The following is a 136,277-nucleotide window of genomic DNA, read 5'->3' as shown; positions in this document are numbered from 1 at the left end:
AAGGAGCATGTCTACGTAAATATTCATCTTGATTGCTGTAGTGAATTCTGCATGGGGCTGCCCTTGAAACTTCATCCAATACAAAATGAGAGCCATATAAGCCCAATTCTGGGAGAGCTCTGGTGGCATCCAGTTACATCTCCAACTTAAATTCAGTGTATTGGTTTTTACCTTTACTGTGCAACCCTATAAACATCTACTCAGTAGTAAGTCCCATTGTGTTAAACAGGACTTACTTCCATTGGGGCAAGAAGGGAAAATAAGAAGTATCCCTGCTTTCCATTACCAATGGTACATTCATTTATGGGTGGCTTATATGAAGGCTTAACTCATTTCCTATATATTTATTCTTCTAGAGGCAAATCAGCAGTGGTCCCTTACTTTTTGGAAAACACTAGACTGCAGTCCATTCAACTTTTATGAAATGCACATGGTATCTCATTGCTCTTCTAAGGTTTTCAGCTGGGGCATTACATTGAAAACAATGAGCAACATGTGCCAGACATTTTATTTTCCTTATGTGTGCATTTCTTATTCAATCACACCTTGATTAAAATTTGATAAAACAACTAAACACCCAGCTTATGCACAGCAATTTGGCCATTGCTTATGCAGATGAATTGTGCTATGTGTCCACAATGCTAGTACAGTAGACTTGCAGTGGAGCATCAGTACCTGTTTGGGTGCCTCAATGTTGACAAAGGCGAATCCACAGGCAGTCCACTTCATAGACAGAAACTACAGAAGCTGAGAAACAGGAGCTAGTCTACAGAAAACCTCTGACCTTGGCTTGTGACAAAAATGTAGTGTCCACATCTTTGCTGGATATAAACCACAGAAGTGGGAAAGGATTGTTGAGCAATGTTCACCTACAGGTCCAGGAAATGAAATGGCAGAACTGACACTAAGGAACAATCCCACCAGTGAAAAACACCAATGTGAACAGTACATGCTTTTGAGGCTGTCTTATGTCCAGCTGTAGTGGGAAGAAATGTAAAGTGGAGTGACACACTTGTCTCCACAAAAGCTGTAGAGACCAGGTTTCTGGGCTGGGGGCCAAGAAGGAAACACTGCTGTCATAGACCTTTGGAGGAAACACATGCCAAACGCAGGATGGCTGGAGGGGCCAGGACGTCTGAGCTTTCCAAATGTTTTTGGATTGGAGCTGTAGCACCGCAGATTTCTTTGTATCAGTGGCACCTGCCTGGGCCCCATCTCCTTCCAGGGAATGATTCAGTCCTGTGGAATTCAGGAAACTGGTTTGTCCAGCAGCTCTAGAAGGCAAGCACTACTGCTCCCTGTGACGCCTCAACTCTTCCCTGTGGCATCTGAGCTAGCAGCTTGGTTTCTGGCTTTGCTGCCAAGTTTTGGTGCCGCCCTCTCCTGGGTTGCTCCTCAACTCTGCACAGCTCTAATTGATGGGTGGAAACCTGCTTTGGGGATTTTGGATGAGGCGCCAACAGAGCACTGGACTGGTGTGGGCACAGTGAAACAAACAAGGGATTTCAACAGCCAGCTGTCCGACAAGAAAAACAAGCCAAGCCTTTGCAGTTTCCTGGGACCAGGGAAGTCCAATTCAACTGGAATTGTAGGAAGCACGTTCCCAACCAGGCCTAGTATTTTTATGCAGCCTGGTGTTCTTGTGCAATCTATTTTGCAATTTCTTCATTAATTTCCATTCCACCATTCACTAACCCAGGCCTTTGTCTTGTGGCTTGTGGCTTGGACATGAGCCAAGTACACATCATAGGTATCCAATAAATACATTAGATTTCTAGAGGTGGCGGGGCCACAGTGAAGCTCAGCCAGTTTCTCAGGCTAATAAATTAAATTGCTTAGCTGCTTCAGTTGCAGTATAATTTAGAGAAATTTTTGCAGGAAAGGAAGCTGTGTTATATAAGACTGGATATCCCACACCCAGCACAATATTTGGTCATCCGATCTGTCAAATCCTCTACCAGCCAGCAGATAATTATTTTGTTTTCTGCTCTTGCTAGTTACGCTGTACATTTCCTGAATTCAAATGGCTTGGGCATGCCAAACTCTCTGTGCTCACCTCACACACCAGTAGGGTGAGCAAACCCTGTTCTAAAGCAGGAAGAGAAGCTGCAGGATGCTAGAAACCACAATCAATCCTTTCTCCATCATCTCAGATTGCAGTCCAGATAAAGGATTAAAATGACTTTCCACCCTTGAATTCAGAAAAATGCTTCAAGAAGATTCCCTTTTATCACCACCCCCTACCTACCCACCCACCCACCTCCCTACCGAAGAAACAGAGGCAAGAGAGTCATCTCCATTCTTGTCTTATGCACGGCCCCATTTCTTCTCACTGCTCTATCTGGCCTAGGTTAGACTGCAAGAACTGGTTGTGGAGCAACGTAAGCATGTGTATTGAACGTTCATTACAGTATAAATGCCATGGTCAACAATAGCAGAAATGTTAGGGGATGCTACAGTGAAAAGAGAAAGCAACAAACGTGGAGCCAAAGGTGTCAGGCAGATTTTTATTCCAGGAATTGCCAGGTAGAACTTCCATTTCAGGACTCATCACTCTGGCCCAGAACCTTCAAATCCAAAAACTGGGGCACCAAGCAGCAACAGAACAGAGGGACAGAACAGTCCCACCCCCCATTCTCCCCATTGCCTATGGAGAAACTGGCCCAAGCCCAGATGACCCTGCCTGCCCTCTGGATTGATGAGCCCAATTGGTTTGGCTTTCAGTGAGCTTTTGGACCAGACTTACGCATTCTGGAGCTGAACATTTTGTCACTTACAATACAAGGCACACACAACTGGAGCTTCTAAGACAGGCACAGCATGAGGACCAGCAGCGGAGCAAGCCAATCGGGTGCCTGGGGCAGCGCACATGCCCTGTGCCCAGGGGCACCACCAGCCGGAGCAGGACACTCCGCGGGGCCTCCAAGGAGTCTGCCTGCCTCCTCCCACTCAGCCGCCCTACAGCTGAGGGGGAGGTGGCAGGCAGACCGTTTGGGGTAGCGTGGAGCCTGTGGGCGCCCAAGCCACTTTGTTACTCCCAGGAGAGACGTGTGGGTCGGGCACACTGCAGGCCCCGTGGTGAGTGCCACCCCACATTTTGTCACCCCCCTCTTTTGTCATTCTTCCGCCCCTGGTGGTGAGAAGCCAGATGGAGAGTAAACAAATCCTACAGGGCAAGGCTCATGCTGAGGTAGGTTGGCTCTCAACATTCTCAGCGGAGGGGGGGGAGGGGTGCGGTGGGATGGGTGGGCCCTGGTGTCACCACTGAGGGGAGACACAAAATGCCAGGCAGCACTCACTACGGGGCCTGGGAGTGACGCGGTGGCTTGGGCACCCGCAGGCTCCATGCTACCCGAAACGGTCTGCCCACACCTCCCCCTCAGCTGTAGGATGGCTGAGTGGGAGGAGGCAGGCAGACTCCTCAGAGGCACTGCAGAGTGTCCTGTCCTGGCTGGCCCTGCCCCGCAGGCACAGGGCACGCGCGCTACCCCAGGTGCCCGATCGGTTTGCTCTGCCGCTGGTCCTCATGCTGTGCCTGTCTTAGAAGCTCCAGTTGTGTGGGCCTTGTGTTGTAAGCTTGCCCCACCGCTGCTTCTCAGCACAACAGGCCAAGTCTCAAGTTGTGAAGAGAGACAGCCAAAGCTCCACGAAGGGCTCACTACTTGGTGGCACCATCATTTGCACATTCTTCTTCAGATCTTTTCAAGAAGGGCCATAGCTCCCAATCGTGGCTGTTCACATTCCACAATAACAAGCCTTCCATCCTGACAGACAGTGCCAGTGTGGGCACAAAGCAGGACACAACAGGAAAGCATTCTGCCCTCCAAAACAGCAGTGACAGGGAGGCAAAGGCCTACCTGGACGGACAGAAAATGCCAGGTGCAATGCTGGGATTCCATTCCATGGACAGCAGCAGTCTTCAAAATCCTCTATGGGCGAGGTTAACCAGCCCTTTAGTTTAACCACTTCTACCAAAACCCTAAGGTCCATGCTGCTGTGTGGTACCTCTCCCCTTTGTAATTCCAGCACAGAGCCCCTTGCATACTGTTCAGATCTTTGAGGACTCAACTCTTTCAATCCAAGGTGGCTCCGAGCTGATACTTCTGGGCTCAGCTTGGAACTGCCGGAACTCACTTAGCTGCCTCTCCAGTGTCTGGTTCCGGTAGTACATCTCCATATAGCTGGCCTGAATCTCCCGCTGGTAGCGCAGGACTTTTTCCTTCTCCTTTTGCCAAGTTTTCCGCTCCTGCTCAAAGTTTGCAGCTTGTAGCTGGGCCTGGCGCCTCTCGCGCAGCAATTCTCCCCATAGCCACTCAGCGCCCTCTGAGCTCTCCCCCTGCATCCCCTGACTTTTAGAGTCATCTGTTTCACAACCCAAAAAGTCCTGGCATGCTTGCATGGGAGAGTCCCGTGGAGGAACAGGGGAGCTGCGCTCTGGCAAGGTTTGGAAAGAGTCCCCCAACTGTGCCAGTTGTGAGTCCTTGGCTTGCAGCTCTGTTCGGACCTCCCGCAGCTGTGTTTTCAAGCTGAAGATTTCACCCAGTTTCTGGGCTATCTCCTCCTGGGCATCTCGGAACTGCTGCTTGAGCAATGAAATCTCTGCAGTCTTCTGACAGACCTGTCAAAACAGTACATTAGGGTGAGAACAGGGGATAAGACTAGACAAAGAGAAGCAGTGAGCTGTTGGATCCTGGGTGCTGCAGCACAGCAGAGGGAAAGGGTTGGAATATTTCCAAAGGACAATGTCATGCCCACAGCAAAGTCAACCAAGCAACAACAAAGACTAGAGAGAAAGGGAGATGTTGGGAGTTGCTCAGATAGGATTGTGAACATAAGGCTTTGCATGTGAAAACTTAGTTCTACAGCTTGGCAAGAGGGAAGCAGTAGCCACAAAAACTTTGCCAGCTGTCTAGTAAGAATTGATCTGCTTTGCAAAAACACCAGAGTTCAATAGAACTGGCAGCCTCCACTCCCAGATGGGGATGCATGGACACCAGTAGAATATGAGCATGCTGAGGAGCAAAGAAGAGCCAGGATCACAGTGGACATTGGCACCGTGCTCTGTATGGGTTTCCCCCACTCACCTCCCACTGGGTCTCCTCCAACTTGGGGCTCAGGCGCTCTGCCTGTTGCTGCTGCAGCCTCAGCTCCTCGCACTGCCTCTGCTGAAGGTCCAGCTCTTCTTGCAGCCGTTTCTTTTCCTGCTGAGCTTTGTAGAGCTGCAGCTGAAGTGCCCGCTGGCTGCGTTGGGCCTGTTGCATCACTTGCTGCAGCTTGGCTACATACATCTGCTTCAGTTCATCCAGCTCATCCATCCACAAGCGCTGTTTATCCTCAAACATCTGTCAAAATGAGAGAAGATCATGGAGGGGTCTTACGTCAGCCCTTGAGATGAATGGCCAAATTCAGTTGGCAAATCAGTGGCTTTTCTCAGTCCAAAGGTTATCCCAATCCAGAAAGCTCAGGCTTTCTATGGAAGGCAAATCTATTCTACTCTAGGACTCATTCTTTAAATGTCTCAGTTTAAGTCCATAGCATCACAAGGTAAAAGGCATAGCCAACACAGTACCCTGCAGATGTTGGATTCCAAGCCCCCATCAACCCCAGCCAGCATGGCCAATGGTCATGGATGATGGGAGTTGTAGTATGGAAACATCTAGAGAGACCACATTGGTTACCTCTGAAAGGATCCAGATAGCAGAACTGGGGAGAGTCTACATCCTGAGATTCTGCTGCCAGTCTGTTTATAGACAGGACTGGTAAGAAGAGGCTGCCTGCTTCAGAATAAGTCAGCTCATTTATAATCACCCTGAATATGTATGACTGTATAAACTTAATTAACATATGTTATGATTCAGAAAAGGAGCAGCTTTCCATTATTCATGATGTGTAACTCCTTGGCACTTTAAGGATGGTAGAGCAAAACACAGTCCAGTGACAGCAGAACTGCCAAGTCATTCTGTCCCCAGAGCATAGCTTGACACTCAGTAAGACTGCATGTTCCAAACAGAAGATATGGATGGGCAGCAAAACCCTGCAATATTATCTGAGCAGTTCACTTTTTCACTCTATTGTGCTCTCCACATCATCAACAAAAAAGAAGACTTTCAAAACAAAACCAAGTAAAACAAAAAGGGGCTATGAAGCATCATTTACCTGACAGCCTAGGGAGGCTAAGAATTCCTTCAAGGAAATCAAGCAGAAAAGTTTGCCCCCAAAAGTAGTTCTTTAATATTTTAGACCACACAAATTATTCACATAGGGACAATTGGGCAAGTCACTTTTATGAACATAATTGCACAATTGTTTTTAAACCCCTGCCTGTAACACAATTTGGCCATTGTCTTTCACTGTGGGGAGTTCAGCTCCCTTGACACTGGTGCTGGGACCAATGTAAGATAAGATGTTTTTCAATGATCATATACATATAGTAAAATAAATAAAATCAGACCAGGCAGAAAAATTGGAGCTCAACTTCTCAGCTCTACAGTCTGCTCCACAGAGGAGATCCCTCATCAACACGCATTTCAATATAACCCATTTCTGTGTGGAAAAGCTTCACCACGACGATTACATGCTCTACTCCTTCCTTCCACTGGCACACACGGTACTTCACACACATCTCCTATGTAAACTATTTTTTCCTTTCCTCTATTTCTGTTATATACTTTATGAGGAATGTGCAAGGAATTCTTTAATTAAATTTATATCCCACCCTTTCTTTCAAAGTAGCTCAGGATTAGATTGGTGGCAGGAATTGGTTCCAGATAGGAGTGGAAATCAGACACTGAGAGATTTGCAAATAAGCAGGCTTGCAATGAAGTACTGTTACTAGTCCACCTGCCCCAACATACCCATGTTAGTAATCTGTATGGCACTTTGAAAGCCTGAAAGCAGTGTAGGAGCAACCAGCTTTCTTACTCCATAGAAAAGCTTCTCCATTGCCTTGAGGCCATTCTTATTCACCACAGGCATCCAGGAAAGTGGCTACTAGCAAGCCTAGAGAAGGGTGACATGGCTGACAGTGATGTATGTGGGATGCAAATTAAGGATCGGATGCTTTAGGAACGGAAGATGATGCAAGATCCAAAAAAGAGAAGGCAAAATAAGGAAAGGGAGAGCAGACTGTAGTTTCCACAGGACCAAGTAAGCCCATCCTGTGGTGAAAATCCACCCACCTGTGTGAAGGGATCATCATTCTCACTCAGATTTCTCTTAAGCTGGCGGAGCTCCATGCCCTTCTCAGTCAGCCGGTCCTCGAGCTGCTTCACCACATCTTCCAAGGAGTATGTGGGTTCATACGGAGGGGGTGGTTCCCCAGAGCTCTGCAGGCGGCTGAGGCTCTTGCAAGACAGAGGTGCTTTGTCTACAGCCAAAGGGTCCCGTGGCCCCCGAGAAGCCCTGTCTAAGGAACCGCCAATGTGGTTGATGTGGCCTACGGAAGCACTGAGCTGGGTTGGAGCAGGTTTGAAACGGGGAGTGTAGGTAGGGAAGCTTTGGATAGAGTTGGTGCTCTCGTCCAGGCTGATGGTGTGCAGCAGGTGGCTGCGGAGAGGGCCGCGTTGCGAGGAGCTGCTGGTGCTGCTCTGGGTCAGCAGCGTGTGCAGGCTCCCGTTGCTCTTGGACAGCTTCTGGCCTTTGGCTGATGACAGCCCCGGCATGGACAACAAGCTCTTCCCAGACACCACCTTGAAGGCAGAGGGTCTTATCCGACACTGGAAGGAACACAAGAGCCATTAGCAGGTACATCAGCCCATGAGCAAAGCAGGGATGGAAGGAGGTCAACGTGTTCTTGCCACAATTTATAGAGTTGGTTCTATATAGCAGGGGTGCAAAACAGCAGGCCTAGGGGGCAACTGTGGTCCTCCAGGTCTCTTATCTGGCCACTGGGACTCTTCTCAAGCCACACACCCTTCCTCAGCCACACCCGCTACTGGACCTGCCTCAAGGATGGAATTCAATATAGCGCTATGGTGGAATTCAATATGGTGCTCAGGTGAACATTCCATCAGCACACGGAATTCTCCCTGTGCAACAATCTCCCCCTCTTCTCCCTCCACCCTGTCCCCCAAATCTGATTTAGGGGTTGCCCCAACACTCCGGAGCAAATCTGGGGAGGCGCACACCTCACATGGTGGGGGGTGGGAGTCCCATTGTGCAAGCAGAAGTAGTTCTGCTCATGAAATTATTTCTTTTAATACTGCTCTGAGTAGTGAGAGAAGCGGAAGCTAGTGTTGCGATGGGGGCTGTTCAGAGTAGCCATAGGCAATGCACAATGGCCAGTAACAACATAATGAACCCACAGTGGCCAAATCACATTCTCAGATACAAACCTCTGTCCACAGAGAACAACCCTATCCTGGAAGACCCCACACCAGACTACATGAATCTACTGGGAATGATTTTCAGTATGTGTGACTTGATGCTGAAGCTAAAGTGGTGAGCCTGGGTTGTTGTCTACTGTTCGTTCATCAGCGTTGCCAACACTCGGAGCTCAGAAGATACCAAACAGATGATGAGGTGCACTCCCTCATCAGAGAAGACTATTTTCTCAGACAATGCAGATCCATTTGCACATGCCTTAGGAGTACAGTGGTACCTTGGGTTACATATGCTTCAGGTTACATACACTTCAGGTTACAGACTCTGCTAACCCAGAAATAGTACTTTGGTTTAATAACTTTGCTTCAGGATGAGAACAGAAATCGTGCTCCGGCGGCAGCGGGAGGCCCCATTAGCTAAAGTGGTGCTTCAGGTTAAGAACAGTTTCAGGTTAAGAACAGACCTCCGGAACGAATTAAGTAATTAACCCAAGGTACCACTGTACTCATTTTGCTGCATTAATAAAGTGATGGTTATTGGGGGTGGGAAATACTGCCCTGAATGTTTTTGCTTGGCTGCAGCGTGTGCTTGATTGAAATTGATAATACTTGTCGCTTGCCACCTGGAAACTAGCCACCTGCACAAAAGTAAAATTCACATTTGTTGTTGCTCTGCCCACTTCTGCCTCTGGCCCCACCCAACACTGGCCTGTAGCCCCAAAAGGATTGTAGCCCTTGGTCTAAAAAAGGGTTGCTGCCCTGTTATATAGATTGGTTTTCCCTACTGATCGCCCCTCAACTACTTCCTCGTTCAGATGTTGAAGATAAATGGCATAGGCCTTAAAGAAGAACAAGTTTCAGGCCAGGGCAGCCTACTTCTTTGACCAAGGAGGCTGGGCACTCCCTGGCCAGCAGCAGCAGCATACTGGAGACGATGTGGAATTTGGTGGCCATGAGGCCAAGTGTATCCTAGGGTCCACCGATAGCAACAGTACAGCAACAGTAGCCAATCTAGTTGTTCTGTCCACTATAAACAGCATCTCCTTAGATCTAGGTCCCTCCGGGTCCATTAGCTCCTCCTATGCTCCAATGCAGTGGTGGAGAACCTGTGCCCCCCCCCATATATTGTTTGATTACAGCTCTCAACAGCCCTGACCGTTTGCTTTGGCTAATGGGAGTTAGAGTCCAACAACACCTGGAGGACTGCAAGTTCCTGACCTCCAAAACACCCCATTAATCCAATATCCCCACATCACACACTGCTGGACCCTATGTACAGCTAAAGGCTTTCTGTTTCAACACATCAGAAATACTGTAGGACTACTGGTGGGAAAATGCATTGGATTTATGCCAAGAAGCCCCACCCCATTCCCCTTCCAATCAGTCTCTGCCAAGAAACTCTCTCTTCCTTCCTAAAACCACACCCCCAGCTTGCTCACCTTGTCAAAGCGTCCACGTTCAGGCAAGGAGCTTTTGGAGAAATCAGCTGCCCGTTGATTGTCCCGGAAATACCGCTCGGGGGACTGGTTCTCCCGGTCACTCTCATAGTCCCGTTTAAAGCCACCTCCAGACGACTGGTGCTTCTTCTCAGCCCGGGTGTCCCGCTTGCCCCCATGCAAGTAGCCAAAAACTTCACGCTGTGACATTCCTTTCCGGAGCAGCCCATCTGGCTGACGCATGCCGCGCAGACCTCCTGGAGCAGTTGGCAAGAAATCCTGTTTCTCTACTAGGCTGCCCACGCTGCCCATGCTGCCGTCGTCAGGCTCAGAATCCAGAGAGTAAGGATCAAAAAGACAATTGCCAGGGTCACAGGTCACATGAGAAGCCTGTGCTGTTGCCATGGAGATTTAACGACAAGCGGAATGCCAGCACTGCCAAAAGAAGTCACACAGGCACACAAGTTATTGATATGTTTGTTCCCACCAGCCTGTAGGGACAGCAGGCTAAAAATCTATCCCAATCCATTCCTGTCAGCGAAAGGTCCTCACACCAGTTCCTAGTGACACCATGCTAGGAAACAAGTCCTCTTAAGCTTTGGTAGTCAAGCACACCAATAGAAGCCACTGATATTACGGGAGGGGTAGGGAGTGCAGAAGCTGTTGTTGGCCTACAACTCCCATCAATCCTGACCACTGGCCTTGCTAGTTGAGGCTGATGGGCATAAATGCCCAACAACATCTGGAGGGCTGCAAGGTCCCCACCCCTGCTCTACAGCTAACTACGGGCCCCGTCTCCTGTATCCCTTTTACTGACCTATTTACTCACCCAGCCAGAGCAGAGTCCAAATGCGGGAGATGCTTCAGCAGGAAGAAGCAACTCCCAACAAGGAGGCAGGATCCACCCAGACCTGCTCCTCACAGAAGCCTAAGTTATTCTCCTCTGATGACAAGCTGACTCCCATATCTAGCTCCTCCTCCTGCCTCAGGCAGTAGGGTGGAAAACGAAAATAAACACGCTGGATGGCAAAGGAGGAGCTCCAAAACTGACAATACTTGCACAGCCACCAGTTATTCTCTCACCAAGGCTACTGTAAATCATTTCCTTATTTTAGCCGCCAATAAAAGAACTCTTGGAAAGCCTATATTGGGCTGGGGAACCTGTGCCTCCCCACCATCTCCGGCCAATGCAGTTGGACTACAACTCCCATTATCCCTGACCGTGGACCATGCTGCGGCCAATGGGAGCAAGAGTCCAACAACATATGGAGGGTGCCAAGTTTCTCACCACTGCTCGATACATTATATACTGGTGGCAGCTTCTACTGTCCCTAGGAACATCCTGCTCCAGTGATGATCACTGATAGCCTCCCCTGGCCCACTTGGTCAACTGCAGTCAGAATCCTATACAGTGGTACCTCGGGTTACAGACGCTTCAGGTTACAGACACTTCAGGTTACAGACTCAGCTAACCCAGAAATAGTACCTTGGGTTAAGAACTTTGCTTCAGGATGAGAACAGAAATCGTGCGGCGGCAGCGGGAGGCCCCATTAGGTAAAGTGGTACCTCAGCTTAAGAACAGTTTCAGGTTAAGAACGGACCTCCAGAACAAATTAAGTTCTTAACCCGAGGTACCACTGTATAAGCTGGTAGCATATTTTTGTAGCTTAACAGGCCAATCAGAACAGGACACGAGTCTGGTATGATATTTGATGGGACCACAATGAGGAAAGGCGCTCCCTAGCAGGATTCAGCCTTGGTCTGTCAAATTGTAATAGTGATGATGCAACTGCAATTTCCCTCTCACACAGAACAGGACCTTTATTTTAGCTCTAGAGTAGTTAAGAGTACAGTCTGATGTTCAGTTGGTTAACAGGCAGGAAAGGAAGGAAGGAAGGCACATATCAGATGCTGACATGTCAGCTCCACCACTGCCCTGAGTTCCAGCCCTCTTGCTGTGTGTGGAACCACTGACACCTCTCCCTCACTGAGGTGTGCTCTTGCTATGATGTGGCCACTGATGGCGCTTCAAGAATATGCTAGCCCAGCCTCACAGTTCAGCACTCACACAGCATGACCATGTACGCAGGAAGGTAAAGATTCAGCATTGCCATGGAACCATGGATTCACAACACTTTCTCTGTCTTCATTGCCACAACCTAATGCTTGCCAGCTTCCATGGGGCAGATAGGCTGGCCATGTGTCCTACTATGGCAGGCATGTCCAAAGTCCGTTTCAGGGGCCTAATCCAGCCCGCTGGTCGTATATGTTCTGGGGTAAAAATCCTTTAAAAAGCTCAGCAACTTTGGGGTAAAATTGTAAAAAATGCTCAACAACTTCAATCCTAAAAAAATTTCAACAACTTTGGTTGGCCCTCACGCATGTTCACTTCATCAAATCTGGCCCTCTTTGAAAAAAGTTTGGGCACCCCTATGGAGAGGACAGTTTTCTATTTGGGCTGTCTGGTCAGAATCCAGTTTAAAGATAAAGAACCAAGGGGGGGGGGTTGTCTTTGAAGTTGCCCCTCAGCAGTGGACTGAGAGGCACACAGGTCACCTGGTCAATCTTTCCCACTATGGATGAGATAGATATATTGTACTTTTACCTAAAATATCAGTTCTTTCTAAATCTGCATCGATACATATGAATTAGCACATACAGATTTACTACAGGTTTGTATGGGTTTTTTTACCGCTTTTTGGTAAGGTTTACTCTTTCTTGGTGATGTATGAGTGGGCACTCTCGGGGTAGGATAAATCTCAAGACACCTAACATTCAGAAATGTCACCCAGTTTCTTTATACTTGTCTCCAGACCTAGCTGGCAGAGCTGAACAGTAGAGAAACAAGCATATATGACTTGCTATTTTTGCCTCCTCATAGAGGCAATAATATAAGGAGTAACAATCCTCTGTGTCCCCTCTAACTAAAGGCAGGACTCGTGACTTAAACTGTTTGGTGATTTCTCAGGGCAAGAACTGAAGTAAGTATCTTGGCACAGATTTATTCTGATGAGGCAGCGTATCAGGGAGCTAAATTGGAAACATGCTCAGAGATGAGCTGGAAGCACAAACAGCTGAATTGGAGGAAACTGGAAAAGATATTTGGGAAGCAAGATGGGCAGGACAGCATCATTTCCTGAGCAGGTGTGAAGGCTTTGAATACTCGGCATTACTAGGAGGGAGCCTGAAAGCCTGCTGTTAACTGTTTGCAAATGAATGTTTGGTCTCCCAATGCCACAGATCAAGGTCTGGTTTACACATGAAGCAAAATAAAGGTGAACTTCTGACAGCAGGTAGAGAACCATATTTTCCGAATGCTCCCAGAAGTCCAACAAAAACAACCCTGAGCAGAAACCATCACAGCAAGCAATAGGCTAGACTAGTCCTGATAAGATAGTTTCCTACACCCAGGAATTATTATATCTTCCCATCTACTGTTTAAAATTGTATCCATTTATTTGTTTGTTTGTTTGCTTGCTTGCCTGTTTGCTTTAGTTATTCTTTGGGTTATGGGCAAAGAAATATTAAAACAAGAAAAAATCACAAAAAATAAATGCAATACAGAAACAGCATTAAAAGAGGCAGCAACATTTCAGATAGGAAAACAAATTCCAGAAAAGAAAACAAGCACACATACAAAAGGGGGGGGGGGAGTAGATAAAGAAATTAAAAGCGACAGATTTTAAAAACCTGTGAGAATATGAAAGGGTTTTGCCTGGGGACGAAAAGACGTCTAGCTAGGCAGCAGAGAGAACCTCTCTGGCAAGCCACTACTGAGCAGCCCAGGTTTTTTTCGTAGTCACCTGTTGTATCTCAGCTGTGGTGGCACTCAGAGAAGGATCCCCATTGTTGATCTCAGAGTATATAGGTACATAAGGAGGGAAAGCAGTTTTTCAGATACTGCAATCCCAAACTATGAAGGACTTGGAAGGTCAGAATCAGCACTCTGATTTGGGCTTGGCAACACGCTGGGCACCAGTGTAGTTGGCATAATAGGCTCATAGTACCCAGCCCCAAATAATAATAATAATATTTTTTTATTTATACCCTGCCCTCCCCAGCCAAGACCGGGCTCAGGGCAGCTAACAACCAATAATAAAAACAAGTTGATTAAAATACAATTTAAAAGATTAAGATACAACATTAAATAAAACATTAGGATGCAGTCTCTTCATAGGAGGAGAAAGGAAAAAGAAAGAGGGGGAGGGAATCAAACTGATTCTAAGCCAAAGGCCAGGTGGAACAACTCTGTCTTACAGGCCCTGCGGAAAGAAATCAGATCCCGCAGGGCCCTGGTCTCATGAGACAGAGCATTCCACCAGGCCGGAGCCAGAGTTGAGAAGGCCCTGGCTCTGGTTGAAGCTAATCTAACTTCCTTAGGGCCCAGGACCTCTAGGGTGTTGCTATATGTGGACCTTAAGGTCCTTCGTGGGGCATACCAGGAGAGGCAGTCCCGTATAACAAATAGTACTCTTGCAGCTGTATTCTATACTATCTGGAGTTTCTGGACAATCATCAAAGGCAGTCCAACATACAACACCTCACAGTGACCGAATTAGGTTACCAAGACACACCAAGATCACTGAAGCCAGGCTATCTCTGTCCAAGTATAGTCATCGTTGGTGTACCAGTCAGGTAAGCTAGCAGAAGGCACTAAATGATGGCAGAAGGCACTCTCATCCTCTGCATGAGTAAGCCTAAATGCCCACTGTAAGAGCTCAATGCACTGATTTGATGTGATTTATTATATTTATATAATAAATTTATTAGATTTATTAGATTTATATAATACGAACAATATAATTACGAACAATAAATAACAATAATATGATACAGCATAATACATCACAAATACACCATAAACAACATAGAATATTATTTGTTAATCAGGAAAACAATTACAATTCATAAAACACTTAAATCATCAACTAAAAAAATAAGTTAAACATCACAAAGCAAAAAGTCATAACCCGGGGAGGGGGGGAGCTCTATTCTACACTTCCTTCCATTTATTCATAGGCCTCTAAGAAGGTAATCTCAATATTCTAGTTTCCATCACTACCAAATTAGGGCTGATTTCTTGAATTGCCCAGGGCAGTGGCTCTAAAAAGGCTAGCACCTCAGAGCACTCTCTGCGCCTCCATTTTAAACAAGCTTGCTGCCAAATGTTCATGCTCTGACCCTGCAAGATAATGACCCTAAGCACTGCTGGCTCATTAATTATCGGATAATGAATCAGCCCAACATGCTCATAACCCTGAGTCAAAAAGCTGCCACAAGTACGGAAGCACAATGTTAAAGGGGCTTTGCCAACAGGTGCCAAAAAAGGTCCACAGTCAAACTGGCAACAGAACCCGGGACTCCACATTCCCTCTTGCAGAGGCCAGTAAGTCAGCTCCAGTCATATCAAGTAGATCAAGGCAGTCCCAAAGAGGAAGGTTTCCATGGCAACAGACTTCCACACAGCTCATTTATGTTCCCACATGTACTGATAATATACAGTCTGTTCAAAGTAGGCTTGTGGCAGAGAGCCCGCCCAGCTTTAACAGATGTTGACACAGTTCTTGCAGAGGAGTAAGAGCTCTCCACCCTTGGTGCACATAATTGGGTCCCCAGTGCACATGACAAAGGGTAGCGACAGTAGCTAAAGGCTCATTATAATGATCCTATCCCATGTTGACTGGCAGATAGGATGGGGCATTTCAATAGATGTCCCAGAGGATTTGGCGGCCTAGATTCCTACACAGTGCCAAGACTCTTGAAACTTTCCTGGCCTAGAGGCTCACACCCCATCTGAATCAGGAGAGACTGTGCATGCCCTGGACCAGAGTGTGGACTCGGTAAAGGCCAAAAAAATGAGTCTGAATCATTGCAAGATGAAGATGCTGCGGGTAAGTGGTTCCCAAGTCTCAATAATGGGACAGTTGCCTTCCTATTGGGTTGTACTCCTGTCATGGAGCAGGTTTGTAGACTAGGTGTGCTCCTGGATCCAACTCTGAGGCTGGTTCCCAGATACAAGAGAGAGGGCAGTTGCCCACTCTGGATAGGGCTGCACTCCTCCTGAAGGAGCAGGTACATAGTTTGGGGGTACTCCTGGAACTAACTTGGTGGCCTCAGTGACTGGGAGTTCTTTTTTTGGATACCCACCAAGTGTGGCAGTTCCTGATTAGGGATGACCTGGCTACTAAATTCCATGTGTATTGATAACCTCAAGACTATGCCTTTGTGTTTCATCCAGAAGCTTCAACTATTGTGGAATGTTCTGGCTAGACTGGTGATAGAAACAGACTACCACCAACACATGACAACGGACTTCGAAGACTTGCACTGGCTTCCCATCTGCTACCATGTACAAAGTCCTGAACAACCTGGGCTCAGGATACCTTACTGACTGCTTTAGCCCATATGTCCCAGGTTGATCAGTGAGATCACCCGGGGAAGTGTGGTCCCCCATGGACCAGAAGCACAACTCATGTCAACAAGAAGTCATGCCTCCATTGTAACAGACTTACTCTAAGGAACTCCCTACCATTAGAAATTAGGCAGGCACTGTCCTTGCTAAGTTTTGTTGCTATCAAAGGGTTAAAAGGTAGCAGAAACGCTCTAATCACTGAGCAGCTGGAGGTCATTAGGCTTCCAGGAACATGAGTTTGTATAAATAGTCTCCTGTGTGTTTGTTCTTCCCCTTTTTCTCCCCCTTTTTGGGCGTGTTTGCTGAGATGTGTGGTTCTTCGCCAGGGTTGTTTTTTGTTTTTGTAAATAAACCTTATCTTTGAGTTACAAACCGCATGCTCCAAGACTCCTCTTTGAAAAGATACTGCCTCTCCTGCCCTTCTTCAACTGCTGTGCGAAATACTCTGCTGTAGTGGGACTTGTGACGATGGAAGCGCACTGGGCATTTACATTAAACTAATTAAAGTTTAATGGGACAGGTTATGGATGTTTGTACGTCAAGAAGGAGCTAAGGAGTGCAGTTCAGAGTGATTTATGCAAGGACTGGAGCGAAGTCAGAAGCGGTTGCCGACAACGAAAGCTTTCAAAGCAGCTTGAGTCCTGCAATGTGCCTAGAAAAGTTTTAAACAGGCACTGCGCAGTTTGTACTCGCTGGAAGACGTCTTATTCCTCAAGGAGCCACCTCAGCAGCTGGGAGACGGTCTACAGGTGTGTGAGTATCGTTCCTAAGCCCCAGGGAGGATGGCAGAGTCCCAGGAAAGTTTTTCTGTCCCGTTTACGCGACTCAATGGGGAAAATTGGCAAGATTGGAAGGCTAGAGTGAGGGTTTGGTTGCAAGCAAAAGAGTTGTGGAGTTGTACTGAAGCACCGCCTTTACAGGCACCTGCAGATGCGTCTGCAGAAGACAAAGCAGCAGCAGCAGCTTCACAGAAACGTGACAGGAAAGCCCAAGGTCTACTAGTTTTGGCAGTGGGACCAGAGCAAATGCCTTACGTTTCTGAGTTAAAGAACACGCATGAGGTCTGGACGGTTCTGCAGCGGCTAAATTCCAGAAACACTGCGGGGGCCAAGATCCATGCTACAAGATGTTTGTTTGATTTACGTCTCCAACCAGGAGCGTGTGTAAAAGAACATATTGCCAAAATGGTGTCTGCCTTTAATCAACTAAGAGAGCTGGGCATTCCTTTCTCAATCGAGCAGCAGTCATACATATTGTTGTCTTCTCTTGATAAAAGCTATGAGACTCTAGCTCTAACTTTGGAAGCTATGCCTTCAACTGAATTAACCCTTGAATACATTTCATCTCGGCATGCAGATGAACAGGATAAAAGGCAAAGAGAAAGAGGTCTGTCTTTAAAGGGGAGTTATGCTGTGCCTAAGAGTGTTGATGCTGAGTTTGAGCACACAGTAAATGCTTTTGCAGCTAGACACTGTTTTCGCTGTGGTTCCCCTTCCCATTTAATTAGGAATTGCACACGTGAACCTGGTCAAGACAGCACCAAGGCCGTTACCCCTAGTTACCAGACAAGGAGTTCCAGGGGACGTCGAAGAAGAGGAGGAGGTCGTGGCTACTCCCACAGCACACAGCACATGGCTTCAGCAATGGCGTTGATGCAAGGGCGTGGCCAAGGCAGCAATCTACGCTGGTTGATTGACAGTGGTGCATCTCACCACCTGGTGGCGCCATCTAGTGTCCGTTTGCAGAATTGCAGACATTTGCAAACCCTTAAAGTTGTGACAATGGCAGATTCAACTAAACGTTCCTTAGAGACCGTAGGCACAGTGTTCTTGAAATGTTTGCAAACAGAAATTGATGCCTACGTGCTAAAGGGATTGAAGGGGTGTATTTTGTCTGTGTCAGAACTTGATAGAAATGGGTTTAAAACTGTGTTTGAAAATGGGGTTTGCACTATTTCAAAGAATAACGTATCTCTTTTGCAGGTGGAATGCAGAGATGGGTTATATTATTTTGAGACAAGTCCAGATGAAGTTGAACAGGTTCATGCTGGTTGTGTGAACTCACCTACCCATAATTCTTGTGTCCATTTATGGCACCGCCGTCTGGGACATATTAATTTTCAGTATGTTAAAAGGCAACCTGAATTATCAGAAGGGTGCAAAATGAACAAATGTACTAAGTATTTGGATTGTACTGCATGCAAAAGGGCGAAGGTTCATAGATGCAGCTATCCCTGTTCAGATAGGAAATCTGACAAAGTATTCCAACTTGTGCATATGGACCTATGTGGCCCAATGCCTGTTGCTAGCATGGGAGGTTCGAGGTATGCACTGTGTCTCTCGGATGACAAAACAAAGGTTACGTGGTTTTTTCCTCTCAAAACAAAAGCAGATACTGCAGAAACAGTTAAAAATTGGGTTCATGCAGTGGAACTTGAATTCGGTACTAGAGTACTTGCTTTTCAGACAGACAGAGGGTCAGAATTTACCGGGTCTGTGTTGCAGAATTTCTTTAAGAAAAAGGGAATTAAGCATCGTCTGTCTACACCTTATTCCCCCCAAGAAGGAGGCGTGGCCGAACGTAAAAACAGGGTTCTGCAAGAGTTGGCAAACTCTATGTTGTTTGATGCTAAACTCCCTCAAAGTTACTGGGCGGAAGCCTGGCAGGCGGCTACTCATATTCTGAACCGAGTATATAATTCTGTAATTGGCACCACCCCTTATTTTGCTTTATATGGGAAGAAGCCCAAAATTAATTACTTTCGGGTGTTTGGATGTCCAGCCTATGTACTTATCCCAAAAGCGTTAAGGAAAAAGGGAGGTCCAAGGGCTAGAAAACTCATCTTTTGTGGGTACGAACCACACGCCAAATCTTGGAGGTTCGTGAACCCAAATGGGGATACTACAAGAGTGGTCCTCAGTAGGAGCGCTGAATTTTGTGAGCAATCTGGATGGACTCACTTACACGCTAACCCTGACATTTTGAGAGATGATTTAGGCATTTATGCTGAGAATGAAAGTCCAGAGAGTAGTGAGCCAGAAGAGGATGGTGCACATGGTTCAGATGCAGATTCTGACCAGGCACAAGGTCCTTCTCCTAAGGTAGAAAAGCCAAAATCTAGGGGTGTTCCAACATCGCCAGTCAGTAGGCCTAGCAGACAGCAAAAGCGAAGCAGGTCACCTGCAACACCAAGCCCAAGGGAGGTATCTAAACGGAGGTCTTTATCCCTAGAGGCACATCCAGGTATAAAGTCTGAGACAGATTCTGACAGCCAACGGTCAGAGGGGGCACAAGAGGAACAATTGCGCAGATCAAATCGTGCCACAAAGGGCAAGCCACCAGAGCGGTTTAAGGTGACAAGTGTATACGTAAATATGGCACAGTGTGAGCCAGATAGCTATATGGATGTACAACAGCTTCCAAGCTCAGAAGCCGTAAAGTGGCAGGAAGCAATGGAAAAGGAGATGGCTTCAATGAAGTCTCTCGGTGTGTTTACAAGTACAGAGCTTCCGAAAGGGCAACAAGCTGTAGGTTGTCGATGGGTATATCGTTTAAAGCCCACAACTACTGAGGAGTTGCAATATAAAGCCCAACTAGTTGCAAAAGGGTTTTCGCAGTGCAAAGGTGTTCACTATTCTCAAATCTATGCCCCAACTTCAAGATCGGAGTCACTAAGAATGCTTTTAGCCTCTTCAGCTAAGAAGGGAAATAAGCTGTTTCATTTTGATGTCAATGTGGCTTATTTAAATGCAGACTTACAGGAGGAAGTCTATATGACACCACCACCAGGTTTTGAAGGAGACAAGCCAAACCAGGTCTGGCGCCTACACAAATCCATTTATGGGTTGAAACAGTCCGCCCGTAATTGGAATTCCTGCTTAAACGATGCTCTAGAGAGCATGGGGTTCAGAAAGAGTGCAGCAGATGCGTGTCTTTATCTAAAAGGCTCGGGATGTGAACAAGAAGCAGTTTTGATATTTGTTGACGATTTATTATACAGTGGAAAGGATGATAAACTTGCACAACAATTTGCCACAAAGCTTGGAGAAAGGTTTCAGATAAAATCACTAGACAATGTATCTGTTTATCTAGGAGTTAAAATTCAGCAAGATGAAAATGGGAACTATTGGCTCAGCCAAGAAGCTAAGATCCAGCAGTTGCTGGAAAGGTTTAAAATGGACAACTGTGCTGGCGTTAAAACCCCAATGGAGTTAAGTTACACAAAGGATGCTCAAGCCGAGCAACAGGCAGAGTTCTCTAATCCCGGGGTTTACCAGTCAGCGATAGGCAGTCTACTCCACATTGCACAGTGGACTCGGCCCGATATAACATATGCTGTCAACATGCTGTGTAGACAAGCTGAAAAACCATCAATGCATGCTTGGCAAGGAGTAAAAAGAGTTTTAAGGTATCTCCAAACTACCAAATGGTTTCGCTTAAAACTATCAGCAGAGGGCAGCACACAACTTGAATGTTGGGCCGACAGCAGTTGGGCAGATGCTGGACCAGATAGAAAATCAGTGTCAGGAATGGCGATAAAATTTGGAAATGCACTAATTGGTTGGAGATCAAGAAAGCAGTCACTTATAGCTTTAAGTTCAACTGAATCTGAGTTCAATGCATTATCAGATGTATGTAGAGAACTGGAATTTTATAAGCAACTGGTACAAGAATTGTTTGGAGAATGTTCCCTACCTATCAGAGTGTGGGAAGACAATCAACCTTGTATTAAACTAGCTAAATCAGGTCAATTCAAGGCCCACACAAAACACTTGGATATCCGTTATCAAAATGTATGCCAAAGTGTAAAACAAGGTTTAATTGAACTAAAGTATTGTCCAAGCCAAGAAAATCTCGCAGACGGTTTTACGAAAGCTTTGGGTCCGCAATCTCATAAATGTTTCTGTTCAGGTTTAAATTTGAATTAAGGTTGGTACAGCTCAGTGTTACAAGCGAGAGGGGGTGTTGCTATCAAAGGGTTAAAAGGTAGCAGAAACGCTCTAATCACTGAGCAGCTGGAGGTCATTAGGCTTCCAGGAACATGAGTTTGTATAAATAGTCTCCTGTGTGTTTGTTCTTCCCCTTTTTCTCCCCCTTTTTGGGCGTGTTTGCTGAGATGTGTGGTTCTTCGCCAGGGTTGTTTTTTGTTTTTGTAAATAAACCTTATCTTTGAGTTACAAACCGCATGCTCCAAGACTCCTCTTTGAAAAGATACTGCCTCTCCTGCCCTTCTTCAACTGCTGTGCGAAATACTCTGCTGTAGTGGGACTTGTGACGATGGAAGCGCACTGGGCATTTACATTAAACTAATTAAAGTTTAATGGGACAAGTTTCAGGTGTCAGGTTAAACCAGGAGACCTTCACACCATGAATGTTGTTCTAATGTTCTCCCCTCTACAGTGGTACCTCTGGATGCGAACGGGATCTGTTCCGGAGCCCCGTTCGCATCCTGAAGCAAACGCAACCTGTGTCCGCGCGTGTGCAGGTCACGATTCACCGCTTCCACGCATGTGCGTGATGTCATTTTGAGGGTCTGCGCATGCGCGAGTGGCAAAACCCGGAAGTAACGTGCTCCGTTACTTCTGGGTTGCTGGGGAGCGCAACCCGAAAATATTCATCCCTCAGCTACTTCAACCCGAGGTATGACTGTACTTATTGTATCTTGGGTGTTTTTATTTCTGTAAGCTGCTTTGAGACATATGGTGAAAAGTGGTGCATATGGTTTTAAATAAATAAATAGAAGCTGGGGTGACCTTCATGGCTAGGAGTGCTTTTTTACCAGCTTTGGTTGGCAATACAGCTATGGCCATTTCTGAACCAGGATAGCCTGAAAATGGTTGCTTATGCACTGGTAGCCTCCAGGTTGAACCACTGCAAGATGTTCCATGTGATGCTGCCCATGAAGTTGGTTCAGAAACTGCAGATCGTGCAAAATGCAGTGGCTCAACTGCTCACTGAAGCAGACTATCACCATTGTGTTATACTGTTGCTGAAAAAATTATACCCACTGCCAATTAGCTACCAGACTAAGTTCAAGGTGCTGCTATACAAAGCCTATAGAGCTTGGGACCAGAATGTAAGAGTATATTACTCCTTATATATGCCCAACCAATGACTGCACTGTGAAGAGAAATGGACTTCTGCATATGCCATCTAATCAAGAGGGCCATTCTGTACAATGTAGGAACTGGGTCGTTAAAATGGCAGCACCAACTCTTGGGAACTCCATCCATACTGTTTCTATCAGACAGATACCACCTCAGTTATCTTTTCAAAGTCTATTGAATGCCTTCTGTTCTTCAACAAGCCTTTGCAGTGGATATTTTTATCCCACTCAGTATCTGCATCAAACTGAAATTGTTTTTATATTTGAAACTATATGTGTGTGTGTGCGCACACGTATTTATTGTTGATGTATTTATTACTTTGAGATATTTTATAGGAAGTAATTCACATACAGAATGGAATAAAATAAATATTTCCTAATACCGTCTTGTTTTGTTCATAATAATTTCATGATTAGCTAATGGGGTCATTATCTTTTATTGTCATGTTGTTGATACTATATGTGAAACAAATTATTGAATGTTAATAGTTTTTTGTTATATTTTGAATTGTTACAGGGCGGCAGTGATTTATAGCGTATCTTTTGTCATTTCCTAGGGTTCTAAACCACCTCAAACACAGTAATTTGGAAAGGTGGCATACAAACTGGAATAAAATGAAGTTGGGCTGGTTCATATGGATGAACCTGTTCAGGTAGCACTAGGACTGTGACACATTGAATCTGTATGGAAATTCCTCAGTCAGACCTGTCATACCAACTGGGATGGAAGCCAGTTCCTGCCAGATCTCTTTCTCTACTGCTCAGTTCATAGTCTGATGTCCTATGACTCTTCACTGTTCTCTGTCTTCTGAAATGTTTTGTGGGCATCATAGGACTCCACCCTTTTCTTGAATTTGCTCCATGTAGTTCTATCCAAGTCTTCATCTAGTTCCTTTTCCCTCTTAGTTTTCTTTCAATCATCTATTGAAGGATCTCCCATCTTCTACAATATCACATTAGACCCTAGGACCCTTAGGAAAAGCACAGTCATACTTCTTCAACCTTTTCTGCACTCCACATACTGCTCCAAATCCATCCAAATATACCTTCATTCACTTCCTTCCTATTCACATTCTTTTCCAATACAAGCTTCACATTTTGTTTCTTCCACTTGGCCTCTTGTCTATGCTTCACATATAAATATATGAACACATTATTTTAAACTTCTGGATATATTTCTCCTACCAGATATTCTCTGCTCAGTAATGCTCTGCTTTATAACAAAAAGCTAGGATAAGCAATGGGTCCTGTTGGGATGCAAAAGTGAGAGGGAGGTGGATTGACCATGTAGGTTGCCAGAGAGCAGAGGTGAGCAAAAAGAGCTAGGCAGGCCATGCAGGAATCAGGTTAATGGGCATGCAACACTCCTCCTGACTGGCACAGATGTGCCTGGGCACAAAGAATAATAGAATTGTAGAGATGAAAGGGACCCCGAGGAACATCTATTCCAAACCCTGCAATGCAGGAACACGCAGCTGTCCCATACGGGGATCGAACCTGCAAACCTGACATCATCAGCCCCACACTTTAACCAACTGAGCTATCCCGGCTGTGCATGGAGGGTGTCCCCTCACCTTCCCTAGCGTGCAGTTGCACCTTGGATTTGAACCAGGGACCTCCAGCCTGCTCTTCTGCAACCCCAGAGCTCCTGGCATCTATGCATGGTTGTTCAGGCTGAGGATGGGAGGAAAATAAATGCCCCATGGTGTGTCTACTAACTGTCTGTTCCTCTTGCTCTGTGGTACAGTGGTACCTCAGGTTAAGAACTTAATTCATTCTGGAGATATGTTCTTAACCTGAAACTGTTCTTAACCTGAGGTACCACTTTAGCCAATGGGGCCTCCTGCGGCCACCACGCGATTTCTGTTCTCATCCTGAAGCAAAGTTCTTAACCCGAGGTACTATTTCTTGGTTAGCAGAGTCTGTAACCTGAAATGTCTGTAACCTGAAGCATCTGTAACCCAAGGTACCACTGTATTTGCAGTGTGGGTTCAAGCCTTGGAAACTCACCGTCTTTTGCTCCCGATATACGGTAGCTTTTTCCTTCCCTTCCCCTCCTCCCTCCCCACTGTGTGTTTGTGTGTGTGGCTAGGCTTACAAAAGGTGAGCACGGCCATATTTGCCCCCTCCCTCTAGTGGGCTCACACTCTCATATCCTGCTTCCCAGCCCTGTGCTCTATGCAGTGAGTCACTGAAAGTTGCTGCTGTCAGCAAGTGTTTGTAGCTAGCTGCTTTTGTTACACAGCTCAACCCCTCCCTTGGGCTGCTTGGCCAAAGAGTTTTTACCTCCCTACCTAAATCTTTAATCCCTGTTCGCAGGAGGGCTACACTTGATATTTGCAAGCCTCTTGCCCAGGAAATTACTTGGGTGCTGTGTAGTCACATTGCCGGCACAATCCCTGATTCATAGTGGGCAGTGCCAGTTTTCCCAGGAATGCTGGCCCTGTTTTATGTCTCCCTTTCTAATGCTGCTTTTGTATTTGCATGTGTGTGTGTGTGTCCCCAATTTGATAAATATAGGATATGGGGATGTTCCAGCAGCGCAGTGGTGGTGCATTCCGCCCCCCTCGCCAAAAAAGAAAACAAAAATTAAAGCATAGGATTGCTTTGCCTTAGGGCTAGTTGCAAACTGATTAAAGGATACTCTCACCTAATTTTTAACTGACCTATGAAAATCTCCAACACAGGTCGTATCTAAGTATCAGAATTTAACCAAGATAAATTGGGCAGCTATACTATAAATGGTAACTAGAGCAAGAATAATTGGTGCTACATAGGTGGAGGAAAATAAATCCTTCAAGCCTTAGGGCAAAATTCCATCACATTATGAAAAATAGGGGTATGACATATCTGAGGTATATTATCTTACAATGTGTGTGCTTTGCATGACTTTTCACCTCATTTTGAAATGCCAGTGATTGCCAGAAGACTAGGCTAAATGTGGAGATAAGTCCTAAAAAAAGAACTGAGGCGAGAGACTGGCTTGCCAAGAGTCTAGCCTCTGCAGACTTCAATAACATAATAATTTTGTCACACACTGGAACTAGTGATTCCCTGTAGGATCAGACCCCCTTCCATTTATGCCAATATACAAATCTATGGTGAGAGAGACCTCACTTGTAATAGCGGGCAGTATTCAGAGCACATGCCCTCTGCAAGGATTTCCAACTGCATAAGGGGACTTTCTCCAAGTCTCACAGTGGCCAACCAATTATTGAGAGTAGGATGTGGACTAGATAGGCCTCCTTTGGCCTGATCCAGCAGGGTTCTTCTGATGTTCCACTGAGTATTTGCAGCAATAGGACAAACTGGGCAAATCTGTAATGTAATAATAAATTGACAGTGACAGACGGATAATACAAGAGGTCAGGGCTAAGTCAGGGACATGTAAATGAAGCAGGCTCAAAGTTGAAGCAGGCAAAGTCTGGGAAACTGAAGATGGCTTTGGATACTACCCAGAATTGCTGCTGGGGGGAAATGTATGAATAACTTACACATCCTCTTCCATTCTGCTATGTGCTACACAGGTATCCAGTTTATACAGCTCCTTTTGAAGATGCTAGTTTGCTGTTATTACTACTACCCAGAAGCATGGAAAGAGCGTTATCTTTTCAGTGCTCCAATGCAACACCTGAAACCATCCATAGTTAGAATCTAGAAGCGATGCATGGGCATGTTCTGTTGTAGAAATAAGGGTTTAAGGCAGGAAAGGAAGATCTAGCAGTGCAAGCGATAACTGCAACAAAGCACACATAAGAGAGCAATGCAAGAGATGACGGGGGATATTTGAGATCTGGAGGCACATTATCATAAGGATGCAGTGGTGGCTAAATGGACATGGTTCTTGTTATGTACTGAAGTTCTCACCCTGGGCCAGCAGGGGAATACTGTAGATAGTTATGCAAATGAAGGATCAAAAGTGACATTCAGTGATTGGATAGTTTTAGAAAGTTGTTACAGTAACAAGGTACTAGAGCTCTATATAAGCAGGCTGACTGAGCCCTTCAATTCAGTTCTGTTCTGGCATCTGAATAAAGAAGAGCTGTTTGAAGAATTGCTGTGTCGTCTGATATGTTCACCCACAACTTAACAGTTCTTGTCCAATTCTCAGAGAGTAAGTCAGGTTCAAAGATTCCTGACACTAAAAGCTGAAACTTCACTATCGAAAACACACTAATACAGTACACTGGTACCTTGGTTCTCAAACTTAATCCATTCAGGAAGTCCATTGCAAAACCAAGGCGTGCTTTCCCATAGAATGTAATGCAACATGGATTAATCCGTTCCAGACTTTTAAAACAACCCCTAAAACAGCAATATAACATGAATTTTACTATCTAACAAGACCATTGATCCATAAAATGAAAGCAACAAACAATGTACTATAGTCACACAATCAATCATTCACTAGCTGAACTGGGTTCCACACAGTCACAAAAACAAAACAAAAAGAGCCACAAAAACAAAAATGCAAAATAAATAGCAAAAACAGACAGACCTCAGTGTAACACTCAAAACCAAAGAGTGGCACTCAAATCAGAAATGTAACACTCAAAACGGAAGTGTGGCACTCAAAACGGAGCGTGTTCAGCTTCCAAAATAAGTTTGCAAACTGGAACAGTTACTTCCCGGTTTGCAGTGTTTGGGTTCCAAGTTGTTTGAGAACCAAGGCGTTTGAGAACCAAAGTACCACTGTACTTGTGTGGGCTGTAACATTTCTGGGCCAAGGAACTCTTGGTCTCTCCTGAAAATGTCAATGTTAATTTCATTTCTTTCTCAAAAAAGAGAAGGCGATAAGCTTCATGGTGTGAACAAGTATTAAAAATGTGACTGCAGTTAATGCCAAGACTCATAAACCAGAAGGCAAATTAAGAGACTCCAATATGTGGCTGTCACCGAGAATGACTTTTAAATCAGCATCAGATTTTTAGAAGCTTGCTGTGATTCTGAACATCTGAAGGAGACCGTGAATGTCATAAAAATAGAAAAGGCCACCTGGATCAGACCAAAGGTCCATCTAGTCCACCATTCTATTCCTAGTATTGGTCACCTAGATGCTTCAGGGAAGCTGGTAGCAGGACAGCCCTCTACTGTTGTTTCACCACCACCTCCAACTTGATTTCAGTGCTATACATGTTCTAAACTTGGGAGGTTCTATTTACCTATTGTGTCCATTGATAATCTTTCACCATAAATTTGCCTAATCCCCTTTTAAAATCATTATGTAAGCCTGTGGCCATCAACACACCTTATGGAAGTGAATTCTACACTTCGTTTGAAATTATTTTCTTTTCTCTGTTCTGAATCTACTGGGTGTACTGTGAAACAATTGGGTGACCTCAGGTTTTAGTATTATGAAAGGAAATAGAGGGGGATCACACTATCTAATCTTTCCACGCCACATATTTTTTCATAAATCTTTTTCAAAGTGATGTAGTACCATAACTTTACCCCTTTCCACAAAGGGTGGCATTTCAACCCTTGATAATTTTGATTACCCTTTCCTGCACTTCTCCAGACATCTACGATGGAGCTATCAGAACTGTAAAGTTCAGTCAATATAACAGCCCAGACAAACTTTTTCAACCAAGTCAGTCCCCTCTCATCAGTCATCTAATGTGGACCAGCTAACGTTACAGATTTCTTCTCCAGGAGCCACTGCATGGAGGTTGCTCCAAGAGCTGTTTGCTATTCCAAATGCACTTTCATGCAGTGGGGAGACGGGGTGGGGGGAACAGGACAGTTGCTACATGTGCAACCATTGTATACATTTTGGGAAGCCACACCCAATTGCAGCTCTTCAACAAGTTTGCACACATTTTACAGTACAAAAGTGAGAGCATTAGGCACAAGACCAACACCCTGAGAGCTGGAGAGACTTATTCCATGTACTGCCCGTGTAAACTGTTCAGTTGCCTCTCCAAAGAAGGTGAGGCAATGGTTGGAACAAGGAAGTGGCTCATGTTTCCTGTATCCTTCTAAATCTAAAAATAGCAATTTCACAGGAAGCAGCTTGTGAAACCCCCGGGCAGGTAAGGTTGACTATGTTGGGGCATTCAAGGTTAGAAGCAATACCCAGACATTCCTTTGAGTATAAGTATTCTCAGACTTGGCTTCTGCACTGATCAGCTCTCCTTCAAAAAAGGAATGCATGCATCAAAAGAACTGCTCAACCGCTACACCAGAAATGGGGAAACTGTGGTATTCCAGATACAGTATTCTTGGATTCTAAACTCCCATCATCCAAATTCATCATAATTGTCCTGCAAAGAAGCAAAACAAAAAACAAAAAACCCACATACATAAGAGCAGGCATAGGCAAACTCGGCCCTCCAGATGTTTTGGTACTACAACTCCCATCATCCCTAACCACTGGTCCTGTTAGCTAGGGATGGTGGGAGTTGTAGTCCCAAAACATCTGCCGGGCCAAATTTGCCTATGCCTGCATAAGAGGTTTGTTTTTAAATGACCTGCAGCTATAGTGAAAGCATTTTCTAAAGCTGACCTCAGTCTTGCTTTTATGATCTATATACAATTCAAAACAACAGGATGACAGAGACTAAAACGGTATGAATTGTATATATCTTTACATAGCTAACAATCTATACTGCTCAGAAAAAGAATGGAGAAAATGACTACTAAGATATCCCAGAAAGAGAATGCTCTGATCTGAAAGCCAAACATGTATATACCAATGACTCATCAAGAACTATTAGACTTTGGAGATTCAAGAAACAAAATCGCCATCTTTGTAAATTGAATCAGACCACTGTATTTTCTACAGTGATTCTTCAAGGTCTTCAAGTAAGCAGACACTTTCCCCATCCCTTCACAGGAAATGAGATCCTGAGATTCTTTTTGACTGGAGCTTCAGCAATCTGAACTGGGACCTTCTGTACATGAGCAGGTGCTCATATACTACTACATTATGAGGCTCCTTCCTGGATTTATGGCTGCAGCATGCCGAACAGAATCCGGTTCCTGAGGCAGAACTTCAGGAGTTCTCATTTTTAAGGAGCTTTCTAGCATATCTTTACAGAGGATGGAGCGTTGTGTTCTGTTTAGCCATTAGTCATCCCCACATTTCCTCCTGCCATGACATTACACTTGGCCAAAGACATTCCAAATTCTGCAAGACCTCAAATCTTGCATTTTTGATGGGTTTTTTTCTTCTTCTTCAAATAAACACATTGTCTAGGTTCAATTCTGTGCTGTTAGCTTCAAAATATTGGGTGGGAGGGGAGGTGGATGCAAAAAGAAATAGGTCTGTCCCAAAGACCACTGTGTTTTGCAGCACACCATTCTCGAAGGAGGGAAGTGTCATCAGCTTCATGTCTGTACATTATTTATTTACCTATTGCTATAACGCATCATATTATTAAAAGCGCCAAGATAAAGTCAGATGGGTAGCTTAGTGTGTGCCTTATAAGCCCCTGGTACAAAGCAACAAAGTGCTCACTTAAGAGCAAGACATGCAAACTGGGGGGCATTATAAAGCTCTCGTTTGAGTTTTCAACCCCACGAATTTGGCTTGGATTCCTTTGTCAAGACTCCAACCTTTACTGTTTGACTAATATTCTGGGACCTTTTACTACACACTTCAAATAGAATCTGGTAAGGCAAGTGAAGAAGAAAGTGCCGCCATATGAGCCACCCGAACAGCGTGTGATTTGTAGTAATGAAAGATAAATGGCCTGCTGGATGCAAGCCAATCTTGTTTCTGATCTGGGTTATACTTTGCTTGTGGCACTGCTGGATGAGGTATGCCTGGAGATCAACAAAATAACTTGCGCAATGTTGATCTTATTAGACTTTCAGGGTTTGGTTACGTTGGGAATTTCCCCCGATGATCACTGAGCCTGGGGGCTATTGTGTTCCCCTGCAGTGTGTGGCGTGGCTTGCAGTATGAATCATTTCAAGCTATTTTTGCAGTGTACCCACTCTCTGATCCTGGCAAACCCTGCTCGGTATTTTATAGCTTGATCTGCAGGTGGGGTTGCTGATGCTGGTGGACGAATGGTCCTGCCTTTCCAACCTCTCTAACTTGATCTTGCTGATAATAATGTGTTGGGGTTGTGAAGGTGGGGCTTGACATACATCTCTAGGACTGATATCAAGTTGTTCTACCACTGGCAAAGGGATTCCAGGGGTAATGGTAGATGTCTATAATCAGCTCTGATAGGGATGGATGAATTTGTCAGTTTTGTTTTGTCTAGGTTTCTTGTTTTCCATGCTTAAACTCAATTTGTCCTATTTCCACAACAGTTTGATTTTTTTTTTAAGTCAACACAAAAATCTGTACTTTTTTGCACATTTCTCCCAATAAACACCTTTCTGTGTACATTTCTGCCCAACATGTGCATCTTTGCTGGCAACCTTCCCTAATACATTTTTGGACATTATTTCCACTAATATACACATCTGTGTACACACTTTCCCTCAATATACGCTCTTCCTTTATATGCATTTTTTGGCCGGAGAACAGCATCTCAAATTCAGAGATGTGCAAATTTGGAAGAATAACTGTGTGCTGGTTTGCCTATTGGCTTGAAAATTAGGTAAATTTGCATTGGAATGTGAACTGAAGAGATGTTTCCCTCATCCCTAGTCCTGGGTGTCCTTCAAGGTTTCATCTTGTCCCTTCTCCTATCCAATTTCCATGCTGTGAAGATCTGGAGACAGGTGTTTTCAACATGCTGATCACACTCACTCAGTTTTTTCCTTCCAGATCCTGTGATCTTGGGCATGATTACTCAATGACTTTCAGATACTATAATCTGGAAGGAGGGTAGATGCATGTCACTCATAAACATTCAGGATTCCCTGGTTGTTAAAGTAAAACTTTACAATGTTAACATTTATGAGGATGACTTTTCTGAAGGTGATCACAAGTGGGAGGGGGAAGGTCAAATATTCAAGCCAACCACTGGCTTTATATTGTATGCTGCCATATTCATGTGTTTGGTGTCCAGTTACAAAAGGGACTGGAATTTTTGCTCGTGGGGGTCCATAGCCCTTCAGGGTGGTCTCTTCTAACAATAGGGTTAGTCCCAGCAAAGGGGAGCAGTCTCTTGTGCTGGCTTCATTCAATTCACTCTAGTTAACAATCTCAATATGTCACTTGCATTCACTGGTCACACAGTAGGGGGTCTCTGGAAGGAATGCTCTGCCCTGTGCTAGGCGGGAGACCACAAAGGAAGAGAATGATCACCTTCATGGTTCCTTAGAAATAACAGGCCAGAAGAAGTGGTGAAAGGATAACTTTCAATGGAGCTAGCATAGCACAGAAGGGGATACATATACAAAATAATCATGAAGTATGTATTCCAGATTAATTCATCCAGATTATCTGCCACACCTCCGAGCCATGCTCACAGACCACACCATGCAATTCCAATGTGTGTAAAGATTAGTTTCAATAATTTAAAAAGTTTACTCCTTTGTTGCTTTTACCTCCTTGGCTGAGAGAGCAGTGGGGCTATCAAAGAATAAAAAGTGGCACTTCATTCCTTTTAGATATCTGGAGTTGGTCTCACTCTCAGTTAACAGACAGGATACTTTACAATTCAACTCTTTCCCAGCTTTTACTTTATTTCCAGGGAGCACTTAACGTGGGTGTTCATGTAATACCGGTAAGAAAGAGCACTTTAACTCCAGAAGTGTGGCAGACCCCTGTCTATCCGGGAGTAAACTGTCAGGGTGTTTGATGGCCAGAAATATCTAATGCAACTTGCTCAGATCTTTGCCACATGTGATGCTTGTCAAGTCCTTGTACGGTTTTGTTTGTTTTGTGTGCTTTTTTTAATTTCAAACACAAGCACAAGTACATGTTCCGGTTTATCCAGATCTACGACTAGGTAGAAAGCTATCCCAGAATGAATGTCACAATGTAAAGTTACCCGGGAGGCAACCTCTGCACTGACATAAGCTCCCAGCACGGATCGTTTAGATATCCCCTACCATCATTGCTACCACGCAGGCAAGCGGGAAAGCATTCTACTGCGCAGAGCTTCTCTGCTGCGCAATTCCCAAAGAACGACGGCGCTCACCAATAAAAGGATGCGCCTTTCTTTCCAACACCAAGTCGCGGGGTCACCATTCGCCTTCGCCGGGGCGAAAACCTGCGGCCCTCTAGCCTGATCTTCACCACAGAAATCCTTTGCTGCGACGCCCGGGGCAGCGTTACGAGACCGGGCAGGGTTTCCCCGTCTCTGCGCGCCCCGACGCCTCCATTTCCAGTCCAGCAACACTCAGACTCCGGCCCCAGGAGCCAGCCACCCCGGCCCAAGGGAACCCCGTTGAGCCCGTCCCAGACCCCCCAAAGGGAAGACACGCTGCTCGCTCGGGGCTGCATTCGCAGACGTTCGGGGAACCACGTGTAAACGAAATGAGAGAGGGCTAGATCCATCTCGGTTTCAGACCCGGGAGAAGGGGGGGAAGCAAGCGCCACTGTCCGAAAGCGGATGAGAACAAAGAGCCACCCGCCAGATGGACAGGTCCCTGCCTTAGCCGGGATCCGGGACAGTTTCCCCGAGGAGAGCGACGGCCAGCAGCGACTCACCATGATTGCTGCCTGCAGCCTGATCCCCGGCTAGACTGGGCTGGACTCCATCCCGCGACCTCCTGCTGCTGCTGCTGCAGCCCCTCGGTCGGCTCTTCCTTCCCTCGCTGAGATTTGAACACCCCACTGCAGGCAAGGAGCCCGGGAGTCTCTGGCTGCGCCGCTGGGGAGGAGGCAAAACCTGGTCTGGATCCGCTCGGCATCTGCGCCTACCCACGTAACAGCGAAGGGAGCAGTGGCCCTCGCGGTGCTGCGGCAAGAGCAATGGCAAAGCGCGGCCTGGAATTCGCAAACCTGAACCTCCCAAACCAAATGGGACGTAGGGTTCAGTGCAGGTTCAGTGGCCACTTGCCCTGGGTTCCCTCCCCCTGACTCAGGTAAAATGGCACCTGCGTAAGTGGCTAAATTGTCCCCCGAGACCAAGAAAAATTACACCTTTTGAGATGACGAATGCAAAAGCATGGAATTATTCCATGAATACGCAGGAAGCAAATTCGGAGCTGGGACATCAAGAGCAAGCGATTGCAGCCAGAATCCATCACTCTGGAAAATCCGAAAGGTTGGGGTGGTTGCCCACGGGGACTCTCCAGGGAGCAGAATAGGGCAGGGGCTGATTTAATTAAAAACAGGAAATTGCTCTTCCTAGAATTTAAATTATAGCACTTTGATAAAAGTTTGCTTGCAGGTTTTGGGTTGAAGGTTGGTTCACTCCAGAAGTTGTGTACTGAGTGTGATCTTGTCTTCCAGTGTTTTCATTTCCCAAACTTTATGCAGTAACCAAGGCTATAAAGGGTGTTTGAGAATAGAACACCTGTGTACTTTTGAAGAACAAATGCCCAGTGTCTTCCAATGGATAATATTTAAATTTGAGCCTCTGTACTTTCAAGTCCACATTTTTAAAGTGGGAATAAGGGTGGGCTAATCCATGAAGTTGTTATAAATTCCATAATGCACTCTTATCAGTAAAAAAAAATGCTTGGTAATGATAGAAAATATAGTGTCAAAATACTGTGTGCAGTTTGTGTGGGTTTTGCTTCACAGAACTTTGATAACACCAGATTTATTTCTTTTGAGTTTTTAAATTATTACTACTGTTTTAAATTGATAAGCTGCCTTTCTGGACCAAGTCCCCCCAAGGTGGGCAAACAAAATGCAAGCATAAAATTTAATACATAAACTATTACAATATTGTTACAGATTTAGTATTATTTTTAAATACAATACATTCAAATATAATTCAACCAGTATAAAAACCAGTGTAAGACCCACAACAAAAATATATATGTATTTAAAATAAATAACTCTCCCTAAGGTTTAGGATGGATAACATATGTTCTGAATTAACTTTCTATGGAGGGGAAACCCGGTCACTGTGGTCAGCTCATGGGGCAATGATCTCTCTCCTACACAACTCAGATCTCCCCATTACCCAATTTAACAGATTCCAATAAGAAAGAAAATAAACAAAATAAATCAGAGTTGGGAGTATAAGCAGAAATAAGAAAGGAGCAGCTTTTTTTAAAGCAAAGCATGAAATCAAACTCTAATCAGCAGATAGCAGTTTTACAAATACCAGCTCAAAAAACAAAACACAGCTATCCCTTTACTAATTTAACTGAAGCCATTAAAATCCAATGGGGGTGGCTTCAAAGATACTACAATCCCTCTGGAAGATGTTCAAAGTTGGATTTATGGTAAGTCTCCAGGAAGGGAAAATTCTGTTATTGTGGGGCAGCCATGATGATACAGGGTAAAGGAGTTGCTTCAGGTAGAAAATTTTGGGATACCCTAATGAGATGGTTATAGCCACTATATAAAGATTTTCTGTGTCAGGCATCCCTATATCTTGCATCATTTCTGAGTTCAGCACTGAAAATATTTTCCTGTTAGGAGAGAATATTTTAGTTTCCACTCAAGACAAATATATAGTAGTCGCAACACCCTTGGTGATTACAAGGCCATTGCTGGAGGAACTGACAACATAACAGCAAGCTACTCTCATGGCTCCCCAATAATCCTTCTGCATAACACAGTAGAGCTGTTATCTATGTTTTTGAGATGCACATTAGCAGAAATGTGTGGAGGTCCAACTTAAGCTGGAAAATTTATATATGCCCTTGAGCCAGTCTTCGAATAGCCAGTCTTTGTAACCCAAAGCAAGATTACTGCTAGTTTGGTGCAAAAACTAAAATCACAACAGAGCTGTTCCAAGTAAGAGATGAAAATAAAAAGGTCCCACTGTTAGAAAGTAGGTCCCCAAGTACTTTGTTTTGCTGTTGTTGTTTTACTTCACATTTTATCATAAATGAAGCCTGAAGTGGATTACTTAGAGCCAAAGAACCTATTACATGCATGGTTGCATAGAACAGATTTTTGTATGATTGCATTTAATAGATCTGTGGTATTTGTTTATAAATGGCCGCCATTACAGAGGAGGCCAGATTAGGGATCCTGGCACACACAGAAGGGTAGTAACTCCCTGTCCCTCATCCCATTTTGGTGCCACAATTTATTGAATGACTATCACCCTCCCAAAGTGGCTACTTGGCTCAAGAGCTGATCCATGCCCTGAGCAGATGAACCCTACTGAGTCTTTTTAATGGGGACTCAGTACAGACAAATGGGGCCTCACTTACTAGGTGAGAACAGAACCCTTCTCGGAAATCAGATTCAGTCTTGGTACGTCTGACCAAGCTCCATTCCTGCATTTGCTCCTACCCAAGCTCACTTTTGTCAGGAAGGCATGTTGTGATTTTAATCTGCACAGCTGAAGCCCAGCTGCCCCCTCCTCCTCAGCCATGAGATCCCACAGTTGTTACCTTTTGACTATAATTCTTCCCTCATTTCCAGCTGCTAAAGCACATTAAAAGAGGCTAAAAATATACTAAACACTCCCCTGATGTGACAGCATTGCTTTACATGGAAAAGTAATTGCCACCGGGATGGTTCGTGATCATGAGCTGGAGGAGAGGCATCAACTGGATGCTGGCAATCGGAGAACCCCTGCCCTGGAAGCCAAAAGGAAAATGTGGGGAAACTGTGTAGTTCTGACAGGCAGAATGCCACAGCTATTGTGGGCGGTGAGGTATTTTGAAATTAGAGGGTAAGTAAGTACTGCTATCACCTGATTTAATTACTGTCCTTTACAGCTATTGGAACAAGAGAAATTCTTCATCCCAGAGCCAGCCATATCAGCAGTTCCAAAATTCAACACAGCCGGGGATAAGAGGCACTTGGCAATAAATTTACAGAATCCCCACAGAAATAAAACTAGATATTCCATAGGTCTCTCTGCAGTGCCTACGATTCTTACACTTGCATGAGGCAAATTTCACAGTGGATACCATAACATGTTTCCCACTTTCCTAAGCACCGAGTAGTCCAGGACTAACGTTAACATGCTTTAGTTTCTTTTGGATGAAAGAACACTGGAGGCTTATGATGTCTTGGTAGTGCTTGTTTCTTTACAAATATATAGTTGAGCATATTGGAAGTTAATGGGATCATGTAGCAGGTAGCACAGTCTCTGATCTTGACCCAGATTCCTTTGTTTCTATCTGAATGCTAGCCTCAGCAAAAACTCCCCTATCTGGCTGATTTGTTCTGCTTCTATCTAAAATTGCAGAACTGGCTCCAGACCGTTTCTCTGTCCTCTGCAGTAGCTGTTTTGTGTTACAACCCCAAATTCTGATGCATTACATTCCAGAGTCTTGAGACAGATTCCTAGCAAAGAAGGAACATTTATTATTCTTTTTTTCCAGAGGGCTGGCCACATTAGCCTCTTGCAGCAAAAATAATAAGAGTACAGGCACCTTGCAGACTAGTTAAGTGACATCCCCACCTGAGTACACCTTTGTCAGTCTTTAAGCTGCCATAAGACTCTTTGACTATTTTAAGTCTCTTGCCGGTGATAGGCCCATTCAGAATACAACCCAGATTGCCAGACAATAGTTTTTAGAAGTACTTGATTGGCCATAGAAGTGCACTTAGTGGTGTTTTGGGCCCTGTGGAACACCCTCCCACTAGATGTTAAAGAGAGAAACAACTAACTGACTTTTAGAAGACATCTGAAGGTAGCCCTAAACCCTTCAGATGTCTTCTAAAAGTCAGGTAGTTGTTTTTCTCTTTGACATCTGGTGGGAGGGGGTGGGTGAGGGTGGGAAGCTTTTAATGTTTAATAGACTATTGTAATTTAATATTTTTTTGGAAGCCGCCCAGAGTGGCTGGGGAAACCCAGCCAGATGGGCGGGGTATAAATAAATTATTACTATCATCATCATCATCATCATCATCATCATCACATAACAGACAAACCAGGGTATAACATATGTGGCCAAACATGCAGGGTAGAGATCAGAATGTGACCCTTAATAAAAACATATTTCAGCACTATAAACAGCATTGAAGTGGCAATGCCAGCATCTAGTTGATGCCTCTCCTCCAGCATCCTTTTCTGTGAACTGTCCTGAGACCTCCGGGTGTATGGTGGTATCGAAATTAAATTAAATTAAATTTGAATGAATGAATGAAATCCAACCCTCATCACATTCTGTGGACCAGAAAATATAATAGGAGTATCTTTCAGTTTTGGAAACAGCAACCCCAGATGTCCCTTAAAATAAGGCATAATTCTCAATTCTAGGAGGTGCCAGGCTCTTCTTTTCATAGAGGGCTTTCTTGTAATTTTCCTTTTCTTATATTGTTTGTTATTAATGTAAGAAGAACCTGCTGGATCAGATCAAGGGCTCATCTAGATCAGCATCCTGTTCTCACAGTGGCCAACCAGTTGCCCAGATGAAGCCTATAAGCAGAACGCTCCCCCCACTTGCCATTCCCAGCAACTGGTATGCTGTGTTTTTTTAGCGAAAAGAAAATAGGCTGTTCAATCCTTTATTCTTCGGAGTGGAAGACATTGCAGTGGGTGTACACACCCTGAAGCATGTGTGCATGTATGTGTTCAGAAATGATCATGCAGCCCAAAAGCCATGTGCAGGAATAGTCCTGACATTCCTCTCGTGTTTTAAAATTCCCTCAGAATCATGGGTTTTCAGAATAGGGGAGTTTGTCTGCTGCTATAATAGTCTGGCATTTACAGGAAGCAGGCTGTCACCAGGCTGAATCAGTGCGGGGAGATTGTGCCAAATGAAGACACAAAGACAAGGGAACTCCTCTATCTCGGCCATCATGATAATATGTAAAGACCAAACCAGACATTATCTCAGGAAGCATATGTTCCCACTCTCAACTTCACATTTGCCATGATGTTGGAGAATGCAGGTGTAATGGAGCATTTATTTACCAAAGAGCAGGCATGTCCAAAGTCCGTTTTGGGGGCCTAATTTGGCCCGCCTAACGATTTAATCCAACTTTAATCCTAAAAAAGGTCAACAACTTTGGTTCACTTCATCAAATCTGGCCCTCTTTGAAAAACGTTTGGGCACCTCTGCCCAAGAGGATCAGTGAGGGAGACTTTATTTATATTTATATTTTCCAATATTTATATACCAGCTAAAGACAAAAGTCCTCTGGCTGGTTTACAAGTAAAAATTAAAAACAAAAAAATACAATAGGAAACTAAAATCTAACCCAGAATAAAGCCAGCAACAAAGAATGACATCAGTACAACCAATATAAAAAGCAGTAAAAATAAAATGAAAATGAATGAAAATATCTTCACCTGGCATCTGAAAAAGTCATCATCTGAAAGTCAAAAGTCATCTGAAAAAGTCAGACCTCTCTGGGGGTGCTAACACTGGAAAGACCCTCTCCAGTAGTCATCCTCATTTGTTTCATTTTGTCAACACTCTATTCTGCATTCATATAGCAGAAGAGACGTTCACAGGCACGAAATAATCATGCTCCAGGTATTAGGTATGGACTTACAGTATCCCAAACTGAAAAAGAAATAAATTGTTTGGAAAGAGCTGCTGTGCAGGGCCTGCACGACAAGGAAATCTCCCGCATGCAAGATAACCAATTGTTTTCACAAGTGCTTCAGCCACAGAGTGGTGCTTAACTTCTACACCAGCCAATTTTACCCACAGTAATTTCCCCCAGACTTCCCCCCCCCCAAAAAAAAACCCCAGCTGCAGTGAGGCAGGGGATGATTAGAAACTGCCAGGGTCCATTTGTAGGGAATAATCTGTAGGCAGAAGGAGGGTAAAGCCCTTCTTTCTCGCTCCTCTCCTTAGCTTTACAGTGGCATTATAGGGTGGCAGCCCCATTGTTTTGCTGTTAACAACTGGTTCTGTCCTTGGCTTGTAAACTTTGAGATTAGACATTTGGTGGTGGAGCCTGGGGGTCATGGAGGCTACACGGCCTGAGATCCCTTCCTTCTCCGTAATTTTATGTTTTTGCTGAATAAAGATTATGATTTTGAGGCCAGAGGGAGTACCGGAAGGAGGTAAATGAATGTTTGTAGTACAAATAAAGTACCAGTTTCTACTAAGGAACAGAGATGTCGTTATTAATGAATAATGCTTTCTTGCTTATTTACTTCAATATTTCAAACAACTTTACCTTCTAACTTAGTTTTCCTGAGAGGTTCATCCTGGGACAGGGTACTGAAGTTAGTCAAGGTTATGCTATGACGTCCCATGCACCAGTAACCTGGATCTCTGCTTCCAGAGACACAGGGCCAAGTGCATAGATATGCCTATGACTTCGCATACAACAATATCCATTTCTAAGTGTCCAGTTTGAAGGCCAGTTTCCCTCATTCTACATGGATGGTCAGAATTCCCTTCTTCGTCCATAGAATAAAACTATCTGCAATCCATGTTGCAGTGTAATATTTGTTCCACCAATCCCCAAACCCTAATCCTGTTCTGTGCGTATATATACACTTTAAAGAAGGGCTCATTCAGAGCATAGATCAAATTGCTGCAACAGGAACAGTCTGTTTCTGTATAATTAACCCTTAGCGGAACTCTTGTTCTGTAGATGCTCAGACCTGCCAGGACTTGCCAGTTACAGAGCCCTGCAGCTAACACAACAGCACTTTGATATATATCACTGTGAGTCAGATTGTGAAACCCACTGAAGTCAATAACAGGAAACAGAATTGGCCAAAGATGAAACGTTTTGACTGCATGAAGCATCCCAAATTCCCAGCCATTTGCAGGTCAGGGACTGGAAAGCTGCCTGGGATTCCAGCTCTGGCTCTCTGATGTAATAGCTCCAGCACTGCTTGAGCTGCAGCGTTGTTCTGAGCAATTATAGGCTCAAAATAATGCAACCACGGGTGGCTTCCTGCAGGATTCTTCCCCGCTTCAAAAGATTATTCACTCAACACAAAGCTGAACACTCTCCCCCCGACCCTTGCTTCCCCACAGAAATCTTGGCCGTGGAGAATAAGTGGGCGAGTTGATAACAGCCCTGTAATTCCAGTCAGCAGTGGCAGAATCTCAATTTCCTGCAAGATGTCAAGAGGTTTTTCAAATAGCTCTGATACTGCTACAAAAGATAGTGTATATGTAATAGGAAGAAAAAGAATAGTGCTTGAATGTTGTCCCTAAACTTGAGACAGGAAGTAGGAAGGCGTTTAGGGTTGTATTGGGGCCAGCCCAAGATACATCCCTACTCCAAGGGAAGGACATTATGGTATTCTCCCTGCCACACCAATTTCTACATACAGAAACTGACCAGAATGGCAGCTGAATCTTACTTTAGCACTGGTGACTGATGGGACATCTTCCTCCACCATATCAGAGGACAAGCTGACTTTACAGGGCAGGCCATGTGGCACACACAGCACTATCCTCCAATATTTTGCTGCCAGTCCCTAGCATCCTATGCATGTTACTGAGTTCAGTGGGACTTTCTCCCACGTAAACATGCATCATATTATAGCCTTACTTTGCTGGTATGGGTGGGATGGCTATGGCCCCTGCAGCCAGTGCATATTCTGTTCATATTCTGTTATATAGCTATCTACACACTCAACCAGCTGTGCCAAATACATTTAGATTTTAACAGTTACTGTTGTTCAGTGTAACAGTGCCCTACACAGAGATTCCACGTGACTGGAAGTCTCAGGGAATTTGGAGGACTAACAGCAATGTCGTTTACCTGGATGATACGCTTTGTAAAACTCCAGATTTGGGGGGGAAATAAGTGGGCAGTGGCAGCCTGAAGGCACACAAAAACTGCCAGGTTTGCAATGTGATTCCCAAGAAGCCTAATACTCCAAAGCAAGCACCCATCCTTGGGCAGACATACAACTAAATTTGGCTTGGCAAGCCCTTTCCCTGTTCCACCATTCCATTATGCGAATGAGACATGACACAGTTAATGGCTCTGAGTCAGCCTTGCTCCCTCTTAGTCGAGTTCTGGTTTTTGTTACTTTCCGTCCCCTCCCCAGCTGTCGCAGGCTTGTGAAGCCGGATCGGGGGCGTGTTGTCAGGGAGCCTCCTGGCTGGGTGTGATGGTTACACCTGGGAGGGATGCCAACACCACCACGGTTCAGTTCAAAACAGGAACCCAGGCAAAGCACCTTCTGGCTTAGTAATTACATGCTGTGCTCCTAACACATGCTCCACACTGGGTGTGTTCTCCTCCAGCTACACATGCACCAAAGCTCTCCAAAGCCTTCCCTCATTCCCAGCCCTCCTACGTATTCCCAGGCATACACAGCAGCCCTGACCTAGAAGTCTCCTTCCTAATGGGGGAAGGACCACAGCTCAGTGGTGAAGCATCTCCTTTGCAAGTGGAAGATGCCAGGTTCAATCCTCTGCCCCCAAACCCAGAGAGTCACTTATAGTCAGTGTAAAAAAGGTAAAGGTAAAGGACCCCTGGACAGTTAAGTCCAGTCAAAGGTGACTATGGGGTTGCGGTGAGGGAGCCAGCGTTTGTTCACAGACAGCTTTCCAGGTCATGTGGCCAGCATGACTAAACCGCTTCTGGTGCAACGGAACACCGTGACAGAAGCCAGAGTACACGAAAACACCGTTTACCTTCCCACCACAGCGGTACATATTTATTTACTTGCACTGGCCTGCTTTCAAACTGCTAGGTTGACAGAAGCTGAGACAGAACAATGGGAGCTCACCCTGTCATGGGGATTCGAACCACCAACCTTCTGATTGCCAAGCCCAAGTGGCTCAGTGGACTGATGGTCGGACTCGGTATAAGGCAGCTTCATATATTCCTGTTCCTAACCCTCACTCCCCAAAATACAATCTTAGACCCTTATTCTGTTGAACTTGCTCCCATCATATCAGTTCACTCCTGGCCAATGGTGTCCTTTCCCAACAATGCATCTGCTGACTAACACATGTACACAAAAACATGTAGTCATGGATAGCTAATGTTGTGCCATAAAGATGTTGTTGGACTCCAACTCTCATCCGTCAATGGTCAGGGATGGTAGGATGATCAGCCCCAGGCACCATGGTCAGTGGTCACTGAGCTACCCTTGATACAGCTCTCAATATAAGCTCTGTCTTAATATTTTGGTCACCAATGAACCTGTGGCTCTCCAGATGTTGTTGCTCCCAAAACCACTGACCACTGACAATGCTGGCTCAGGCTGATGGGAGTTGGAGTCTATCATCTGCTCTTTCTTTCCAGTCCCACTCCCTTTTGTGTCTTGTCTATTCTTTATACACCTAAGAACAAGACTCATTTCTCTCTCTTAATTCATGTAAGCCACTTTGGGAAACAATAATTGTTTGAAAAGTGGTATAGAAGTATTTTAACAATACTTTTATGGGGATTTGAAAGGAGCATGGCTGAGGGTGGAGTATAAGCACCATCGCCATTAACATGATGCATTAATATTAGATCAGAGTTGGACAGACTACAGATCTGTTCTGGTTTTATTTTTTACTAGATCCCTAAGATCCACTAACCAGAACCAGATATGAAATGGGGGTTCATGGGGTGGAGCTATAGACTGCATTTTACATATCAGAATCTACACTTACTACAAAATACAGATCAGTAATTGTTACAGCCTAACTTAGGGGAGCTTTTTTTCATATCTGTTTTTAAATAACTGTTAAAGAGAAACACTTGCTGATCTACCGTTAAGTCATCCATTTTCCAGTAGATCCCAATCTACTTTCTGCCTTTGCACTAGAGCAAGGTCTGTGTTCAATTGCTTGCTTGGCCTACTGGTTAATCTAGCCTAGCTGCTCTACCTGTGGGTCCTTTAAATACTTCCATGCAAAGTCATGGATAGCTGCCAGTGTGGTGCCTGCAGTTCCACCTATGGTGCCTGTGAAAGGTCTCAATAAATAAACCCTCCAAAACTCACAGTACACAGTACCCTTCCTGGTCAATTCCTGTTTGCACTGTCTCACTGAACACTCTCCCCTAAACATGCCCATATTTCACTGGGTGCCAGGATTGGACATCCACCCTTCTTTCCATTCTGACCAGGGGAGGGGTGCAAAGAGTTGCTCTCCATGAGCAAGTGCTGGGCCTTTTCCCATTGTTGTGGGTAGCTGCTGTTGAGAGGCAGGGTCCTATCTATCTGCTCATTAGATGTGGCAGCCATTTTGTGATGTGCCACACACCTTAAGGCAGTCATTTTATGTTGGGCCACCACTGCCCCTTCCAAGGCAGCCATTTATTGACAGGCACCCATGGCACTTTCTCATAATTCCAAATGCTCCCACTGGCCCCCCGTTTTGAACTGTTTTATAAAAAACAAAAACCAGCATTGATTGGGTCTCCTATTCCTCTCAGTTGTCTTAATTGTACTGTTTTATAGGACAGGCTCTTCCACGTGTTTAGAGATATTTATGACTTTGGTATATGTTACAAACACACTCTCCTGGGACCAACTACACCTTACTTCAGAAAATGCATATGTCTAGGACTGCCATATGTCCAGAATTTCCCGGACATAGCTGGGATTTGACCGTCGCAGACATTGTCTGGGCGGAAATCACTTTAACGTCCAGATTTTCATTTTTTGAAATATGGCAACCCTATCATAGAAAGGCATACAGAAAGAAGAACAGTGTTTCCTTTGTCTCCACTTGTTGGGTATTGTGTTTTCGTCGTTGAGGTTTTTCCAGCAGCAGTACCTAGCAGCCAGGTGAAAAAGAGGACAGATTTCGTGCACTTTTTAATTATTGTATAGAAGAGAAAGCTTCAGCAGGTATGGTTGGAATGACAACCTGCGTCTGCTGATATGCTTTCCTCTACACAATTATTAAATGTGCAGGAACCTTGTTGTTTTTACACCTGGCTGCCGTGGGTGCATCATAGAATTGTTGAGTTGAAGGGACACCAAGGGTCATCTAGTCCAACCCCCTGCAACAAATCTCTCATCCCACAATTACAAACATAATTGGGTTGGGGGAATAGCAACCACTTTGTAAATCTAGGTGGCTTTTTTAGGCCTAGCATGCTTAGGGCAAGAGGGCATACCCCTTTTGCTTGAGCACAGAAATACCCACTTTGTCTCCCTCACATATTTTTGTTACGCCTTACACATTTCTGTTACTATTTATGTGTAACATAAATTCCTTCATAATCTCAGCACTTGATTAGTGTAATGTGATCTACATAGGGTTGCCCAAGTCACAGCTGGTGCAGTATGCAGCAGCCCATCGCTTAATGGACAGGGTTCTGGGAGCACAGTATATCACCAGTAGCAATCTGTAGCCTGCACTCTCCAACATCCTAAGCAAGCATGGGTCCAATATTGCTTTAAGGTAGCTTCCTTCCTCAGTTCCACCCATGCACCAGCCTACCCTACAGGGTTGTGGTGAAGATGGATGAAAGCAAGGAGTTTTATGTGCACTGTTGTTGTGTTGTTGTTTAGTCATTTTGTCGTGTCCAACTCTTTGTGACCCCATAGACCAGAGTACGCCAGGCACTCCTGTCTTCCACTGCCTCCCGCAGTTTCGTCAGACAAACTACCGAGCCTTACTTGGGCTAGCAACATCACTAAAATAATAAATCAAGGCTAAGTCAGATGGTTCTGGGAAAAGCAGGGTTGCTTAGAGGTTGCTTAGAGGTCACAAAATTGCACTCTTTGACAGCAGTGGGGGACTGGGGAAGAAGGCTAGAAAGCAGTAGTTTTGGTGGAGAAAAGAAAAAAACCAAAGAAATAAGAAAACGCATCAGAGAATTTTGGTACCATATAATATAACCACAAGCCTTAGGAGGGTTGGCTTTATGAAAAACTGAATCTACATACTTAGACAATGTTTTTGTTTGTTTGTTTACTGTCTGAGCAATTAGAATAATAGAATTGTTGAGCTGCAAAGGACCCAAAGAGTCATCTAGTCCCGCCCCCTGAAATACAGGAAAGAACTGAACTTACTTGGCCACAAATCATCAGTGACATAGTAAATTGATGCCAACCCTAGGTTATCTGTTAACAAAGTTGTTTCCAGCTCAATAATTACACAGTACTTGCCTCACTATGGGGCTAAACACACAGAACATTAAGATAATTATTGTAGCCATGGCATATCGTAAATAGCATTCTTTAAAACATAAAATATTATAATTACACATGTGGAAAATATAGGCATAGCTCTGTATTGTTTAGGGTTTGCATTTTAAAGATTACAAGCAGTACGAAGACTCCAGAAATCCAATGAAAACTCCCAGAATACTGGTGGTTTTATTTGCTCTTCTGCAGTAACAAGTGGAACCTTCAACAAAATTGTGCAGTATTTCCTCCTTCCTAAGCAGTGTTCCTATTGTGGGTTACAGGCAATATTCTCTCTGAGCAGGGCATTCTGCTACACTGCACCACCATTTTCCATTTCCTGACATTCATTACTACTGAGCATGCTCAGTCCTTATTTGGCTGAGTTTTTTGTTTTGGCAGGGGGAGACAGTTGATAGCTTTTAGTTGTTGTTGATTTTTTTAAATGGTTTTGTACTTCTGTAAATTTCAGGGTTCTTCTGAGCATGGTGAAACACTCTCTTGTTTTGCCATGACTCCATATTGACTCTAGTCCTGTAGACACTGATTTCACTGTTTGAGGGAGTGAAGATTTCAGTTTTCATTGCAGAAATGACAGAGAAAATAATACTATGTATTATATTTTTCCAGAATTACTCTTGGTGGGGGGGGGGGGTGTTTAATTGTTTTGTTTGGTTTTCTTTTTACATTTATCTTGTAGGGGATTCTCATTCAGCTACACCAACTTGATCTCTAAAAGCATCACATCTCCATTTGAAACACACACAGCTTTTTTTCAGCTGGAACTTACCAAAACTCAGTTCCGGCACCTCTCAGGCAGGCTCCATTGCCGTTATAAGAGAACAAGGGAGGCATTTGTGGTGAATTCTGGCACCTCTTTTTCTAGAAAAATAGCACTGCAACACACATATGGGCATACAGATTTTCCCCTGAAAATCTATGCGAAAATGTTGGCCTAATTTTATTGTATTTTAGGTTTTTTTGCTCTGCTTCTTCATACAGGTTTAGAACTGTTTTAGTTTTTATTTTAAATAAACGATCACCATCCCTCAAGGCAGGGGCTAGGATTTAAACTTTCTTCTTTGACTGAGCATCACCACTAGAACCCTTAGCAGCTGAACGTTAATTAGAAAAGGTAGGAATTTTGTACCAACAACATCCAGAAGCGCATGTAGGTTCCCCTGTGCCCTTGGCATGAGCTGTACCAGCACCCCCTGCCCCTGGGTCCCTTTTGCCTTGGCAAGGAGATGTATTGGCATCTCTGAAGCTGCAAGAGACTATGGACCAAAAACTCAAAAAGTTTGCCTTTCATAGTTTTTGGGTTCCACCAGCGCCTTCCTGTGGGATCGTGTAGTCAGGTGGACTCCTAGTGACTCTAAGTCAGAGTGGAGAGGTGCTATTTTCATGACCACCAAGGCCTGCGCCCTGACAACAACAGAGCAAAACATACGGAATCAGAAAGAAGAATAAATTTGCTGGATATAGGGGTGTGGCTAATAAGAGCTCCGCCCACCTGATTGTCAACCTCAAATTCCACATTCTCGCATGGGCATTCCTTGCTTTACTCTAGGTGCCATTAAGGCAGTGACGTGGATGTCAGTTGAATTGGCTACATGGAGCTGGATGCAAACCAGGAGGGAACAAAGTCCTTGCCGGTGATCGGGTAAAGAGTTGTTCCATCTCTCTAGATAGCTAAATGTTGACTCAGTCCCACCTCAGCCTAAGAAGACCAGCTATTATTATGTTTGTAACTTCACCCTCAAAGACTTTCAGGGCAGCTCCAATGGAGTTTCCCCAGTTTAACCTCACAGTAACCCTGCAATTTAGATTAGGAAAGGAGATTTGGATGGGGAGAGAGCTGGGTTCAAAGCTCTGCTGCAACAGGAAGCTCACTGGGTGAACATGGAGAACTGGGCCAAAACTAGAGAAATGAATTCCAGCAGGGACTAATGGAAGGTTCTGCACTTCGGCAGGAATAACCAGCTGCACAAATATAAGAGGTACATCTGGATTGCCAGTAGTACAAATGAATAGGGAGGGTATTTGTAGATCACAAGCTCAACATGTGATGCAGCAGCAAGAAAAGTGAATACTATTATAGGCGATATCAACAAGGTATAGTGTCTAGATCAAGGGAACTAATAGCACTGCTTTGTTCTGCCTTGGTCACACCACACCTGCAGTACTGTGTCTATTTCTGGGTGCCACAATTTATGTAAGGAGGATATTGACAAGCTGGAATGTGTGTGGAGGAGGGCAACTAAGAAGATCAGGGGTCTGGAAACCAAGCCTTATGTGGAACAGTTGAAGGCGTTGGGTATGTTTAGCCTGGAAAAGAGGCAACTGAGAGGAGATATGATATCCATCTGCAAATATCTCAAGGGTTGTCACATGGGGGATGGAGCAAGCTTGTTTTCTCCTGATCTGGAGGGTAGGACTCAACCAATGGATTCAAGTTACAAGAAAGGAGATTCTGACTAAGCATCAGGAAGAACTTTCTGCCAGTAAGAGCTGTTAGGCAGTGGAACGGACTCCCTCGGGAGGTTGTGGACTCTCCTTGGAGGCTTTTAAACAGAGGTTGATGGCCATCCTGTCATGGATGCTTTAGATGAGATTCCTGCATTGCAGGGGGATTGGACTAGATGACCTTCAGGTCTCTTCCAACTCTACAATTATACGATTCAGAACCGCCACTAACTAATAAAAGGATTTGTCTTTGCAGGGTGGATGAGGACACAGAAAAGGAGCATGCCTGGCACCCTACCCACCTGCAGCTGACTGTCCTGCGTGCCTGCTCTCTACGCTCCAAGGGCGCCACTGGCACCAGCAACCCCTATGTTGTGATTCAGCTACAAAAGCAAAAGTTCAGGACCTCTGTAGCACTACACAGCCTAAGTCCCGAATGGCATGAAGAGTGTACATTGCAGCTGCCCAGTGTGCTGGATGACTCAGAAGAGAATGGCCTCATCCTTACCGTCATGCACCAGTCCTTGCATCATTTCAACCAGTTCCTCGGCAGAGTATGCTTGCCTCTTGCCCAACTTTTTCAGGACAAAACGAAGAGAAGAAATGAGTGAGCATCACCTGCCAGCCCTGAATCCATCTCGCGAAATCAGGCTATGGATAACCAACACCGTGTCCTCCAGATGCAATTTCCATCAGCTACAGCCAGTTTGGCCAGTGGTCAAGATTGATGGCAGTTGTAGTCTAGAGGACACCATGCTGGTTAAGCCAGAGTTCACATTTTTGAGCCATGGGGTGGCATCAGGCAAGAAGTGTAGGAAGATATAGTTTGGAGGTGATGGTCCTTAAGAAAATGGTCAGCGCCATATGCACCAAAAATGTGGCAAAGCCTTTTAAGAGGTGCATGATTGCACAGCCGAGGCAGCAATGCAAATGTCATGCACACACAAACATGTGCACACAATAAGATATTGAACGAAAACTGGCTGCAAACTAATTAAGCCATAGCTCCCATAAAAATGCACATATATTGAAGGGCTATGTAAAAGTGCCAAATTTTAGCTGGGATTGTAATATTAGTAGTACTTGGGAGGAAAGGAGAGGGTCTTTTCCATTGGGGCTCCCCATTTGGTGAATGCTTTCCTGCTGAAGTCCACCTGGTACCATAATTAACATTCCTCTGGCTCCAGCTAGAAACTTATCATTTCCCAGGCATTTGATAGCAAAATTGTAATAATCTATCTATTGATGGTGTGCTTTCGCTGCTCTTTTATTGGTTTTATTGTATGGCTTTTCTTGTAATGCATTCCCCCCCTCCAAATTCTGAGCCATGCTTTATGCTTTTAACATTTTGTAAATCACTCGTAGGCTCCTTTTGTGGCAAGCTATTAATTAATAGCTGATTGGAGAAGCAAGAGGGAGGATTCTGTCTTCTTCAGAGCTGGTAGGGAAGTTTAGCATATGGATGATATTTAATACACTTATCCAGTCACACTCTTTGAAGTGCCCAGTTGCAGAATCTGGCAGGCTCCACCTTCAGCAAACCACCCAGGCGCACCATTTTTTTAGCATCTCCAATGCAGAATAGGGTACTTCACATTTTCCAAAATGTAAGTTGCAGCAATTAGCCTGTAAGCAAACAGGAGACTGGTAGGCCGAAAGATCCAGCCAAGTGCTGAGGTCACTGCAACACACACCCAAATTCGAAATTTAGAGGAGTTGCAAACTTCTCCTCAGCAGCTGCCAAATGACCAGTTTACAAAATGGTTACAGTCACACTGTGGTAAGTTACAACTTGGTCAATATTCAACCGCAGCACAGTGGTACCTCGGGTTAAGTACTTAATTCGTTCTGGAGGTCCGTTCTTAACCTGAAACTGTTCTTAACCTGAAGCACCACTTTAGCTAATGGGGCCTCCTGCTGCCTCCACGCTGCCAGAGTACGATTTCTGTTCTCATCCTGAAGCAAAGTTCTTAACCCGAGGTACTATTTCTGGGTTAGCAGAGTCTGTAACCTGAAGCATATGTAATCTGAAGCATATGTAACCCAAGGTACCACTGTATATGACAGGGGAAACCAACAGTGCCCTCCAGATGTTGTGTCGTATGACTCCCATCACCCTCAGCCAGCACAACCAAAGGCCAAGAATCGTGAGTCTAGTCCAGCAACATCTGCAGGGCACTGTGTTGGCTACCCCTGCTCTAGAGCATCCTTCTGCAACCCAGTGCCCTCTAGATATGTACTGCAACTCCCTTTAGGCCAGGGTTTCCCAAACTTGGGTCTCCAGCTGTTTTTGGACTACAACTCCCATCATCCCTGACTGCTGGTCGTGTTAGCTAGGCATGGTAGGAGTTGTAATCCAAAAAAACAGCTGGAGACCCAAGTTTGAGAAATACTGCTTTAGCCCAAGTCAGTCGCTGTAGTACAGGATTGTGCAAAACATCTGGAGGACACCAGGTTGAGGAAGGTTACCCTATTGTGTTACTACATAGGTGCCAAGAAACGACCTGGTGGCTATATTCTGTCTCTTCTAACCTAGACAGTACGCCTCTGAATACCAGTGGCTGAGAATCACAAGTGGAGAGCGCGCTATTTGGCTCTGCTCCTGCTTTTGTGTGTCTCATAAGCATCTGGTTGGTTACTGTGAGAATAGGATGCTGGATTAGATGAGGCCTTGGCCTGATCCAGCAGGGCTCTTGTTAGATTATTGGTACTGCAGTGGTAACCCATAGAGCAAGGGTAGACTGTGTGCAGCTCTTCAGATCTTTCAGGCTACAGTTTGAGACACCCCTGCTCAGTGGCCAAACTGGCTGGGTCTGATGGGACTTGTGCTCCACAACACCTGCAGGGCACCATGTTGCCTCTCTCAGCAGTGGAAGAGTGGCAAGTTAGACACCTGCCATAGAGGCCATTGTCTTATCTCTCTGCAGGTGGTTTGTGCTGCAATCTCGACCTGGCAAGAAGGAGAAGACAAGAGGACAGTTGCAGCTGGACATTCAGTTCTTACAGATCTCATCACAAGCCAGTGAGCCAGCGTTAAACTCTCGTGGGCCCTGGGCTTTCTTCTCCAGATTCTATGGGAGCAGGAAGGGCAGACGGTACAAGGTGTACAAAGAAGCTCCGTCTCAGTCACCCAGCTTGGTATGTGAAGCAGGACAGAACCTGTCCCAGTTACTGAGTTCTCTTCTGCAAGGGGTGCAGGCACTTTCCTTTTTCAGCCAGAAGAAGCTGAATGCTCTTGGGCCGTAAACTCCGCTTTATAAGTAGTTCTGTAAACAACTTGCATAACAGGCAAAGTGTTCCTAAAATGCAAAGGCAACCCTGTTGGCCCACAACCATCATTCAGAGGGCCTTCTTGGTGGTGGCGCCCGCCCTGTGGAACGCCGTCCCACCAGATGTCAAGGAAATAAACAACTACCTGACTTTCAGAAGACATCCGAAGGCAGCCCTGTTTAGGGAAGTTTTTAATGTTTGAAGTTTTATTCTGTTTAATATTCTGTTTGGAGCCGCCCAGAGTGGCTGGACTATAAATAATATTTATTTATTTATTTATTTATTTATTTATTTATTTATTTATCTATCAATCAATCAATCAATCAATCAATCAATCAATAAAAAACCCACATTAGGATAATACTGTTATGTGGCCAATCAATATGTCAAAAAACGGTGTGCAAGCTTTTCAGTTCTCCAGAACTCTTCATCAGGCAGACAGTAAGCAGAGCAAATGGTGGGTGGGAGGAGGTGGCGGCTGGCGGTAAAGTCATCACTGTATGAGTCTTTAGATGGAGTGAGATATGAAACCGCAGACGTTCAAATGAGGCTGCATTAGGTATTATGGAGGCATCAGGTTGCACTATGGCCTCTTGGGAAGCAGAAAACCCTCTTGGTCTGCTGCCTGAGGCTACAGTCCTATATACCCACTGACTAGTGGTTAAGCATCCCTGGACTCAGGTGTGCTGGTCAGCCAAGTAATCCTGTTCCTCAAATAGAATAATACTGAGCAAGACTTCCTGAATAGTGACTAACCGCCAAGGCCCACTTTGTTTCCATTCCTTGCAAATAGTGACAGACTTTGCTTCCCTTTTTGCTGGTTAAAAAAACCAAAACATTTCTCTAATAGGGATAAGAACATTGGGAAGAGAGGAAGCCCAGTCAACCACGTCCTAGTTCTCTTTATCAAGCATCTCACTATAAGCATCATTTCTGGCAGGGGATGGTAGGCAGTGACCCTAGTTGGGCACATTTGAATAGTGGTGAATTAAGCTTCAGAGCTGCTGCCTTAACTCTGTATGCTTCTCTTTTATACAGACAAACGACGAGGATTCATCTTCCTCCAGTATGACCACTGAGCTAGAGGCCTCATCAATGAAGTCTGGATCCAAGTGTGGCAGCTCTTTGCACATGGTAGCAGGTGACTAGGCAGCACTGTGAACACCTTACCGACCGGAGGGAGTTACCTCCATGTAGCAGTTGCCAATGTAGTACCTTCCAGATGTTGTGGACTAGATCCCACCATCCCTGGCCACTGACCACGCTTGCTGGAGCTGATGGGAGTTGGCATCCAATATCTGGAAGGCACTAGACTGCAGGAAGCTGCCCTGTGAGATCGCTTATCACAGGCATGCACTAGTTCCAAACTTGCTTTAGAAAAGGAGCAACTTCATGTACTAAACTTTTAAGATCTGCAGTACAAACTGAACTGAAACATAGCTGACCCTCTTTCTCCAGGGAAGTAAACCCAAACTATTGCTTAGCTGATCAAACGATTGCTAAGCTGTGTTATCAGTGGTGAGACCTTTTTTTCATAAATGAGACAGCATCCTATCTTCAGCAACTGGCCATTACCCACCCAACACTGCTGGCCACATTCAGCAACGGTGAGAGGGTCTCCAAGTCAGTGCCAACCCCGTCACATATCTCTGCCTGCCACAGACGCTCCATGCTAATCTATGCATCCGCCTCACATGTGCTTTCAGCACATGAAGGTTTGCTCATTCAGATCAGTACCTACTTTTGCCCACCCTCTAAAGTCTGAGGACAGGCTGACAAGCCAAGAGTTCCACTGTGCACTCTCCAGTTTTGCCCTGGTTCTTTTAGCTACAGGTAAGTGGAAATTGTATGACATGCCTAAAAAATAGCAGTTTGTCACACATACACACAGTATGTGACATGGGAGAATGTGTGCTAAGGGAACTTTGGTTTTGCACTCGGAATAAATTATGCATATCAGTTTGAGTTGTGTTACTCAACTGCACTGTGGATTGTCTGTAAAGTCTGGGAGATTTAGACAAGGACTAGATTCGTTGGGAAAAGCAAAGCAGTCAGCACATATAGAAGCCTAGAAGTCAGGGGAAGTTGCTAAAGGTGCTCCACAGCCAGCTGAAAGTCAATCTTTGATTTCCATGTACCCGCATGGAACGGATTCTTTTTTAAAAAAATAATAATGCCCTGCACTGTATAGCAGATATTGGGAATGGGCACACTAAGACACGTATGACATATTTTGGGAGCTCTTTTCACAGGGTTCTAGAATCTCACACATCTACTAATACATCACACTCCAGCTGCAAGCAATTAATGAAAAGTTTTGTTAAGTGGGAACTGCTTTTGGGCTGTAGAAAATCACAGTTCTGTAACCCTTTTGGCTCTATCCCCACCCTTTACAGCAACCTCGGTTGGCAAAAAATCTACCTCCAAAACTCAGCTGCAGAAGCTTATTTCGTGCAACTACAAAGAACTCGCCCCTGATGCTAAGAACCTGGCAGCCAACTCAAGTCAGTCTGAGCACCCAAGTACCCTTGAACAGTTCAGCAGCATATTTACTCAACAGCTCAAGAAAAAATCTAAGCCTCTAAAAGAGGAGAGGAACCTGGAGGCGGCAGGCATTTCTATGGAGGCTTGGCAAACATCTCTTCCACCACTCCACGTTGCAGGGCCCAGTGACATCCCTCCACGAGCACAGACCCTTCACCTGTCGACAGTCAGCCTCCAGCAGACAACCAGCACTGCTACAGCCAGCTCTGTGACCCGGCACTTCCACAGATGCCGCATGCACCTGAGTAGGAGCTATCAGTTCTTTCGCAGGTGTTTTGGCCTGGTTCCCTGATGCTGGGGGGTCTGTCTTTTGTCTCTCGTTCACTTGGCGAAGGAGATTTATTGGAATAGTCACAGTGTACAAATGCATCATATTCAGACAATATATCTCTTCACTTGTGTGGCTAGTTTCTTTCATTTTTAAGGTGTGCCAGGCAACATCAGGGCCAATCAGGGATCTGACGAATGGGTTTGGATGAGGGTTCTGGATTAGAAAGTTTAATGGGCCAGAAAAGGGAGAAGGTGCAAATCAAAACGCCAGATACAGTGGAACCTCGTGTTACGTACTGTCCATCTTGCAAATGCTTCGGGTTACGAGCTCCGCTAACCCGGAAGTAGATGCTCCCGGTTGTGAACTTTGCCCCAGGATGTGAGCAGAAGTCACACACCGGCAGCAGCGGGAGGTGCCGTTAGCGAAAGCGCACCTCATGTTATGAGTGGTTTTGGCTTAAGAACAGACCTCCGGAACGAATTAAGTTTGTAACTGGAGGTACCACTGTACTACTTACAGCAATGCCTATGTGAACACACGCACACTGATTTCCTTTCATGAGGCACTCGCCTTAATGGTTTATTGAAGCAAACCAACAGCTTTCAGTGTCTCAAAGACCCGAATAACAAGACCCTTTACCACGATGGGTTTAGGTCTGGTGGTAAGTGACGATGCTCTCTGAGCCAGAGCACAAGTGTCCACTTCGCAGGAGAACTCATAGGAAGAGATGGGGTGCGCAAGAGCTTCACAGCAAGTCTCTATACATATTTTGAAATAGGAGAGCAGCAAACTTCCAACAAGTTTACCTGATAGTGATTCTGTAAAGTCTTTAAGCATCAGCCTGGGCAACAAGTCTATAGGTCCCACTGCCTTGTTACCATGTAGTGTTGGAGCACTGGCTGATATAGGCAGGATGATTCAGTCACTGACCTGCCTCTTAGTCTCAGAGTTGAGATGTAGGTTGCCAAGTCAACATCCTTCTGAACAGGCGCTCAGCCCATTTAATCTTGCCAGCATCTCTGCATTCACTGTCACCTTGCCTGCATCCACATGGAGCTCATGCTCTGCATCTGACCTGTCAACTAATGTGGATCCTCGGACCTTTTGTTGTAACCATTGGACCACAGGCATCCATGCCCTGTTGCTGGCTCCTGCAGAAGGATCTGGCTTTGGAGAGTCCAGACACAATTCTGATAACCAGCTGCTGCAGCAACGCAAGAGTCTATGCAGGAGTTGGCTCAGCCAAATGTGCACCAGGGAGTCTCACTGGTGTCGCATTCTAGGAAGATGTTGAGGACTGTGCAGGGAGACTCTCCCACAGTCAACCGAGTTCGTGACTCCACTCTGTACTGGAGGTTGGTCAAGCCTCCGTGACGGTCCACCTTGAACTGCTCCTACAGGGGAACAAAAATACCACACATCATACACACAGGTCCAGAGTAGGAGAGCAAAAAAAAAAATGACATCATGAAGAGGGCTTGTGTGAAGCAGAGCAAGCAGGGAAGGAGGCTTAAGTGTTGTGAAGGATAAAGTCACAGACTTAAACCTCAGTTATGGCAAAGGGAGGGGGTCTAAGACGATCACAATCAATGGTTCTTCTATTCTGCAGCATCAGAACACCAAATGTGCAATCAGTAAGTTATGCAAGTCTCCATAAATTCATTGGCATTGCACAATTCCTATTTCTTTGTTTATGGGAGACTTCTGCTGAGTTCCTTTTAAGAAAAACTAGGGAGAAAAGTAGACACACTTGCACCAAGCTGAGAATACCTGACCATAGACTACTAGGAACCTTGGACTTTATCTACTTTCAGCAAAATCTGCCAACTTTGATTCAAAATGTTTCCCTATAATCATATGGATTTTAAAAGGGTGGAACAGAGGAAGATGAGATTCTCAATATTTTGTCCTATCCCCAAATCTGCTCCATAGGGTTGGGGAAGCCTCTAGAACAGATTTAGGGGATACGCAGGGAAAGGAGGAGAATGTCCTGTTGTGCAAAGAGAAATATGTGCACCGATGTAACATTCACCGTAGCGTTATACTGAATTCCACCTACTGTTATTTATTTCATTTATGTACCACTTCCTGTGAGGCATCCTGAAGCAATTTACAACACAAGCTTTGTTTAAATTGAATGGGTGGGCATCATTTTTGATTTATTTTATTTTATTATTTATGGCACTCATAAGGAAGGGAAAGCAGATACACATGAACACTGGGAAGAAACATCAGAGGCACTAAAGGATGGAGATACTGGCTGCAAAAGGCACACTCCCTGGTTTCATTTGTTGCTTACCTTGTAAAATTTTTATCCACAGTCATCAGGGATAGAAATGTGTGTTTTAAAATTAAATATTTTGAGAAGTCAATACCATCTACATTTTGTAGAAAAAATCTATAACAGATTCATGAGTTCCATGAGTTTCAGGCCATACCTATTTCTGTGCCTTCTGATGTAACCATCTTGCTCAACACTGTTCCCTCCAGGCTAAGCGGAAGCAACAGTGCAGGACTTACTACAGAGCTATATGGTCAGCTCCACGTAAGAAAAACAATGTATTTTTAGTTCCAGCCCCCAGCCACCTGCTTCCCCCATCTCTCACATGAGAAACTCCCACCTGCTTTTGGGAAGCAATGCGCTTCTGGTCTCTCTTGCGCCAAGCTGGGTCATGAAGATGCTGGAATGTCTTATATCCACTTTTAATTCCTGATGGCCGGAACAGCTGAAATAAAAAGTTGGAGCCTACATTGATGCCAGAAATCTCTGTCCAAAACAGAATTCACACACCATGGCAGAATAACAGGCTCAAATCTCACCCAGAACTAGAGTCCCAAGGTCTCCAACTACAGTGGTGCCTCGCAAGATGAAATTAATCCGTTCCGTGAGGCTCTTCGTATAGCGGTTTTTTCGTCTTGCGAAGCAAGCCCATTGACAGCTTAGTGGATTAGCGCTATTAGCGGTTTAGCGGCTTTTAGCGGATCAGCTGATAAGTGGCTTAGTGGCTTAGGAAAAGGGGGGGGAGGGAAAAAACCCCGCAGGAACTCGCAAGACATTTCGTCTTGCGAAGCAAGCCCATAGGGAAATTTGTTTTGCGAAGCGCCTCCAAAACGGAAAACCCTTTTGTCTAGCGGGTTTTCCGTCTTGCAAGGCGTTCATCTTGCAGGGCACCACTGTACAGCGAAAGCCATTCTGCAGCCTCACCTGAAGTCCAGCGCCTCTGATGCGGCGATAAAACTCATCATCCTCACGGCCCCAGCCCCAGAAGCGGTTCGACATTCCATTACACTGAAACAACAATAAAGGCACAGTTTAAACCAGAAATATTCTCCCTCCTTCAAGTCTTGGGACAGAGACAGTAAAATCTGCTGCTGTCTTTACTAAGCCACAGCTTCGTCTTCAGGATTAAATGGAGTAGAGTGCATCAAAAGCCATTAAATGTACAGTGCCAAGTCTAACCCCCTAACTGATTCTGAGATAGCTCAGAAGGTAGAGCACAAGACTCTTAATCTCAGGGTGGTGGGTTCAATGAAAATAACTAGCAAGGACTTTGTCCTTCTGTGGGTTGTATAAAATATCCCAGGAGAAAGAACATAGGTCTTACCATTCGATAGTGCTGTTTGGTGAGCAGCAAGATGCCACCTACGTAGGTGTTATAGTGATAGAGAGGGTGCAGCTCCGGCGATGCCACATGGAAAGGGCCTGCAGCTGGGAAGCCATAGTCCAATTCCTCATTAAGAGGTAGCAAGTCCACATCATGCATGGCAATGTAATCTGTGTCATTGCCACTTTCAAGGAAGCCCACGTTGATCAGAGATGCTCTGTTAAACCTGCCCAAGAGACCAATGCAAGCAGATGGGACCTATGTCAGAAAATTCTATTCAGGAAAGCTCAGCCATCACTGTCAAAAGTGTTCAGCTTGTGCACCCAGCCACTGTTTGATGATCTACGCTGTCCCTAGGAACTCACTGGGAGCTGTCATCTGGAGTTTTGGAGTCACACTATGCAGATGACACCCACCTCTCTCTCTCTCTCTTCCATCTGAATCATGAGAAGTGGCTTAGGTGCTACATAGGTAGCAGTGGTTAGCTGGATATGCACCAGCTAATTGATTATGAATAGGCATAGGTGGCATGTGTACCGGGTTCTCAAATCCATTCTGGTTTGGATTGCACCCCTAGAAGGAGCAGGCTTGTAGATAGATAGATAGATGATAGATAGATAGATAGATAGATAGATAGATAGATAGATAGATAGATAGATAAATTTATTGTCATTGTCCGTATATACACAGTATACACAACAACGAAAATCAAACACCCAAGACCGGATTCACATACACATTCGCACGTATCTCCAACACTCTCATCCTATTCAGACATAATCTATTAGAACATAACATAATCCAGAATATAACATAACCTATTAGAAGCATAGCATAACCTAAAACCTATCTCATTCCTTACTACTCACTGCTTGCTATTTCTTACAACTGGCCCTGAGATCATTATTTAGTGCAATCAGAGCTCTTGGATAGAAACTATTCAGAAGGCGTGTGGTTCGTGTTTTCATTGTCCTGTATCTTCTGCCCGAAGGCAACAGTTCAAAGAGGTTGTGAGCAGGATGGGTGGGATCTCTCAGGATATTGTGTGACTTCTTCAAGCTGCGAGACGTGAAGATCTCATCCAGGGTTGGTAGTTGGAGCCCAATAACATTCTGGGCAATTTTAATTATTCTCTGTAAAGCTTTTTTATCCATTTCAGAGCTGCTCCCATACCACAATAATATACTATAGGTTAAGACACTCTCAATGGTACTGTGATAATAGGACAGAAGTAGGTGCTGAGATAGATTCAATCCCCTGAGCATTCTCAGGAAATACAACCTCCCCTGCACCTTCCTCACAACCATATTAATATTTGCAGTCCATGAGAGGTCCTCAGAGATGTAAATGCCCAGGTATTTAAAACTACCAACCCTCTCCACCTCCTCGCCATTTATGTGCAATGGTAAAAATACACTTTTCTTTCTCCTAAAATCAATTATGAGTTCTTTGGTTTTTTTGGCGTTAAGCATAAGATTATTTTCTTTACACCATTGAATTAACCCCTGTACTTCTTTCCTATAAGCAGCCTCATCATTCTCACTAATGAGCCCCACCACTGTTGTATCATCCGCAAATTTGATGATTGTGTTGGACTTATACAGTGGGGTGCAATCAAATGTGTACAGGGAATAGAGAAAGGGGCTTAACACACACCCCTGAGGGGCTCCTGTGCTTAATACTAGAGTAGAAGAATAGTAAGGTCCCATTCTCACTGTCTGCGGCCTATCGGTCAGGAAATTCCTTACCCACAAACAGATCTTCTGATGTATACCCAAATTGGTCATTTTAAGGAATAACCTGTCTGGTAGAATTGTATTAAAGGCAGAACTGTAGTCCACAAACAACAGCCTTGCGTAGGTTCCCTGTCGTTCTAGATGACTCAGTACAGTATGGACAGCGATGGAAATAGCATCATCAGTAGATCTATTTCTTCTGTATGCAAACTGGAACGGGTCTAGAGTGGATGGAAGACCAGCCTTAATATAATCTAGCACCAATCTCTCAAAGCATTTCATAACGACAGATGTTAGGGCTATTGGTCTGTAGTCATTGAGAGATACCACCACTGACTGTTTAGGGACTGGCACTATAATCGATGTCTTCAGGCAGGTAGGGACAGAACCCTGCAACAGGGATAGATTAAAAATGTCCGTAAATACACCAGCTAATTCTGCAGCACAGTCCCTAATAACTCGTCCCATAATTCCATCCGGTCCAGCTGCCTTCCTAATATTAATGCTCCGAAAAGCACGTTGTACGTCGGAGGTCTGTAATAAAAATGGTTGTTTATCAGTAATAGTTTCTGATGATGTGCTGGTAGCCAATGCTGTAGTGACGGTGGTTCCAGTTCCCACCTCAAAACGACTGAAGAATTTATTCAGCTGATCAGCCAGGTGCGCACTGCTGCTAGCCAGTTCGTTTTTAATATTTTGCCCTGTAATTTGTCGCAGGCCTTGCCATACTCGACGAGGGTCGGAGCTCTCAAAATGCTTTTCGATCCTCCGGCAGTACATAGCTTTGGCATCCCTAATGCCCTTTTTCAGTTTGGCTCTAGCTTCTCTATACTGTTGCGCATCGCCAGAGTGAAAAGCAGCATTTCTTGCCTTTAACAGAAGATACACATCCCTGTTTAGCCAGGGCTTGTTGTTAGGAAACACCCGTATTTGTTTGGTGGTAGTAACGACATCAATGCAGCTTTTGACATAGAACAGTACTATTGAAGCGTATGTGTCCACATTATTCTCCACAAAAAGTGACCATTCAGTGTTCCGAAAGCAATCTTGAAGTTGCTCGGATGCACCTGCTGGCCACACTCGTATCTCTCTAGTTGATGGTCTAATTCTGCGTACGAGAGGTCTATATGATGGTATCATAAGTAAGGATATGTGGTCTGACTGTCCCAAATTGGGCAAGGGCTTGGTCTTGTATCCATGCATGATGTTACTATATACTCGGTCTAGGGTATTTCCCCCCCTAGTGGGACAATCAACATACTGGTGGAACTTAGGAAGCACAGTCCTTAAATCGGCTCGATTGAAATCCCCAGCAACCACAAATGCTCCATCCGGGTGGGCCCGCTGCTGTTTGCTAATAGCAGTTAGCAGGTGACCCATAGCTGTAGTAGTATTTGCATCGGGAGGTATATACACCGCTGTTATTATGACAACATTAAACTCACGTGGCAAATAAAAAGGGCGGCACTTCACCACTAGGTACTCCAAGTCAGGAGAACAATGCGTGTCCATTTGTTTAATGTCCGAGCTCCAGTTGTTATTTATATAAACGCAAATTCCTCCTCCTCTGCTCTTCCCGGATTCGGCGGTAACTTGAGGTACTCCTGGATGCAGCATGGTCACTGGAAACCCAGGTGGCCTCAGGAGCTATAAATGCTATTTCCAGCTGCAGTCCCTGTCCTGTTAACTTCCAGACTGGATCATTGCAATGCACTCTACATGGGGCTGCCTTTGAAGAGGACTTGGAAACTTCAACAGGTTCAAAATTCAGGAGCCAGATTACATACTGGGGTTGCCTTTAGAACTCATATAGCTCCTGTTTTAAAATAGCTGCATTGACTGTTAGTTTCTGGGCTCATGCTACTGTTCAAAACTCTAAATGGCTTAGGCCCCAAATAACAGACACTGCCTCCATTCCTACAAATCACCTCAGGTGCTGAGAGAGCCCTCTTTGTAGTCTCACCACTCTCAGAAGTTGGTGGGGTAGTGGCTCAGAAGAGGGCAATCTCTGTGGCAGTCCCTGAGTCCTGGAATTCCCTCCTCACAAGTGTTCTGGCACCCTCACAATGCAGCTTTTGGCATAAACTGAATATGCACCTTTGATACCTGAGATGTGTATTTTCAGGACCCTGATTTGTTTTACAGTCTGTTTTAATTCTGAATTTTAAATTCCCGCTCTAGGACCAGCTAGTGAAGGGTGGGTAATAAATTTCAAAATAGTAACAACAATAATAGTACTAATATTCCGTGAACAGTCAGAGTTAAAAGAGCAAGCATTTTGCACTATTGGTGCAGACTTAATATTATATACCCTTTCTGATCATAATCTTCCTATTGAAGGAAACTTTTATTTAATTTTAACTTTTAATTTGGTTGGGAGAATTTGCAACTATGCACTTAAGTGCAATAGCAGAAATGCATTATTAGCATATATTACCAAAAACACATGCTGGAAAGGCAGGAATTCTGAAAATAAAGGGATGAGAATGAAATGAGGTATGAAATTATAAGAGTGATGGAGAAAACCAAAACTTGACTAGATAGGCCACTGCACTGATCCAACCATCTCTTCTTATGTTCTTATAAAACAAATCCAGGAAATACATTTTGTTTTCCAAGACCGTGTGTTTAAGCACACCACAGCATTCATCATATCATGCTTCCTTATGGTTTCAGAAAAGAAGAGGAACACCCTTATGGAAATGTATAAAAAGCAAAAACTTTCCCTCTGAAAACACAGTATCAGTTCTGCTCTATAGATGAGGCAAGAAGGAAAGCTGGGGCTGATAGGAGTTGTTAAGGGCCCCAGTTCCCATGCCCTGAGCTAGAGGAACCTTGGAAAGTCAGTTCCTTGAGAATATTTTGTATTCTCCAAGCATTGTTTAAATGAGAGATGGATACGAGAGAATTCAGATATGATTTCAAGGTTACACATCTCACAGGTGGGGGAAATGCAAGCATCTATTTTAGATAATACAAAGGCCCAATGTTTCCTTCCATATCAATATCATGTCCAAAGTCACCCAAAGAAGAATGTAATAATTTGGGATACAGGTTAGGTTGAAACATTGAGGGGGAGGCACAGCATGGGGTTCACATTCACCCATACCTTACAGTACCTGTAATGATCCACCTGGTTGAGTATGAAGATATGATGGCGAATTTTCTTCCTGCTGAGGAAGCGATGCATGTGAGGCACAAAAGCCAGCAGCTCTTCAAAGCGCTCCCGGAAAGGCACCAACACTGCTAGACGGTGGGGTCCCCATGATGGGTCATCAGGAAGCTGAGGTAGAGGCTCCAATGTGCAGGGTTTCTGAGGCAGTGTAGATGCAGCTCTTTGACTTCTAGTCACATCCCCAGAACAACTGAGCTGCAGCCACAACAGGGAGAGAAACCCCAGCAACAGTGCAACAAAAAAGAGTTGAAAGAGAGAAAATTTCCGGGGTAGGATACCAAACAGCCGACAGGACCTGAAGCAAAATCAGAATAGGGCAAGTCAGCACAGTGAAACATGATAGATAATTCCATGTGCAAAAGAAGGCAAGACAGAAACAAACTGCTACAACCTTCTCTTAGGCAAGCATCACCTGTTAAGGTGGGGATCATGACAGGCTGGGATTCAGGTCCCTCATTCAACCCATGCCACAACAGCAAGAACTTTGGGAAAATATCACTGTCACAATGTGAAAATAAAATAGGTAAGACTGGAACAACATGGAAAGCTACATGGCCCTTTCAAATCTTAAAAGTACTTCACATACCATTTCAGTTATCCTTACAAATATTCATGTGAAAGTAATTCATTCTAATTCCTATAATGTTTTTATTTTGGGGTGGGGGCAGAGAAATAATGGCTTGCCTAAGCTGCCTAGCAAGCTTATGGCTGAAGCACTTTTTGAACCAGGGACCTCCCAGCTCTTAGATCAAACTACACACTTACCTGGGAGTAAGCTTCACAGAAAATTGTTACTTACTACTGAGTAAACATGCATAGAAATATGCTGTTACGTTTGCCCCCTATGTTACAGCAACTCCAAGAGCTCATCCTATCCCCCCATATTCATCCAAAATGGGCTCTTTAAAAGCATTGCATGTATCTTGTGCAAAGTGAAACCCGCCAACTTGAAAACCCTTCTTCCTAACAACTAATGTGTTGTCAATTGCCAGTTACTTGGGAGGAACTTCTTCCTGACTCAAGAGACAATATGGATTCCGTTACTACATCTCTAGGTAAAAAAAAAGATTTGCTATATTTGAGAAGAGGAAGGGCAGGATGAGATAAAGGGAAGTATACAGTCCTCTGAGACATCTCTCCCAGCTCAATCTCCATAAAATGCCTCCAGTACAAGTTCCCCGCGCCCCGCTTCAAGTGCTCCTCTCCCTTTCCCCCCCTATATGGTGCTTTCCATTCATTCCTATAGGGGAAGTAAACTATTCGTGGAGGAAAAAGCAAAGAGATGTGCCACTCGGTGTATAGTGAAGGCGAGAACGAAGCTTGTTTCTCAGCCATTCAGATTCACGCCCATCCTAACCTCCACAGCACCATTTCTTGACCGCTCAAAACTGCGACAAAAAGTCGGAAGATAAAACAGGTATTTCAGGACTGAAGCTTAGACGCTGAGCCTTCATGGTCCCCGAGCGCTTCTCATCCATCGCCCCCCCCCCCGCACCTTCCTAGTTCTCCTCTCCCTCGCATAAATTTCCTCTCCCTTAGGATACTTACCCGCTACCCGCGCGGCGATACATAGTAGACTTGCGCCGGGACGGGAACATCCTACTGTCTTGCCGGCGGGACTCCCCGCCCAACCCGGCCGGGACACGTTGGCGAGGACACCAGGTCCGTCGACTAGAGCGGTCCTCTAGAAACGTGCTCCCCGCTGGCTGTTCCGCTAACACTCGTTCCTACACGAGGACAGCTACTCCGAGGAACCGCAGATTCGCCGGTTTCCCGGCAGAGGTGGAGCACACAGAAAAAATAGAGGAGGAGGAAAACGAGGCAGTAGATCTCAGTGGTATCACGCAGCTTATGGGGAGCTTCTAGACAGTCCAGAATGAGCAAATGAATTAACGAAGTTGGGGTGCGATGAAGCATGTAATATGACTAGTTTTTGTGAAAACATTTTTTTTAAAAAAACTTGTAGTTGGCAACAAAGTATTGATACCCTATTACCAAAACTCTTATGTACATGCATTTTGGGACTTCTGAAGAAAGCGTAAGATCTTGAAATAAAGTTAGCAGTCATTGTTAGAAGGAAATACCATCTTTATTGACTTCTCTCTCATTTGCTTTACAGTAGCAACCAGGGCTAAAATAGCCACAATACAAAAAAACAAGTATGTGCCACTCATTAAAACTGGTCCTTCATCCATAAAGCTTTAGTTGTTTAATCTCTTACATAAAAGCTTGAACTCCTACACTGCAGCATCTAAAATTGTCACCCCATTAAGTTGTCTTAGTTGGTCACAGCAGAGTGTAAGAAACAGGCAACTTCACTTGTTTCACAGGAGCACAGTCAAGGTGGCTTTAGGGAAGTTCAGATCTTAGACCACTTCAACTGGATGGTGTAGTCAGTGGCACAAACACAGACCATTGCAAATATCACAAACCTGGGAAACTAAAACAAAAACAAAAAACTCAGATGAAAGAGACCCTTTCCAACAAACCCGGTCCCAATAGAAGGACACCAGCATTCACTCATCTAGTGCAGCAATCTTCATTCATTCTAGAGCAAGTCTGGGAACGTTTGGCTCAACCTTTGTTACTGAACTACAGGTCCCATCAGCTGCAAACAGCATGGCTAATGGCCAGGGATGATGGGAGCTGTAGTTCAGCATCATTTGGAGAGCCAAAGGTTCCCCATACCTAGTCTAGAATGTGCTTTCCAATGCTCTCAACTGTTTTCTTTTTTAAGATAGATATTGGCACAGTCATGAAGCTTTATAATTAAACCCAGTTTAATGCCCTCAAAAAATTATTCTGAACATCTTCAGCACTTCAATGTTTAGCAAGTTCTGCTATCTGAAAATCAAGACAGTTCAGGCCAGAGCAGATTATGTCTGGCTCAGAACACCTTAGCAACTTGAGGACAAGTATTCACAAGTATCTCAGCAACATACCACCACCACCCTTTTGTAAATCTAATAACACAACATATTCAAAGCAGCAAGGGGGGGGAAACCATTAAGATAAATTTTAGAAATTGAAAGGCTGGTGCCATTTGAATTGCAGAAGTCACTGCAGTTGTTCCCTTGCCTCTAGTAAACAATTCTGGTTTTTGTATGGCAACAAAAAAATTCCCTTTCACATTTAGGAAAGTGTACACTTGTCTCTACTTTCATGTAAAATCAGTATGGTAATTGTGAAGCCAAAGCGGAGCAAATATGCTACCCTTTCAAGTTTTCTGCTCAGCCATCATGACACACAAAATATGAGCTTCAGACCTCTATAGCAAAAAGAAGGCATGGATAGGTGCTGCTGTGATGGGAATTTAACCATATCAGCACTTTCTCTGTCTCCAATGTGTCTCCTAAAAAATCCATCTCAGATACGCCAAGCCAACACAGCCACTTCTCCAAAGGCTTAGTCACCAGTAACATTTACAAACAAAAGACACTGGACATCACTTAAATAGTCTACATACGGTGGCTAGGTCACCCATAGTGATATTGGCCTGAGAACAAGCTGCATGCCTCCCAACACACATGATCCTTACGCCTCTCATGCACCTCATAACATCCAAACTTAGGCTTAAGTGCTGCAGCTCACAAGTGTTAGGTTTCCATTCCTAACAAGCATGATGTTAAGTGTCCAAGCTGGGTGCAATGAAGGGAGGAGAAGGGGAAGGAAGAGTGTATGGGCACATGGTTCAATCTTAGGCCAATAATCCATGGTTGACCAGTTCAAAATAACCATCTTTTTGGCTCTCCTCCTAGTTTAAATGTAACAGTCTTCTGGGTCTCCTCCCTCCCAAATAGCAATCTCAAACTTTGATAGGGGAGGGGTCATGAGAAGATGCTTCAATAATTTTGGAATTATAATCAAACCATATGAATTTGTTGGATGTCCATAAATGTATTTAGCAAAACAAACCCCTAGGAGACCTGGACTGTAAAGTTCCTTGGGAAAGGAATTCTATTGAAACCAACAGGGTTTGCTTCCAAGTAAATGGGAGTTATGATTGGGCTGGTGGAACAGGTGGAAAAAGCAAGTCAGCACATGTTCCTGCTGCAAGAACAGCAGCGCAGAACCAAGCTTACAACCAATAAGCTCACATTCGTAAGAAAATGAGGCATCTGATCTGCCAGAAGAATAGTGGTTGTGTATATACAGGAAAAGCCAATTTAATTCTAGCAAGCTACAGAGGAAGATATAAGTCAAGTAAATTTCAATACTTAGCTATCCTCAGTTAATAGCCCAATTATTATCACATATCCCAACACATACATACAGAGTGTCCCAATATTATTCCACCAATCTCACAGCAGTTAATCCCAAAACCATTCCATATCCCATTCACATTAAGAATATACAGGACAGGAGAACTGCAGGCAGAGCTTCCAGGTCTTCTTATTCAGTGCTTTTCTTCAAAGCAACATACTGGTGGCATCAAGAAGTCAGAGCTAGTAAAAATACAGCAGGGCTCAAAACTGGCTTTGTCATTTGTGACGCTGGCTGGAAAAAAAGGTCCTGGGTGCTCTTGCGAAGAGTTGATTTTTGATGAAGGACACTCCTAGGCAAGAGAACCCCCCCCCAGCTCCTCACACAGAACATGAGTGACAGTGAGGGAGGGCAGGTCTGGATTGTCTGGAGAGAACACAGTGCCTTAAGAGGCGAAGCTGCTGCCCTGGAACCACAGCAGGCTGAGAAGTTGGCAGGGAGGAAGAGAGATGGAAGGACAGAGGCAGAAAGAGGTAGATGATACTGAGCCTGGACAACAACAAGTCTGGTGGAAGAAGACTGAGGAGAGGAGAAGCACCCGTGCAGGCACTGAAGAACTGGGAATGGCTCCTGTGGGAACTGCAGGCCTTTTGCTGATATCAAACCACACTTTTTTTTTTATACCAGCTTCTTGGCCTCAAAGAAACTTTTAAGATGCCTCATCTGCCAGACTCCAATGGCTACAAGAATGAGGGTCTGGACAATGGACCACCAGAGAACCCGCTGGTTTGTGCTCTCACTAGTTTGCCGGAAGCGCTCCTCTCGCCACTGAGGAAAAAAGAAGAGGAGAAAACAGTTTATGAGTAGGAAAGGGGAGAGGATTCATCAAAAGCTAAAAGGATACTTTTTTAGCATGAGTTGGGGGGAACAGCTGACTCTGGAAACCAAAGTTTGGCCACAGTCACACTACACATTTAAAGTACTATGATACCACATTAAACAGCCATGGCTTCATCCAAAGAATTCTGGGAGTTTATTAAGGGTGCTGAGAGTTGTGGGCGGCCTCTATTCCCCTCACACCGCTACAATTCCCACAAATCCCTATGAAGTGGGATTGCTTGTTAAACCACTTCGGGAATTGCAGCTCTGTGAGGGGAATGGGTCTCCTATAACTTTCAGCACCCGCAACAGCCTATTGTTCGGGGACTTTTTGGGAGAAGCCATGACTGTTTGAAGTGGTATCACAGTGCTTTAATCATACTGTATGAATGTGGCTGAAGTCTACCTTCCACAAATAGAACAACCTTAACTAATAAGGGTGCATATTCCTTTTAGAAATAAGCCCTCTTCCCCTCGTCAGAACTGTATGATGTGAGCATGTAAGCAGACCACTTCCTTTCCCAGCCTTATTATACAGAGAGCATTACTGGAGACCAGCTGAGAACCTCTTTGGAAGCTACCCATGCCAAGACAGACTAGTTGTCCATCTAGGCTGGTACAGTCTACTCTGATTGGCTGGGGCTGTCTAGGGTCTCAGGAGGAAATGTCTTCTCCATCATCTACTGCCAGAGTCTTTTAACTGGAGGCATCAGAGAATGAACATGGACCTTCGGCATATGAAGCAGGTGCTCTGCCACTGAAGTACAGAGCTGGATTCAACCAAGAAGTTGCACTAGCAGAAGCCAGCACAGTGAGTCCCACTAGCACACTGGGACTTCCCCCACCATCCCTGTCCTCTCAAATTGGGTTGCAAGAATCCCCAGAGGAGTGCATGGAGGGAGGAGAGAGTAGATTGTTCCATTTGGCAAGCGGAAAAAATTGTGAAGCTGGAACTATCACCTTAACATGACATTAAATTTCGCCCACAGTCCCCCTCTTTTTACCCGCTGGTAGTTCTGCTCTTTCTGGATCTGTTCAATCTGCTCTAGGAGCTGGCGTACACGTAGCTGCAGCTCACTCAACTTGTCTTTGGCTGCAATCTCGGCATAGTCGTTGGCATGTTCCCCAACCTGGATATCGAGGTGGACCCTCTGCAATGAAATTCGAAATGTCAACAGTGAAAACTTGGGCCTGAAGATACCCACCAAAGCACGATGCTTCAGGAGCTGGCTTGTCAAGTCAAATGAACCCAAACACAAATCTTCCCTTTGCATGAATCCTCTTACCAGCATGCCTCCCGCAAAAAGGGAAAACTTTGTAGAATTAGAATGTAGGCAGATCTGATGTTCCCCAGGTGTGTGTGAAGTAAAGGTGAATCTGCCCTCTGACCCATACTGTCGAGACAACACCACCTACAGAACAGAACAGAAGGGAATGTAATGTATGAGTCAACCAAACATACCAAAACCATTTTGATACCAGGGTCCACACAGCCATAATCAGTTAAATTAGGAAACACTGAAAATTTGTAGTACAGTGGTGCCCCGCAAGATGAATGCCTCGCAAGACCAAAAACGCGCTAGACGAAAGAGTTTTCCATTATTGAGGTGCTTCGCAAGACGAATTTCCCTATGGGCTTGCTTTGCAAGACGAAAACGTCTTGCGAGTTCTTCCCCGTTTTTCCCTTTTTCTAAGCCGCTAATAGCGCTAATCCGCTAATGGCCGTGCTTCGCAAGACGAAAAAACCGCAAGACGAAGAGACTCGCGGAACGAATTAATTTCGTCTTGCAAGGCACCACTGTACCAGTATTTTAGGTTGATTACACATATGCTTCTGGAATACTCTGCTCTGTAGAATTAAAAACTATTAAGATTTCTATTGTGTACCTGAAGTCTTCTGGATAAAGTCTTCAAGCTGCATCTATTCCACCATGATATACTGCCTGTTCTACATATAATAATATATCAACATGATACACTGCCAGTTCTGCAGGCTATAAAGCCAACATCTGTAGCTCCAACAGGTGTGTGCTGAGTGGTTTTCCACAGCAAAAGGCCATGACAACAAATCAACAGCATGAAGTTTGAGATCCGCATTGTTATCTCTCAACAGTCATGCACCCAGACTCTTCTTTGGGGATGAAAGAGGTGGTCTGCAAATTATCCAAAGCTGTTCACAAAACACTGATGTAGTGAGCTCAACGTACTAGTCCTATTGCCACACAAAAGGGCACAAGGGACCAAAAATACAACCCTGCTTCTTCATATCAAGTCTGGGGTGCCAACTTGAATAAAATATTGGGGAGGCCCAGGTAAGCCCTACCCTGCATAATCAATCACAAGAGGCAACGCATGCACACAATTTAAATGGCAATGCCCTGACTCCCTCAATTATTGTATTGAAGAGGCCAAAGGGACCTTGGCCCCTAGAAGTTGGCTCCTATGGGTGAAATACTTGCATATCAGCACACCAGACAACAGACCAGGAGAATACAATCAAAATAATGGCCCTTAGGAAACCAAGATCAGAAAAGGAAAGACCCCTTTCTCTATACTTCTGAGCAGAAATAGTCTGTGGTTACACCATACACCTGAGACACACATCTGCCCTCAGAGGAACAGAGCACGTGGGTTTCTTCTGTGTCCGTATACCTTTTCATCAGGGTCCTTCACTTCCACAAACATGCCCAGGCCAGGAGTAGCCGGAAGGTACTCTTCCCGTTGCTTATCAAACAGCTGCGTCCGGTAATTCCCTGTGATATAGAAACGGAATAGGATCAGGGGAAAGTTGGTCACCCAACAGTTAAATAACTTAATTTCCCAGCTGAATCTCCATCACCATTTACATATACACAGGTAAATCTCCTCCCGTGTTCCCATCTCACCCCCAGTTTCATTGCCTAACTCTCTTCCCGATCGGCAGCCCCTCAAAAGCCTTTAATACCCGCAGCCCCCCAGTTCATTGCGCCCCAGATCCACCCCCTCTTTACCCTTCCCGGGCCATGAACCCGACCCCCCCCCCAGCTAGCGCCACTTTCCCCGCTCTCCCCTCCGCCCCGCCAGACGCACCGATGACCATGGTCTCGTCGGGGATCTCCTCGATGAAGCACTTGCGCTCCGTCTCGCCCAGGTGGAAGTAGAGGCCCCAGCCGGGCGAGGCGAGGCCGGCCAGCAGCAGCAAGAGCCGCAAGAGCACCGAGGGGCTGCGCACGGGAGCCGCCATCACGCCGCGCCTGCGTCCCGCCTCTCCTCTGCTCCTCGAGCCACGTAATCGCTCCAGCCGAGAGGGCTGAGCAGCCGCGCGGCCTTCAGGAGGCAGGACTACAACTCCCAGCAGCCCTCGGGAAGGAAGCGGCGCCGGGCCGTTACCTGGAGAACCTCCCCTCTCCTGCAGGAGAGGTGCTGGTGTGCCATTGGTCAGAAGCGAAGGCGTATGTCGCGGGGGCGGGGATCTGCGCCTTGCCAGGTGTTTTTTTTAATATATATAAAAAATTATGCTTTTCAGGTTTATACATTTCACTAATTTCACAATCATTATAATATTTCAAAACATGATTTCCTCCCCCCTCTTTCTACGGTACCTTAAATTTATTTTTTATATCTTCTGCATATCCAAATTAACTTAATTTGCTCATTTATTCATCTACTTTAAATATATGCTGTACTCTTATAAAAAAACTGCAGGTTATTACAATAATCCTGCCAGTCTTGCCAGATGTTTTGGACTAGAATACCCATCGTCCCTGGCCACATGGGTTATGCTGGCAGAGGACTGATGTGGGTTCCAGCACATTTGGAAAGCATCACCTGGCTAGCGGCAACCGGTCTCCCTTAGCACCTCCAAACCCCTTTAGACACTGTTGTCATAGAATATGCCTCAGGCTCTCTCCCTGACTTCTGGAACAGAAACTGCTGCAGCCAGAGCATAAGCCTGAGCTAGTTTCTCAAGTATTGAGAGTGCAGAAACCCAGTTCAAAATGCACTGAAGATGTGATAACAGGAATGGCTTGGATTTTCTGTCTTGGTCAGACCACACCTGGAGTACTATGTCCATTTCTGGGCACCCCAATTTACGAAGGATGTTGACAAGCTGGAACATGTGCAGAGGAGGGCGGCCAAGATGGTCAAGGGTCTGGAAAGCAAGCCTTATAAACAATGGTGGAGGGAGTTGGGTATGTTTAGTCTGCTAAAGAGGAAACCGAGAGGAGATATGATTAGCTACCTTCAAATATCTCAAGGGCTGTCACATGGAAGATGGAGCAAGCTTGTTTTCTCCTGCTCGGGAATGGATTCAAGTTACAAGAAAGGCAATTCCAACTATGTAACATTAGGAAAAGCTTTCTGTGGTAAGTGTTGTTTAACAATGGAATAGATGACCCCAGAAGGTGATGGACTCTCCTTCACTGGTTTTTTTAGCAGAGGCTGGATGAGCATCCATCATGGATACTTTAGTTGAGATTCCTGCATTGCAAGGGGTTGAACTAACATGCCCCTTGGGGTCTCTTCCAACTCTACAATTCTAAGAACAAGCACAGAGGTGGGCAGAAGTGTGTCAGCAGGCTCCTTCTATGCCAGCTTTTAAATATCTGCTGAAAACTTTCATATTGAGCCAGGCCAATGCAAACAGTTAAGATTAAACGCCACACAATTATTATTAATTAGATTTGCATACCGCCCTACACTGATAGATCTCAGGGTGGTTCATAACATATCAGGGGAGTTCACAACATGGTCTACTGTTGTTTGTTTTTAAACTTTTTATGATTTGGCTGGTTTTATATTTTTACAAACCACTTTGATATATTTTTATGATACAGAGGTATATAAGTATTTTCATAAATGAGATATCATTGCCCATTGGAAAGTTGTTATCATTATACTCAACATACTTTCAGGCTTCAGAGAACATATTCCTTTCATCTGCCCTGCTAAGAAGCCATCTGCATCTGGTCTTCCCTCAACTATTACCTAATGGCAACAATATTGTCAACTACCTAAACCAGGCTTCCTCAACCTCAGCCCTCCAGATGTTTTTGGCCTACAACTCCCATGATCCCCAGCTAGCAGGACCAGTGTTCAGGGATAATGGAAATTGTAGTCTCAAAACATCTGGAGGGCCGAGGTTAAGGAAGCCTGACCTAAACTGTTTCCATCTTAGCTGAACTATAACTTTAAGAACTGATGTATGAGTGTGTTTTCCTCCTCCCTTTTCATATTTTTTCCTTGTGTGTCATGTCTTTTAGATTATAAGACTAAAGGCTTGGATTACCTTAAAACTGCTCTTCAGAAGCTCCTCTTTTAGAAACACCTATTATTGGCAGGTATTAATTATTACCTGCCTGGCTGTAGTAAAAGACACTGACAAGAGTGTAGGGCCAACAGCAGAAGAGCCTTCCATAGCAAAGGAATAAGCAGCTGGCAGCATTTGTGTATATACATGCCCTCGCTTTATCATTTATTTACTTAAATCATTTTAATCTTGTTCTTTAAGGGAAAGTGATTTATGTTAAGTAACATCTAACTTTTCCAATTATTAAACATGAAGAACACTTAGCTTACTTAATGTGTTGAGAAGTGAGCAAAAAGATTGCAAATCTTTCTGCACCTAAAAATGAAGTTAAGAAATAAGGCTCTTTTTCTTACTGAACTCCTTACACACCTACATTTTTAATAATTCACTGAAAATAATTCACCACCTGCAGTGTGAAGTGATACATACAGAGTCCAACATGAGCCCAAGCCACAAGGCTACATCACATTAAAGGCCTCTTTAACCCACCATTCTTACTCATACTCCATAAAATTAAGACAAACAGCAGCTGAGGTCAGTTTTCCACTTTTATTTCACACACCCTCTCTTTCACCCATCATCTTGCAATCCACACGCAGCTATGTGGCTATGGCAAGGTCCCACCACCAGAACCACCTAGTTCAGAAGTTTAATGCGATGATTCAGAGCAGGACCTGAATGTCTGTGACCAAATTTTGGCATATACTCCACAGTAACTGGAAAAAAAATCAAGTTCTCACTCTCTCTGACCAATGTAATCACAGGTTCCATCACCAAAGGGGGGGCGGGAGAGATCACATTTGATAGTCACCAGTTGTTTTGGTGTAAATTAGTCTCACTTTCAGCAGTAGAGAAAAAGCTGGTACTAAAAGGAAGTACCAGGGCCAGTGAGATTACAAAATACATTCAGTTCAAAACACCACCTTGAAGGCGGCTTACGGGCCAGGCAAGAAAATTGCTGCCAGCAGTTAGCAGGACTCCAGAAATATTGCCCTGTTCGAGAAACACCAGCACATACTAGCTGGGATGCAGAGTCATGCCCCACAGAGGAGAAACACCCACCTCTAACCACAGTTCTTTCCCCCCCTTTTTAAAAAAGGTGTTAAAGAGGGGCTGACGGCTCTGAATAGTATTCAGAAAAAGAGAAAAGGTGCTCCCCCTACCTTCCTGATTGTTCTGACATATGTTGTTGGGCTTGTGCTGCCAGGTGGGGGGAAAAGATATGAAAATAATCCGTGTATTTCTCTGAAAGAGCCTTTTCAAAGCCAGAGTCTATACAATTCTCCCTCCCCCCTGTAAAAAATATTCCCAAATGCCCAGAATGTGGGCTTGATTCCCCCTCTAGTAAAATCGCTTGTTCCGCTCCTGGCGTTTCTGGAAGACCACGGCTCCCACCACGGCGCAAACAATGATGCCAAGCAGAGAACACAGGAGCAAGAGGAACACCTTCCAACCCGTCAAGGGCCCACTGCGGAAGTTTCCTGTCGGGTCATCCACGTTATCTGAAGGAGGGGGGTGGGAAAGAGAATTGGAGAGAGAGATTTTACAACACACATCATACTCTCAGGCTAGACAGGAAATGGGTTAATACAATCCCTAAGAATCAGCAGTCGAAATTTGCCAGGAGCTAGGCGCATTTTGCACCTGGCTATTGACCACTTGTGACCAAGTGAAGATGCCTGGGTGACAGGATGGCGCCTGACGTCTCCCATCATCTGGTGGTGCATGCCTGAGGATCCTTGGATCCTGTTTTCACACACTAACAACACAACCTGCATTGCTATATTTTATCTGCACAATCGGAATGAATTTTAAGAACCGAAAAGTCGTATTGAAAAATACGAATTTCAAGCCATCTGGCCCCAAAATGTCAATGAGGCATTCTATTTTGGTGAATGTAACCCTAGTATTAGGAGCCATTTGGTGCCTAGTTTATATATCTGAGTTTCTGACACTGCCAAGAATGCACAGAGTGTGTAGGGGAAAGAGGAGAAGGCATGCCACCTGTCTCCAAATATTGCTCTGTTCCTCCCTCAGCTGTCTTGCATTGAGCAGGAAGGCCTGAAAAGGGGCTTCTAAGCATATTTGGCTGAATGTACTTGGAAATCTCCCTGTGATCAGCTACCCTGCGTTATCAAGGTTCCTGATCACAAGAATGCTTCTAAGTATGCTCAGACAACGGTGATAAAATGACGTTCTCAGTGGTGCCACCACAGAGGCAGACTGGTTGGCATTAACCCATGACAGGGCCTTTTCATTGGTGGCTACTAATTTGTGGAATATCCTCCCTAGTGGGGTGAGCCATTCACTAGGAATTTGAAAACATTCCTGTGTGTCCAGGCATTTAGTGACTGAAGAATACTGCTCTTGGCAACTCTGATACCATGAGCTGCAGAAGAGAGCTTCTGGAGAATTATACCCAAAATTAAATTCAAGCCAGCAACGTGATACAGATTTTATGCCTATCCAAGTAAACACATTTTACAACAATCCCAACTTGGGACCTTCAGATTACAAATATTCATAACACATGAACAAATATTTACTCGGAGGATTCAACTGAATTCGGAAGGTCATAAATACTAGAACGTATGTTTAGGATTATAGCTGTCATTGCACTGGGATTCCTAAGTGCTCCCTAGTAAAAGGGATCAAGATTTTCATTTCAGTCTACCGCTTCAAGCTAATCAAGGGTCAAGCACAGCTCCATGAAAGTGAATGCTGACCATTTAGCATGCCCTGAAGAGATATGGGGATGCTTCCTCACACGAGGGAGCAATCTCCCGTTTGCTTGATGAGCATTCAAAGCAAAAGTACTAAGAACTCACCTTTTGGTGACTTGAGAAGGCTGACACTAGGCTCAATTTTTGTCCAGTCAATGTTTTCTTCCTCTGGTGGATGTTCTACCATCAGCTGAAATAACTTCATTGAGATGATGTCATGATTGTCTAGGAAACAAAGACATCAAGTTGCTATGTGGTGATACAGCTTATTTAAAATGCCATCTCTTAGAGAAAGAAGACTTGTTTTAATAAAGAAGCTATTAATTCAGGAAGTTGTCTTAAGATCTCATAGTACCCAGTTCAATAGTACAAATGTATTGTCTTCACTTTACCTAAAAATGGCTCTACTTTACCTATAACAGATCTAGGCAACAGAGCCAATTCCACCTTTTTGGCAAGCAGCCCTTACCAGATAGATCGCCTGTACCAGCAGAAGCCCCAAAGAAGTAACCAGTGGGCAGGCGGACTCCAGCAACATCAAAGCAATTTTTCCATTCATTTTTGTCCTCCACATCAGTCATCACCTGCAAAACAAGTGTCATCTTGGATGCGAAGAACAACCCAAATTTCACTCTCCCAACCACATAAAAAACCTTACAAGCACACTAGAGCTTCAATTCTGAGGAAGACAAATTGACCATACCATACTATATTGTCTGGACAATCGGTTCTATATTTTGTATCTTTCTACCTACCCCAAACTGGACCTCTCCAATTGTTGTGGAATACAGTTTTCATCATCCTTGACCACTGACTACCCCAACAACACCTACTGGAAGCTGATTTGCAGGCACTGTTGATTCCCATTGCATAGCTTTTCCCAAACACCCAACTAGGTGGTTGTCAGGCACTTGAAAACCACTGCACAATGCATTTTGCAAACTCAATGCTTGGTACTTCCAAATGATTGAAAGGCGAGTTGTCAAAATTGGCCCACGGAGTTGCGGGGAAAAGGTATGAATCTGGCCCACTGGGGCAAACAGGTTCCCCACCTAAGGCAACCCATGAAGAATGCATTCAACGTAGTACTCCAGCCAACTTACTGTCAGACGTCCCCGGGAGTAACGGATAGCCAAAAAAGTGTCATGGTTCCGATTACGAAGGTCTGCTGTGCAGCCTGCCAGCTCTGTCCAGCGACCATCTTTGCTATGGTCGTATGTCAGGGATCCATTGTTCACCATGGCAGAGATGTATGGAAACACACGCTGCACAATAAAGTAGAATGGTTTTAAATCTTCTGCATGTAGCTCTTACCCTAAATACTTGTGAAGCAAACATATATGCATATGGAAGCTCCACTTGTCTGTGAGACAATTCCAGCTAGTTAATATTAAACCCCATAAAGTTGTACCTTGGATTCGAAATGCCTTGCGAGTTGAACATTTTGGCTCCCGAATGCAGCAAACCCAGAAGTGAATGTTCCGGTTTGCAAAAGTTCTTTGGAACTCAAATGTCCTACGCAGCTTCTGATAGGCTGCAGGAGGTTCCTGCAGCCAATCGGAAACCATGCCTTGGTTTCCGAACGTTTTGGAAGTCGAATGGACTTCTGGAACGAATTCCATTCAACTTCCAAGGTTGCAAGTACAAGCAACCCTCAAAGACAGTGTGTGTCATTACTTACCTCTGTAGCTTCATCATTTGGGTAAGTGTCCAGGAAGATGGCCAGTCCATGGAAGTTATCTTTGCTGCCAAAGACAGGGCCTGAGCAGGACAAAGCAGAATATGGTGACTAGAACTGCATCCTTGCACCACTGAACAACATAATCCAGCCTAGCAGAACTCTACAGATTAATCTGTAGAGAGCATCATTGCTTCCATACAGTTTGAAGCACTTGAATGTTGCCAGCAAACATTGTAAGGAAGGTTGTATTATTTCCAAACATTCTGCACAAAGAATATAACTATGATCAATGTCCCCCAACTTCTTGAACAGCAGCTTTTCTACTATGGCACATGCATTATCTCCTATAGAAACATGTCAAGTATGTAAGAATTTAGATCTAGTTGTGAAACAACAATAAAGCATTTGCACACACATTCTTAAGCAACAATGCGCTGATATGTAATTAAGAATTCCCAGAAGACCATGCAGCAGTGCTCACCCAACATTCTTAAGAGCTTACTATGAAGGCCTAGTTTTCACTGAGATGGCAAACCTGTCTGGGCTGTGCCACTACAGACCGCAGGTAGGAGCTCACACGACTGAATGTTTCTCCATTTAAAAACATCCCTCTACACAAATATATATGGGAATAGGCATAAGGCCGCAATTCCATATATATATATATATATGGGAATAAATATCACTGAACTCAGAAGGACTTGCTGCACCTTATAATGCTATGCTAGTTTAAGCAATTTAGCTCAGAAACTATCCACTCATAACTGCATTTGGGGCCCATAATTCATCACAGTGGGATACCACCCTGACTATTCAACCCACTTCAGTACCTGCAGTAAGGCGCTCCCGAGTATACCACAGAGCAAAACCATCTCCGTGCAGATTTTTCTTGCCTATTCCATGGATCTTGAAATGGACATGGAGCTCCCAATCCTTTAGGAAGCAGGGCTAGAAGACAGAATATAGCAGCCCTAATCACTTTTGAGAATGATTCACACTTTGGGTATTGTTAAGTAGGCACGATCACTGCTAGTCTCATCCCACTACCACTTTTTCCATGCAGAAACACACTCACCACTCGGTTCCAGATTGAACCCTCCTTACTGCGCTCATCAGGGGTCAATCGAACATACTGGCTGGTCAGCATTGTACTCCCCTGGAAATCCCAGAGGGGCATTGAACTGGAACCAACCCCTAAAACAAAGAAGATACCATGGAAACCAGAAGTTACAGACTGGGCACAAAACCACCACCTCACAAAAATGGTGGGAACTGTGTTCACTTGTTCTCCCCATTCTTTGGCCATGAATACCGGTAATCAGCAGAAACCGATTATTCATGGCAACTTGTTGGACATGACTCCATTAATTTATAATATATTATTTACCAGGCAACTGGGGCTTTCCTCTGAATCTGTAAGATCTGTGTATTACACAAACCACAGCCTCCAATCGACCCCCGCCCTGCCCCTCCTGGCCTTCAAACTGAAGGGGGTGTCCTGGGCACAGAAAGGTCCCGCCTGGTTATTTATGAGGGTCCTTCGAGAATGTGTGCAAAACGAATAGTATTGTCTCCGCGGCCCTTTGGTTTTCCTCTCTACTTCCTGAAGTGTCAAAACCAAGTCTTCCCCTTGGCCCAACGCGACCTGAACGTTAACCAGGGGCAGCCAGGATGGAGAAAGGCTCGAGAAAGGCGGGCGAGAAGGAAGGGGCAGAAGAGTCGGGGGGCAGCAGCCCCTGCCCACCCCACGCACCCTGGTAAGGCTTGATGAGCGAGTGCTCTCGTTTCAGGTGCTCGCTGTTGCCGTCTGTGAGCTCCGCAGCCCCTCGAGGCACCGACACGGCCAGGAGGAGCTGGAGGAAGAGCAGAGGCGGCAGCGCCATGGCGGCCGCCGACCCCCGCAGGCACCGCGCGGATCCACCGCCTCCCCGACCCACGACCATCCTACTCCCTCCTGCCCTTCTTCCTGCTTCCGGTCGACCCTTCGCCCGGAGGTAAAAAGGAAAGGGAACCAAGGCAACCGAAACCATCGACGTCGGAAACTCTCCGGTCTCTGTAGGCCGGAACTCCGCCCCCCCCAGAGGCTTTAGAGATAGGAAAAGTCAAGAGTGAAACGTATCCTCCTGCGGTAGCCTTCCGGGGTTCTGAGAGCGCGACGTGTCTGCTTGCGAGTGGTTGGAGCGGGGCAGTTAGAAGTCGCGCCTCCTCCTCTGCTGCCTCCGCCCCCGGGAAAATCGAACGCTGCAAGGTTTTCGTGGACTGCTCGTTCTCAGCCTCAGCAGTACCCGCCCTCCAATTTGCAATATGGGGGTTGTTAGCAATGGACTACCTAGCAAGGTTGTTGTGAGCTGTTTCTCGGCTGACTTCTTCCCTCCGCTTCCCTCCTGGTTGAGTAAGGGAATAACACTGAATTGAGGAGTGGGTGGTTCTAAAGCCTGCTTAGAGCTCCAGGGCAATCCTCAGAGATGCCCCCATCTGCAGCTTCATTTCCCAGCACAGCTGTTCACGAGCTCAACCAAAGCAACTTCCAGGCCCCAAGCCCAGTGAGAAGCCGTAAAGGTTCTTGGGAATCCCCACCACTCAATAACTCGTGTCTTCTCTAACACCTTGCTCAACTTTAAACTGGACTCTCTGTCTTTTGGGTTTTTTTTTTTTTTAAGAGAGACCCTTTTAAGGCAGGAGGGGGTGTCTCTCCCTCCCTTAAGGAAGCATTTAACATCTCCTATCAAACAAGACAGCTCCCCTCTCAAAGATATGTGTCAAAACCACAAGTGGTGGGGCTCGCATCTTGTCAGAATCCTAGATCTAGTCACAATCCTCTCCAAAGGAGCCAACTCTTAGAGGCCGTGGGGGCTTCAGCCCCCACAATAAAATACTTTTAGGCCCCCCAAAAGTTGATGGGCATTCCCTTTCAAATGGTGTGTTTGAACTGTGTCATGATTGATTATGCAGGGCGGGGCTTACCTGGGCCCCCACAATCTTTTATTCAAGTTTGCACCCCTGATCTCTCAGTGACTGAATGTGGCATCCAGGTCCAAAGGAATACAAGTGACTTCATCCACAAACTGGAGGACAGGCTGAGTCCTCCTAATTTGGTTTGCTCTTTTTTTAGGGCTTAGATTGGCTAACCATCCAAACAACATTACTTTGCATCCGGCACTGAGCTACATGTGACTGTGCCTCTTTCGTTGTTCCAATAGGATTCTAATGTATTGTTGCCCGCCATCCAAATCGAGAGATGCGAGATTCTAGGGATTCCAGGCACTTACCCAGGGTTCGTGTTTCATTCTGGGAATGAGGCAGAGTGGAGACTGTGGTGCCTTTAGGATATACAGTTTATTTACACATATATACAATCTTAGCCTACAAAGGAGGGGTTCACAGCATTAACATCCCAAAAGGCTCTTGTTTCTCCCATAGCCACAGCCTTGGAGTTTACAGACATCCAACATTGTTCTGTCTCTCTGTCTTCTCCCAGCTTGCTGCTTTACTCTCTAGCTCACATCACTGCAACTCAGGTCTAAACTCTGACATCATCCTTTTAACCAACCACAAGCTGGGGGGGGGGCACTCATGTGCCATCTCACACAGAGCCCCTTTCCTTTGTTTCTCTTAATGGCCCATCACCCAGGCTATCACCTCAGCCAGGAAGCCAGCTTGGCTTATATTTTAACCCTTGCTGGATCCAAGGGATAGAAGGAACTCACATACAGTCTACTTTCTCCCAAACCAAACTCATAACAGTATGTATCTATATGCCTTTCCCTTGGGTATTCAGTTCATTGTCTTTTGAGCTAGAAGTTAATTTGACACTAGTGCTACCACGGCATTACTTAACTACAGTCAGCTGGAAGCAGAAATAAAAATTATGGTTCCACACAGCACTTGACATAGTGCTATATTGTCCATAAAAATCTGGCAAGATCCTATTGTATCTTCACTTAGAGGGACGTTCCCCTGCAACTGTACCTTTAATGAATAGGTTTCTCCCTGCCCCTTTCTTTTAAAATAGCCAATTAGTTGCTTCTTGTTCTCTAGTAGCAGGGGCCCAGAGAACTGACCCTTAATTAGTTCCCGTTCCTTTAAATGGCTTTAATTGATTTCCTTTTTTGAAGCCACAGTAATTTCTTCTTCTAATTATTGGTACAATTACAATAGCAGAATAAAAAAGTAAAATGTAACGAGCTATTGCTTGGACAGCAATTAAAGCTCCTTTCCAGGAAACAAGAACTGACTAATTAGGGGCTAACAACACAATCATAATCACGTCTACAAAGAAATATGTCCTATTGAATTTAGTGTGGTTTACTTCCAGGAATTCCTTGGCCAGGAGTGAGCAAGAGCAACTAGCCATTTTCAAATGAGCAAGAAGTAATCTATTGACTAAATGGACGGTAGCCCTTAGAAGCCTCAGGGATATTGTAGTTCCATTAGTGCAGGAACTGCATTTTGAGACAAAAAATATCGCTACAAACCAGGAATGGAAAAAGATGGAACACAGAAAACCCTGATGTGCAATGGGTTGGCACTAGTGATAACACCATAAAAACAGAGTTTGCTTGATGTACAATCAAAGAAAATGGCTAGTGTGGAAACAACCAGAGTCTCCCTCATTTGATCTGTGTATCCTGGTATTGAAGACAAACAACTCCAATATAGCAGTGATAAAGATGTCCCTGTTAACCCATCTTTTGAACTAAGAATTCAGAAATTGCCAGCCTAGAGGCTACAGGCCACTTCATTGAAACAAAATTGCCCCTGTTATGGCTCCACCTCTGGACAGGATCTGATGGGAGTTCCTAAATGAGCAGGAGCATATTCACGTTTAGGGTGTGCAATCTTTCCCCCTGCTTTCCCCTACAAAGATCTTCATGGGTAGATAAAACTTTGGCAGGGTGGTGCTTTTGTTTTCCAGTCCAGAGAAGTGGACAGCCTAATTTTTCTCTGTCTTTTGTAGGAGGCTCAGGAATCGCACATAGTTCCACCCCACAATTTTCAGGGATTCTTTTCTGCAGCAGCTCTTCCAGGTCAGTTCTGCAGGAGAGGGTATTAACACAGGGAAAAATGTTTTCCCTAGAGATCTGTGTGCCTGGCTTGTTTCCTGTGGATTTTGTGGCCCAGTTAGGAATGAAGGAAATTGTAAAGCTATTTAGCCTTTGAGAACTTTTGCTGTCATCAGCAAAAGGGAATGTAAATAGAAGTGCAAGGCTGGAAGCTGTAGAATTCATTCATGGAGTCCAGTGATTGCCAAGTGCAAACGTTTTGTACGCTTATTTGAAAGTAATGGGTGTATCTAGTACATTAGTAAGGTGAGCTTATCATACCAGGTTGTTTGCAGAGTCAGTAGTCAGTATCTGTCCAGTGAGAATATGGATCTTTTGCTTTAAGTTCATTTTCGCCATGATCACAATTATAGTTCCAGGATGATTTTCAAAAATCTAGCGTTGCATTCCTTATTACGGTATGCTTGCAGGAGGAGATTTACTTAGGTCAGATATTTCAGAAAACTCAGGAAATCATTTCAGTTCAACATCCTTTCTCATCTTTGAATCTTGGGCCATTTCCTGATGGTACCTTCTGCTATGAACTTTTGTGCACCACTAAGACTGAGGCTGTGGCCTCTGGGGATTCTGTAGATATGAAAATCCATTCCTGTGTTCAGAATTTTCATTTTTTCCGACTTGTGATCTCGCTGCAAATCCAGTTCATCCCATCCTAGATAGATAAAAGAGAGACAGTGATTGGCAGCACTTTCTGGGCTCTGATTCCAGCCATGATCACCTCCCTTTCCCATTCCCTACAGAACTTCACGATGCGCCACAACACAGACACAACACACCCCTTCATACCTGAATGCCTTCACCAGATAGGGCTGAGCAAGCCTGGATTTGCCATGGCCGGTCTCGGTATGTGTGCAGGTTGAGCCCTTCAGCAATCTCTGCTGCAGGGGATGCTGTTGCTAGATCCTGCTTGTTAGCAAACACCAACAGTGGGACACCCGTGAGATTCTCATCTTCCACTAGTTCGGACAACTCCTGCCAAAGATAAAGAGTACACAGTGGATTCTGAACAGGCTCATTGTATGAAGTTTCATCAAGACCCACCCATAGGAGGTTATATTGCTAGCTGTGGCATTCAGGCACAAATCACCTCTACCCAGAACTAGTACTTCTAATGTACTCTGTTTCACAAAACTCCTTTTTCGAATGGTAAACCCAGAGGGGTAGGGCTTTGTCCTTCAAGGGATGTGTCATAGCTGTTCCTTAACTGCTATGAGCACAGGGCGGGTGGTGGTCATAATACAGTGGTATCTAAGGTTACACACGCTTCAGGTTACAGACTCCACTAACCCAGAAATAGTGCTTCAGGTTAAGAACTTTGCTTCAGGATGAGAACAGAAATCGTGCTCCGGCGGCGCAGTGGCAGCAGGAGGCCCCATTAGCTAAAGTGGTGCTTCAGGTTAAGAACAGTTTCAGTTTAAGTACGGACCTCCGGAACGAATTAAGTACGTAAACAGAGGTACCACTGTACAGTTGATTCTCCCATGATCCATACCTTCTGAACCCGCTAAGCTAAAGGGGGTAAGGAGAAGGAGATGTAAGGTTAAGACACCAAGCAAGCATTCTGAACACTGGGTTCTACGTCTAGACTCTGCTATTATTTGACAATATTTTCACCCCTCACAACACGAATTCCCAGTTGTTCAGTTCTCCACAGTCCAGATTACCAAATTCCTGCCATAGGTAGAATTATGGGATTGGAGGAAGTAAACTGTCTATCCTACCTGCCCAGTCTCCTCAAAGCGTTTCTGGTCAGCACTGTCAATAACATAGATCTGCAACGAGGAAAAGAAGGGAATCATCTACAGCCCAGCATTATTCCTTTGGTCCCAGCTCTTCTTACCAGCTCCTAAAGCTTTTTGGTTCTTTTAAGGCAGCCCCAAGACATCTTGCTTTCTAAGGTATGAAATCCAAATGGTGCCCTATCCACCCCCTCCACACATTATGGCTGTAGAAGTATAATAATAAAGTAAATAAAATAACAATTAGTTGTCCTTTGATAATACCTTCTAAATTCTTCAATCTGAGGCCGGTCAGCTGGCACTGCCTAAAGCCTTCCAGATTGGTGGTTCCATTGCATGTGCAACATGTCATTGATACAATAATAGCACATGAGAGGTGGATTTATACTTGAGCATCCACACATCATTCCACTTTATTAGTTGTTCTGTGATGCTTGCTCAGTGCTACCACACTATTGCCACCTGGAGGCGAATGTTTGCATTACAACAGAACAAAAGTAGGACCAAAAAACCACACCAAATCCGGAACATTTGTAGCATGGAAAGTTAAAGGCTTTCAGCTATGGGACATGTATTGATTGGAAACAAAGCAGTATATCCACCCCAAAACTTCTGCAGATATAACAGTATTGAACATGGGATCGTGTGCAGCCGTCCCCTGTCCCCAATACCATGATGAACATAAGCCTTCATGAATGTACAGTGAAAAGGCTGTCTGGAGGACCCTGGATATTAACCTTGCCTTAATTTTGTAACTTGTGTGGTTCCAGCAGACAAATTTCTACAAAGGCAGTTTTAGGGGCGGAGCCCCACACTCACCAGAAGGTCTGTGCTGCCCAGGTACTTCTTCCAATAGGCCCGGATCGCCCGCTGCCCTCCTATGTCCCAGACATTGAGCTTGAAGCCATGAGAGTGGACACTCTTGATGTTGAATCCCTTCAGAAGAAGAAGAAGAAGAAGAAGAAGAAGAAGAAGAAGAAGAAGAGGAGTTTGGATTTGATATCCCACTCTATCACTACCTGTAGGAGTCTCAAAGCGGCTAACATTCTCCTTTCCCTTCCTCCCCCACAACAAACACTCTGTGAGGTGAGTGGGGCTGAGAGACTTCGGAGAAGTGTGACTGGCCCAAGGTCACCCAGCAGCTGCATGTGGAGGAGCGGAGATGCGAACCCGGTTCCCCAGATTACGAGTCTACCACTCTTAACCAGTACACCATACTGAAATCAGGTGGGTAGGGGAGAGGCATAGCAGGGACTGCATGCGTCCTATGCTGAAGAATCCCCACCCCGTTGCTCTGCTGCAAACTACCCAGAATTTGCATGTGGCCCAGTTGGTGATGAGAACTCAGAAGATGGGCAACCTTTTCATCAAATATGCCAATATATTAGAAACATAAAAGCAACTCCTCCTCCCTCGTCGCAATGCAATGGATTCGCTACAAGGCTTGCCTGAAAAGCACAGGGGATGGGTTGCTCTGAGAGAGCCAAGGTGCTATTGCTGGTGTGTCTGAGCTCCACACTGTGGGGATGAGAGGAGCGTAACAGCAGGGGGGTGGTTAGGATCCTGACTGCCAATCTGCTCCACTGACTTTATGTAACTGGTTATCCTTGCCACACACCCCATCCCAATCCCTCAGCACTGATCTCCTTTGCCGCTGTGCTTACCTGTGTGGGGGTAATGGTGCTGACTTCTTCCGATGCCAGGCTCTTGAGCAAAGTAGTCTTTCCAGCATTGTCCAGCCCGAGGAGGACAATTCGCAACTCCTGCTCTTCAGAGCCTTTAAGCTTCTGGATGACGGAGAGAAGGCCCTAGGCGCAAAAGCAGCATTTACTGGCTGGGATCTTTATTCTAGCTGCTGTCTCCTAGAGAGGGCCCACCATGTTTTTAGAGCCTTCATCCTTAGACAATGGGGCCATTTTACTAGTTTTTACCAGCTTCAGAGAAACATCTCAAAGTTCAGCTTTCTCAATTTGTGATGATGATTATTATGTAATGTTTTATTATGTTTTTATGTAAGTTGCTCGAGAATGTGTGGGCAACCCAGTCAGATGGATGGGGAACAAATAAAATAACAACAAAAAGAAAAAATATACCATTCACAACAACAACAATTTATATACCATCCTTTATCAAGGCTATGTAGAACATTAAAAATACTTTATAGAACATCAGTGATAAAAGCATAATAAAAAGCATACTGACAGACAGCCCAATAATAAAATAGTCATCATAATAACAGTCAGCTCCCCCACATTTTCACAGGCCTTAGATTATTTAATAGCCATGTTTTGACCACCCTCATTCCCCCTGCTCCTCTCACACATGAAAGGTCTCACCAGCCTCCATCATGGACACCAGAGTTGCATCCTGCAGCTTCTGGTTACCATTCCATTTGCTTTGTGTTGAGAGGTTGAGTGCTGTTGCTCATGTAGCCAAAATGGTGCCATCCATGAACAAGAGGGAGATTATCGGCAGGAACCTCAAGGTTTACAGAAGTACCAGAAATATTTCGGTGGTGGTGATGGAGATCCCTCAAACAGCCCAGTGAGGACAGATGGTGCGGCAGGCACAGAATTCTGGCTGACGTTCGGTAGGGGGTGGGCGGGGAAGAAAAAACAGGCAACAGAGGAACAGAAGGGAATATTGCCGTGGCAGGCATGGCTGACTGAAACAGTGAACAGCCACAACACATTGTTGCAGTCCCCATGTTGCAGATATTAAGTGTAGATAGTAATCATGGTGGGTCTGTAGAACCAGTTCTGGGGAGCAGACTGATAGCAAGTCCTGCCAGAGAGTAGATGCTGAAAGAGTCATTCTGTGAATGCAACCCCACCCCACCCCCCAGTATTTGTTACAGGATCAGAATTCACTCACCTTTTGCACTTCACCCATGTTCAGGCTCTCTACATCCTCTGCAGAGCCAGCCGTGGAAGCGCTCTAGGCTGGTAGCTGGGTCCCTACTGCGTGACTGACATGCCTCACTCCAGCTGGGGGAAGGAAGAGGATTAGGACTCCAGAATTAGCTTGTGTTTCTCAATTTACCCAGGGTGTTTAGTAATACCCTAGGTAAATCCCCCTACTGCCAGCTGTCGCCCTGGCTTGACCCAGTCCACTCCTGAAGCTCCAGGCAAAAGATCCCTGCCTGCCCAACCAGATTTGAACATGTAACAAGGTGCTTGAGTATTTTGGGTTAGCATCTTAGCTTACGCAGTTCAGGGTGGAAATTTTCTCTATCTGGGTGACTTGATGGTCTGACGAGGTTGCTCAGGTCCTCCTCGCTCCATCCCAAAGGAATGGTAGGCCCAGCAGTGGAAGAAAACTTGGTGTGGAATCTAAGGCTGCAGACTCCACCACACATGATTTAATGCATATTTAAAGCACATGGCATCCCCTAAAGTATTTTGGGAACTGTAGTTTGATAAGGGTGTTGGGAATTGAAGCTCTGTGAGGAATAAACTACAGTTCCCACGATTCTTTGGAGGAAGCTGTGTGCTTTAAATGTATGGTGTATATGCACCCTTGGTTCAATTACTATACAGTATAGGATTTTCTGCAGCCCTTTCCCCATCTTGCTTGAAAAAACCATTCTTGCTGCGGCCTGTATTTTGTTAGCTCAAAAATGGAAAACGAGCGAGGTCCCAATTAAAGAAGAATGGCAACTTAAGCTGACAGAATATGCACAGCTTGCAGACTTAACAAATAGAATGAGAAAACAAGAACATATGTATAGAGAAGACTGGAAAACGTTTATTGAATACATAGGGGGAAATTGTGTACACTTGAAAACGTTGGCAGCATTAAGATAAATTCAACAGTATAAATAAGTTTTGATGGATGTAATAATGGAATACTTAATGGTTTAGTTTTTGTAAATGCAGGGATTTATGATATGCACAATGAACCATGGAAAGCGAAGGGAAGTCATTGATATTTTAAGGATGTTTAAATGAGTATTTTAAATTGTAAAACACAAAATTCACACACACATGGGGGGGGGGGGAGAGAAGAACCACTCTTGTTTACATTTTTTAATGCTAACCAGAGCCATTTTAATGTTTTGTTGCTTTTCTTGGAAGGCGTGCTCCTCATAGATATATTGTAATACTAATTATTGTGAGACCACTGGACATAGTAAAAAACCAAGGAGCAAGATTCCCACAAGACCCACCAGAAGAATATGTAAGGCATTCCACTTTTTCCTCACAATAATTTTTTTGTCACACGTACTTTATGTTCCTGCGTTCCACAGCCAACCACCCTCCATGCATCTCTGAATTCATGTAATTGCACGAAAGGCAATTTGACCCAGCTTTCATTTGAATAGATTTACTGGGCTCTCTGAACTTGTAGGCCCATTGTAGGAGTATTCTAACCGACAGGGAGTCTGAAATCCCATTGCTTAATGGGATGCAATGGCTACTTGGCATTGTTCTTTAAGAAAAAGTTTCAAGACAGACCTGGTGCCAACTGATTTTCTGGATCTACTTCAGTCACCCTGATGGATGACTTATGCCAGGAGAAAGGAGGAGTGCTGCCTTGTTTATTCTTCTTGACCTCTCAGTCTGGACAGACTGTCTGGACTGAGAATTAGAGGCGCAATTTTACAATGATTCCACTGCTACCTGGATAGCTTATGTCAGAATGTAGTGCTTGAGCATTTGTGCTACGGGTTTCAGTCTTGTTCCTTGTGCTTTTCAACATCTACATGAAACAACTGAGCGACGTCATCCAGAGATTTGCTACCAGGAGTAATCAATAAGCAGATAGCCCTCAGCTCCACTTCTCTTTGACAGGTGAGGCAGGAAGCCCAATTCATCTAATTCCATCTGCTTTGAGGAAGTGCTGAACAAGTGCCTCTTCAGCACAGTCATGGACTGGATGTGGGCCAAGAAACTGAGGCTCAGTGCAGGTAAGACCTGAGTCACTCTTGGTGATGGGGTTGCATTCCCTCTTTGATGGGGTTGCATTCCCTCTGGAGGAACAGGTTTATGGTTTCAGGGTGCTTCTTGAACCATATTTTGTCACCAGAAGCACAAGTTTCCTCTGTGGCCCAGAGCACTTTTTTTTACCGGCTTAAGCTGGTTAAGCAGCCCTGACAGATATAGAGTGGCCTCAGCGATGCATGCTTTCATAGCCTCCAGGCTAGGGCTAATCTAGATAGTACATTTGGACTTGTGTGGCTGATTTTTTAAAAGAAGGAAATAGGTGCAAAGGGGGATGTTGTCTCAGGAAGGTGAGCTAACACCCTTTGCTCATACTATGATCCTGATCCGAATTCCCCCTTCCCCAGCACCAGCCACGCACATTGAGAGGAAAGCTCTCATCAGTGCCCAAAAGTTATTTCCTTCCATTGTAAAAAAAGCAGGGATGGATTTACAGGATGCTGACCAGAGTGATGGATGATGAGGGCTGAGGGTTAAAGCCCCTCTCCATACTCCCTAGCTGCTCCACTCACTATGTGCCAGCAATGACACCCCAAGAGCCACACAAGGTCAAACCCTGTGACAAATATCTTGTCTAAACTGGTACTGTCAGAAGGTTAGAGTACTGCGGGGCTGCCTCTGGTGAGAAACCTTTGCTCAACATATGTGAGAATGGGTGGCAGATGCTTAGTGAAGAAAAGGCATGCCCCGCAACAGGGCTGAGGACCTGTGTTTGGACCCAACCCTCATCAGCCCCAGCCAGAGATGATGGGAGTTGTAGTCCAATAGCATTTGGAGGGTAACATGTTCCCCATCCCTGCTCTACTTACTCAAAGGATATTTACTACTAGAGAAGTTAAAAGAGGCTGGGGGGCAAGAAATAGTATTAAATTGGCAGGGCGAAGGGATCAGGCTACATAGCCAACAGCACAAGCTTTTGGAGTGGAGTACACCTTCTGCACAGTAACAGGAGTCCCTAAAGTTTGCAAGTCACTTGATGGTCTCAGTTACCTGCTTCCAAACCCCAGAGGTTTGGATTCGTCGCAGCAACAAGAGAGTGTACAATTCATGAGTAGCGAAAAGAGAAGAGTAAGTTTATTGTACAGCTGTAGCACTGTCCAGGTAGAGTCACACGCAGAACAACTGGGCAAGAAATACAGAACCCCCTTCTTCATGAATCTTTGAGGGGCAAGACAAGGGAATTCAGCACTAACACAGTTAACAGAGATTGCATCCATTAGCAGTGTAGATGCATACTCTCATTGCAAGCACCATCCTGAGACTGGCGGTCAGCATTGCTTGACCAGCTGGTTACCATGGGCACATGATGTTTCTTGGTTACTCTGCAATCAGCTCTGTTCTCAAAATAGTAAAAATGGAAAAATCCCTGATATGGAAATAGCACCGAAAGCCACAACGTAGCTCTCAAAAGTGGCATGTGGTTCCCAAAACAAGTATATGCTGATATTAATACAAGTGGACAGCAGAGCTGATGTCAGGGGAAAAGCACTCGCTGCTTTGGCCTGTGTGCCTCTGAATGCCAGCTTGGCATACCCAGGCACACACAGGATGGCATTCTGGCACAATAGATTGTTTTTCTTCTTACACCACTGCCTAGCAACCAAGAGGGAACAAAAATAGGCTTCACAGAGAGAATTTGACTCCATTGTCCTAGAGCTTTTAGCTCTGGTTATCAAACTTTATATGCAGCCTAACTGGTGCGTTCAGTTCCTCATAACAAGCATCAATAGCAGCACCTGTGTCACTCACAGTGGGATGTGGCTGTAGCTCCATGGTAAGGCATCTTCTCTGTATGCAGAGGGTCCCAGGTTGAATCCCTTGCATCTCCACATATGGCTGGGAAAGGTCCCAATATGAGACCCTGGAAAGCCATTGTTTGTGTGCAGTGCTAGATGGGTAAATGGTCTGACAGAGCATGAAGCAGATTTCTGTGTTCTACATCAGGCTTCCTCAACCTCGGCCCTCCAGATGTTTTGAGACTACAATTCCCATCATCCCTGACCACTGGTCCTGCTAGCTAGGGATCATGGGAGTTGTAGGCCAAAAACATCTGGAGGGCTGAGTTTGAGGAAGCCTGTTCTACATGCTAGGCAAATGTTTGCAAATAGATATGTAACAAAATTAAGAGGAAAGCCACACAATTGAACAGACAGAAGCAGTGTGGGAGTTATAATTGCTCATCACCATTCTCATTGCCAGTAAGTAGGTGCCCCTAACACTTATATAATCACATTCCAGCAATAATCGCAATAGTGATGCATGTGCTATCTGGGAGACAAAATTAATTTTCTCAGATACAAAGTATGGCATGTACAGAACGGGGAATGTGGTGTTGCTGCAACTGAAGCACATCCTGGAGTGAAGTTGTCTGGGCTCTGCCTAGCCCAGGGGTCAGCAAAATTTTTCAGCCATGGGCCAGTCCACCGTCCCTCAGACCATGTGGTGGGCCGGACTATATTTTGAAGAAAAAAATGAACAAATTCCTATGCCCCACAAATAACCCAGAGATGCATTTTAAATAAAAGCACACATTCTACTCAGGTAAAAACACCAAGCAGGCCCCGCAAGTAACCCAGAGATACATTTTTTAAAAAAGGATACATTCTACTCATGTAAAAACACGCTGATTCCCGGACCGTCCGTGGGCCGGATTTAGTAGGCGATTGGGCCGCATCCGGCCCCCGGGCCTTAGGTTGCCTACCCCTGGCCTAGCCAGTGGCTAACAGCTGCATGTTTACTGGGCTAACAACTTTGATCATGTGTCCGGAAAAGAATTTCAATCAATATGCATCAGCATTTACTGCTGTTTTTAATTTTTAACCTTTCCTGGCTAGGCTGCATTATTTCTTAGAATATGAGTGCAAATTGCTTATACAGGGATGACTCATTGACATGAAAGCTTCCTACCACATTTCAGGCTGCCTGGGGGCACCTAATCACTGGCTGTGCCTGGCCTTTTGAAGTTCTTGCATTCTGCCTCGAATGTGTAAGCTCAAATCTAATTTAAGTGCAGCAGGACATGGGCCCGGGCAGAAGACAGCACCAAAGAAAAGATCACAGTTAATTATCCACATTAGCTTGTATGTTCTTGGTCGGCACAAGTTATTCTCATTGCAAATGTCATTTCACAGAATATGCTTGCAGGGACTGTGACGGCAGTAAAAGGGGAGGAAAGAGAGACACAGAAGCAAGGACTATGGGGAGGGGACAGGAAGCAGCAGAGCACAGAAGCCTCACCCTTGACCACTGGGAGCCCCACCTAGTTGTTTCACTAGCATCTGAGCATGCTGAACACACGTCTTTTGAAGCTTTCCTGCACAACCGCAAACGATGGAAATGTGCTCTTTGTTAAAATGGAAGCTGAGAGTCTCAGAGTCTAGGTCTTGGGTAGCACCCAGCAGGAGAGTAAAGTCACCACCTGACCTGGGCCTCGAGCTGCTCCCCTGGGCGATAGGCCTTCCACATGCACACTGTGCCATCTAGAGAGACCGACACATACTGCAGGGAAGCAGAGAGGAGAACACGTCAGGGTGCAACAGCGTCAGCACCCTCTATGGGGCTGGATTCAGTGTCTCCATGCAGTGCATCGGTCACCGATGGTCCTCACTCATGTGGGTCTTCAAACTGCATTGGTCTCCCATCCAACTGCATAGCAGACTAGAGTGGGCGGCACCAGCCTGGGATCCACTATCAGTGCAAGCCAAGCTAGGATATCAGAACAGGATTTCCTCCTGCCACATTGCACCTTCCTGATACGCATGTGGGTGTGTGGGTGTACTTCTCCACAACTGACAGATTTGCATTAAAGTAATCAGTAAGGAAGCTGCTTTTTTAAAGAGTACGCTAAAAAAAAAAAGTTAGTCGGCCAAAGACCCAAGTGACATTTGGTCAGACACCCAGCATGATTCAAGGAACAGCGTTATAAGCCACATATGTATTCTGCTTCTGGCATGGCTGGCTGTGCACAAGTCAAGTCTGGGCCCCAGAATCCTCAGCAATATCCTCAGGACTCTGAGAGGCACACTCATGGCTTAAGCAGTGAGCCAACTCACTGTGTTAACATCTGACTTTCCATGTTCAGCTTAAGAACAGGGCCTGCTAGACCAGACCAAAGGCCCATCTCATCCAGCATTCTGTTCTCACAGCTGTCAAGCAGGTGCCCATGGGAAATCCACAAGCAGGATCTGAGTGCTTCCCATGTGAACAGAGAATACACTACAGAATCCTGTAGCAACTTCTGAGGCATATTCTTAGCTTGTAGAGGTCGCCCTTGCCTGCCCCACAAAGGATGGCTATTGCTGGCCTAGATACAAGCTAGAGGGGGGCAGCCATGTTTGCTCCCTCAGTAGGATTCAGCTTATTGTCAGCCGCTGTTAGTGAAGCCGGACAGAAGCAGAAAACAGGTAATTATTTGTTCAGTCCACCCCTTGGCTGTGCTGTGATAGGTAAACGTCTTGTAAACTGCTTTGAATTCTAAAATAAAAAAAGGATACAATTCCCCCTCTCCATTAAGTACTAGTTTGTTTGTAGGAGGACTGGAAGTGCAATATAATACCCTATTTAAACAACAATAATACAGCATGGGGGCAATCTTTTGGTAGTGCTGCCCAGCTCAAAAGTGGGCAGGACCTCACTAAATGTCGTCAACATGCAGCTGGCTCTCTGAACAGGATGCTGATAGATACAGATTAGGCACATGGCTCCAATATGCACCATCACAGTATATGCATTGCTTTGCGCTGGTCCATTCATGACTTGGACCTAAGAGTGGGGAAACTCCCAGCCCCCAGCTTTCTTGACCTTTTCCCCTAGTAGGTGGTCCCTGTCTTTCCTACCTGCTCCATTTCTGGGACATGGATGAGTCCCTTGATGGAATCTTGGTGCCCTGTGTAACTTTGCACCTGCACTCCAGAATTTGGATCATAAACCCTGCAGGGAGAAAAAGGCAGAGCCATCAGCCTGTTCAAAGATGTGCTGCCTCTTATCCCTTTCCTTTCCACCACCAGCCTCCTTATGCAGGCGCTACCTGATGGTATCATGGACCCCTGCAAGAATGCAGCCATTGACCTGGTCGATGCAGAGGCAAGTGATCCCTCTGGAGGCTCTCAGGTTCTGCACACAGCATCCACCATCTTCACTCTACGTGAATCATTAAAAATAAAAATCCCATCATCTCTGCTGCTGGAGGAAGACTTTCTGGTCATTCCCCGGAAAATCCGTATAACTCCCCAAAAAACTTATTGGTCCAGAAATTCCACCAAGTTCTTCAGCAACTAGCCCAAAGTTTTCCTACCTCCCTGCTAGTGAATATACCCAACATATGAAAGTCACCACCTGATTAAGGGCTTACCCAGAGCCGAATGGAGCCATCTTCAGCACCGCTAACCCACTTGTCCTCTAGTGGGTGCCAGACCAAGGCTACGACAGCGGCTTTGTGCCCACAGAGCTCAGCCAAGAGCACCAGATCAGCACAGTGAGGATTGAAAGCGCAGATAAAAACTCTGCCAGTGCTAGAAGAGAAAGCAAATTGCCTCCTGCCCGGTCCAGGAGGGTGTGGGCTGTGGATGTGGGGATGGCAAAAGACATGGCAAAATTGAATTAGCGGCCCTGAACCCAAAGATTAGGTTCCTGCAGGAGTGGCTTCATCCTTTCTATTACTGTTGTCCCCCACCCCCACTTTTCAGCAATACGTCTCTCCTGCTTGGGAGGCCTCAAAATGCTGTTTGAGAACATTCTGTGGCTTCCCCACTTTTCAAATGAGCAGGCAGACAGAATCACCCACCTCTTTGGGGAGTAGGCCATATCCAGGATGGGCCCGTTGTCCTCAGGTAGACTGGAAAAGGCATTTTGCAAAGAGTGGTTGTGCAGGTCCCAAAGACACAGCTTTCCATCCCATCCTCCACTGAGCTACAATGAAATACAGCAAGGTGAAGTCTTGCTTTGCAATGCTGCCTCCCCTGCTTGCAGTGTGTGTTCTCTCTCTGGCACTGTCACTCACCCACATCCCCTCTCCTCCCTATATGTGCCATGCAGGCTCTTCCTACAGCATCCCACTCTCTCCCTGCTGCCCATCAACAGAGACTGGGCTGTCTCATACAATGCCATCCAAGTCCATTCTACGGTTCACTCACCAGGTAGGGGAAGTACAGTCCAGCATCGCCAGCTGCCACGGCAAGTGCCGTCACCATGCCCGTGTGCCCGCACAGCACTGTTCTGCAGGTGAAACCTATTTAAGGCAGTACTGGCATGAGAGAGGCAGTAGCAGGATGGAGAAGAGGAAAAAACAGGGACTGGAATCTCTTACACACTCAGGAGGTGACTTCCCAAAAAACGAGCCTGTGGTGCTTTTTATCCCCAGCTTGACCCTACTCCAAGGGGAAGAAAGGTGGGGAGGCACCAGTACCAAATGAAAACTAGAGAAACTAGATGAAACTAGAGAAATGAGAGAAACATTCAGTGCCCCAGCATGGTTTGAAGGGAGATTTCATCAGGGACACTTAGGTGTACAACAAGTGGACTCAGCCACCTTTTTGTTTGTCCTGTTTCCGGAAAGCACAAGTCTCAGTGGTTTTCTACTTGTTCAGTGAATTCTAGGCATGAGTCCAAATGATTTTGCCTGTCCCCTGTTGCTTTCCCCTGGAACAAATGACAATCTACAAAAAACCTGATTGCCGTTTATTCTGATTTAGCGCTAAACCATGGGTTTTCTGGGGGGGGGGGGGGAGTGGCAGAGCAAATGGAAGTGAGGATGACCCGAGTGTCCTATACAGTGCTCTGGTTCATTTGGTCCCGGACCACGGTATAGGCTTGCCAGGACAGCTGCCTTGTGGTAGCTTCTCAGGGAATGACTCCACCCACTCAGGCTGACTATTGGAGCCTCCTAGACAGCAAAGAGTGTAAGGGGGCTTCCTGGTCCAGTTGAGGCTTGCTTGAGCAACACAGTCTTCCTGAGCTCTGGTGGGTTCCTGCAGCCTTGGCTGGTCTTTGGCCCTGACTCGCTTGCCACTCCTGATCTGCTTTTTAGACTCTGACTCACAAGTTTTCATTTGGTTCTGGCTTACTCTTCAGTCCTAACTACTGGCTTGTCTCAGACTACCCTTGATTCAGCCCTGCCACACGATGTTTTCCATCTAAGCTTGCAATCCTCACCCCACTTACTTGGGAATAAGCCCCACTGAATTCAATAGAACTTACGAGGCATGGTTAGGATTGGGCTGTGGAGTGTACTTGTGGAAGGATACATTCAAAGTGCATTGGGCCATTCAATGTTTACTTTTGTGCACCTTTGAAGCATTGTCTCTTTTTCTTTCCCCTCTGAGTTTACTCCAAACCACTTTCTTCACCTGTTACACAACTGCTTGAAGTGGCCTGGGTCTTCTCATCTTGAACACAGCTTGATGCCAATGTTTCAGAATTTTGATCCAACACAGGTGGGCATTGCTACAGCATGGGATGAAAATAGCAAACCATTAAGGGAACCTTTCTCTAGGAGAAATGTCACCCACTTCTCTTTTGTTTGTAATCCAAGGGAATTTTCTGATCCAAAACCTGTGCTGACATGCGGCTCCTAGTTGGCTCTGTTAAATAAATGTGGCTGGCTGGTTTATCTTTCTTATCTTGGAGGACAGGGGCCATTCACTTCCTGTGGCTTACCTGCAAGCACATGTCTTCTGTCTTCCATCCAAGAAGCAGAGGGTAGGACAGCGGTTTGCACTCACCTGGGCAGAAGGTTCTGGGATGAAGCTCTCAAACTCCCAGAGATAAATGTTCCCGTCAGCTGCCGACACCACCAGGATATTCAACTCTTCAGCAAAGAGAGCCCTGGCAAAGGCCCAGGGCTTCGTTAGCAAGGCAGCAACTACGGTACCTTTCATCTGTCATTTCATAGCCAACATTACAGAAGCCAACTCTCTCTCCAAAATTAAATCATGCCCTGTTCTGGCCAGCTTGGTGACCATCATCCCTGACCATTAGTCATACTAGCAAGGGATGATGGGAGCATGGCTCCAACAATATCTGGAGCATCACAGGTTGTCCAGCCCTGCTGCAAAGCAAATGGTGAAGGTCTGCCTGATCCCCAAGGAAGAAAGGGCAGTCCCTCGGTCTCTTCAAGACAAATTATGCTGTTGCCTCTCTGCTACAGTAGCACATACTCTTGGGCAGAGCACAATGACAGTTACCTAGTGAAGCCTATGCTTCCTTTCCGCATGTCTTTTGCTGCACTTCGGAACCTGGTGTAGCCACTCTGCTGCCCAATGGAGGCCTTTCCTGGCTTTCGAGGGGAATCTGGACAAGGCTGTGGCTTCTCCTTGCCACCCTCCTCCCTCTGCTGTGCCAAGGGGCCTCTTCTTTCCAGTTGGGCTTCACTTAGGTGGAAGGACTCCCTGCTGAAAGAAACAGAGACACACAGGATGAGTGTGGGGGGGGGGGTGTAGACCTGTGGCTGTGGACAGGGTTGTGGTTGAGGGTGCTCACAATGGCATGAGGGGCAGATGGCTGCATGACTGGAGCAGGCGGAGAATGGGCAGCTGCAGAGGGCAGGGAGCACGAGGGACTAGGATGGGCAGGTGTCTGCTTGTCTGCAAGCATCTCATCTTTGTACAGCACTACTAACCATGACACGGTTAGAGCCAGATGCTGGAGAAGAACAACTTTTTGAAACTCCACTACAGAGATGGGAAATTTGTGACCCTCCTGATGTTGCTGGAATTTTAAGTCCCATCAGTCCCAGCCAGGGTGGCTGATTGACAGGGATGATGGGAGCTGTAGTCCAACACCCCCCTGACTTAGTGAGAGATGGCAAGGGAGATTCCTCCCAGATCACAGCATTCCTCCAACCACATCTATTCCAGGGGCTTGTGTTCTAGGCCAATGGCAGCTAGTGACCAAGGGTAACACATTTAGTAGTTAAGCTCCTCTATTATTCTGGACACTAGGAGATAGCTTCTATCTGGACACCAAATAGCACAGACCTGCTACACTACAGAGTCTCCTCTGCCAGGGGTTGTGCTTCTTCTCCTTACCAACAGAAATCTGCAGCTCTTAGGCCAGCCTCTGCTCACCGCCATACCTTGCAATAGGGGCTTCCCCAACCCATGTCACACACCAGGGACTGGCATTTCTTCTTGGTCTGTGGGGACGAAACCTTACCTGTAGATGAAGGGAGAGATGTAGCTCTTCTCCCACTTCTGTAGCATCCCACTGCTGTCCCCACTGAAGAGCAAAACGGGCTCCTTTTTGGCTGGTGGAGATACATTCAGAAGGTCAAGAAGGGGCAGCAGGGGCTTCGGAAAACCAGACAAAAGTTTTATTGCTGGACACATAAAACTCAACCCCAGCCCTTGTTCCAGCCAGATAAGGCTATTCCAGCTTTGAACCTCACCTGGCGGAGCTTGTGCATCTGGGGCTGGAGCTGTTGCAGAGTTAGAGATATAAATGGCTGCTTACCATAAGCTAGGCACTCTAGGGGGTGTTTGCAAGGCAGCACTGTCAGGCATCCCAACTCACTGTAGCGCCAGACGAGTATTTGCTGTGGCTTTGCTGTGCCTGGAAGAAGGAAAAGTTCTGCGTTTCTTAAAATACTTGGGTTATTCTAAAAAGCTCTTGTCATCCACTGAGCCTCATAATATCTCTGAAGAAGCTGAGTGGGAAATCGCCTTGTGTTAAATTAGAAAAGCATGCATAGATCTCACAACACCTGTTTGCATGAAACTGGAATCTCTGGATATAAATCTGGGATCTGTGGTGGGAACCAACAGGAACATAAGAAGAGCCTGCTGGATCAGGCAAAAAAACCTGTTCCCACAACAATTAGCCAGATGCCCATGGGAACATTTAGTCTCTCCCAAGTGCTTTACCCACCCTGGGTCTGAATGCAATAAGCACACGAGTCTACCAAGGTCACCACCTGGTTCTGTGATGAAAGCCCTTTTTTGTACTAATTAATCAATTTTTACTACTTTTATATCATGCCTTTCCTTCAAGGAGTTCAGGGCAAAAGACATAGTTTACTCACCCCATGTTTTCCTCACAACAATCCAGTGGCATAAGCTAAACTGGGAGAGGGTGATTGGCCAAGGAGGCCCAGCAAGCTTTGTGGCTGAGTGGTGGAATGAACCTGGATATCTCCAATGCCAATTCAACACTTTCACCACTGGGTGCCACACTGTTCTAGTATCTTCCATTAAAGCTATTTTCTCCTAACTGCATGAAAGGGCATGGCCTACAGATAAGAAGAGATGCTGAATCTAATATTGGCAGCTGAGAGACCAGGTGAGGCCTTGTATTGCAGATATTGGGGGGCATCTGTACTCTGCTGGAGAACTCACCTATCACATGCCTCGAGTCTGGCAGGCTGAGAAGCTGCTGAAGAGCAGGCCCATCTTTCTGTCGGCCTTGGAATGTGGATATGAACTGTGAAACCTGAAAGCAGATCAGCACAAAGAATTCAGAACAGGTTGGCCATTTAATACCTGTTTCTCCTTATTCTTCCTATAAATGTGGAATGGTACACAAGAGCTATCTTTACTTAGGGGTCAAAGACCTATCAAAAAGAGCTGTGCTGGGGGCACTTGTTTAGTGGACTTTTGAGCTTTGTTGAGCACATGACAGAACTTGGGATGGAATTGTGAAATGCAGTTGGATCTGGTATTGAAAGCTACAAAGAAATGTAACCTTTGAGTATGTTTTTGGGGGAGTTTGCAGATCCAGGAATACAGTGTTAGAGGCGCTAATGGCTTTTGAAGCATCTACCCAATGGAAATAGCAATTGAAAAACATGTTCAGGAAGAGGGCCTGAGAATGGGAGGATACAACAGCTAAGGAAATGAGAAGAGACAGGATTTAATCTTCAGTATATCTGCCAACTGACATTTGGAAGAGGATCAGAGTAATTTTTCAATATAAAACGGCTGTGTATAGTTTTTATGTCATCTGTATCGTGTCATTAATCAGGCAAAATGGGTCTGATCTGTCAAGGTAAGGCAGCTTGTTAAAAGAAACGTGCTCCATCAAAGAGTGTTCTTTTTGACATGGGTAATTTTTCATATGATAAAAACTAATCAATATGAGGAGCTGAGGCCAACTAAGGACAGGCAATTCTTCAAGGAAAAATCATCCCATAGAACAGCTCCCATAGGAACAGGGGACGTTACGTATGTTGTTCCAGGTCAGGCTATTTATCTATCTATCTATCCAGCCCAGTATTTAATACTCTGAGTGGCAGCAGCTCCTTCAGGTCTCAGGAACTGATTGCTCCCATTACTTAGGTCATTTTAAGTGGAGATGCCAGGAACTGAACCAGAGGCCTTTTTTTGACACGCAAAGCTTACTATTGTACCCTCTCCTCACAAGGCACTGGTCCCCAGGCATCTTTTGCTGGTTACCACCAATAAGCCAAATAATGTCATGCATGGAGGACTAGGCTGTATGGCAGGCTTTAAATTGACTTCCAAGTCTGGAAATCTGTCCCAGACAAAATGGCACCTTAGCACATTCTGCAGAACCAAGTGATAAAGCTTTTGTGAGCCACCCTGCTTCAGGCTGCTATGGGTTGAAGATGGCACACTTGAATATGCTCCATGCAACTTTAACTCCTGCAATCTGAAGTAACAGCCCATGAAAAGGCACCCTACAAAATCCTGCTTCATGTGTAACATGGGTGAGCAACAGGATCCTGGGCTTATCGGTCCCCATTTGCACAGCATGGCCAAACCCTTGGCAGCAATTGTTTTCCGCTAGGACTGTGGCCTTGCTGGAAGAAAACAAAAAACTGGACAATGCTAGCATATATAGTCTTAATACACATGCCTAATATACTAAGACTGCGGGCAAGTGTGGGAGTTGATTGGCGCAGCCTGGCAGCGCATGTGGAGAGAGTCAGCTGGCTTATCCTCTTGGCCACAATTCACAAAGACAGAAAGGGAAAGAATATGCTAGTTGAGGCGGAAGCAATGCTAATCCATCACCAGTAGAGGGCTCCTTATAATAACAAGTTCATTGATCTTTAGGCGGAGGTGTACATGGAAATGCCACACTTAAGTTGCTCACTATTTCCCCAGACTGAGGCTCATAGAGGGTGGGCTGGGTTGTGCCACTGGTGATCCAGACGATGCCAACAGATGCCACGTAGCAGAGTCCAGTAATGTTCCCGGTGAAGGGACCAAGGCGCTGGATGAGCTTCCCATCCTGGGACCAGATGCCAACTGTCTGGTCAAAAGAACCTGAGAGCACCCTGCAGAGGAGATCACAGACCAGAGGGAGGGTCAGGGAAGCAGGACTTTGGCAGTGCAGTGGAGGAGCAGGGCTGCGCTTACATTTCCCAAGCAAAGACTTCACACCCTCTATATAAACCCATGGCTCCCTTTCAAGTGAATCATTGAAAGCAGGAGAAAATATAACATTTCTTTTTTCTTTAAGCAAAGTATTCTTATTTTACACTTCCCCAAGCGGAACACACTCAAAGCCTCTCCCTCCTGGCCAGAGGTTCGAGTAACATCCTGCGGCTTCCAGTTCCTCTTTGTGGTAAACGTCATCCTTCCAGAGCCCTCTGGCTCTAGATCTGCCACTTAGAGCCCCAGCCTCTGCAACAGAAATCCATTCAGAGAAGGAGGCATCTCCTCCTGCTTCTCCTTTCCCCATCTCCATGCTAACTTCTCAGGAAAGGAAGGAAGCTGCAAAGGGAGGGGGAGGGAATGGAGGAGGGAGCAAAACCCAAATAGTATTTTTTTATTTAAAAAATGGAGAAGAAATATAACCTAGGAAACGTGAATCAGAGGGGGCGGAAGCAGGAATTAAGGACTGTAAGGGAAGAGAATTTATGCAGAGTACATTATAAAAGGTGGTAGGTGTGCATTCAGCGCACAGTGATTCTCACTTTCTATATGTGAGAGCGAATTTAGCTCATCCTTGTCCTTCAATTGTATGCTTCCATCCACACCACAGCAGATCTCTTTGGGTAGCAGGATTTGCCCTTTTGAAGTGACTAAAGAGGGAATCCTGCTTTGTCTCGTTTCCCTGTCCTTATGCCAGAATGAGGAACTTTTTTCAGCCCAAGTGAGAGGCCACATTCTCTTCCTGGGGCCTCATGCCAGCAGTGGGCAGAGTCATTGGTATGACTCCTACCTTTCCTACAGTAAAAGCCAGAGGTTTCTACGCATGCCCACATCCAGGCAAATAAGAGGCATTGTCGCAACTCAACAGCCATGCAAAAGCACTTGAGTGGGATGCAGAGAAGGATCAGTCAGGGGAACAGCTTGTGGATGGACGTGCGTGGCCTGGGACAAGTCCCAGGAGTCATTCAAAGAGGCCTGGAGGTCTACGCCTGGCCCCAGTTCTGAGGTTTCCCACCCCTGTTCTACATAAGAATTGTGGCACCAGGAAGCTGCCATGCAAGTACAACATAAGACTATCCTTCAGCACAAAAGTCTCCCCTCAGTCCACTGCTGCTAGCACCTAACTGGCTACTCTTGCCTAGTACCTTCCTGTTCGGGGGCAAGGAGAGTCAATTAGATGCTGACGGGTCATGGGTCACGTAGCAGGAGAGCACCTCTTGACAAATGCCTTCACACACACAACCCATTATCCAGATCCCACGGCCTAGGTGGCCTGCCCTTTGCACTGAGCTTGTACCTTGTGGTTTCTTGCTGCCGCACCAGCAGCAGGTGAGTGATGGCTGCACGATGGGCACGTGGGATGCAGTGCTTGGTTGTCAGGCCCTTCCTGCCTGGAGTCTGATAGGTGTCAAAGATCAGCAGCTTCTTGTCATACCTGGGAAGGGAAGGGACTGTTGGATCTACTGAAGCTGGATTCTGAGGCTGGTGTGGCTTAAACCTCCCCATGGTGGGAGAGAGGGAGCTTTGGTTTCAAAGCAGAGCTGCAGATTCCCTCCTTGGGAAAATGTGTATGACTCACTGCTTTGTCCTTCACAGTCATCCAGAAACCACATTATTACTGTCACCTTGCTGGAGACCATCTCACTCCCTTCCAGCAGGGCCTGTTTGATAAGGTTCTGCATGACATGAGTAGCATATGATAGAAGCATTTCGCAAAGCTGTAAGTATCATAGGGCGTCTGTACTTTGAACCCATCTGCAGACGGAGCCCATTCTTCACTCCCACATCTCCCAACTTACCCTGCTGTGTATATTTGGTTGTCCAGGCAGGCGATGCAGGACACAATGTCTGTGTGTGTGTGCTCGGAAAAGCCCTGGGCCATGTGGACCACGTGGCCAGATTCTCTCCTTTCATCCAAGGGGAAAGCCATCAAGCGTCCCTTGCTGCCACAGAGCAGGAGATGCCGAGCCAGGCTGATGGACAAGGTGAAGATAGGGTAGCCTAGCTGGAGGGAGGGAAAGCGGGGACTGGCTTGAGCACAGGGAGACTGTGCACAAAATAATAGGCTCTAGGGACTCAGAGAGGCAATACTGCCTAGTTCTCACCCTGCAAGACTCTCTGGAAGGGCCTGGTCTTACATAGATTTTATTGGAGTTAGACCAGCAGGGCACTCGAGGCCCAGAAGACAGCAAAATCTATTCCTGTTTTCAGTGCTTTTTTAAAAGAAATAAAAGGTGCCGGTACTCACCATGAAGTTGTTGCAGTAAGTGCCACACTTTTAACATTTGGTGTTGGGGGGGGGGAGGTGTGGGCACCGAAAACCCTTGAGTAGCCCCCAGAAGAAAGCACTGCCTGTCTTGCAGAATGAACATGACACTTCAAGGCTCAAATATTTTATTTATTTATTCATTACATTTCTATATGGCCCTTCATCCGAAGATTGCAGGGTGGTTTACAAAATAAAAACACAAAAATGTACAGCATACTAACAAAAACAATACCCCTTCCCCTGCTGAAAAGGTCATAGATTGTTTAGTTAGCCAAACAATATTTAGGAAGCTGCCTTTTACCCCAGGGACAGGGAACCTGCAGCTCTCCATTTGTTGTTGGACTACAACTCCCATTATCCCTGAGGCTTGCCTGGGGCTGATGGGAGCTCTGTAAGGCCACAGCTTAGGCACACCAGGTCTGCACTGACTGGCAGCAGCTTTCCAGGGTGTCAGACAGATGTCCTTTCCAGTGCTACCTGGAGAAGCTGGGAACTGAGCCTGGGGCTTCCTGTGTGCAATGCATGTGCTCTGCTCCTGAGTTGCAGCCCTTCGTGGGAATACTGGTTGGGGCAAGTTCTCCTTTATTCTCAGAAGCCTCAGTTAGTAGGTGCAGAAAGTGAGATCTCTACCTAAATTGCAGCTGTAGCATCCCAGGAATCCCCAGAATTGAGCAAGAGCTTGGCACAATCACTCTCTGACAGGGTTTCCCATACTTGGGGCTCCAGCTGTTTTTGGACTACAATTCCCATCATCCCTAGCTAGCAGGACCAGTGTTCAGGGGTGATGGGAATTGTAGTCCAAAAACAGCTGGAGGCTCAAGTTTGGTAAACCCTGTTCTATGATATCTGATCAATTCCATGCAATGACTTACAAACTTCAGAAAAGCTACTGTGACATTACTCTTGGCCTGCCCTGACCCCAGGATGTAATACGGTGTGGTTCTTACCAGGATGCGGTCAAGCACAGTGCCGCCTACAGCCCACACGAGCACGGAGCCATCGTTGGAAGAAGAGAAGAGGAGTCGTGCCTGCACCCAGGACTGGAAGTGGGTGACTCGACCAGCATGCTCCTTGGCGCAGAGGGACATGCGCCCATTCTCCACGTCCCACCATTTGATCACTCCATCTATCAGGGCAAGAAGGGTGACAATACAGCTTGTTTAGCTAGGGGCTCATTTCGGAAGGAACGTCTCCAGCTCATTTGGAGAGAGATGCCTTAAGGAAAAACCTGACGGGTTTTGAATGAGGGCACTGTGCTAGTATGGCATTCCCTGATGAGAACTCAAGCATAAATTCAGAGGTCATATAGGCACATGGGGACATGTGCTGAAAGCACGTAGATGAGACAGAAAGCAGACTCTTGGTTCAGGTGATAGATATACTGTGTTTTGGGCTGTACTCTTGTTGTGGGGATGGAAATGGCGGTCTATTATGTGATGTAACTGTCCAAGATTTGGGCATGTTGTACAAAGCAGGCATGGAAGTTGGGTAGAATTTAATGCTGTAATGCTTACAAAGAACTGGAAAAATGTACCTCCCTAGCTAGGACTCACCTTCAAAGCCGGTGAGGCACTCCCGTCGGGCTGAATGGTAGCCAAGAGCTGTTATGGGGCGGCGATGATGTTCTTTCACCTTCAGATGCTCTTGCATAGCCATGACTGAGATTAGGGCCAGAGAATGTGAGGAAACACAGGGTCACCCCTCTGGCCAGCTTTCCGAGGTCTTTGGGGGAAGTCGGCTTGTTTGGCGAGGACCACCCAATCAACAGAAATTGTGTTGCTGCTAAGTAGCAGGCTGGAAGCAGCCTCAGTATAATGAGCCGGCTTGCTAATAGTTTCCCTAGGGAATCTTCTCTGGACCCATTAAAAAACAAGCAAACCCAAGACTTGCCCTATGAACTTTTACCTGCAGAAAGCTTTTATTGACTGGGTGAGAAAAGTTGTACCATCTCAACTTTTCTCCTCTAACCTGCTGATAAAGGGACCCTTGCCCTCCTAGGGGCTTCGTGTCATCCTATAAGAGCAAAGAGCGTCTGTTGAGTCCTGCACACGCATCCAACTCTTCCTCTGAGCGCGCTCTCTCGCCGCTCCCTTCCTGCGCCCATCTGATGAGGGAGAGGCGACGGATCCCTCCACAGCTTCCCACCCTTTCTCAGGCTGCTTCCTTCGCAGTCTCTGGGGAAGAAAAGAACCAAGCGGCAACGCAGCACCCTCCGCCTCCTTCCCGAGACTTGCCCGAATACGCAGCGCGCGCGCCAAGGCGCCCGGGGACGTTTCTTCGAAGGATCCGGCTGTGGCGCCTGTGGAGAGAGAGGTGAAGTCGGATTTCTCGTTTATACTTCCTGCTCCTGTCTCCATGGAAATGCAGAGAGGGCGGGAAGGAGCCAATGCCGGGGCTCCCGCCTTGCTGCGGCTTTTGGGCGTCGTGGGAGTCCAAAGCTGAGCCGCCGAGTCTCCCAGGCGCCAGGGTCGGCCTTCGCGTGCAGAATCGGAGAACCGCGCGCGACGTGGGTACCGTCCTGAAAGGCTGGCCCCTTCAAGGGCTCGGCCGGGTCACCTTTCCCTAACACCCGGCGAGGTGCAGGGAGGGCAGATGCCCCCCCCATCAAGTAAATAAATAAAAATACTTAACTAACTAACTATTGCGTCGCATATAGCTCGGTTCTGCCACCCTAACAAAAGTCCTGCACCCCGCCTTAAAATAAATCCTGGCTATGCCCATGACTTGCATTTTAATTTTCTTTCTTTAACGAGAGTAATATACTGCTTAATCGACGAAAACCTCTAACAAAGCAGCGCTGTTGTTATTTAGTTCATTTATGAATGATATAAATGGACTTAACGCAGCACAGAGGATGGAGCTCGCTCTTCCTAGGAGGCAGTGATGGCCACCAACTTGGAAGGCTTTGATGGCCACTAGCCGTGACTGGCTATGCTCTACGTCCACAGTTGGAGGCAGCAATGATTCCCAATAACAGTTGCATCTCTCTCTCTCTCTCTCTCTCTCTTTTGAAGAACAGGTTCCCTGGGTCTTTTCTCTCTGTAAATGTGGACAGTCAGCTTCATAGTCCTTAGAACACAGTCCCTTTTTGTTGCAATAGACTAAGCCCTCTCTGGAAATTGCATAGGCCTTGTATCACAGCACAACTGATAGCATTGTGCATAACAGTAACTGCACAAATCTCCCATTATGAGGAAAGACCCCATCTGGTGTATTGTACCTTTGGAGGCAACAACCAGCATGAAGTTCACTGGGAACGTGGATATAATGTGGATATAATTTGAAGCGCCATGGAAGATACAGGTCAAATGAACAGTAAGAGAATGAAAGAGTATGAAAATAAAATATGAAAAAATTGGCTGCTGCAGTACTAAAAACGAATGCAATTTGCAACCTAAACATTTGCTGGAATGTCAGGCATGAATATGAAGTTCTTGCTGAAGTACTATATATAGATACAAAACATAGCCAAGTAGGAGAGAACCACCCACAATCATTGTCCAAAGCCTGAAAAATTCAGACAAGTAGCAGATCCATTCTTCCTGCCTCTTGCTCCCGTTGCATGACATGATCTAGAAAAGTGACAAGATGATTGCAGCACATATGACAGGAAGGAGGGGGATGTGGGCTCAGAGCTTTAGCCTTCATGCCACAGAGTCCAACAAAGCTGGAATCGAAAGCACTCGTATGCATTAATACACTTTCCAGGTGGGTCAGAGTCTTTCTCAAGGAACAGAGGCACTGGTACCTTTCTGACTGTAAGTGTGGAGGGTGAACAACCCCTTTCCTCTTTGGGACAACCTTCCAGGGCACAATGCAAATAAGTGGGGGGGGGGGCAGGTGGAGCTAATTGCACCTTTTAATACAAATTTTGTATTAATACAAATTTTAATACAAATTTTTCCCTTGTACACTTGGCTGGCTTCCATATACCCTCACACACTCCTCTCCAGGGATGGAAAAACGTGTCAACTTTGGCTTTCCCAATTTTTCATTTTCCCACTCCCACCAGCATCCAGATTCCTCTGCCGAGGAACCAAGAGAGGTGCATTTTTTGTACTCCCCCATCTGTGCTACAGGAAGGAGCCAACCCCCTGACCCCACCATCCACCAGCCTATCTCGGATGGCAGCATTTTTGTTGTCTGTTGAGAACTACCTGTTATAAATTACCACCAGAAGCATATTTGCCATAAATAAGAGTGTTTTCTTCATGACTGATGCAGTCCATATAGAACCTGGGAACTTTTACCTGACAAATTGATAGACGTCAAAGGTAATAGTCTGTACATAAATGATGGGTGCATGTGGTCAATTTTACTTTAGACTTTGAACATTTTTTTTAACCCACTCCTCACTGCAAACACTAATTACACATCTTCACAGGCAATCTTGAGAATGTTTACAATACAGCAACCTCCCTTGTGAATTATCTACTACAATATTATTTGCAGTGCCTCCCATGCTGTACCCATGGGGAGTAGCATTGATTGTGCTGTGTTTGTATGACATGCTAGAATTTGCAGCACATTCAGGTAAGCTCATTAATATTCCCAGCCTTGCACCAGATCAGAGATGTCCAACAGTTACACTTTGGGAGGTCAGTGTATTCTCCTCATACTAGGCCAATGCCCAGGACAATATGTTTAGGTACTATAATGCAAGTGGCATTACTTAGAAGGAGAAGCTTCACTGCTCTGGAGCAAATGTCATGTTTAAAGAATGAATGGGTATTCTGAAATATATCCTCAGGTTGTCAGTGATCCTTTACTTTCTCAGAATATGCATAACAACACAATAACATTACTGTACACAATTACACATTACAAGTGAAACTGGACAACGTTTTTTTTTTTAAATCACACCTTGCTTTGAATTTGAAAGAATTATCAGAAGCTAGTTAAAGTTTGCATTGGAAGGGTCAAATCTATCTCAAAGGCTGCCAGCTTTCCCAGTGAGAGCCAGTATAGTGTATGTGTTGGTCCATGTCCTAGAATCTAGGACAAGGGTGGCCATATATCCTACTTTACAGAGGGCAGTCCTCTATTTGAAGGGCAGTTCAATCCAGGCATAGGCGGTAACTCCTAAGAACTGAGGCCCTTTGCCCCCCCAATTAAATATTTCAGGGGGCTGCCCCCACTCCCCAAGCTGATGGGCATTGCCATTCAAATAGTGTGTGTGCACTGCATCTTGTGATTGACTATGTGGGGTGGGGCTTACCTGCCTCCCGTATTTCATTCAAGTGTCACCCTGAATCCAGGTTCAATTTAAAGAGAAAGGGAAAGCAGGAGGGCTTTTGGAATTGCCAATCAACAGTGTGCATCTCGAGAGTAGACTGAGCAGGTACACAGGTCACCTGGCTGCAGTCCTCCCTGTGGTGAGAAGTATTGTACTTCTATTTAAATTTTAGTATTTAAAATTGGTATCTCTATATAAAAATTAGCAGATGCAATTCTGTGTTCTCTATTTCTGGCATTGTGTGTTGAAAGTGGCCACCCTAACTAGAACCATGAGGTTTGCTGGGTAATCTTTGGCCAATTGCTCCATGACCTTCCCCACAGGGTAGTTGTGATGATAAAATAGGGGAGGAAGGAATGTATGCCACCCAGAACTCATTGGAGGAGGCCTGGGATAAAAATGCAAGAAATAAGTGAATAAATCCCAATATCATGCTTAACAATGTCGGACTGGGCGTCATATCCGTTGCTGCCTGGATTAGAGACCTAGAGGCACCGTATATGTAGTCACAAGGCCCCTGACTTCATGCCAGCAAGCTTGTTTATTAGCTGGAACCTCTTTTGCCATATTGCTACAGCAGAGATTATGAAACAAAGTCCTCCCGTTCCTGATGGAGTCTCATGATCTCCAAGGACAGTTTTCTGTGCTGCGTTCACCTCAGATTGTTGTCTTCATTCTCTCTGCTCCTTCTGCTGCATTTCTGCTGAAGCAAAGCCTTGTTACCTTGCTTCCATCTGTTCAGTTCCTTCCCCTGAGGGGTTTCTTGTGGTGGATGACAGTAAATTTCTTTGCCTTTAGCTCCTAACACTCCGGTTCCTTATCAGGATGCAGAATCCTTTGGGGAAATTTATGCTCTAGCCGTGGACAGTTCACAGAGAGCCCTAGGCTGTTGTGGGTGTCTGTGGGGCTGTGCTCTTCGAAGGAGGGAGTCTCTCTTCCAAACCCCATTTTGAGCTGTGGTTTTGGTTTCCATAGTGACACTTCCTGTGGTAGAGAAAAGAGGTAGTGAGTGCAGCACTGTGAGCGTGGCAGGCAGCTGCACTCCTTCTTTCTCTCCCTGCCGGGGATGCTCAGAAGGCCGTGCTGCAGCCTCAGGGAGGGGCTTCTCCTAGGCTGATGGTCCTGGCTTAGACGGACTACCTGTGACAGCAGCACGAGGCATGCTGGGAAAACCCAAATACCTGGGCGTCCAAAATGGCCGAATGGTGAGTGAGTACACTTCAGTTGCTCCTGGGGGATGATGGCAAGGCCAAAGGCTTGCAGCTCACAAACCTGCAAGGAAATGTGGTCTCTGTTTTGTTTTTTTTCTGTCCCCAGCAACGGATGCTTCAGGGAAGCAGCCTTTTAAGGATCTGTGTTGTGTGTTTATGCATTTTGGGGTTGTTATTTGTCCAGGAAGATCAGCATTCATTGTTTTTCTCCTTGCAGGGCCTCTCTGGGCCAGCTGGGGTGCCTTTACTTTTCATGGATCTCTGACATCCAGGAAGATAAGTGGGAGGCTGTGACACTGATATTGAGGAGAGGATGGGATTTGACTGTTAGAGAAAGGCTAATCCACACTTCATTTCCTTTGAGCCTGGTGACAAGGAGCCTGTTTGCCCCACCTCGTTCTTTGTAACTTGTGGGAGAATACATGGAGAGCACTCTCTGCGTGGCTGGTCTGTGTCAAGGGTCTGTGACTCTTGCCTTGCTAACCCCTCGCCCTCCACACCCGGCCAGATTGGGGGTTTTTTTGGTCTCACACTGAGCTCGAGGGTTTCTGTGGCCTGTGAAATCACAGTACTTTTCAGAGGCTGCAGCCTGCACTGAGAGATGATCTGCCGCGGTGAGCCCAGAAGACCGAGGGCTGGCGTGAGAGTCTCTGAGATCATGTTGCACAACTCAGCATGACTGGCAGCCACAAAAGGCAAGGAAGGGCTGTAATCAGATTAGATGGGCTGACAAAACTGGATGCCAGAGACTCATGTCGTGAGCAAGGCAAATAAAAAAAAGCAAAAACAACAACAACAACAACAAACACAGCAAAGCAAGGAGTTGCAGGTTAGATAAGCTGGTGATGCTGAAACCTGGCAGCTATTTCTTTAAGGAATAGCAGGGTTCGGTAGGAATGTTAGATGGGAGATAATTGCTAGCCAGCCACAGAAACCCAGTTGGTTGCCTGGAAAGTGGCTTTAGCCTTTGTTTGCCCTGGATGGGGGATCCTATGTGGAATTTCTGTGTGGGGTCAGCTTGTAGGAGCCTTTGGAGAGAAGTCCATGGTGTGGTTCATGGAAATATTCCCTTTGACTATGGTGACAACATAGAGTCTTATCCTATTGTGCAGAGTTGGGGAATCTGTGGCCTGTCAAACACTGTTAGACTTTAACACCCATCAGCCTCAGCCAGTATAACAAATGGTCAGGGATGATGGGAGCTGTAGTCCAGCAGAGATTTCCCATCCTTTCTATAATGTGGATTCAAATAGAAATATCAGATATTGACCCCAGAGACGGTACCCACATTACTGTTTACTGTGGCCCATCACTGGTGCTTGAAGCTGCATACACAAGGCATTTGTTACAATCCACATCTATATCCTGTCACTTTTTCTTGAGAAATACTGCTCCTTGGTGCACTTCCCTTCAAACCAGTGCCATCCAATTGGAAAACATAAGCTACATTCATTTCACGGTTAAGCTGAGGTGTGTACAGCTGTTGCACATGTGCAGATGACAGCTTCATGAGTTCAGGGTGGTGGTGGTTTGCAGGCATGGGGAAACCAAACAGGCAATGGGTATCAAGTGAAGACATCCCTGCCCTTCTCGGCTGTGTACAGCAGTATGCAGTATGGGGGGGGGGGTTGCTAATGTGTGCATAATCTATGTGTCCTGGAAGTTTGCCACTGCCATGTAACATTAGGTTGAATTCAACCCTGTTTCTGTAGAAACTGTTGTGGGTTTTCAGGAAGGAATGGCTGCTCACGTTCTCATATGGGGAGTTGTTTTGTCTTGCCTGACATGAGAAGGACCAAGCTGTCAGGCGTATCCCATCAGCACCCTCCTTCCATTAGTTCTTTTCAGATTTGTGCGATCTGAAAGACCTAGACTGAAGTTCCAGTATGAGGAACCTTGTATGTGCCACAAAGCAATGGCGTAGGCAAAGGACACCACCAACATCTGTATGCGGTTGGCTTGACTAGACTGTGGCACTGTGGCAAGGCTGGTCTCTGTGCCACATCCGGATGGTCCTTGGGATGGGAGTCTCGAGTTGAGGGGTGGGGAACCTTTGTCAGCCTGAGAGCCACATTTCCTTCTGGGGGCCACATGCCAGTGGCGGGTGGTGCCAGAGGCAAAGGCAGGCAGAGCAACGATTGGCTAGTGTTTACATATACTCAGACAAGCCAAAGAGGTGTTATCAGAGTTCAAATGAGACATTCTGGTCAGGCAAAAATAGGGAGGGTGCAATGCAGGGCAGGTGAGGGGTGAGGCTCAAGAGCGTATTGTGGCAGCAGAGAGTCTTAGAGGCCAAATAGAAAGGCCTGAAGGGCCACACTTGACCCCTGGGCCTGAAGCACTCCACCCCTGCTCTAGGTCTTGTGCGTGGCCCTTTGGTGCCATTATACAAGTAATGTTGCATGTTGAACACCATTTCTAATTGAACCTGGAATGTCCTACTTTTCCATTTTCTTCCCCTCCATGTCTCAGAGAGCAATTAAAGTGGTGTGTGTATATGTGTATGTGTGCAAAAACGGAGTGCTGCGTATACTGAAAATAAATTACCTGCATCAAATGAAGGAAATGGTGAAGCTGGCATACAAAGCCCCTTCCTGTAATTCTGAAGGAAAAGGTCACCAGTTCGCTTTAAAACGTTTAATTAAAATGTTTCAGCAGCCAGCCATTTTTTAGGAAACACATGGGGCGTTTATTCCTTTATTGTAAATGGAGCCTTACACTGCAAGCCTTTACATGTCTACTCAGAAGTAAGTCCCACTGTATTCAAAGGAGCTTACTCCCAGGTAACTGGGTAAAGACTGGGCAACCCTAAGCATTTTAATCAGAATTAAATCCCACTGAGTTCAATAGGATTTACTCTCTGGTATGTTCCTGATCATTGATCATTGATCATTCTCACAGTTTTTACTCCTTCTCCTCCTTCTCCTCTTCTTTTCCCTGACAGGGACTCAAAGCAGTGTACTGCTGAAATGTTATTTCAGTTCCATTTATCAGTTGAAGTTGTACACAATCCCCTCCCTCACATATTTTTTTTCTTTACAACAATCCTGTGAGGTAGGTTAGGCTGAGAGGTTGTAATTGGCTCAAGGTGACAGATGTATATGTGTATAAGACATCTATGTGTAAAGGTAAAAGTAAAGGGACCCCTGACCATTAGGTCCAGTCGTGACCGACTCTGGGGTTGCGGCGCTCATCTCGCTCTATGGGCCGAGGGAGCCGGCGTTTGTCCGCAGACAGCTTCCGGGTCATGTGGCCAGCATGACTAAGCCACTTCTGGCGAACCAGAGCAGCACATGGAAACGCCGTTTACCTTCCCGCCGGAGCGGTTCCTATTTATCTACTTGCACTTTGACGTGCTTTCGAACTGCTAGGTTGGCAGGAGCAGGGACCGAGCAACGGGAGCTCACCCCGTCACAGGGATTCGAACCGCCGACCTTCTGATCGGCAAGTCCTAGGCTCTGTGGTTTAACCCACAGCGCCACCTGCATCCCATATGTGTATAAGACATCTATGTGTGTTGGAGATCAAATGCGGGAGAAACTTCCTGATGTAGAATAGAATGTCCCTATTTTCATCTGAGAAAATGTTGGATGGTATGGAATAGTATTGGCCCTGGGTCATTCCTCCTGGGGTGCATCTGGGAATAAGGTGGGCCTACAGCTTACTTTATCCCAAAGGCAGCTGGGTCCAGGGGTGGTAGTGGTAGGCTCCTGCTCTTGTGTAGGTCAGCACCTCCTTACATTGCTTACAGCGAGTTCTGACCACGGCAGACTTCCACAACAGCACGGGAGATTGGATGCGGCACAGTTTGGCACTTGTCCTGAGGTCGGAAGCTGTGTGCAGCAAAATGTCCTGTGAGGCTGTCTGATGCTGGAGCAGAGGCTGCCTCCGTCCCCAGCAGTACTGGCCCCGCTGCATTCTGCCATATCCCTAAGAACTATTTTGACCACTCTCATCCTTCTCTTGCAGGGCCTGGCTGTGTCAGATGGGGGTAAGTAGGCCGTCTGTCTTTGGGAAGGGTGCTGGGCATTTGGGAAGGTTAAAGACCTGACCATGACAGCAGGGCTCACTGGATAGTAGGGGTGGAGCAGTGCAAAGGCTGGTAAACTCTACAAGCAACAGGAAGACCTGCTCACACTCACTCACATTGGCATTTTGAATGACATAAAACAGCTCCAGGCAACTAGATGGTGAAACAAACGTTGCCCAAAATACCTCTCAGGATATTTTGCCAGGACACAGACTGGCCACTTCCAGCTCTAAGATTTATCAGCTGGTATACAGAGGCCAGAGATTTGTCGCTGGGGCAACCCCTTCATTATGTGGAGTTAGGTGTCTACCTCAGAAGGATGCTGGGGGTAGAGGGAGAGATGAGGAAGTATTGGATGACAGGACTGCCTATGCCACATCATGGCCTGCACCTCCTACACTAGCCTGCTGCCCTCAGGCGCAGTGGAGGATGCCATCTTGTTGAAATAAGATTCAGTTGCCACTCCAGTTGGTTTCTGTATGTCTGGAGTGGTAAACCTTTGGCCCTCCAGATGCTGCCAAACTACAAGTCCCATCAGCCCCAGCAATCATGTCCAGTTGTCTGGGATGATGGAAGTTGTAGTTCAGCCACATCTGGAGAGCCAAAGGTTCTCCACACCTGCAGTATGTGAAATGAGGTTGTCATCTAGACCTCTCCCTCAGGTAGCCAAGTTGGGTAGACCCCCAACTCAGTGTCACTCTAAGGCTTGGGAAGGACCTGAAATCTCTCTCTCTGTTCACAGAGTTAAACAGCTCGGGGGCTCGGGGCAGTAATAACAGTGTGGACAGTCTGCCAAGCACCCAGAACGCCTCTCCTTCTTCGGGGCAATCTGTAGCACGATGGGCAGAGTCCTTTGAGACACTACTGCAGGACCGACTTGGTGTGGCCTACTTTACTGTGAGTAAGACACAGCACTTCTGTTTATCATGATCTCCCTCCAACCCAGGACAGGACATGGTCAGTCTGTGGGGCTTATCTAGCCTCAGGGGTGTCGCTAGCTGGGGACACCGCAGCGATCCACCCAGCGGGGTGCCACAACAAGCTGCCCACGGAGTCCACCTGGCGGACGCAAGCCCCATGCTGCCGTTTGGGGCAGCACAGGGCCCCGAGCCACCACATCACTCCCAGGAGAGACACGTGGCTCGGGCGCGCTACAGGCCAGGCCCTGTGGTATGTGCCACCCTCCGCTGTGTGCCATTTTGTCACCCCCTCAGGGATGACACCTGGGGTAGACCGCACCCCCTGCACCCTCCTTCCTACGTCCCTGTCTGGCCTGCTAAGCCTTCACTAGTGGCCTGCCAGCCTCTGACCCAATTTTCTCATGGCTGCCACTGGGGCAAAAGCATGCAGAATCAAGCAAGGGTGGTGCATTTCCCCTCCCCACCATGGTGTGGTTCTATGTAGAGAGGTGGAAGCCTCTCCACCCAGGGAAGGGGACAAAATGGCTCCTTCCCTGCTAATTAGATTGACCACCTGAAGAGTGGAGAGAGTGGGGGGGGGTATTTTCATACTCATTGCAGAGTGGGGGCAGGGTGGGGAGGCTCTACCCAGTCCAGCTCGACAATGGAGAAGGAAATGGTTCACCCTTCTGTGAACAGCAGAGGTACACCCCCCACCCCACCCCTGTGTATGTGTGAGCCTGCAATAGTATGTGCCTGTCGTAGAGTTTACATAATGTTTTGCTTTGTGCTGTATTGCATTTGTTGTCCCTGGCTGAATGGTGCCTAGATGAACTCCTTGATCTACACAGGACACTAAATTGTGAGAGTCCTGGGACAGAGGGAGGGTCATCTTCATCTCTACCCCACCTCTTTTTAGGAGTTCCTGAAGAAGGAGTTTAGTGCTGAGAATGTATATTTCTGGCAAGCCTGTGAACAGTTTCAGCAGATCCCAGCTGGCAGCACCCAACAGGTAAGAGCACCACCAAGGCCAGACAACGCAGGTGAAACCCCAAACCAGCACAAAGCAGACTCTTTCTCTGCCTGGGGGGCTGAAAGGGAGTGGATATAAGCAAGTGTAGCTCAGTTTGTTCCTAATTTGCCCTGAATGGGATATTCATATGTATTTTTTAACCACAAGGTTTAGAAACTGCAGTTTATAAAATGAAGACTTTTGTTTTGAGGAAGCTCAGTTCTGCACAAGATACAGGCAGCACGTTTATCATTGCTCAGAAAACACATTGCCTGATTTGGAAGAGGGGATATGCTAAGAAATGTCAGGATGACTCCTTGCCTCTTAGTTACACTACATGAACTGTGCTGAAAAATAAAACACTAAAGAAATTCTGTACTCGAGGAAGCCAAATTCTTGGCTGAAAAAAGCTGGATTCTGCTACCTAGACACATTGTGGAAATTGGCTTTTTGTATATTTCTCTGCTTTTGTCACTAGTCATAGGGAAGTGCAAGGAGCTATGCAGCACATTAAAATACTTCCTTTTGATTGCTCGGAAGCATTTTGAGTCTCCCTCTGGCTTTGGAGATTTTACCAGGCATGGGAAGAAAGGAAGGAAGGATTCTCATAATGTTAAATTTTGCAACCAAATTAATAGCAATTTCATACTTTTCTAGTATTTGCATACAAGCATTGGTTGCATGCAACCCTATGACTAGAGAAACCCTGACACTCTTCTCCTATAGCCTACACTAAAGGAGACAAGAAGAGTGGCACAGAGAACAGCTATTACCTGTAGTAACATCATAACTCATCTCATCCCACATTGCTTTCTCCATAGCTGGCCCACGAGGCTAGGAGGATCTATGATGAGTTCCTGTCAAGACATTCGGTCAGCCCGGTCAATATTGACAGACAGGCCTGGATTGGTGAGGAGATGCTGGCCACCCCCACCCCTGACATGTTTCACGTCCAACAACTCCAGGTGAGAACAGTCCGCCTTAGCTAGTCTATGAGATGTGGGCTTGTGTGGGAATCTAGGAATACCACCTGTTGCTTCTCCAATCAGCAATGCGAAGCATCATTGCTGAAGTCTTCTGAGGTAGCAGAAGGGATGCAGCTCAGTAGCAGAACAGCTGCTTTGCATGTGGAAGGTCTGAGGCCCAATCCTTGGCATCTCCAAGTACACCTGAAACCCTGGAGAGTTGCTGCCAGTCAGTGTTGACAATACTGAGCTAGATGAACCAGTGGTCTGACTCAGTATAAGGCAGCTTCCTATGTCCCTCTGAGGCGATCCAAGTCCTGGAGGGCATCCTGCTTCAGGGACAGTGATGGGCACATGACTAACCCAAGGCTTCTTGCTCCAGATCTTCAACCTGATGAAGTTTGACAGCTATGCACGCTTCGTCAAGTCGCCACTGTATCAGGCATGTGCGAAGGCCGAAAGCCAAGGGCAGCCCTTGCCAGAGCTGAGGCCTCACTCTCGAAGCGGCAGCCCCCCAAGCGACCATGGCAAGGTACGGGGCCTCCTCTTGAACAGGACTGCATGGGAAAGTTAGGGGGTGGCTTTTCCCCACTTCGTCCCCCTAACCTGGCCCAGCATGCTATGAGCTGATGCACTCTCTGGCTTCCCCCTAGAAAACGAAACTAAAAGCAGGGAAATCGCTGCCGCTAGGGATGGAGGAAGGTGGCAACTTAGGCAGCAGGAGCCCTCGGAGATCCTTTCGGAGAGGGGACCGGAGGGAGCGTCACTGGGGAGGTGAGTCCAAAGCCGATAGTTAGGACACCACAATTGTTCAGGGGACTCTGGGTGGCATCAGGGTGGGTAATAAAGTGCTCAATCGCCATGGATCACCTATCCTCCAAAAACCTGCTGATTCTCTGTCCTAGAGGAAAGAAATGGCAGCGAAGGGCCGTCCCACTGGCGTGAGTCTCAAGGCTCTTTGAATTCCTCGGCTAGCCTGGACCTGGGCTTCCTCTCATCTTACACCACCAACAGTTCCCAGACCGAGGCAAGTGCTTCTGGGACTTATTTAGCCTGGGGGTTTGGGGGGCCAGGGCGGTGAAAACCGACCTGTGCTGCTGTTGCCTACCCCATCCCGCTCGGATCACGTTCCCTTCCTTGCGCTAGTAGGCGTTTTGCTGTTGCTTGATGTTCTGCCACGGCTGCTGCACGCTCTGTCCCGCCCAGCCCCCACGCAATCTGTAATGGGCTATGTGACTGTGCAGTGTGGAGGAGTTCTCAACAATGTGCAGTTCTGCGAATGCTCCTGGAAAGAGCCGCTGAGGCAGCTCCCAGTATTTTCCGCAGCTGCAGAACCCTGGAACTGTTGAAAAGATGTTGCTTAAAGCCATAGGGATTCCCAGCTGGTGGGGAGGCAATCCTCCCCTCCTGAATACAACGACCAGTGAAAGGAGAACAGGGAGTGACATTATCCTTAGGGAGAAGCATTGCTAGAAAACCCTGCAGGGACAGCAGGTGCTGAATATTGCCTGATCTGCATAACATGAATGTAAACTACAGAGTACAGACCTGTTACAATGAAACCAGCTTCTAGGGAGCAAAATAATGATTTTTATTTACTTATTGTTTAGTATATGCACATGCATGTACACCGTACTTGTTTCTTGGACAGTGGATCAGATCAGAATTTTCTTTGGCTTTGATAGATATTACACATAAATGCCAACAGACCTGGCATGATTCAGCACAGTTCACCAGGTTCAGTGGTGCTTATTCACAGGCAAATGTGGTTAGAGCTACAGGCTTAGACTGCAAGAGCGACATGTATGCAAAGGTCCTTGCACTGTATTCATAGCACCAGTGCCAGATCTGCAGAAAGGGGGAGCTGTTGGACATGAAAGCAAGAGTTGCAGACTTTAGGCTGCCAAACTGACACATCTTAGAACCAGATTTTTTTTACACTTTTCTATACAGTACCCAGAATGAGAAATGTAGACTGCAAGAGTAGAATTCTAAAATGTATTACTTCAAACTGTAGGTAGTAGAAAAGGATCATATATTTAAATTGCTCCCCTGTTGTAGTCCCTGCATGCAGCAAAACTAGCATATCAATAGGGAGACTAAGAAATGGGTCCTCAAATGCATGTTTGGGTTAAAAGTGGTTCCTGAGTCTGAAAAGTTTGAAGAAACCTGCTATATAGAACCTCCATGTTCAGGAGTAGTAGATCTGACAATACTTTTTGCTGTGAAGCAACAATGCATTGCTGCTTGCATGTTTCCCATAGGCATCTGGTTGGCCACTGTGAGAACAGGATGCTGGACTAGACATTCCCCTGGCCTGATCCAGCAGGGCTCCTCTTGTGTTTGTATGTTATGAGCTTGAGTTTGTATGTTATGAGCAATTAGATTGACCGTGGTGGGAAACAGGATACCAGACAGACTTTGGGTCTTATCTAGCAGAGTTCTTCTTCTGCTAAACATTTTTGCAAGATTCAAAATATGGTTTATTAAATAGAGGAAAGTTTAAAAATAAAATAAAAATGGCACCCATCAGAAAAGCACAAGAAGGGCATTAAACCCCTCCCACTTGCCACTTGTGTACATTCTAGTATTCTATCTCCTCATTCTCTATAATGCATGGAACAGCAAATATGTTTTGCACACAGGTGAGGGATAAATGATGTACAGTTATGTATGAAAATTCTGTGTATGTCTATTATCATTGGTACATTTGTCCAGAAGCCTCAAAACACCCACAGACAAAATTATATATCAGACCTTAGGAAATCATCTGGTGTCCACTCTGAGCTTTTATCCTAGTAGTTGAGCCAGGCAAAGAGCGATGCTGAATGTGTTGATTTCTCCTTCCTTCAGAACAACAGGCAGAGCCTGACTGGCTCAGAACCTGACAGTCAGAACCAGCCTGTCAAGTACTGTTGTATTTACCTTCCCGATGGGACAGCCTCTCTGGCCCCTGTGCGCTCTGGACTCTCCATCCAGGACATGCTGGCTGGGATTTGCCAGCGCCGGGGCCTCCACCTGCCTGATGTCAAGATCTATCTTGTGGGGAATGAAAAGGTAGGCCCAGCCTATGGGAGGAAAAGGAAAATAACTTCTGGAGGAATGCCACTGCAGAAATTTTAAGAGGAAGGGATGCTGTGTGTGCTGTATTTCCAGGTCAAATATAGACGGAGACAGCAGCTGTAACCTCTTTCAAAGGGCAAAAACTGTCCAGTTGGTGGACAATGCAGTAGCTTCCCTTGTGAGCTGTGAGTTCAGAAGTCCTTGCCTGAAATTTCATTGCAGGTACAAACCCACCTGAGGCAAACCAACATTCTCTCAGTCTCAAAAGCCATGCACAACAATTGCTCATTTTATAGGGTTGTTGTAAGAATTACTGAGATAATGAATGTACAGTATTGTCCCATAAGATCGGCTAGTTGAAGGCTCAGAATACTAATGAAGGATAAGACACTGAAGATGGATTGCTAGAGGCACCAATATGAGTTACACACTACCATCATCACTTTTCAAGGGACACCTACTATTCTTCAAGTATCTCCTTGAGTCAGCTAATTTTACCCCACAGAGCTGACAAGGAAAGAACTCAAAATGAAATTACTTTAGGTTCACTTCAGGGTGAATCTTTCTTTTGCCCATGGGTTGGGCCTCTGCATAGTTTCAATTCCTCTGAAATTCAAATAGCTTCAATGTTGTTCTTTACAAAGTGCTGCCAGAGACAAATATTTACCTACCTATCCGCAGGTAAGCCCCAGAGATCCACCCTGATTGTGTATCAAGTATTTCAGAAGGCATATTTGCATTAGGCAAATAATATCCAGCTTATAGCTGATTACAGTGTGTGTACATATACTTATAGGTCATTCCTAATGAAATAAGCTCAGAAAGCTTCCTGGTACAAAAAGAAAAAAGCATCCTATGCATGTCTACTCAGATGTAAGTTCCACTGAGGTTCAAGGGACTTTCTCCCAGGTAACTGTGTACTGTATAGGATTTCAGAAGGCTGCAATCCTAAACACACTTATTGGGTGATATATCTCTCTGAATTCAGGAGAATCTAATTCTGAGTAAACATGCTTAGACTACGGTGGTACCTCGGCTTAAGTATTTAATTCGTTCTGGAGGTCTGTTCTTAACCTGCAATTGTTCTTAACCTGAAGCACCACTTTAGCTAATGGGGCCTCCCACTGCCGCACAATTTCTGTTCTTATCCTGAAGCAAAGTTCTTAACCTGAAGCACTATTTCTGGGTTAGCGGAGTGTGTAACCTGAAGCGTATGTAACCCGAGGTACCACTGTATATTTAATACAGTAGTCAGCATTTAAACAGCATTTCTTGAGCATTCGAAGTGCTGCACATGGGCTATCTCGGTAACCTTTGCAATAACCTTATAAAGTACACAGACAAAGGACTGAGGCTGGCAGATTGTCAGTACTGGTAGGGGCAAGATTTGAACAAAGGACCCCCTCTGTCCTCAAGCCAGAACACTACACTAGTAACCTCTCTGTTTGCAGAGAGTTGTCACTACCACCTAAGTGCACAAATTGAAACAATTGAAAAATAAACTTGATCAAGAGAAAGGCATCTTGAAAGATTAGTAGGCATTGTTGAGGCGTCATGAGGAATGTTAGAAAGCGCTGATGTTGCAACAACACATGTGTTTCAACATATGGAAAATAACGGTGGTGTTCATGGACTCATGCTAGAAGGCGATTCATACCTGATGATAAGAAATGTTAACAAGCAAACAAATGTAAACTAGGAAAAAGCTCTTAATCACTAGGATTGTTTTGTCTCATAATACGTATCATGCAGGATTATTAAAGCTATTTTCCCAGACTTGCATCCTTGGTCTCATTAGCTTTTAAACTCATGCACACCTGTGGCCTTATTTTCTAGTTTTACTTCAAATACGTAGTGCTTTTCTTCTGGGGGGATGCAGGGGTATGCATGCTCCTAAACACTTTGTGAATCTAAATTTGGCCTCATTGAAGGGCAGTATTTCAATATGAGTAGGAAAATGAGAGTACCCCTAAACATTTTTTTAGAAAAAAGCACTGTTTATGCCCATATATATATATATACAACAATACATCTGTGTTTTAATTTTTGCTGTATTAATATGTCTGCCTTTGCTTGGTTTTTCACAGAAGCCGTTGGCACTGAACCAGGAGAGCTTAGTCCTGGTGGATCAGGAGGTGAAGCTGGAGACCAGGGTCAGCTTTGAGTGAGTGTAATCTCAGTAGACCCCTCCTGCTCTACATTGGCCATGTATTCTGTAGCTAACAGGCAGAAACTTTGCTAAATCCCTCTTGACATGGGGCCAGGGCTGTCTGCCCCAGGGATGGGGCCCGTCTTTATTTGTGAAACATAAGCAAACCCAACACCTCTCTGTCTACTGCTGTTCATGCCACTTTTATCTCTATGCTGCTTTTACACACCCACACACCCACACGCACACCCACACTGCTCAGAGCAGCTTACAACAAGGAGAATAGCAATACATTACAAAATCAACAACTTCAAGAACAATGTCATAGTTGTTGTTGTTGTTGTTTAGTCATTCAGTCGTGTCAGACTCTTTGTGGCCCCATGGACCAGAGCATGCCAGGCACTCCTGTCTTCCACTGCCTCCCACAGTTTGGTCAAACTCATGCTGGTAGCTTCGAGAACACTGTCCAACCATCTCGTCCTCTGTCACCCCCTTCTCCTTGTGCCCTCCATCTTTCCCAACATCAGGGTCTTTTCCAGGGAGTCTTCTCTTCTCATGAGGTGGCCAAAGTATTGAAGTCTCAGCTTCAGGATCTGTCCTTCCAGTGAGCATTCAGGGCTGATTTCCTTCAGAATGGATAGGTTTTATCTTCTTGCAGTCCATGGGACTCTCAAGAGTCTTCTCCAGCACCATAATTCAAAAGCATCGATTCTTCAGCGATTAGCCTTCTTTATGGTTCATCTCTCACTTCCATACATACTGGGAAAACCATAGCTTTAACTATATGGACCTTTGTTGGTAAGGTGATGTCTCTGCGTAGTAGCAATAATAAAACAGTATGCAAAATGCAACTTTTCAGTACAATGAATGTAGGAACATGACACCTCCTGGCAGGGGCAGGAACAACAAAGGAGTTTGCACAGTTTTATCTTAGTCCTGGATGCTCTGGCTACTGCGGCTAAGTCCACTACAAAATAGCTAGGAATCAGGTTATGCCAACCAAATGTCAAGGCCTCAGCTTCCCCAATGGGTGTGCTGCCCCTTTGGTATCCCCAATTCAGGCAGCATTAAGGCTTTCAAAGGCAGAGGGGGTGGGTTAGGTGGAAGCACCTTCCCCCATTATCTTCTTCACACTCCCTTGAGTCTCCCATACAGGTACTGGTGGCCAAGTGAGTAGGCCATACGTGTTGCAAGCCCCAGTCTGCAAATCTCTTGGGAGATAGCACCCTCCCCCCATCTGCGTGAAGCTTGCTGTATCACCATGAACATAGGTCAGGGCTCACAGCTCCAGAACAGACTCTGCCTCTCAGACCCTAAATCACAAGGGGTTCGCAACATTAGGATTTCATTCAAGACAAACTGCTTGAATATTCTTCTCCCTGTCCACTTTGCTGTGATTCATATATGGGCACAGTATTAGGAAACTACCATCCTTCCTGCACTGCTTTCCTATGTGCTCAGTTTCTGTGACTTTGCCCATGGGCTTCAAATGGGGGAATCAGACCTGTACTCTTTGGTTTCCTACCAATAGGCATCAGGAAGTGAGGGTTATCCTTCACCTGGGGTAGATTACTGGGGTGCACAAGTTATGCAAGGTGGCAGTGCCAGATGCAGTATACTGTGCCCATTGGGTATATTTCTGATGTTTCTTCTCCTTATAGGCTAGAAATCATGCCCCTGAATAAGACAGTGTGCATTCTGGCAAAATCTACTAAGCAGCTGCGGGAGGCTTTGCAGCCCATCGTGGAGAAGTATGGCCTGGATCTCACACGAGTCCTGCTTCGACGGGTGAGAATGGTCTTTGAGGAAGTGAAACAGGACACAGAAATAAAGTCTGGGTGACTCCAGTCCAGTGGTGGGGGACCTGTGGCCTTCCAGATGTTGTTGGATTCAAAGACCCATAAACCCCAGGCAGTATGGTAAATGGTTAAGGAGTATGGAACTTGGAGTTTCCTCCCTGCAGTTTTCCTCTCTGTGGGGTTCTGCCGGGCTCCGTAGGGATGGAATTTCTAGTTACATTTGGATCTTAAGCTTTCCCCCAGTTTCTTTTAGCACCCCTTGCCCAGCACTTAGTGAAACTATGGAAATTGCTACCATAAGTTGTAGTGATGGCCACCAACTTGGATGGCTCTAAAAGAGCAGACAAGATAAGAGCTTCCCATGTCTACTAGTCGTTGAATACCAATTGCCTCTGAATACCATTACTAGGAATTCCTCGTTGTTGTCTTGTTGCACTCATGTTCCACTTATGGGTGCAACCTGATTGGCAACTGGGAGAATAGGAAGCTGGGCTAGATGGGCTTATGGTCTGATCCAGCAGGGCTCTTTTACATTCTTATTAGGGACAATGCTTTCCCCTTCTAGCTAAGCAGGAGCAAGTGAAGTGACAGGCCAGGACAGACTGGTACCCAGACCAGAGTCCATGGTAATGTTCTGTTCCAGCTAGATGCAGGCCAATCATAGGTCCAGCAGCTCTCCAGGCTAGAGGGAGATCCCCCGTGTCTCAGACACCATTAATTCTTTTTGTGGGTTGGTGGGCTACGGCACGTGGTTATTTCTGTTCAGCTTCTTTTTGGAAAGCTGCCCACTCTAGCAGCATGTATACAGTGTTGTTCTGGTTGTTCATCCACCCTGACATGAAGTCCTTGCCTTGTTGTGTCTCTAACTCTGCTCTCCTGCTGCAGCCTGGTGAGCCCCAAGCTCTTAATATGGAAGAGAAAGTTACCACTGTGGCTTCTCAGAAGCTTGTGCTGGAGTCAGATACAGGTAGGTGAAGCTCAAAGGCACATGTGGTTGCTGATCTAGTATCTTGACCTCCTCTTGACCTTGTTCATTTTTCTAGGGATAGTTGGTAGATGGCTTGGCACTGTGCAGTATTAGACAGGGACACCTTCCTAGGGAGGGAAGAATGAATACCATGTGGATCTCTGGGAGGGAGGGAGGCCAATGCACAGGATTGCCTTGTTTCCTGCCAATGTTGATGAGCAGACCACTAATTTTTGCATCTTCCACTCAATGAGCCTGTTCAGTGTTGGTTGCAGAATGGTGGTGAGGAAATCAGCTTTCACTCACGGTGAACAGGCTAGATGAAGAGCCATTTGTCATAAGCAGGGAGGCCACAGGCCCAACCACATGTCCCAGGGCATTTACCATATTTTTTGCTCCATAGGGCACACCGGACCATAAGGCACACCTAGTTTTTAGGGGGGGGAAACAAGAAAAAATCTTATCCTCCCCCCAGCCCCAAAGAGCAGCGGACAGGCTTCTGGAGCTGTCAGGGGAAGCCCGGGTTCGCTGTCTTGGCTTCGTTTTTAGCCGTGCGCAATCTCTCCAGCCGAGAGAGGCTACAGGCGGCTTGGGCAGAAGCCTTGGCTTTGTTTTTAGTTGCGCACAACCTCTCCCGGCTGGAGAGGTTGCACGCGGCTTTGGCTTTGGATGGATCCCACTAGCTGCCTTGGCTTTGTTTTTAGCCGCGGGGCTGGCTAAAAACCAGAACAGGTCGGGGAGCGGCGGCAAGGTTGTGGGAGGCAGTGGAAGACAGGAGTGCCTGGCATGCTCTGGTCCATGGGGCCACAGACGATTCCCCTTAGTTTTTAAGAGGAAAAAAGTGCGTCTTATGGAGCAAAAAATACGGTGTGTGCTGTAGCACGGTGATATTTGTCAGGGGTGGGGAATCATACCAGATTTCATGCAGTATTGCATCCTGCTCCACATTCACTCTGATCAACCACCTCTGTCTCATAACCTTATAGGTGGCCCACTAAAGTTGACACTTTTTTCTGTGGCAGGGCTCCTTTAGCAGCTGTGTGATAAGTGAAGAGTTTCTCCAGCAGGAAACAGCAGGAAAGGGGAGAGTCACCTGTTGAATGGGCTCTCGTCATACAGCTGCTGAAAACATAGGAGTCGTGTCAGAAAAAGAGAAGGCAACATTGCTACTTCCTCTCATCTTGTACTCCAAACCCACAACTTCCCTAGTCCATGACACATTTGTAAACACAGCATTTCCTTCTTTTTGCCAGTATTCTTGCTAGCACATGGATCAACACTTGAATCATTTCAAGGACAGTCCATTCATGTTCTCTCAGCTCCCAGTTTATAGGCTTCCAGCCTCTTCCATGTTGTCTTCTCCAGGAAATCCTGATCCATTCTCCATCAAGTCTTATTCTCAGCCTCCCATTGTTGTCAGAGCTTAAGATCTGACTCTTTGTTCTGCTGTCCCTCCAGGATATTTAATATCCATGTGCTTTATTGCAGAAGGGAAACCTCCTGGTGTGAGAAATTCTGCAATAAGCCCTTCTCGTGAGCTGAGTGAGGTGAGTCTTGGCCATGGGTTGTATTACCTTAGCTGGGGCAATTACATGAGAGAATGCTGCTCCTTTTTTATTTCTAGAAACAAAGCCTTCCTGTATGTAGATCTCAGTGAGAAAAGTTTTGGCCTAGCAGTATTCCTGATAATACTAGTTTTGTATGTCCAGAGATGTCTTTCTGCTCCCCACCCCACCAGCCATGCATATCATCTTGTTTTGGGTTTGCTAGGCTTATGTCATGGTGCTTAGGTAGGTACCGGGTTGGCAATTTTTGGCTCTGGTTATAATCATGCCTTCTCATACTGTGGTTCCAGGATGACAGCTCTGTAGAAACAGAATCTGAATCTGATTCATTCAGTGAGGGGTCCTGTTCCTACACTAAGCCTCCTAGGAGCAAACAGAATAGACGCACGTATGACTTGGAAGGTAAATCTTCTCTGATGTTACTTGTCAGATAGGGGAGGTAAATAAGATGCTTATTACTGACTAGGAAGCAAGCAATGCAGTCCCAGGGAATTAAAGGGTGCTATGTGAATCTGCATACATGTTGACATGTTTATTTCTGTAAATGCATGCAATTTTCAACCTCAGTTCTTTGTTGTTGTTGTTGCTGTTGTTGTTGTTAATAATAATAATAATAATAATAATAATAATAATAACAACAATTTATATTACCCCACCCATCAGGCCGGGCCTCCCCAGCCACTCTGGGCGGCTTCCAACAGGATATTAAAAATGCAACAAAAAAAATCAAACATTAAAAACTTCCCTAAACAGGGTTGCCTTCAGGTGTCTTCTAAAAGTCAGATAGTCGTTTATTTCCTTGACATCTGGTGGGAGGGTGTTCCACAGGGCGGGCGCCGCTGCCGAGAAGGCCCTCTGCCTGGATTATTGGCCATTTTTAAAAGAAAGGTTTAAATGTGAAGAAGGCTGTTGAATAGAAAGGTGACAGCTAGTATAATAAATTATTGTTAGGCCGCCAGAACTACAGCAAATTCCTTCCCCCTCTCCCCCCCAGGGCTCGTGGATCTGCTGAACCGGGCACAGAGCTGCAGAGTCAATGACCAGCGTGGCCTCCTGTCCAAAGAGGATCTAGAACTACCTGACTTCCTTCAGCTGCCTGAACAAGATGGTGTCTCCAGCAAGACCAGCTCCTCATCCAGCCCAGCCCCTGAGAAAAAGTCCACATCTGAGGCCCCCAGTGCTGAGGCAGCCACTGTCTCTCAGTGTCAGGTCCAGAAGAAGCAGTTGGTATCTCAGGCTTCCCTTTCAAAGCCACCTACGGGAACTCCATCATCACCAGGTCCTGCTGGAAAACCTTCAGCCATGTGACCTCCTCCATGACTCCATCCACCAGCCATACTAGTCCCTTCCAAGAGGCCTAGTCAACCTCATGTTCCTAGCAGTGAGGTCAGGTCCCTCCTGTTCAGTATATGTTGTGGTACCATGTTCTGCCTCACAGAGACTCCTCCCCTCTCATAGGAATATGGTCTGAGGCCTGGCTACAGCCTGCAGCCACCTCTAGGGACCCCCAGCCTGTCTTCCAGGAATAGAAACGTATCCTCCTAATGTTCTGGCTGACTCTCCTCCCTTGGAACTGCCCATGCTGGCTGGGCAGGAAAATGCCAGTCTTGCCCACTTGCTGTACCAGTTGCTCTGTGTTGTGAAACAGCTGCCCATGGCTGCCCCAGCAGCAACTGCATCTCTGTGGCAGGTGGTAATGACGCCTGTATATAGTTTGTAATTTTCAGTCTTTGTAAAATGTAAGATAACACCGTTGCTTAAGTCGTCCTGAGTCTCTGCGAGTTTGTGCACGGCATCACATGCCTCTCTGGGCAGCGTGGCAGCAGTGGGTTGTGAATGCAGCCCTCAAGGCAGACACACTCGGGTGCAGGAGTTGGGGAGACAGGACTGTTTTGGGGTCTGTGCTGCCCCTGAGAGGTTCCCACATCCTTCACGTGAAATGGCATGGCTTAGAGTGAAGAGAACCCCCAGCCCAATTCCCAGTTGCCCTGGGCTGAGCGTTTGGTGTGCAGATCTGACAAGCCCACACCAACTGTACCACAGAATCTCCTTCGCTGGAGCTGTGTATGTCTCTGGTTAGGAGCCGGGTCCCCCATCCCTCTCTAAAAACCGCGGAGGTGTGCTCTGTGGGCAAGCAATGTGTGTGTTTGTGTGTGTGAGAGAGAGATGAATGGAAATTTGGGTTGGAAACAAACACTCCACTTGTGGGGTTGCCGCGCTCTCCCCACGCACACAGAACACGCACATGGCACATTCCTAGGTCCCTGGAAACCTCTGCAAGCCTTTGCTCAGCAAACGTGTTCTGCTTGTGTGCATTTGCTGAGGAGATCAGCCAGCAAGCGGCGTGTGGGTGAGGTCGCGCGGGGCGGGGTCGCCGTCTCTCGATGCGCCCCATCCCCTCGCCCAGCTCAGTCCCCGAGGTGCTTACCGAGCCTCGCCTCGCATGCTAAGCACGGCGGAGGAGGCAGCTGCTTCCCCATTGGCTGCCCCTGACCGCATGTGCCGGCCCCTCACCGTCTGAATGAGAGTGGGGAGGGGAGCAGCCAGTGCAGGCGGAGAACCCGGACGGGAAGAGCCACCGGCAGCCCCAGCGACAGCCAGGTAAGCCCGGGCGAGCTGCGTCTTGCGGGCGGCGGCCATTCCTAGAGCAGGGGTCATTCCTAAGCAGGGGTCTTTCTCCTGAGTTGCTGGTCGGCTAGGGGGCGCTCCGCTCGCGAGGAGCAAAGTAGAAGGGGCGCCCCTCTCTTCAGCGTCAGGGCTCCCTCCGTTTCTTCAAGTCAACGCTAGGGGACGCTGTGGCACAACGTTTCTGGTATGGGTGGGTGGGTGACATCTCCCTTTGGGGATCTATCTACTTTGATGCTGGGCGCGGGGTGTCAGCGTTGTTTCCAGTGTCCAAATTTTGTGTTCTTTGCCATGCTGCGGTAGTTGGCTGCTTGAACCCCAATCCTAACCCTGTAGGCAGCATGATGAGGTCTGAAGGGAGTTGCAGCCCAAAACATCTGGAAGGCAGCAGGTTGGTGAATCCTGCTGCAGTCTGATAGGAAGGGGAACCAGCGCTGCCACTTACTTATTTAATTTGTTTAATTTATACACCACTCTTCATTCGAAAATCACAGGGCAGTTTGCAACTTGCCCAGTCTGCGCTCTCTCTGCAGGAGACCTGGGGATCCCAGGCTGGAGACAGCTGTGGAGGTGCGTGAGATGTCCTTAGCATGGAGATGCCTGTCCAAATGAACAATGTTTTCGAACTGCAGAGTGCATGGGATTTGAAGCATATCTCCAGCCTTCTCAGGGCAAGAAGCACTTGGGCAAGGGAAATTCCAAAATCCATATCCAGGTGCTTCCAGATAGGGGTTTAATTCGCAAATGGGGCACTGAGATATTGCAAACAGGTCACTGGCAACAAGATAAGGCTTTCCTTGGAAAGGGTAGTTAAACGGAGGGAAAACACAGGCTGGTATTTTTATGCTTATGACGGGTCTATATGGACTCTGCAAAATAAAAATGAAAGAAATTGTATGCAGGATGAGCATTGACCCTACAGTGAGCATCTACCTGGAAACATCAAAGGGCACAACATTTACAAAATCCATATTTGGCCAATGCTCCATAAGGCTAAGAACAGGTAAGCAGAGACAAGGTCATAGGCAAAGAAGGCTGTTCAGCTTCCTCCTCCTCGCCCTTGAGCACTCTCAAAATGGGGACAGGGCAGGTAATTGTTCTGTTGTTGCTGCTGCTGCTTTTTTAAACAAGGGGAAGGAGTGGTTTCTGTTGGCTGCTTGGTCTTGGGCTTTCAGTGACTTTTCCTTTGAGGACTTGGTATCAGGTGTGCTCCCCACTCTGAACTGACAAACAGCCTTATTGGTTGGGTGAAGGGGGTAGAGAAGGCTGCGGTTTTCGCTGTGAGGCTGATGGGCAGAGTACAGAATGGAAGACCATCCAAACAGCAGCATGTGCTTCTTTGCACTTCCATTCAAGTCGGGTCCCCCAACACCAACATGCTCAGTGGGGAAGGGAGTTATCGGGACTGTTGCCTGGTATTTTACCCACCGTACAACCCGTTGGCCATAGTCCAGCCCAAATTAAGTTCTCTTTCCCTCCCCCCACATTCACTTCACTGGAAGATCTTCATGTGCTTAGCTTTGCCATCAGAATCAGTCTAGTCAATAAAAGTATTTTTAAAAAACCAGTGGGACATATATTAGCCTGGTCATTTTGGTTGCCCCTTTCTGCACCTCTTTCAGCTCTACATTTTTCTTTGGGAGGTAGGGTGACCAGAATTGCACAGGATATTTCCAAGTGCAGGCACATCATAGATTTGTATAATGGCATTATGATGTCAGGAAGTGTTGCTTTTTATTCCTTTCCTTGATGATCAACATGGAATTTGCCTTATCCACAGCTGCTGCAATTTGACCGGTGCTTTTTGTTGAGCTGTCTATCTCAGCCCAGCGGTCTCTTTCCTGCTCAGTCACTGTCAAGTAGTTCCCATGGCATAAAACAAATGTGAAGTTCGGATTTCCCCCCCTTATGCCCCAGTGTGCACCACTAGGCACTTATTAGCATTGAACCACTTTTGCCATTTTAATGCCCATTCAACTATTTGAAGAGATACCCTTGGAGTCCTTTTCTTGGTTGTTGTTCTTACCACCCTTTGTAATTTATTGCCATCAACAAACTAGGCCACCACTTTGGTCACCTCTAACTCCAGGTCATTTATGAACAAGTTTAGAAGGGCTGGCCCCAATACAGATCCTGGAGGGAGGGAGGAGCCCCTGTTTATACCCTTCCTTTGTAAGGCCTGTCCATTTTATTGTCACTAGGAAACAGGGGATTTAGCCCTTATTTCCCTTGAGGTTAAGTAGTACTATTAGCCAAGACTACCCTCCTCATGTGTATCACGGCCACAAGGAGCGGGAGGAGACTGGTGGTTTCACAGATGATGTGCATCTTCCTTGCAGAAACTTCTGTCTGGCCAGAGAAGGATTTAAGAATTACCCACCAGGAAATAGCCATGGAGCTGAACTCAAAGGTACTGCATGGAAATGCTTTACACTAAGGAGGCCAAAAAAGGGGAACCTTCCCACAACTGCCTCTCTCTTATTCCTGAAGACACTATAAATAAGCACCAGGGATCCTGTAACACTCCAGATGTTGTTGACTATAATTCCCATTCTCCTCGGCTAGGGCTGGTGGATGTCAATGGCCCCTGAAGGGCCAGTTTCCCCATCCCTGCTGCCGATGCTCGGCACCTCTGAGGAAGTGGCACAGGGTGTCACTCAGTGATGGCAACGGTGCACAGAGTTCTTCCAAGCACGAAGGAGGTTGAGTGCCACCAAGTGTGTCGCACGTCTCTCTAATCCAGCAGAGACTCACAGTGCTGCACAGAATGGCATAGTTGCATTAATGCAGTTTTGGATGGGGCTACAGCTCAGGGGAAGAGCCTCTTCTTCACGGATCCCAGGTTTTAGTCTCAAGAGTCTGCAGTATCTCAGATGTGGGGGCTGGGAAGGACCACTGCCTGGGACTTTTGTGAACCACTCTATAGTCAGTTTATAAACAATATGGGCTGCACCAGGAATAGCCAACATGGTGCCTTCAAGATGCTTTAGGACTACAATGCCCATCATCCCTGACCATTGGTTATGCTTCTTGGGGCAGATAGGAACTGTAGTTCAACCACCCCTGGGGGGCACCACTAAGGCAGACCAAGGAGGCAAATGTGTGCATTCTCTCCATGTACAGCCAGCCTCAAACAGAGTTGATCAGTGGAGATCCTAGACCATTTTTCTCAGCTTGCACTTAGCACCCATTAGTGAAAACATCATGCACGCTGAGAGCTGAGGATGTTCTGTAGTGTCAGGTGCGATCATGCCACTTACCTTGCAGGTCGTATCTTCTTCCTGCATCCACATTGTACTGAAAGGCCAGTGCCAGGAGTCACCTTGCAGTAGGTGGGCTGTATACAGTGGTGCGACAGCTATGCAGCTTCCACTTGGAATGGGACAGCCCTGCTAGCCCCATTCACACTCAGGGGTGTCTTGCCCATAGAGGCAAGTGGCGTGGGGCACCAGGGTGCCAAGTTCTGGAGGGCGCCAGGGAAAAGGCGGAGGCTGGATGTGGCACCTCCTGGCATCAGCTCGCCGCCCTCGTCCGCCTTGCTGAAGCAGCACCGCGTCCGGAGCCTCCGCCTCTTCCCCACCAGAGGAGCTGCCCTCCAGCCCTGCAAAGCTGCCAGCAGCGCCCTAAAAAGGTCAGCAACTCTGGGAAAAGGGGGGCGGGGGGATCTTTGCACCACGGCGCCGGATGTACTCAAGACGGCCCTGTTCACACCTGCTGGTGGTGGCATGGGAGATGCTTCTCTGTGCCTAGACCTTATGCCGCTGTGGTTATGCATCTGCATGCAGTCAGTTGCATGGATCCATCCCAGCTCCCAGCCCAGTGATGAAGAGAGCTGTAGACTGCAGTGCCCTGGGGTTGCATCTTGCAACCCAGAAGTGGTTCCTACACCACTTGCAGTGTATATGAATGGGGTATCAATCATGAGCGTCCCTTCCTGAAGTGTCTGCAGGAAAACAGAGGTTATGAAAGATTCCAAGGGAGAGAAATGGCTTAACGAAGGGCACATTTCCCCAACTGATGTGTACTTCCTGTGCTGCAGGAGCAATCCAGCTCCCCTCAGAAGCAGGGAGTGAAAGCTCGGTCCAAATCCACAGAGGAGATCCAGCCTGCCAAGAAGGTAACTGCTCCACCCCAGCTCCACTTGGGCGAAGAGTCCCCAACGGATGGTCACATTCACAGATGGTCTGTTGGATGGCTTTGCTCTCCTATGTATTTGGTGGGAAGGGGTTCCCAGTGTTCTGTGTAATGTCAATAGATTGCAAACTACACTCTGGGCTTTGGAACAACCCAGGCCACTTGATTCAACTCCGTCCTGGCTCTCATTGCAGGCTTTCCACACTCCCCAGAAGTCCTTGCCCAACCAGATGGATGGAGATGAGTCCAAGGTATGTTCACTGACATGTCAGGATCAGCTTGTCTCAACCAGACCAGAAGTCCATCGACAAAGAACAACTTATTTGCCTCTTTCAGAGGTCCCAAGCCATGATATCCTCCTGCTGCATTTTGGAATATGACCCTGATGCAGATGAGGACATGTGTTTTAGCTTAGCTCCCATGAGGGATTCCCCTTCCCCTCAAGATGAGGATCTTTTGAGCACTCAGTGTGTTTCTTAAGAGGATGGGGACCCCAGGAGTGTGACTGGGAGAGGATGGGAGGAAGAAGTCTAGGCAGTTGTGGGGGAAATTGTGTTGCAGGTTCCCATGTTAGCAGAGGTTCCATGGAACCAAGGTGCCATACACAGGAAGAAAACACCCCCTTTGCCTGGATGAACTTCACTGAAGGTGTGATCATAGATTCCTGGGTTTCTCTCCCTGCCTCTGAATGTGTTCCGTTCTGCTGCGCTCCTCAGGGTTCCTGTCCTGTCTCGGCACCCAATACTATTCAGCAGCAGCAGCAGACCTGAGGAACAGGAGCTGCTAGACTGCTGGTTGCAAGGAGTGGAGTCGTGACCATTCCTTGTTCTGCTCCATGGCTTGGCCCTGTTGCTCAGTCTTCATGCCCTCGTGGATGTCGCTGTGGTCCTGTCTGTCCAGCTGTTGCTGTCTGACTGTCTGTCCTCTCTGTGGAATGAGATCTGGGTAAATAAAGTTAGTTGGAACATCTTTTACTCTCCTCTGTCACATTTATACAGGTGCCGTTTGTATCACCAGAGCCCTGAAGGGCGCAAGAGCAGAACTGGAGACCAAACTTGCTGAAAGACCTTGCTTCCCATGTGTTCTGTGCAGACGGATATCATGACATTGTCTCTGCAGAGAAACCTGCACAACTCTCTCTTAAGAAGACTAAGTTGAGGTGTTACTGGGCAGGTCATACAGAGATGCCCTTAGATTCTATCAGCACGCCAGATTTCTGGCCTGAGGACCTTCTTATGTGGCTCAGTTCTTGCCAAAGAATCTACCACCTCCATGAGAACAAGCTCTGGTTGATCTTTCTGTTGGTTTACTTGCTGGCAACTCCACTTCATGGGCAGTCAGGGCTCCTCATTTCATGTCTTTGTCATCTGCTAAAATTGATTGAAATTCCAGAAGTCTTGTTCTCTTGTTGCAAGAGGCTCATGTTCAGTCAATGCATGTAGGGCACCTACCTCCACTTGAAAGCCTCTTTGTATGCAGAAAGACTACACATACCTTTCCACGTGTTGGGTGACTTCAGCAGACGTTCAAGGTGATACTATCCCATGAAAAGGCAGTGCTGCATGCCCTACCTTCAAACATCCTCCGTATGGCAAATACAAATGGAGAAACTTTCTCTGGGTAGGGTGGGACAAAAGGCTCTTGCTGGAGAGAAAAATACCAAAATGTTTTCAGGTAATTGAAAGTCACAGACCACAAAAGAGAGATGATTCACCCTGTGCCCACAGAAATGTGTGTGTGTGTGTGTGTGTGTGTGTTTATGCAGCAAGTTCTGGCATATTCCCCTTGCAGAACCCCTTCACTTGGCATGCTGGGGAGGTGGGAGGCAATGCCTATTGGGCTGCAGCGTCAATGGAACGTCACATTGCATGCTGGGCAAGGACTTTGGCCTAGCACGGTCAATGAGTGATAGACCAGGGCAGAGGAAATTAATGATTGTGAGTCATTCTGAAGAGAGGATTGTTGAAGAGTTGGTGCATTTCAGACGCAGTTCTTTTGGCCATCCTCATTCCGCTGTTCTATAAGTGCTCCATCCCATGCCAGATTCCTGACAGCTCTGCAAACATAAATTACATTTAAATATTAGTGTGACGATCACTCCCTGGAAGTCAAACAAGACTTACATAATTTTGGTTTGTGGTTATTCTATGGATGGTACATTGACTGTTGAAAACTCACAACATAAGATGGACTGGGCTTGGAAGGATGCCACAAACCAATTATTCCTAACCAACACTTGTCTGGGCAGCCTGTCCTACCCATTGGGCACAGTTCCTTGCAAGGCATGCCTAGACTAACACCTGAGAGGGACGAGGGCACCATGGATACGGACCATACCAATCAGTGCCTACAAAGGGTTTTAAGTTTTCTTCTTAATCTAGTCATATGTAGTGCTGGCCCAAGAAATCTTGCTGCCTGAGACACAGGACATGATCCCAGGCAGTTAAGTCTTGCTTTAACATGGATGACGGGACAGCATCCTCCACCAGCCCTGAGGCAGCAGAAGGCCTCCAGGTCAGACGAGGCTAGCTTTGGGGGACACAGGGAGAGGTGAATGAGGCAGCTGCATTAACCGCAGTCTGACTAATAGGAGGAAGGGCTGTATGTATGTCATCGCTGTCTATCTTTTTACCAGTCTTTGCTAGAGACGACTTTCTGGAACTGCTTTCTTTTGTTTCTGATTTTGAATACAGCTGCCTAGTTTGTAGATCCTGAAAAATAGGACTTTTCAAGGTTATTTTCCTACTCTTTTTCGGATGCTGCCTAGCACAATAAAGAAAGCAGAGAACCAAGATACCTTGCTAGGCACAACTGTATTGCATTTTAAAACAAACTAAACAGCTAAAACTGTATTTTATATTCACACAGTCGCTTAGTTATCCTAGAGGTAGGAAGAAAGTATGTTGTAGATTGTGTATGAAGGTCACAAAGCCATGCTACATATGAATTAGAGGAACCAAGAAATAATGTGTAAAAGCAAAATAAATAAAAGCCAAAGCGCAGCACAGTAAACCCACAATTTATGTAGGGATTACATTCCAGGGATCATGCCAAAAGACAAAATTGTGTATAGGCAAAGCACATTGGATTTGGATTGCCAAAGTCTTTTTTCCCCCAGAGGCCCGCCCCTTTAATTTTTAAAATATTTTTTATTTTTGCCAAGCGCGTAAAGCTGAATGAACACAAGTTAAATGTGCATA

At 45.9% G+C, this 136,277-nt stretch overlaps 8 protein-coding genes and 1 long non-coding RNA gene across 11 annotated transcripts in view; 3 read left to right on the top strand and 6 right to left on the bottom strand.

Annotated features, from left to right (window-relative positions):
• Nucleotides 1-2,493: 2,493 nt before the first annotated feature.
• N4BP3 (NEDD4 binding protein 3) lies at nucleotides 2,494-32,984 on the bottom strand. 3 transcript variants are annotated; one of them, XR_014561145.1, is made up of 6 exons: nucleotides 32,837-32,984; nucleotides 9,761-10,192; nucleotides 7,179-7,715; nucleotides 5,085-5,342; nucleotides 3,432-4,618; nucleotides 2,494-2,964 (listed from the first exon to the last, which is right to left on the bottom strand). XR_014561145.1 is itself a non-coding variant. In XM_083726376.1 (5 exons), exons 2-5 carry the CDS (start codon nucleotides 10,160-10,162, stop codon nucleotides 4,049-4,051), a joined length of 1,767 nt encoding a protein of 588 aa, XP_083582502.1. In that variant the 5' UTR covers nucleotides 10,163-10,192; nucleotides 10,587-11,118; the 3' UTR covers nucleotides 3,464-4,048. The 3 variants fall into 3 exon arrangements, 1 of the variants encoding a protein (XP_083582502.1); XR_014561146.1 differs by having other exon boundaries at nucleotides 2,494-2,931; nucleotides 3,498-4,618; XM_083726376.1 differs by lacking the exons at nucleotides 2,494-2,964; nucleotides 32,837-32,984 and adding an exon at nucleotides 10,587-11,118 and having other exon boundaries at nucleotides 3,464-4,618.
• Nucleotides 32,985-46,688: 13,704 nt separating this feature from the next.
• LOC310838751 (uncharacterized protein) lies at nucleotides 46,689-53,914 on the top strand. Its single transcript, XM_083726396.1, has 5 exons — nucleotides 46,689-46,896; nucleotides 47,956-48,306; nucleotides 50,627-50,837; nucleotides 52,008-52,110; nucleotides 53,366-53,914. The coding sequence occupies exons 1-5, from the start codon at nucleotides 46,847-46,849 to the stop codon at nucleotides 53,803-53,805; spliced, it is 1,155 nt and encodes a 384-aa protein (XP_083582522.1). The 5' UTR covers nucleotides 46,689-46,846; the 3' UTR covers nucleotides 53,806-53,914.
• Nucleotides 53,915-54,332: 418 nt separating this feature from the next.
• Nucleotides 54,333-63,999, bottom strand: B4GALT7 (beta-1,4-galactosyltransferase 7). The gene is made up of 6 exons (XM_083726404.1): nucleotides 63,849-63,999; nucleotides 62,245-62,595; nucleotides 57,390-57,615; nucleotides 56,990-57,073; nucleotides 56,406-56,510; nucleotides 54,333-55,178 (listed from the first exon to the last, which is right to left on the bottom strand). Exons 1-6 carry the CDS (start codon nucleotides 63,896-63,898, stop codon nucleotides 55,023-55,025), a joined length of 972 nt encoding a protein of 323 aa, XP_083582530.1. The 5' UTR covers nucleotides 63,899-63,999; the 3' UTR covers nucleotides 54,333-55,022.
• Nucleotides 64,000-64,367: 368 nt separating this feature from the next.
• TMED9 (transmembrane p24 trafficking protein 9) lies at nucleotides 64,368-70,761 on the bottom strand. Its single transcript, XM_083726426.1, has 5 exons — nucleotides 70,452-70,761; nucleotides 70,035-70,135; nucleotides 68,669-68,794; nucleotides 68,387-68,533; nucleotides 64,368-67,331 (listed from the first exon to the last, which is right to left on the bottom strand). Exons 1-5 carry the CDS (start codon nucleotides 70,603-70,605, stop codon nucleotides 67,182-67,184), a joined length of 678 nt encoding a protein of 225 aa, XP_083582552.1. The 5' UTR covers nucleotides 70,606-70,761; the 3' UTR covers nucleotides 64,368-67,181.
• A 2,441-nt stretch (nucleotides 70,762-73,202) lies between these two features.
• Nucleotides 73,203-79,148, bottom strand: LMAN2 (lectin, mannose binding 2). Its single transcript, XM_083726397.1, has 8 exons — nucleotides 78,830-79,148; nucleotides 78,152-78,270; nucleotides 77,907-78,024; nucleotides 77,077-77,156; nucleotides 76,499-76,660; nucleotides 75,865-75,979; nucleotides 75,501-75,620; nucleotides 73,203-74,174 (listed from the first exon to the last, which is right to left on the bottom strand). Exons 1-8 carry the CDS (start codon nucleotides 79,104-79,106, stop codon nucleotides 74,014-74,016), a joined length of 1,152 nt encoding a protein of 383 aa, XP_083582523.1. The 5' UTR covers nucleotides 79,107-79,148; the 3' UTR covers nucleotides 73,203-74,013.
• A 1,245-nt stretch (nucleotides 79,149-80,393) lies between these two features.
• On the bottom strand, nucleotides 80,394-87,397 carry LOC310838762 (ADP-ribosylation factor-like protein 3). The gene is made up of 6 exons (XM_083726427.1): nucleotides 86,753-87,397; nucleotides 85,543-85,686; nucleotides 84,698-84,814; nucleotides 83,861-83,911; nucleotides 82,926-83,111; nucleotides 80,394-82,791 (listed from the first exon to the last, which is right to left on the bottom strand). The coding sequence occupies exons 1-6, from the start codon at nucleotides 86,768-86,770 to the stop codon at nucleotides 82,744-82,746; spliced, it is 564 nt and encodes a 187-aa protein (XP_083582553.1). The 5' UTR covers nucleotides 86,771-87,397; the 3' UTR covers nucleotides 80,394-82,743.
• Nucleotides 87,398-89,873: 2,476 nt separating this feature from the next.
• Nucleotides 89,874-105,890, bottom strand: LOC310838739 (uncharacterized protein). The gene is made up of 18 exons (XM_083726374.1): nucleotides 104,976-105,890; nucleotides 104,370-104,548; nucleotides 102,953-103,158; nucleotides 102,451-102,588; nucleotides 100,870-101,053; nucleotides 99,150-99,243; nucleotides 98,269-98,367; nucleotides 97,972-98,062; nucleotides 97,002-97,208; nucleotides 96,540-96,642; nucleotides 96,165-96,261; nucleotides 94,953-95,047; nucleotides 94,604-94,728; nucleotides 94,172-94,331; nucleotides 93,848-93,960; nucleotides 93,657-93,750; nucleotides 92,245-92,319; nucleotides 89,874-91,273 (listed from the first exon to the last, which is right to left on the bottom strand). Exons 1-18 carry the CDS (start codon nucleotides 105,076-105,078, stop codon nucleotides 91,226-91,228), a joined length of 2,211 nt encoding a protein of 736 aa, XP_083582500.1. The 5' UTR covers nucleotides 105,079-105,890; the 3' UTR covers nucleotides 89,874-91,225.
• A 3,340-nt stretch (nucleotides 105,891-109,230) lies between these two features.
• Nucleotides 109,231-128,079, top strand: RGS14 (regulator of G protein signaling 14). Its single transcript, XM_083726285.1, has 15 exons — nucleotides 109,231-109,863; nucleotides 113,839-113,860; nucleotides 114,642-114,796; nucleotides 115,718-115,810; nucleotides 116,632-116,775; nucleotides 117,158-117,307; nucleotides 117,429-117,549; nucleotides 117,681-117,802; nucleotides 119,629-119,832; nucleotides 121,926-122,002; nucleotides 123,649-123,775; nucleotides 124,672-124,753; nucleotides 126,242-126,300; nucleotides 126,609-126,720; nucleotides 127,313-128,079. The coding sequence occupies exons 1-15, from the start codon at nucleotides 109,819-109,821 to the stop codon at nucleotides 127,624-127,626; spliced, it is 1,827 nt and encodes a 608-aa protein (XP_083582411.1). The 5' UTR covers nucleotides 109,231-109,818; the 3' UTR covers nucleotides 127,627-128,079.
• Nucleotides 128,080-132,980: 4,901 nt separating this feature from the next.
• LOC310838723 overlaps nucleotides 132,981-136,277 on the top strand; it is a 3,459-nt gene continuing 162 nt past the window's right edge. The window contains exons 1-3 of the long non-coding RNA XR_014561132.1: nucleotides 132,981-133,060; nucleotides 133,272-133,328; nucleotides 134,076-136,277. The exon at nucleotides 134,076-136,277 is cut by the window's right edge and continues 162 nt beyond it. This is a non-coding gene — a long non-coding RNA (uncharacterized lncRNA). The remainder of the gene's footprint in view (nucleotides 133,061-133,271; nucleotides 133,329-134,075) is intronic.

The sequence above is a fragment of the Podarcis gaigeae genome (genome assembly GCF_964106915.1).
Source record: "Podarcis gaigeae genome assembly, chromosome: 2".
NCBI lineage: Eukaryota > Metazoa > Chordata > Lepidosauria > Squamata > Lacertidae > Podarcis > Podarcis gaigeae.
This window is presented reverse-complemented; position numbering and strand designations above follow the sequence as displayed.

Excerpts from the sequence above, each read along its gene's own strand:
- N4BP3 (XM_083726376.1), bottom strand. The coding sequence starts at position 10,162 with ATGGCAACAGCACAGGCTTCTCATGTGACCTGTGACCCTGGCAATTGT. Across the intron at positions 5,343-7,178 it reads ATGATGATCCCTTCACACAG|ATGTTTGAGGATAAACAGCG; the intron begins GTGGGTGGATTT and ends TCATTTTGACAG. Across the intron at positions 4,619-5,084 it reads TGGAGGAGACCCAGTGGGAG|GTCTGTCAGAAGACTGCAGA; the intron begins GTGAGTGGGGGA and ends CTGTTTTGACAG.
- LOC310838751 (XM_083726396.1), top strand. The coding sequence starts at position 46,847 with ATGGAGCTGGATGCAAACCAGGAGGGAACAAAGTCCTTGCCGGTGATC. Across the intron at positions 48,307-50,626 it reads AAAACGAAGAGAAGAAATGA|GTGGTTTGTGCTGCAATCTC; the intron begins GTGAGCATCACC and ends ATCTCTCTGCAG. Across the intron at positions 50,838-52,007 it reads CGTCTCAGTCACCCAGCTTG|ACAAACGACGAGGATTCATC; the intron begins GTATGTGAAGCA and ends TCTTTTATACAG.
- B4GALT7 (XM_083726404.1), bottom strand. The coding sequence starts at position 63,898 with ATGTTCCCGTCCCGGCGCAAGTCTACTATGTATCGCCGCGCGGGTAGC. Across the intron at positions 57,616-62,244 it reads AACCAGGTGGATCATTACAG|GTTTAACAGAGCATCTCTGA; the intron begins GTACTGTAAGGT and ends TCTCTTGGGCAG. Across the intron at positions 55,179-56,405 it reads GCATTGCTTCCCAAAAGCAG|GAGCAGTTCAAGGTGGACCG; the intron begins GTGGGAGTTTCT and ends GTTCCCCTGTAG.
- TMED9 (XM_083726426.1), bottom strand. The coding sequence starts at position 70,605 with ATGGCGGCTCCCGTGCGCAGCCCCTCGGTGCTCTTGCGGCTCTTGCTG. Across the intron at positions 68,534-68,668 it reads TTTTTGCGGGAGGCATGCTG|AGGGTCCACCTCGATATCCA; the intron begins GTAAGAGGATTC and ends ATTTCATTGCAG. Across the intron at positions 67,332-68,386 it reads AAGAGCAGAACTACCAGCGG|TGGCGAGAGGAGCGCTTCCG; the intron begins GTAAAAAGAGGG and ends TTTTTTCCTCAG.
- LMAN2 (XM_083726397.1), bottom strand. The coding sequence starts at position 79,106 with ATGGTTTCGGTTGCCTTGGTTCCCTTTCCTTTTTACCTCCGGGCGAAG. Across the intron at positions 78,271-78,829 it reads GCTCATCAAGCCTTACCAGG|GGGTTGGTTCCAGTTCAATG; the intron begins GTGCGTGGGGTG and ends TCTTTGTTTTAG. Across the intron at positions 75,980-76,498 it reads ACTCCCGGGGACGTCTGACA|GTGATGACTGATGTGGAGGA; the intron begins GTAAGTTGGCTG and ends CTTGTTTTGCAG.
- LOC310838762 (XM_083726427.1), bottom strand. Across the intron at positions 83,912-84,697 it reads TGGGCAGCACAGACCTTCTG|ATCTATGTTATTGACAGTGC; the intron begins GTGAGTGTGGGG and ends TCCTCGTTGCAG. Across the intron at positions 82,792-82,925 it reads TATCTGGTGAAGGCATTCAG|GATGGGATGAACTGGATTTG; the intron begins GTATGAAGGGGT and ends TTATCTATCTAG.
- LOC310838739 (XM_083726374.1), bottom strand. The coding sequence starts at position 105,078 with ATGGCTATGCAAGAGCATCTGAAGGTGAAAGAACATCATCGCCGCCCC. Across the intron at positions 97,209-97,971 it reads ATCTCTCCCTTCATCTACAG|CAGGGAGTCCTTCCACCTAA; the intron begins GTAAGGTTTCGT and ends TGTTTCTTTCAG. Across the intron at positions 93,961-94,171 it reads ATGGCTCCATTCGGCTCTGG|AGTGAAGATGGTGGATGCTG; the intron begins GTAAGCCCTTAA and ends TGATTCACGTAG.
- RGS14 (XM_083726285.1), top strand. The coding sequence starts at position 109,819 with ATGCTGGGAAAACCCAAATACCTGGGCGTCCAAAATGGCCGAATG. Across the intron at positions 114,797-115,717 it reads TTGGTGTGGCCTACTTTACT|GAGTTCCTGAAGAAGGAGTT; the intron begins GTGAGTAAGACA and ends ACCTCTTTTTAG. Across the intron at positions 117,550-117,680 it reads GAGGGAGCGTCACTGGGGAG|AGGAAAGAAATGGCAGCGAA; the intron begins GTGAGTCCAAAG and ends TCTCTGTCCTAG.